A 102,267-nucleotide genomic window follows, 5' to 3' on the forward strand; every position below is an offset into this window, starting at 1 on the left:
TTTCGTTGACTTTACCAAAGTAAATTGAGATGCCAGAGAATGTGATTAATGCTGGCATTGCTCGTATGTAATGAGCAATAAATCATCAATAAATCCCCATTCCCTTTGATTGTATACTGGAGAGCGTTTACTTTCTTGTCTGTGGTTTGATTTTGCATTCCATAATAGATCGTAAACACATAATACAATCCAACACGTTTCGTTTTTTGGAATGGCGAACACGGAGACCGCGAGTGCAAATAGGCGCTGGAAGGGGACCACGAGCCATAAAACACCTGGTTTGGACGTATATCTTGTGTAATATTTTGGCTTCATTGGTAAATTAGGTCGTTTAATGTGACTGCCTTGGTTCATTTTAAATGTTTTTCCGCTTCGTTTAAAACGTTTTGCCGCCCTTCAGCAACGTGCCGCCCAAGATCCAATGGGTAGTTACGCCACTGCCCTAGACCCATTAGCTCTGAATGACCTTTTTATCTCTGATATCATCGACGACGACCAGGGCGAAATAGCCTCAGGTCTATGCGATTGTCAATATATAAGTACAAACGATATTGAAGAGATTTGTCCAAGCTCAAAGCGAAATGGTTATCTTTTCACAATGTGCGCAAACATGCGTTCACTTGCAAACCCAAAAATTTTTGCCAAACTGGAAGTTTTGTTAGGCGGGCGCGTACTCTTACGTTTTTTAACTTTATTTTAAGTTATGCTCGCCTTCCAGGTATCTCTGCATTTTGTTTGTTTGTCCAGTTTTTGTGTTGTTTTGTTTTCATGTCAGAGTACCGAAATAAATGATTGATTGATTGATTGAATCAATGACTAGTCGACCCGATATAATTGCGGCTAACGAAACTTGGCTTAGACCCGACCAAGTTGGCGCACATATAAATTTACGTGATTACAGATTCATTTCAAATGAAGGAAGCAGCCATAAATATCTCCGTTTGACTAACTATGTCATCGTGGATGCAACCAACTCCCATTGCTCAGGTAGCAAGTCTCGGGCAACCCACTGATCTATTGTCTTTAGTTTCTGCATATTTTTATGGTTTATTAGCTTTGTACAGTTACTTCGTTGGATCATCGCTAATGAAAAGATCATCTTAGACATATTTAAATTTATTATGCTGAGACGTGTTGACAATAAATTCCACAAAATAGCACCTACGAAATTGACCTGCATTTTATGCCAGACTCTATTGTTCTCATTTCTTTTGTCGCATACAACTTCTGATTAACAACTGTGTGAAAGAATTTTTACATATGTCGTTTCTTGTTTACCTTCTTAGAACCTAATCTTTTTGTGTTGTGGTCCGACCCAACGTTGGTTTTTGGCAAGTTCATGTCTCGAACAAATTTTTACTTGTTTCGTACAATCTTTTGTAAAAAACACAAAAATGCGATTTATGCTCTATTCCCATCCCTCCACATCAGAACCTGGGACATGAACGTGCCATAAACTGCCTATTGTACATATCATCGTGGTGCCGTACCTCTTTGTACTGTGTATTGTAAAGAGTTTTATTTGTATATTTCATGTCTGTTGTCCTACTATAACGCAGCAGTCCTAAACTTCAGTTATACTTGTTGGGGTGCATGTCCACATCTGTGTCTTAGGCCAGTAACGTCTTGCACATGTATCCCGTCTCTTTTACACCGTTTAACTATTATGCAGATACTGTTACATTTTTGAGGCAAATAAACATAGCCTACATACTTGCATTGCCTATTTGTTTTAGTGTTACGGAAAATCGAAATAAACGTTACTAACCGTGCGTTGCGTCTATATTACAGTATTATGTTTGTTACCGAGCGTCGTGGGTTGTTAATGTATGTGCCCCGTACTGGGTTCGATACTGATTGAGACGTCCTATCGGATTTCAGCGCCGTCGGAATATAACTACTGATTTAAATCTGCCCCAATAGCCTTTTAAAACTACAAAAATTATGCTTGTTTGCGTTACACTACTTGAGTCGAATGATCGGAAATGGAGTCCATATGACGCCATAATGGGACAAGTTAGTTCTACGGGGTTGGCTGAACCTACTAGAAGTTATTGAGGTACGAAATTTCTCCCATAGCGTACTCGCAAGAGTAATTATTACAGGTTTAATATTGTCGCTACCGGTATTATTGGCCAGGCTCTATTTCGTGATTGTGACGATGCAGTGACGTAATTTTTGGATGGCGAAGTTAGCTGTAGGCCGGCGGATGAATCGCATTTTGTACTGCTCGGTCTTGAGTTGAGTTAAAAATTTTAAGTAAGCTATTAACCACTTGTATATTCTTACCATAGATAGTAATTTTAGTTGAGCACTAGCTCATATATCGTTGTTAAATAGGTACGAGGAACTTTATCAGAAGTCGCTGCGAACTAGGTTGTATGCAGCCCCGAAATCGCAAAAACAATGGTAAGACACGAAGTCACCGCCACACACAATACGGTATCTAAAGTCTTCATACTTAGGTTTCCCGCAATGCTTCTTGCAAAATTCTTGTATTTTGTGGTAATATTGTGGCCACTAATTGCAGCAGCAGTGAGCATAGCTCTTACCCTTCGACATTAGCAAATCCCTTTTCATATTCAAAACGGAACTCGCTTAGTCATTGTCTAAATTGTGGTTTGTCCCTAAAAACAGTATCCTTAAAAGCAGCAACTATTGTAAGTTTGTAACTGTGTCACAGTTTGCCTGGAAATACCGCAAACCCCTACCGTTAACAGAAACAGTTCGCGCTGGGAGTGAGCGGGTCCGAGACATGAGGTCACGGTGGAACGTAGCTAATTGATACGTCACAATAATAAAACAACGAATCGCGATAATAATAAACACAGCCCTCGTTTCCACGGGAGCTCTGTACGCAAAACAAGAACGAGTCATCCATGTTTCTAAGACAAAATAAGCACGTAACTCAAAAATAAGCACTTCGCTTAGAAATAAGCACATCGTTACTTTATAAGACACGGACTAGAAAATAAGCACATAAGCACGATATGGTAACCCTACATATGCCCCAAACAACGAAACGGTATTTTCATGCTTGTATGAATGGTTTATGATTAATTTATTGACGATTCTTGAGTATTCAGCAGACTTATACTACTATATATGCTACAGCATATTTGATTGAGAAAATAATGACCTTTTGTGTAATGCACGTTTGTGAGAAAGAGAAACCAATTTTACTAAAGTCAGTTTGTCTAAATTCATAAAATGGACAAGTACGGTACCTGGGCAGAAATGATATTGATAAGTCATGCAGTAGTTTAAAGAAATGAAGCGACTGAGAGGTGAGAAATCATGTATCAAGTTGTCGGCTGACATTTGATGTTTTAAAATATACAGGGCATTTCACACTGTGTGATTCATCGAGATCAGTGTAGATATAGTTTATTATGCAAACTGCAGTGTGTGGACTGTGGTACATCAGATAGGATAGGATTTACATATTTATCCCGTTGGAGAGGAAAACCGATAAGACGGCTTATACACATGGCGAACCACGGCCTCTCGTCCGGTTACCATTACAAGTCGGGTATGGGATTAGTTATATTGTTTGTTTTCGGAAGCATGGACTTGGTGGTGGAGGAAGCCGTAATCGACCAGCGGTTACGTGAACCACCCAACGACGGCGAGGAGTCCAGCAATCCTCTCGCACATAACCACCCCTGCATGGAATTCGAACCTGCGAACCCACGCAGAGTAATTAGAGGTGCGGTGGCGAGCGTATTCCTAACGCTTAGCCCGTTGAGATCAAATGCATTAATTTATTGCACCGCTCAATAAATTAAAAAAGTACACTACAGTTTCTGTGATTTAAATTTGGATAATATTTAATGCTAGCAAGAAGAGCTGCATAAACGGTTTGCTCACCATTGACATTATCTAAGTGTTCAATCCTAGAAAAATATATAAAGAAAGCTATGGTGATGAATCAAAGGCAAATTTAGCAAAATTATATGCAGATGTATACCACAATAAAAAGCAAGTTAAAATCATAAAATCTCAAAATATTTACAAAAACTGCAATTTCAGTGCACCAGAGGTAAATCTTCTAAAACCAGTAAATTTAAAATATATGATTTAAAAAAAACATATTCAAACAAAAATAATTTGGCATTTTTCGACGAGAAATGATACTTAAAAAACAAAAATCTCATACTTTCTATAATTCCTGAAAAAGAGAGTCTTTGGTAATCACTGATAGAGGCAACAAGGCAGATTTTTTAAACAAATCTACTTATGGCACGATCACAAGCACTCACTCAGAAGTTGAGAGAGATCATTCTATGAACAACCCTAACGGAAACAAGTGAAATGCTAACAGATACTGAAACTAAATAGATTTATGGTGGTGCACTCACTCAGAAGTTGACTAATCTCTGAATAAAGATGAGGGCAACTGCTGAAATTCTAAGAGCTGCTGAAAATATATAATATTGTAGTGGTGCATTACGAGCGCAGTATCAGTAGTTAAGGAGACCCATTACCAGTCACTGAAACTAAACAGCATTATGGAGGTGCTTTATATACTCATTTGAAAAACGTCATTTTTTATGTAAAATATATTCTTACAGTATAAAAAAATAATTGCTGAAATTTGGTTGAACATGATAAAAATTAAGAATATATGTACAGGAAAGAATATTCAGCTTCGCTACTTCAACCAATTTATTTCTTTCCTAATCCGAGCTGATTTCACCTCACCAGTTTTTACCAAGACCCAGACTATGGCTTAAATATATTTATAAAAGAAATTATGTTTTTATTCTATGTTTACTATTGCACTAAGAAATAAAATTTGTATATTCAAGTGAAACATAGACAGCAATATAAGTTTAGACAGTATAACTGTGGTCATGTCATGAAATTGTGTTTGAAATAACAAATAAAATTATGACGCAATATGTGTTTTTCCAAAAAAACAAAACATACGAATGTTTAGTAAAGTAGTAAGCGATGATTTTCAAAAGGAATTCTTTCAGAGTAAAACATGCACTCACTGAACCGCCAAAATCTCCTCAGACTTCAAGGAATGATAGCAGAGAATTGCATGTTAGTTAATGTCAGGTGTGTGCAACCTTAGGGCATTGTAACATAATAGATAATAAATTGGACTCGGGTATAGGCTTTGCAACGCAAAGGAGATTTACTCACCTTAATAAATTCAACTAAATTAACACTCATGTCGTGGGCCGCAACTTCAAACTTTGGGCCACATTTGGCCTGCGGTCCGCAGGTTACACACCCTTTTTTATGTCAATGCTCAATACACTAAGTTGCTAGCACAAACTTTTTTAGCTGTCATTTGAAAACGTGAAAGTATTTCAATTTGGCAGCTGTGTTGTTTGCGTATTTACAAAAAGCAACGCTTGAGCTGTGTATTCTAGCGATTCTGTTTCGAATATTCTTAGACAATGTTTTTTTTTTTTGGGGGGTGGGGGGGGGGGGGGGTTGGGATGAAATAGCCTCAGCTTAAATAACTTTCAGCTTCTTGTTCATTTGCTGGTTTGATGTCTGTGGGTACGGAGGAATTCCCACTTCTGGCCGAGGAGACGTTTGTGCACCAGGGTTATATGGAGTTCCTGGCACATATTCTTGAGCAGGTATCATAATGAATTGGCCGTTTGCGAGCTGAACCATTTGTTGTTGCGGATAAGCAGGATGAGTTGCGTATAGAACCACGCCTTGCGATTTTTTGCGGCAACAAACACCAACGCGGTAGTATGAAGAATGAATAATACAAATAATCATTCCAGCAAATCCAATGGCAGCCAAAATACAATGAACAGCAATGATGCCTCCATTATCTTCACGTGGGTAAGTGTCTCCAGCACATATCACAGACAATATCCACAACATAGCCATGAAGCAAGAAGCTACAATGCCGACAATCATGTTCGCATTATAAAGACAGGCAGATGGTTTTCTACTAGCTTCAAATCCAAGAATTCCAGATGCAATAACAACAGCACCGCACCATATTCCGTGAGAAACGAACGTAATGCTGTATCTTATTTTGCGAACGTACGTTCTACCGTGGTGATTATCGTGATAGACGTAAGTCGTCTTTGTGCTTGCGATGATCAATGTAAAGATGCACAAAATGACAGATAAAACGCCAAGAACAATTTCAGTAACTCCAAGTTGATACAAAACAAGTTTGTATTTTGCTCTGAGCTTCTTCCGAGGGGTTGATGTAGTCGTTGCATGCTGGGGTGGCGAAGTAACCTGACCCTGTTGAGGGCTTGCTGTCCCACCCTCTGGTTCAACAGCTTGATCAAGCCTTGAATATATGCCAGCTGGAGATTGAGCCATAATGCAACGCAAAAAGCAGTATCTCTTGTAAATATCGCACTATAAATTTTGAACACAAAGAAATAAAAGTTTCTTAGTCCAGAACAATCCAAATATTAAAATAGTTTGAAACTGGGTATTTTGGTATATAGGGTTAGTCTTGGAATTTATTAAAATTACAAAGGAGATTTTATGATACCACATAGTGTTTTGTCCCTCACAGACGTATCAAATGAAGTAAAAATACTGATTAAAAAAACAAATCTGGTTGAGATCTATTGAGAACTGACTTCATAACAAAATTAAAAAGTGTAAACTTTATGGACACCCTGTACTGAAGCACTCCAAAGTCTCTTTTCATAGCTCGGTCACAATTTTTTTTTGTTCTGAGTCTAATGCCAGCAATCGATCCATTTTTAAGTAGTTTATATCAACTCTTTTTAATATGGTTGCAAGTCAAAAACATAATTCGGAGAAGGCTAAAAATTTTTGATATAAGAGCCGCATACATCAAGTCAGAAATATGTGGGAACTGCATAATTTTGAAAATTATCAATATTGGACTTATTAAATCATTTTGCAGTGCAACTGTTACATTGATACCAGTTTGGGGAACGCGGAAAAGGGTTTTGGGCTATTGACTACGACAATATTAGCAATTTTCCTTATGACAGGATACAGTCAGAGTAATATTTAACACGATCAATATTACATACTATAACAAAACGCCACACCAATTTTCATACTAAAACTTAGTTTGTCTTAATCAATGAAAATTTATTGCATCGCTTAATCAATTGAAAAAGTACACTACAGTTTCATTTTGAAAAAACAAAAATCCTATACTTTCTATAATCCCTGAAAAAGAGGGTCTTGGTAATCACTGATAGAGGCAACAAGGCAGATTTTTTAAACAAATCTACTTATGGCACGATCAGAAGCACTCACTCAGAAGAGAGATCATTCTATGAACAACCCTAACGGAAACAAGTGAAATGCTAACAGATACTGAAACTAAATAGATTTATGGTGGTGCACTCACTCAGAAGTTGACTAATCTCTGAATAAAGGTGAGGGCAACTGCTGAAATTCTAAGAGCTTCTGAAAATATATAATATTGTAGTGGTGCATTACGAGCGCAGTATCAGTAGTTAAGGAGACCCATTACCAGTCACTGAAACTAAATAGCATAATGGAGGTGCTTTATATACTCATTTGAAAAACGTCATTTTTTATGTAAAATATATTCTTACAGTATGAAAAAATAATTGCTGAACTTGGTTGATTGAACATGATAAAAATTTAGAATATTTGTACAGGAAAGAATATTCAGCTTCGCTACCGCTACTTCAACCAATTTATTTCTTTCCTAATCCGAGCTGATTTCACCTCACCAGTTTTTACCAAGATCCAGAGTATAGCTTAAATATATTTATAAAAGAAATTATGTTTTTATTCTATGTTTACTATTGCACTAAGAAATAAAATTTGTATATTCAAGTGAAACATAGACAGCAATATAAGTTTAGACAGTATAACTGTGGTAATGTCATGAAATTGTGTTTGAAATAATAAATAAAAGCAAAACGCAATAGGTGTTTTTACAAAAAAACAAAACATATGAATGTTTAGTAAAGTAGTAAGCGATGATTTTTAAAAGGAATTCTTTCAGAGTAAAACATGCACTCACTGAACCACCAAAATCTCCTTAGACTTCAAGGAATGATAGCGGAGAATTGTATGTTAGTTAATGTCAGGTGTGTGCAACCTTAGGGCATTGTAACATAATAGATAATAAATTGGACTCGGGTATAGGCTTTGCAACGCAAAGGAGTTTTACTCACCTTAATAATTTCATTTAAATTAACACTCATGTCGTGGGCCGCAACTTCAAACTTTGGGCCACATTTGGCCTGCGGTCCGCAGGTTACACACCCCTTGTTTATGTCAATACTCAATATACTGAGTTGCTAGAAAACGTGAAAGTCTTTCAATTTGGCAGCTGTGTTGCTTGGTGAAGTAACCTCAGCTTAAATAACTTTGAGCTTCTTGTTCATTTGCTGGTTTGACGTATGTGGGTACGGAGGAATTCCCACTTCTGGCTGAGGAGGCGTTTGTGCATCTGGGTTATACGAAGTTCCTGGCACATATTCTTGAGCAGGTATCATAATGAATTGGCCGTTTGCGAGCTGAACCATTTGTTGTTGGGGTAAAACAACCAAACCTTGCGGTTTCTTGCGACAACGAACACCACCACTGCCGCAGTAGGAAGAATGAATAATACAAATAATCATTCCGGCAAATCCAATGCCAGCCAAAATACAATGAATACCAATGATGCCCCCATTATCTCCACGTGGGTAAGTGTCTCTAGCACATATCACAGACAATATACACAATGTAGCCATGAAGCAAGAAGCTACAATACTGACAATCATGTTCGCATTATAAAGAAAAACGGAAGGTTTTCCTCTAACTTTGAATCCAAGAATACCAGATGCAATAACAATAGCACCGCACCATATCCCGTGAGAAGCGAACGTAGTATCGCTGTACATTATTCTGCGAACGTTCCTGTTGCCGTAAAAATCGTGATGGACGTAAGTTTTCTTTGTGTTAGCTATGATCAATGTAACAATGCACAAAACGACAGATAAAACGCCAAGAATAATTTCAGTAACTCCAAGTTGATACAACACAAGCTTGTATTTTGCTCTGAGCTTCTTTCGAGGAGTTGACGCAGTCGTTGCCTGATGAGGTGGCGAAGTAACCTGGCCTTGTTGGGGGCTTGCTGTCCCACCCTCTGGTTCAACAGCTTGATCAAGCCTTGAATATGAACCAGCTGGAGATTGAGCCATAATGCAGCAAATTAAAGCAGTATCTCTCGTAAATATAATACTATAAACTTTGAATACAAAGAAATAAAATTCAGTGTTGCTTTCAAGCAAGTGATGGGATTCGTTATTATATTAGTTTCAAGAATAGATTTTTCATATTTATTCTGGGGAGAGAAAAGACAATGGCTTAACAATATAAGGCCTCTTGTTCAGTTATCAGTCCTTGTCAGATATGGGATTAGTTTCGACGCATGGACTTGATAAAGGAAATTAGAAGTGTGGTCCTAACGCTGAAGCCTTATTTGGTATTGCACAACCCAGGCTTGCAAGATTAAATATGAAAATAAGCAACATTCTGGCAATCATGAATTTTTCATTTGAATACACAGATATGGATTCTGTGATGCATGAGCTGTATATTCTGGCGTTGATTTTTAATGAAGGAATGGACATTTGTTTCCAATTAGTTTTTATGATAAACTTCTATATTTATTCGGGGCATGCTAGTTATTGCTGTTCTCAACTCATAATGGTTACTCTTCTCATACCGCGGTAATTCTGACAAAATCCAGTTTTATCCAAGCTTCCATTCTCGAAAAAATTGCACACAACCTGATTACAAAGTGAAACGCCTGAGTAATGACTGCCGTGAATATTCATGTTTATTTTGTTTGTGACTTGTTTTCTTGCTCCGGTAAGTGAACACGTTGAATAATACGTTTTAAACTTATTTTATTAGGTTTCGTTCACTTTCCCAATTCTTCGCCTTAATCTTTTGTGTATGGGGTATATGTTTATTTTGTTTTTACAAATGAATCAAAATAAAACCTTATCTTATGCAGTGATCGGCAAACTGCGGGACTTGACCCAATGAATTTCAATTATGACAGTGATACACAAAAAAATATGAATTTTTGCCAAAAGGTTTTTGTTCGTATATCAAATGATTACACATTACGTTATTTCAACTAAATAAATTAAATGTCCCTTGACAAGGACAAACAATGACAAATATTATCCCTGACTGTGTTAAACTGACCAATACTTCCTTTTTTAGTCTAAAAAAAAATGGGTTACTGAATTCAGAAATCTGTAATCACCAAATGCTGAAAAGAGCTTTTGAACTAATATTATTCTGTTATTCCAGCATTTTTTCCAGTAACAATTATTCAAGTTTAAAGCATGCCACTGGCAGACTGGACCAAAAACACAAACTGATGCAAAAACGCCCACTTTTTGACTTCATTGAACTGCTGAAACACAGCCTTAGGCTAAAACTTATTGTTGCCGACATGACGGATGTCTGACTAATCTTGAATTTATACTGATATATTGTTGATACACTCTGAATTTCATACTGAAATTTCTGGCTTTAGCTTTTTGAGTATGGCGAAAGTATGTTTTATTCAAAAAACATGGTTTGAAAATATGTGAATGGAACGTAAATAATGAAATAAATGAAAACTTTAAAAAACAAGCAAAATTTTCAGTTGTTTTTGGCTGACAAAATAAGAAATGTAAATATCCGAAATAAGGCGGGCAAGATCAAGTCTGACAAGTATTTTTATTTAGCTTCATGCTCCCTTGTCACAAAAGTTGTCTACACCCTCTTTGCGGGCCACTGGTCTGGAATATGTTCCAAATGACCACACGAAAATGCCTATCACAGCAAATGGTTGCAGAAAAAATTAGTGCAAGCCAAATTTTTGGTTCAGAAACTTCTTTTTTAGTTGTAGTAATAAAATGGCGTTCCTGCACCACCATTTTTTTTGTGTTTCGACGAGTTGCATGTTTTAAACTTGAATAGTTGTAACTGGGAGAAATGTTGGCCACAATCATTGCAGCATATGTGATTCACCATCGCTAATTTATTTTAGTAACATTTTGTTGTGTTGTCTGACTCCCTCAGATAAGCATATTCCAATGGTGCGTTTGTATTAATGCACAGCAGGAGTTTGAATCTCTTAGAATAGGTATCTATATTCTTGATTACAATAGTCATAATATTGCTTGTTATTATGTTTAGGCTTACAAGCTAGATTTGCACGTTGTAAAATTATTTATCAAAAAAATCATATTGGCGTTCCGGAAATGTGTGTACCAATATGGACGTAACTAATTTTGTTCGCCTATTTTACATCAAGTTGTGTAAAGGGACTGAAATCTATGGGCAGGTATATTCACTTGGCCAACACAGACTGTCCGCGAACTCGTAATAGAACTAAAATAAGAAAAAACAAAATAAAATCATGACCTAACTTTAACCTGGTACACATACTACGGGAGTACCATTTTATTAGCCATTCAGCAAACGAACACAAAGAGGTAAAAATGCGAGAATTAAAAAAAAATACATATATAAATACTCATGCTTTTTCCGGAATGGACAGTTTAACTGTGAACTGACCTTTTGGATTACTAGTCAGGGGTTACCTCAGAACAGTGGTCTACAAAGATTGATAAGTGGGCCGCAGATAGTAACATAGTAAAGGTTTCTATGCACAACAATTTTGTTGGAAATTTCAAATTTACTCACATAATAAACTTCTTAATGGACATTTAGTTTGCTTAGTTTAAATGCACACAGTTTGCAGACCACTGTATTAGAATGAATGCTTGGGTAAAAATTAAAAAACAGAATTTGTCAGAATTACTAAATTGAGAAAAAATTAACTTAAAAAATTAACCACTTTTCTGTAATGAAAGCATAAATAGTACAATATTTACGAGAGATACTACTTTATTTTGTTGCACTATGGCTCAAGCTCCAGCTGGCTTATATTCAAGACTTGATCAAGCTGTTGAACCAGAGACTGGAACAACAAGCCCCCAACCGGGCCAGGTTATCTCGCCACCTCAGCAGGCAACAACCAAGTCGACCCATCGGAAAAAGCTGAGAGAAAAATACAAACTTGTTTTGTATCGACTTGGAGTTACTGAAATTGTTCTTGGCGTTTTATCTGTCGTTTGTGCATCGTTACATTGATCATCGCAAGCACAAAGAAGACTTATGTCTATCACGAACGATGGACTAACAATACACAAGTTTCTAAGATCCATTATAGCATTACGTATGCTTCTCAGGGAATATGGTGCGGTGCTATTGTTATTGCATCTGGAATTCTTGGATTCAAAGTTAGAGGAAAACCTTTCGTCTGTCTTTATATTGCGAACATGATTGTCAGTATTGTAGCTTCTTGCTTCATGGCTACGTTGTGTATAATGTCTGTGATATGTGCTGGAGACATTCACCCACGTGAAGGAAATGGAGGCATCATTGCTGTTCATTGTATTTTGGCTAATATTGGATTTGCTGGAATGATTATTTGTATTATTCATATTGGATACTGCTGTACTAGTGTCTATTGCGGAAAGAAACTGCAAGGTGTGGTTGAATACGCAGCATACCCTGCTTACGTGCAACAACAAATGGTTCAGCTCACAAACGGCCAATTCATTATGATACCTGCTCAAAGATATGTGCCAGGAACTTCGTATAACCCTGGTGCACACACCCTGGTGCACATACGCCTGTTGGCTTCAAACCAGCAAATGAAAAATAAGATCAAAGTTATTTAAGCTGAGTTTTTTTACACCCCCCCCCCGAAGAAAAACATTTTCTACTCTTAAATATGAATATTCAAACCAGCAGCTAAAGCTTTGCTTTTTGTAAATACACAAACAACACAGCTGTCAAATTAAAAGACTTTCAAGTTTTCAATTGACAACTAAAAAAGTTTGTGCTAGCAACTCTGAGTGTATTGAGTATTGACATAAACCAGGGGCCCGCGGGCCAAATGTGGCCCACAAGTTTGAAGTATCAGCCCAGGAGATGAGTGTTAATTTAGTTGAATTTATTAAGGTGAGTAAAACTCCTTTGCGTTGCAAAGCCTATACCTGAGTTCCATTTGTTATCTATCATGTTACAATGGCCTAAGGTTGCACACACCTGACATTAACTAACATGCAATTCTCCGCTATCATTCCTTGAAGTCTAAGGAGATTTTGACGGTTCAGTGAGTGCATGTTTTACTCTGAAAGAATTCCTTTTAAAAATCATCGCTTACTACTTTACTAAACATTCATATTTTATTTTGCTTTTTTGTAAAAACATATATTGCGTTATAAGTTCATTGGTTGTTCCAAATACAATTTCATGACATGACCACAGTTATATTATCTAAACTTATATTGTTGTCTGTTACGCTTGAATACACAAATTTTATTTTCTTAGTGCAATAGTAAACATAAAATAAAAACGTAATTTCTTTTACGAATATATTTAAGCTTTACTCTGAGTCTTGGTAAAAACTGGTGAGGTGAAATCAGCTCAGATTAAGAAAAAATTAATTGGGTTGAAGTAGCGGTAGCCGAAGCTGAATATTCTTTTCTGTACATAAATTCCCAATTTTTATCATGTTCAACCAAATTTCACCAGTTATATTTTCATACTATAAGACTGTATTTTACTTGAAAAATGATGTTTTTCAAATGAGTTCTGTAGTATATGAAGCACCTCCATAATGCTATTTAGTTTCAGTGACTTTTCACTGGTAATGGGTTAGAGGTAAGATCGGGCCCAAAAAATCCACCCCTACTCGTCCCAGGCGGGTGGGTATTAAATCCGACCAAGCCTGACTCATTAAATGTATTTGCAGGCCCGAAGCAATCCCAAAATTTGAAATTTTATTTAGTTCATTGAATTGTCATTGCAAAAGTTTAGTACAGTATGTGTCACTTTGATGAGACAACTTCTGTTTTTTCTTTGCAGAAAAGGTCTCTCGTGGACAAAACACGACCGAAACGACTCATTAAAAAAAGTCAGTGATAGAGAAGCCCGGCCTAACGTAATGATTGATATTTCAGGCCCAACCCGGTCGGGCCTGGGCTTCAGATCTTAGCTCTATAATGGGTCTCCTTAACTTCTGATACAGCGCTCGTAATGCACCACTACAATTTTATATAATTTTTTATGGTTCTTGACATTTCAGTGGCCCTCGCCTTTATTCAGAGATTAGTCAATTTCTGAGTGAGTGCTTGTGATCGTGCCATAAGCAGATTTGTTTAAAAAATCTGCCTTGTTGCCTCTATCAGTGATTACCAAGACCCTCTTTTTCAGGGATTATAGAAAGTATGGGATTTTTGTTTTTCAAGTATTATTTCATTTCCAAAAATGCCAAATTATTTCTGTTACAATATGTATTTATTGAATCATATATTGATTTACCTCTGTTGCACTGAAATTGCACTTTTTGTAAATTTTATGAAAAATATTTAGAGATTTTATGACTTTAACTTGTATCATCATATTGTGGTTTACATCCAGCCTTTGCTAAATTTGCCTTTGATTCATCACCATAGCTTTCTTTATATATTTTTAGGTTTCAATCAAAACTCTAGATTATGTTTTTGACTTGCAACCATATCAAAAAGAGTTCAAGTAAATTGATTACTGGCATTAGACTCAAAACAAAAAAATTGTTACTGAGCTATAAAAAAAGACTTTGGAGTGCTTCAGTACAGGGTGTCCATAAAGTTTACAATTTTGAGTTTATTAGGTCAGTTCTCAATATATCTTAACCAGATTTGTTTTTTCAATCAGTAATTGTTCAAGTATTTTTACTTCATTCAATACATCTGTGAGGGCCAAAACACTATGTGGTATAATCAAATCTTCTTTGTAATTTTAATAAATTTCAAGACTAATCCTATATACCAAAATACCCAGTTTCAAATTATTTAAATATTTGGATTGCTTTGGACTAACCAACTTTCATTTCTTTGTGTTCAAAGCTCATAGTAAAATAATTACAAGAGATACTGCTTTATTTTGTTGCATTATGGCTCAATCTCCAGCTGGCTCATATTCAATGCTTGATCAAGCTGTTGAACCAGAGGGTGGGACAGCAAGCCCCCAACAGGGTCAGGTTACTTTGCCACCCCAGCAGGCAACGACTACATCAACCCCTCAGACGAAGCCGAGAGAAAAATACAAACTTGTTTTGTATCGACTTGGAGTTACTGAAATTGTTCTTGGCCTTTTATCTGTAGTTTTGTGCATCGTTACATTGCTCATTGCAAGCACAAAGAAGACTTTCGCCTATCATAGCTCTAGGAATAACATAACATGTTATTACTGGTATACTATCAACTACAGCATGGCGTATGCGTCTCACGGAATATGGTGCGGTGCTATCGTAATTGCATCTGGAATTCTTGGATTCAAAGTTAGAAGAAAACCTTCAATCTGTTTATATAATGCGAATATGGCAGTCAGTATTGTAACTTCTTGCTTCATGGCTACGTTGTGTATAATGTCTGCGATATGTGCTGGAGACACTTACCCACGTGAAGGAAATGGAGGAATCATTGCCGTTCATTCTATTATGGCTGTCATTGGATTTGCCGGAATGATTATTTGTATTATTCATTCCGCATATTGTTGCACTGGTGTCTGTTGCCGCAAAAAACCACAAGGCGTGGTTGTATACTCAGCTCACCCTGCTTATTCGCAACAACGAATGGTTCAGCTTGCAAACGGCCAATTCATTATGATACCTGCTCAAGGATATGCACCGGGAACTTCATATTACCCCGGTGCACAAATGCCTCCTCAACCAGGAGTGGCCGTTCCTCCCTACCCACAGACACCAAACTCTCAAATGACAAAAGAACAAGAAGCTCAAGCAAACCAGAACCCACTCTTGCATGCATAAGAGATTCGAAAATTTTTCAACATTTTATCTCAAAGCCGTAAAGCTGAAGTTATTTCAGATTATGTTACGTTTTAAAAATCATCGCGTGCTATTTTACTAAACATTCATTTATTTGTTTTTTGTAAAAACACATATTGCGTTAAACACAATTTCATGACATCACCACAGTTATACTGCCTAAATTTATATTGCTGTCTCTGTTCCACTTGAATACATAAATTTTATTTTTTAGTGCAATAGTAAATACAAAGTATTTAAATTTATTTTAGCTGTAATCTGGGTCTTGGTGAAAACTGGTGAAGGGAAAGTGAGAAACAAGGAGGATTATCTAATGAAGCAGGTGTTCCCAAGCTTTTTTCGGGACGACTCCAAGAACAACTTTCAAGTGTCCAGTGCGACCCCAGGTCAATGTATATATATTCCATCAAACTTTAGAGCTTCTTCCACTGGACTTTTGAGTTTGGTCATGTGGTGGCGTCAGGGAAAATAAGCTAAAACGAAACAGTGATGGCATAGTAAGCACCTACATTCGCTATAGCATAAGCAAGAGCAATGTCTATTGGCCTGTTTCACAGTAAGCCATGGTACAAACTGCTGAATATAACATGGTTTGTTAAATCTGAGATGTTTTGTACATCTATCCCCTGCCATACCTCAGCGACCCCACCCACCCCATGACCTGTTTGCGACACCACCTACTTATCACCCCAGACCCCAGGTTTGGGAACTCCTGTAATAAAGAATCATTATCAGAATTGATCTTGCCCCCTTTTTTTTTTGGATATTCACATTTTTTTATTTCGGATATTTACTACGTTCTATCCACGATTATTTCGCTTACTATCTGTTTGTAGTTTTATTTGTAGTTATTTTTCAGGCGGGTCCGAGGATTGGTAAATTCTAAAAAGGGGCGTTGCTTAAAAAGTTTGAGAACCGATGTCTGAACAATGCCAAATTATTTCTGTTTGAATATGTTGACGCGGCGGTGTGGCTCAATGGGCTAAGTGTTAGGAATACGCTCGCCACCGCACCTCTAATTACTCTGCGTGGGTTCGAATCCCATGCAGGGATGGTTATGTGCGAGAGGATTGCTGGACTCTTCGCCGTCGTTGGGTGGTTCACGTAACCGCTGGTCGGTTACGGCTTTCTCCACCACCAAGTCCATGCTTCCGAAAACAAACAATACAGTAAAAACTAATCCTATACCCGACTTGGAATGGTAACCGGACGAGAGGCCGTGGTTTGCCATATAGATAAGTCGTCTTATCGGCTTTCCTTTCCCCCGGGATAAATATGTAAATCCTATCCTATATGTTGATTGATTCGTCACCATAGCTTTCTTTATATATTCTCAGGTTTCAACACTTGGATTATCTTTTGGACTTATAAAGTCTATACAACAATTAGGACTGGACATTTCGAATAGTTTATTATTCGAATGGGTTCGGATAAGAATTTGGAATCGCGGCCATATTGTTTTTTGACATAAGACTTTTTTCTTTGTTGTGAGATATTGATGAAACATGTTTCTTGTTGTGTTGTGTGACTGAACAAAAAAACCTTTGACTCTAGCGTACTTATTCGTAGAGACTTTACTTCAGGGGGTTCATAAAGTTCCTTCACAATTTCAATTTTGTTATAATGTCAGTTCTCAATATATCTTAACGTAACGTAATATATCTTGTTGTTTTTCAATCAGTAATTGTTTAAGTATTTTTACTTCATTTAATACATGTGTGAGTGCCAAAACAATATATGGTATCGATAAATTCTCTTTGGAATTCTTGAAAATTTCAAGACTTCATGGACACCCTATATATTAAAAATAACCAATTTCAAATTTATTTGGATCGGGATGGATGTCTTCTGTTCGAAGATTTTTAAACAAATAATTTGTCAATCATGGGATATTTGATGACTTCGATATCGGCATGATAATAATCTGCAACATTGGCATTCTTTTCTCTTTCTACTTATGTGACAGGGCAACAATCGGTGGCAATGACATCAACAGTCATATGATGTTCAATTCCAAGAACAAAAAATTATGGCAAATTAAAAAATCTTTTACCATGTTAGGGTGAATGTTAAATTATGTTTGTTATACATATTTCATGCTTGGCCCATGCATATGTAATGTATCTTGTTATTTGGGAATATCTAACCAGTAATTTTATCACATGAGTATAACTCTTTGCAACCAATTCTGCAGTAATTAAAACTCGTGCCTACTTTTATCACAAGACGGGAATGAAGCTTTGCAACCAATACTGTGGTAATGGAAATCCATAAAAAGGCATTTGCTTTCCCTATATTTCATGCCAGAGTGAGGGTATATTTTATGGCTAGGTTTTCTGCTATTCCGAATACATTCATTGCAAGTCATGTCAGTATCAGGTCATGTTTTTCAACAAAGAAATTATGTACAAATCATTCGTTATTCATTGAGAATGAAATAAAATATTTAACTATTCCAAATACGTTCTGATGTGATCTTTTCATTTCACACATGATATATTATCAAATATATTGTAAAATTGTTTTTGTTCAAAAAAGTAATTTTGTAAATGATAGAAATATAATTCAGTATTGCAAAAATACTTGATCTGGAATGCCTTATCAATTAATTGTGGTTCTATCACATGGTAATTTTTTTCAAAAACAAAAAGCGTAATTTTGGTAATATTATTTCATAGAAATTGTCCAGTCTCGTGTTAATAGTCTTAAGTCTTGTGACTTGCATTAGAATCACGAGTTTTCGATTTGTTTCATTTATCATGCTCGCCTCAGGGCATGTCAAAAATTACGGTATGTTCATGTCGCTTTAAAAGTAACTGCACACTACTGGCTGACATGGTCTATAAACTGGATAAGAAGGCGTAGTTTGGTATTTGAGTGAGCCACGGAGTAAATATCGTATCCTATTAGAAATATCTAAAGCTGTGGTTGCCAACCTGTTATTTATCGTGGTCCCCTTCAGAAGGGTTTTAGCTCTCATGTTCCCCTTGCTTATCATTACAGTAGTATTTATAGTGTTATTTTGATCGGTAAATTCGAATCCCATCATGTTCAAACAATTTATGCACAAAAAAGTGAAAACACCCTGTGAAATAACCTTGTCAAGCAATAAAACTAGGAAGAAACAGGGAGTTTTCTTGTGAAGTGAAAAGTAAAATCAGTTTAGTGGCTAGCATTGTGCTTCCCTCCAGGGAACTTTTAGCACTCATGGCCCCCCTGTTTATCATTTCAGCAGTACAGGGGTCGGCAAACTTTTGTCGCTTGTTGGCCAAAATTAAGGGTTGCAAGTCATTGGCAGGCTGCACATATTTTTAGAAATTTGAAAACTGAACGGATGATACTTTTCATAATAAAAATCAAGGAGTGATACATCTCTCGAATAGAATATAGATTTATTTCCTCATTGCATTGCATCTCAAATAATGCCATTTGAGTAATTTCGGCATTTTTTTTTTGAGTATAATTCAGTGAAGCGTTGCGGACGGATCCGGCTCGTGGGTCATAGGTTGCCGACCTCCGCAGTAGTATTTATAGTGTTATTGTGATTGGTAGATTCGAATCCCGTTATGTTCAAACAATTTATGCACAAAAAAAGTGAAAACACTATGTAAAATAACCTTATCAAGCAATAAAACTAGCTTTCTTGTGAAGTGGAAAATAGAATCAGTCTTGGGCTAGCATTGTGCTCAGGGAACTTTTAGCTCTTATGCCCCCCCCCCCCCTGTTTATCATTTCAGCAGTACTGGGGTCGGCAAGCTTTTGTCGCTTGTTGGCCAAAATTAAGGGTTGCAAGTCATTGGCGGGCTACACATATTTTTGAAAACTGAACAGATGATACTTTTTATAATAAAAATCAAGCAGTGATACATCTCTTGAATAGAATATAGATTTATTTCCTCATTGCATTGCAAAAAATGCCATTTGAGTATTTTCGACGCCATTGAACCCTTTGCACTTACCAACAACTTTTCCATGTTTTTGTTGCCATTTATCTAATTATAAATAAATTATAGGCTCATTATTAAACTAGTAATTGTGAATTTTATACTTGTAATATAAAGTAGTCTACAAGTGTCTCACAATAAATTCTGTTACGTAAATAGTATAATCGTCAAAACAGCTGTAGTATAATCGTCAAAACAGTGAAGCGTCGCAGGCCGGATCCGGCTCGTGGGCCGTAGGTTGCTGACGTCTGCAGTGTTATTGTGATTGGTAGATTCCAAATCCCATTATGTTCAAACAATTTATGCACAAAAAAGTAAAAAATCCTGGGAAATACCCAAATCAAGCAATAAAACTAGGAAGAACGGCAACTATTTTTGTGAAGTGAAAAGTAAAACCAGTTTAGTGGCTAGCATTGTGTCGTGTCCCCCCTCCACCGCAGCTGGCCCCCAGTTTGGAATCGCTGGAGTTTAGAAAAAATATATATTTGAATTAAAAAAATAACTGTTTCATATATATCATGATTGGCCTTTAATCGAGCGGTCTTATCAATTTTTTCGTTCCCCTGTGATAAATATGATAATCATATCCTTCTAGACATGTCTAAAAAAATCGGGATATATACAGGGTATTCGAAAAAGTTCACTTGATTTAATAGTAATAACAATAAAAATTGGTTTGTCTTAGTTTATTAATAGTTCTTATTGTAGTTATCATACAATGATATTTTGCAATTGTTATTACTATAAAATAGGGCGAAATTTGACACCATGTATACCTGTTTCAACTAGTATTGAAGTTTGAATTCCATAGGCCTACCAGTCATTTTTTTTGTATTTCTTGCTTTTTTATGACTTTTTGTATTTTAATCTTTTGTGTATATTTGAAACATCCAATATATGTTTTGCATATGCTTATTAATTGCATTTCATTTTTAATCCTGCTTTGTTAAGTTTATTCATGCGTTGCAAGAATTTTATTCCTCATTCATAGATTGTTGCCAGATTTAATATAATTATAATAAATTACCTGCCTGAAATAGCACTGATCTAATAATAATAGCTGCAAGAAACTGGCAACCATCAAACCAGAAATTTCAAGGAGGTAATATAGAAGAATAAATGTAGATTCCCTGTCAACTGCGTCTGTGAGTAGCTCTTTAAAAAATCAGTGGTTGCTTGTAGTGGGTCAGTAGTTGCTTACAGCCTGGCTATCAATACTCCAGTTGTTTCGAGTCAGTTATCAACTTCTATCTACAGACTTCTTTGTCGAAAGAAATCTTTACAACTTCATCTTAGAATTTCAGTCAACGGCTTGGGTCCTAAAAACGATTGAACATTTGGATTTGAGAAAAAAAAGAAACATTTGTATTCCAGTGGTTCCCATAACTCTATCAGTACGCCCAACTTTAGTTAAGGGCTGGACTAAGAAGCAAAAGTTTATTTTGACTCTATAATCAGCATATTAAGCCATGAACTAATTAAATAATTCGACTTGGAGTTGAGACCTTACTCTAAACATATATAAAAAAGGATACAATATTATGGCTGCGAATCCAGGCACCAGTTACCCCAAGCAATTTGAAACTCCAGCGCAGAATTCTGTAATGTCAACTGCAAATGTTCAACCACAACAACAAGCTCCAGTCGGACAAGTTACGATGGCACAAACTCAACCACAAGGGGCAGCAATGAGTCAACTCAAACCACGGAAAAAATACAAAAATGTTCTGTTTTATCTTGGAACAGTGGAGATCATTTTAGCGGTACTCTGTGGCATTTTTTGTGTTGTGACCCTTATCCTGGGAGCAATAAATTCTCCCTCTTATATTGTCCATGACCGTTGGAATGATCAACACCATGAATATAGAGTCACATATGGCACCAATACGGTGGCACACGGAATATGGTGCGGCGCTGTCCTTCTAGTATCTGGCATCCTGGGATTGAAAACTAAGCACCATACATCACCGTGTATGTACCGGGCTAACATGACTTTCAGTATTTTGGCAGCAATTTTTATGGTGATTCTACTCTGTTTGTCTGTCATGAGTATTTTGACGATTTACCCACGTTCATATAGATACATAGTTATGCCTTTCCATATTATCCTTGCCATCCTTGGATTTATAGGCATGACAATCTGTATTATCCATGCAGCGTTTTGCTGTGCTGGAATTTGCTGTCGAAATAAGTTCCAGCAAATTAATGTAACTTACACAGCACAACAAGGTCAAACGGTGCAACTTGCAAATGGTCAGTATGTTATGATGCCACAAGGTTGCCAAACATCAAGAGCTATGTGTTTTGCACCCACAACTGTGCCTGTCCAGGCTGGAGGAGCCTCCTCAATGCAGTATGCGGCGACCGCCATTCCCACTCAAGTGGGTGGAGCCCTGACAATGCAGCCACCCCCTATGCCCACCCAGGCTAGAGCTCTACCGCAAGGGCAGTATGCAAACATGCCAGCTCAAACTGGAATAACCCCCGTACCAGCTCCCATGTCTTCCCAAAGCTCTGCAGCATTTCCCGCCGGACAATCATCTCAGCAAGCTACAGCTCCTTATTCCACAATGCCCACGCAACCCTTAATAACCGAAGATCGAGAAGACCAGATTAGCGCAAATCCTCCAGAATATAATAAGAAATAATTCAAAATATTCAAAGTTTTGTCAAAAAATATTCTGAACTGGGGAGATATATGCAGTAATGCATGCATAACTGTAAGAAGCAAACGATATAGTCTACCTAATGTGATGATAAGATATGATTTACATATTTATCCCAGGGGAGAGGAAAACCGATAAGACGACCTAATCATATGGCGAACCACGGCCTCTCACCCGGTTACCATTCCATGTCAGGTATGGGATTAGTTGGCCAGTTATTTATTTCTGATGCATGGACTTGGTGGTGGAGGAAGTCGTAATCGACCGCGGTTATGTGAATTACCTACGACTGCGAGGAGTCCAGCAATCCTCTCGCTCCTAAGAACATAGATATTGAAATAATTACGGTTCTTATTTCTCTTTTTTTTTATTTTTAATCATAGTGCATTATTTTGTTTCATAAATCTTATGTTTGTTCCAGATAGTACCTCAATATTCACCATACTTGCCATATATTTCTTACTATTCGCAATATATCTTTCTACCAAAGAAGTTTGATTTCAATTTAGAGTAATTTTTGTTGCAATAATTAGAATTTTGAGTTGAAAATGGTTTTATGTTGGGCCATAAGAATTCACGAATGAATCTTTATTAGGTTAATGTTTGATTGTAACGTACTTCCGTAGTATGTGTACCATTTTACTCTGAGACTTTTTGTGTTAACTAAGTGAATATACCTCTGCCCATAGGTTTCAGTCCCTTTACACAACTTGATGTAAAGTAGGCGAACAAAATTAGTTTCCGCCATATTAGTACACATACTTATGGAGCGCCAAATGTACATTGTTGGCACAGTTGATGGTCAAAAATATTTCATAATTCTAATTTTCGTACACAATGCTATGCTTCTCCTTATCCATATCTTATTAGCACATCGCTATATCATATAGTAATTTTGAAATTGTAGGCCTATTGCAAACCGTAAATGCTCGTTTTATCGCCCAATCTTGATTAAGAGCCCGTTTGAATAGCCGCCTGTGTGATCGGAACATAAAAATAAATAGGGGCCGGTGCTTGAATACCCGCCCGATGTAAAAGCTGATTTTTCAGTGCTGGTAGAGAACAATAGGAAATAAGAAGCGCTTTTGTCATCACGCTGTTGAATTTTTGAATTTTTTCGAAAAAGTCGCCGATAACGGGTACGATTGCCTTTTGCTAAAAAAATACGTATCAAAATTAAATACATCAGGCAGCTTATCTCATATTTTTATGTCCACGGATCGCCGTGGTATTTTAGAGAAATAATGTTTTTATTTTGACGTAAGAAGTCGCAACCGCTAGTTACGTTGGACACAATTAAATTAATATATAAGGACATTTTAGCATTTCGTAGTTGTCATGGATTGAATAATTTAAGCAACAGAAAAATCATTATACGCTGAAAAGGCAGCTCTTTTAACGAGCACGTAATCGAAATTTCCGATTTTGAAACCCCTCTCTTTTGAAAGTCCTGGCTGCGCGCCTGATTACGTAACACCATGGTTCTCAAACTGGGAGTCGCAAAACTTTTCTTTCTTTGCGGATTTGTACCTGCGGTGCGTGGAAAAAGTCAAAATGTTCATTATTCTCGTTTAAATCATACTTGAGAACTGGAAATAACAATATATTAATTATTGATCGAAAATAACAAGCGTCCGTGCTTGAATAAGGGCCCGGTTAGTGAGTTGGTTGAAAAAAATATGGGCCCGGGCTACAAAACGAGCAAATACGGTATATATATATATATAGGTTATATGATGTCTTAAAATTTTGCTGGCGATTCATTCCGATTTCAATCAATTATTATCGCCGTACCTATCATATGTTATTGTTTCTTATGTTGGGATAATAGTATAATTACCGTAATATCAATTTAAAATGCTTGAAATTGAATTTGCTATTAACTTAAGAAAACAGTATTTCTTCCCAAGTGGCATCAGCCTTTTTTCATACTTTTGCATGGTTTTTAATTTTTTTTATATAAATCTTACCTTCTGATGCAAATAGTACATGATCCGCACTCCCGAAGTATGTGCACAAAGATGGCGCACAACCTGAACCATAACCTGGTTCACTACTATGTTCAGGTTGTGTGCCATCTTGATTCACATACTTCGGGAGGTCTCATTGTCCCCATACTTGCCATGAGATTTTTTTTCCTTTATTAAAATATCAATCAGAAATGGTCATATATCGGTATATACAGTATTTATTATCTTTGGTGTAAAGAATGGTACATAGCGCCAAACAGTTTCATTTAACCTTCTTATACAGGTATTGCAGTAATTTACAAAGAAGGTTTTAAATTTTTTTTTTGCATGTTTCCCATTTCAGCATCCTTGTTTATTACTTATCGATGTTAAGATCGGTAAGTATATTGATAGGTATTTGTATGTATGTCTGTGTGTGTGTGTGTGTGTGTCTGTTAGATGAACGCGATATCTCACGAACGCGTGGTTGAATCTGCTCCAAATTTTGCATGTGCATGCACCTTACCTCGGACCAGACGCCTATCGATTTTGGGTTAATTATGTCGTATAATTAGCGAGTTATTAACTAATTACCGATCTAAGATCGATAAGTCTTCGGTCTCCGACCGATATTCTCGTTTCCATGTTACAGTTTATATATTTCTTTAGTTATCACAAATCTTTAGACTGGACAGGTGGTGCAACAGCCAGCAATGGCCATATATTGGTATTTAGTATATATACAGTATTATCTTCATATATTTCACTATACTTTTTGTTGCAATTACGTGGTACGTTATCGGCATTCTTGCCGTAAGCCTCTGTACTCCGCTACTTTTCAATCTTGTTGTGAATACAATCAGTGCATTAAAACGGTTTTATTTGTATTTCTTATACAGTTACTGCAATAATTTACAATGATTGGTGTTTGATTATATTTGAACAATATACATATAATAATATATACATACTCTCTAATTTGACTTTGAACTTTCGGAACCTCTTTTGTTTTCAATGTTAGATTGAGCGAACCGACATTTGTGGCGATTAAAACTTCAATAGGGATGTTACTTTTCAGAATTACCAATTTTTCTGTCTTTGGATAGGATTTACATATTTATCCCAGGCGAGAGGAAAGCCGATAAGACGGCTTAATCATATGGCGAACCACGGCCTCTCGTCTGGTTTAGCCTTTAGTCACACCAATGACATTAAACAACATGATGCGCAACTCCGGCATTTTTGTCCGAAGATCGTATTCGATAGCACGCTCCAATGCACATACTTGACGAGACGAAAACGAGCGGATGTGTGCTGCTTTCAAGGCGTAGCACGAATGGTGTTCGTGCCTGCTTTGACAGTTGTTGTCGATTTTAATGATATTTTTGAAAGTTGGGGTAAAAAGAAATCGGTAAAAGGTAAGGTGAATACTATTGTTGTATATCACACCCGGGCATCGCACTGTTAAGTACATGTGGGAAAGCCAGCCTTTGTCAAATACTACGAAGTTATTAAATCAGTACGGTACGTAGTTGCCCATTTGCCGAAATTACATATTTACTTACCCCTTATGGTTTCAAATAGTTCATGCACCTCCAGTTAGATTTTTTTAATCAGTGAGGATATATACTCATTGTTGATTGCTGCTCATTGTAACATACTATTACGCATTCACTTTTATTTGCGTATTGAATCAAAGTGTTAACAAGTTCACCTAACATTTCACTCATACCGGTCTATATTGTATAGTCTGATTTCTCAAGTATTTGGAGCCACGAATGCTTGTAATTTTCTGACTAAACCCTTTTATTAGTTGGTTTATATACCAAATTCAGTAAAATATTTTTTAAATAAAACATGAGATATTGGATTTATTAGCTTTTCCATTCTGAATCATATAGACTGCTTTATTTATTCTTAGCGAAAATTAATAAATCTCCTCTCTTTCTTCAGATGTGAAAGTTGTGGACAAACCTGTCTAAGCATTGTGAGACTCTTGCAGCACAAGAGGCAATAGCAGAAATAGTAAGTATATCAATCAAGAAATTAAGCCGACATAAGGCAAAACTTTCAACTATTCGTCTAATCTCAATTTCCTATTATTTATTCACAGGACAACTATAGCAGACGGGGAGATATCAGAAGTCTGGCGACATATCAGTGACAGTGTGATTCCAAGAAATATAATGCATTTGAAAATAGAAAATTGCAATAGAAAAACAACCTATGGAGGCATGCAAAGACATTTGACCCTCCGGTAGAGTTGTGTATGGCCCCCACATCCTGCAGGGCTTGAGGAAAATAACTAAAAATTCCAAAGCGTAAGATTGCATAAGCGGTCTTATTTGTAAAAAGGCACAAAACACGCCAGACATACTTAAAACAGCTTTGGAAATGAGGATTACGGGTACCTCACTGCACCTGTGTTATATTTGGTTCATCAACTTTTGGTAGTACTATAGAAGAAATTCCGGAAGGGGTATAATCATCATTCATGATAAAATACTATCATATATTTTTTGAACAACTTCAATCTAGACCAGGGATCTCAAACTCGCGGCCCCAGAGAAGTGCGGCCCTCGAACGCTTAACAATAATTGTAATAGTATTTTGGAAGTTTTTTTTTTTATCTAAATGTAATAGATTTTTCAAACCTTCTAAAGTGAAATTGATTATTCACACAGAAAACAATTTACTGAAAGTAGTTTTGGAATATTGATTTTTTTTGTCCACATTTTGACCCTATTAAGAATACACATCAAGCTAGCAAAAGAATACTTGAATAAAACACTTGAGTAATTAAATTAAACGCAAAGTACATGAAGAAGGTGGCATTTTCGAAGAAAATGGGAGTTGTAACATTTCTGCTCTTCACAAAATTCTGAAGCACATTGTTTAATTTGTCATATTTCCATCAATACAATCAAAAAACACAACAAGCTCAGCAGTCAATATGACAAATTCGAAGACCAACTTCGAACAGAAAATTTCCATGTGTTTGTATATTAATATAATTATACAACGACTTAGTTACTAAAAATCAATATCAATAATAATTCAAGCAATCCTATGCCACGCAATGTAGTGCGAAATGTCTTGTCGAAAAAATCTGTCATTTGTTTTTTTACTGATCTATACATGAAATGATAAAAGTAACTTTTTTGCATTACTGGAATTAATTAGACATTCGTAAAGATCCAGATAAACCCATGATCATGTGGCCTCGTTAGTTAGAGTTGGTACTATAAAATCATTTCAGACTGGCCTTAGTATGCTGGTGACACAAAAAAGATGCCAAACGCCAGGACAAATGTAATTATTAAAACATTGAGTTTATACTGTAGTATTTTTGTTAATTTTAGGTTCATATATTTAGATTAAGTTATTTTTAGTGTATGTATTATTCTTTCCTTATTCAAAGCTTGTTCAAAAATGATTTTGATGGTTGTACATAGAATTTTACGATTTTTTATAATAAATACTGTAACTTGCAAATGTTGCAATAATAGTGGAATGCAAATATTAATATGTAATTGCATTTGAAATTGAAGAAAATAATAAAACTTAATCCAACTGTTTAGTTGCATCACAATATCTGTCACAAACTAAAACTATCTTAAAAATATCTTTCAAGTATACATTATCAAAAACTGTTTGCGGCTCTTTTTACAATTTTCAAAATGCAATGCGGCTCTCGAAAACCCATGAGTTTGACACCACTGATCTATTCTAGACGATTCAAGCATTGCTTTGGGAAATTATATCACTTCAATTAAATTGAAATAATCTCGCTATATTAAATACAAAATCGTTGCTATCATAAAGGTAAACCAATTCAGCCACTCGAAATATACTGGCCTTCACAAAGCAATGGAGGCAAAATTGAGAGTTCATGAACTATGAACATTTGTTCTTTTCTTTGTCTTGAACTTTCCATACTCCACAGCCCCTAATAGTTTTTTTTAATTTTAATTACCATGTGATGGTCATACATATCTTTAACTTGTATTTTCTGTCATGATGTATTATCTCAATGTGCCAAACTATTAATTAGTGTGCATATTTTGCTTCCAGATGACATAAATGTATTGTCATGTTTATTACCTCAGCTTGGAGTATTGACAAGAAAAAGGTGCCAGTAAATTAGGTAAAAAAATTTTCAACTCATTGTTATAATCAGAATTCACAATCAATAGGAATTATAAACAGCCAACAATCAGTGAGAATTATATGCGAAATCCCTCAGAATAAATTTGTCTAAAATCGGAGGAAGGCAAAAAATATAGGTAGTTTCCATCCACACAAGCATTTCAAGAAGACTTGCTCGAGCCAAACTAAATGAGCATCGTCAGGTGATCGGTAAGGCTGCAAGTTAAATTCAGCCCTGCAACCTCCTGCATAGAAGATAATATTAATTAGTGGGCTATGAGCTAAATTCCTAAATTTAAACAAACCTATCTACGATGCATTATGTACCAGCAATGTTACCTACGATTAACTGAATATGTAATATGTCTAATAAATTCACCTACAAAAGCAAGTTCGATAGGTGCAAACGTTGTGTTATGGAATAGTATCGCAGCACAGTTTTGTATGACACCCTCTTTAAATGAAATTTCAATGATTAAGCGCAAACATTAAAATTACTAACTTTGAACTTTGTCATTATCTGCAAAATGTTCCACACAAATCTTTCCGCTATCGCGTTTGTAATCTTCTCTGATAAAAAAAAACGTCTATGATGTCCAGAATTGCTCTTTACAGCTTGCCTGTTATTCCAGCTTTCCAAGTAAGCAAAACTTCTTAGATATAGAGATTATTTTGTTTCGTTACAGGCGCAAAAAGGCAGGTACTACACGTAAAAAAGACGCCGAGTAGCAAGAGCGAGCGGAAAACGGACGCGAAAGGCGACGAGAAATATGTGCATTGGAGCGTATCATGAAATACAATGTTTTGCCTGTAGTCTTATGGAGTGACGTCAGAGTTGCCTATCATGTTGTTTAATGTCATTGGTCACACATGCTAAATGTTTGACATTGCTCTCTTTTTATCTGCGTGGGTTCTCCGGGTGGAATCATATGGGGTATAATAACAGGATAAGATGAAACGACACGTATTACAGACCAACTATGTGGCAAACACCATGCCCCTAGTTCTGGTTTGGCGTGACAGGAAGCGATTGCCTAACGGTTAAGTCAAGGTTGTGCAACCTTTATATATATATTTTTAAGTAAGCCTCGACCCACTGATTTTTACCTTGTTTTTTGGACACGTAGTGGACATAACGATCGTTTCAATATTATGTTGTTGTTGTTCTTGTTCTTTGACACGTTTTAAAAAGTCGCTTTTCTCTTCGAATACTGGACCAATTGCTTTGAAATTTTCAGTGGTTAAAGATAAAAGAAGGCTATTACTTTTTTTTTCGCTATGACGTCATCAAAATTATGTGACTCTACGTGTCCATATATTTGAGCATAGCTCTCTTGTTTTATACTTAAGTCTTTGTAGGGGAGGCTGACAGAAGGTCTTTCCTTTAAGATGGTCTTTCCTATAAGTGAGGTAAAATAAAATGCACCAATAGAAAACAGATGTTCAGATTCGACGCAAATTTCCGTGACGGAAGAGAGTTTGGAGAAATGCACCTTGATGCACACTCATGTCTCTCTCTCTGCCACGTGATGTCCGTCTCCTCCAGGAAAAAAAATAATATAGTAAGAAATATAGGAGAGAATAGTAGAAAAAAGATGAGAGAGAGAAGGAAGTTATAGTAAGAAAATATTAATAGGAAATAAACAGAAACAAAAATCTTCACCAAAAATATGAAAGAGCCAGGATTCTGGTGTATATGGCGTTTAGTTATATGGCGTTTTTAGTTATATGGCCGGGATAAATATGTAAATCCTATCCTATCCTAGTTAGTTAGTGATTGCGGCACAAAATTTTGGTTATTGATCTTAAAGCATGCGCTGTTCTGTTCGCACACGCTATCTTTTAGGGCATTGTAACGTCACATGCGTAGATAATAAATTGGAATCAGGTATGGGCTTTGCAAGGCAAAAGGATTGGAATTACTGAATACAGTATAAAACTCGTTTAACGGGCCGCACATCATTCAAAATTGGCACTTCTCCGCGGGCCACACAAGTTTTTCCTGAGGGCTGCAGGTTTTACACCCATGGGTTAAAGCAGGGTCGTTCAACCCGTGGCCCGCCGAGGAGTTTTGAGTGGCCCGCGCTGTATTTTCGGAATTAAATGAAAAAAAATTGAGTAAAACTTCTATTTTTCGAGTGATGTAGTTAATATAGGGTTTTGATACAAACAATTTGTTCATTTTTCTGAAATTCGCTCTGCTAGCCCTTTCAAACGAGCCATGAGTGCCATTTGGATTCGAAACCAACTGGAAGATATCGATATATAAATAGTCGCTTATACACTTGGACAGAATGGCAGTTTTAATGACTTCAATATTTGGCAGCACTTACTTGTACAAGCAAGTTTTTTCACAGATAAACCATGTCAAATCCCCTGTGAGATCACTAATTTCTGACAGTCATATGGAAAATTCGCTTCGCATTGCTACATCGTCCATTTCAGCAAATATTGACAAACTTGTTAGCGAAAAACAGTGCCAAACTTCACACTAAAATAGCTACGTGTAGAAAAGCTTTGTTGACTTCACTGTATCTTCGTTTTTTATTGTTCTTATTATTGAGAAAGTTTGGTGCGAGTTTTTTTTATTTTATTAACTTTTAGTCAGTGTAGCAAAACTAGACATAATTACTATGTTAAGTGGCCCGCGCAATTATTAGTGAACAAAATGTGGCCCGTCGGCCAAAAAGGTTGGCCGACCTTGGGTTAAAGCATTGCCATCACATGTTCGGCATCTCTGGTTGAAACAATATGCTCACCCCTTCAGTGTATAACAAATCCAGCAGGCGATGACAAACCCAAAAGATTCCGTCCCTTTCAAAAATATTAGCTCCTTGCATATCAGTGGACGCTTGGACATGTCCTTGTTCGTGGCGAATAACCGTCGTATAAAAAAATTCATTGCAATATATCAATATTCGTTATCCCACATGTGTTCTGTTGGAAGGTTAAGTTTTGTGGGCTTGACGGTTAGTTGATCGTCCACGTATCGTTCGTTGGAGCAATGACCATTGGTTGGAGTAGCGTGAAGTAGCGCGTCGTAACTTTCCCCGGATTGATGTTGATCAATTATGTGACGACACGACGAGGAATTAAAGATAAACGTTTTCTGACAAATTTATTGGGGATAGATAGATATATTTTGAACAAACAAACATAATTAAAAATGCATTTCGGTGTGAAGAGAACCTCGATATACCAGTGATGGTTATCGAGCAGCGTCACCTATACCTTTTAGCCTACACAGGTAATAACATTTTTCACGAATTATAAAAATTGAGGTCTCTTCTTCATTTGTAAATGAAAAATCGTTTACATAATAAAACACAGTTACCGGCAATACCTTGGTTTGGTCCATGAAATGTCCAACCCCTTTTAAAATTTATCCACTTGTTAAATTGACGTTTAATCCATATTCTATAGTTAGGACTTGGTGTTAATTTATTTCATATAATAGGAAATTTGGGGATATTGCACTGAAAGTAAATTTTACAAGAAAGAGCGAAGTCGTGACCCATTTATGAACACATTGAACTGTGCCAAAAATCAGAGTGCATGTTGCGCGTGTCACTAGCTAATGATACATTAACGATTGAGGAGGGAGAAAGGGAAGAGTTCAATAAGAAGGAATATATCATGAAGTTTGGAATCCACTGTTCTAAAACTTACCCTATAGCCTTTGTATTTCAAGTGAGACCCACGGAATTGCAACATTGCACCTCTGATTGACCTGCGGGTTTGCAGGTCAATGCGAAGTCATTGCAAGTCCATGTTCCAAAAAACAAATAACTGGCCAACTAATTCCATATCCGACTTGTAACCGGACGACCCGATCCAGGATCAAATCCTGTGGAGGGTAATTATAAGTGCGAGGGAATTGTTTTACTGCCGTCTTCGTATGGATCGGTGCCCCACAAACTAAAGCATATTACTGACATTGCTCTCTTGTTTTTACTGTCCTCATTTAACGGCACCATATGTATTCGTGTTCATGGTTCAGACTTCGGATAAATAACAAAATCAATCGATGAAGCCTCCCTCAACCGGACTAATATTTATGACTCCATACAGCACTGCCATCTTGTTTTTTGTTGTGCAGCCATTGCGTGAATTGCTTGCGAATTGTTTCCGTATCAAATTTACATTTATTCAATAGCAACAAAAGGCATAGCCTACGTAACGTGTTTAGTTATGGGAACAATAACAGAAGAACTGTCTGACAGTGCTGCATCGGGCTAGAGTAACTTTGGTGTTTTTTTTTAATTTGCTGTTCAATGCTGTTTTCTCTTTCGTGTTTTGTACAGTTTTCAGCAAGAAGGAAGAGTCTTCTGGTCTTGAGTTGATATGTTTTGATAAACAAGCCATTTCATCATTTTAGGATATGTTGATAAACTTCATTTTTGCATTCTACAGTTCTACAGACACTACTGGTATTCAATTATTAAAATGGAAACAATACCATTAATTAGTCAGGTCGTAGTCCAAAAAAATTTGAAATATTCGGAACTAATACCAGCTGTTCGACAAGCTCTTGAGGAATATACATTAAATCGAGCTAGTCAACCATTACGAGTTTCGTTACCAGTCGGCGATACGAACGGCACTTTTCTAGCGATGCCGAGCTACAGCACCTCTAGTGACACTCTCGTAACAAAGCTGGTGTCTATGTATCCTGATAACGCTAAGAAAAATCTTCCGACTCATATCTGTTATATCACTTTGTTTGACCCAGATACTGGAGCCTTGGCTTGTTTGATGGACGGAGAATTGATAACTGCAATGCGAACGGCTGCTGCTTCTGTTGTAGCTACTCAGGTAAATCCTGCATTTTATTTGAATCTGTAGTTAAAATTATAGGTAGTGGAAACGAAGTGTTAATCGGGTCTCGTGTAGTTTTGCATAACAATTTTTTGATATGTCAATCCTAACCCCCATCTGACTACGCCATCCAAAAATTACGTCACTGCGACATCACAATTATGTCATAGAGCTTGCCAAATATACGTACGATCGCCCGAAATGGCATTGGCGCCTACGATAAAGAACTGACTCATGTTATCGATCTCTTTCCTATAGGAATCGTTGCGACGAAAAAACGAGAGAAATATCTGTTCGATTTCGGGTGCTCGTTTGCCCGTCTCGGATAGCAGTTTGTATAGTTTGAAGGGCTCTATTATGTCACTGTGATGTCGTAATGACGTAATTTTTGGATGGTGTAGTCAGGTGGGGGTTAGGATTGATACGTGAAAAAGTTGTGATGCTATGCCCACTAGAAGTATGTTAGGTACGAAACTACATGAGACCCGTATTGATCCTCCGGTTCTCAAGCAGTGAGCCGCGGAAATACCTTCAGATAGGCCACAAACCTACTAAAATTGCTTATTGATAAATAGTAGTAGCTATGAATGATGTTGTTTTTGCTACTAAGTGGTAATTTTCATTTTAATGATAGTGGAAGGTTTTTTTTTGCGAAATAATTTAATAATTTTCTTGTAGTTTTTTTCCCTTGCAAGATAATGGGCCACATAATTTTGTTGAACAAAAGTGGGCTACGATACAAAAGAGGTTGAGAACCACTGTATCAATCATAGCAGAATTCCCTGATGTGACAGTTGCACACCTATAGTGCTATAGTGTTCTCAAATAAATGGGACCAAATTTTATAAATTATTATAAATTACCATATATTTTAGAATGTATTTAGAATATTACATTATTAGGCTTTTAGAGAAAATTGTTATTATGCATGTATATTTATGTTTCAGGCAATTGTATCTGAGACACCAAAGACTATTGCCGTTCTTGGATCCGGTGTGCAAGCTAGGAGTCATATTCTTGCCTTCAACGAAACATATAAACTCGAAAAAATGAAGATTTGGAGTCGTAACCATGACAACGCACAAAAATTATGCGAAGAATTGAAAGATTCACCATTGCAGAATTGCAAAAGTGTTGAGGAGGCCGTCTGTGACAGTGACGTTGTTATAACAGTAACTTCAGCCACAGAGCCCGTTCTTTTTGAAAAATGGTTGAAACCTGGATGCCATATCAACTGCGTTGGAGCGTGTCGTCCTACCTGGCGCGAATGCGACGATGAATGTATGCAAAATTCTACAGTGTATGTTGACAGCCGTGAATCCGCAGAAAACGAGTCTGGAGACGTCATTCTCTCAAAATGTGACGTCTACGCAGAAATTGGGGAAATTTTGTTGAAACAAAAACCTGTTCAACAAGGGAAATTTACTTTCTTCAAATCTCTAGGAATTGGACTACAGGATGCGGCTGCAGCTAAATTAGTTTGGGATAATTGCAAACATGAAACTGACATACAATAACAATTCTAAAACTTATTGGCTTGGTTTACTCTATAGTACAATTCTGACTCTTTTACTTTCCACTAGAAGGAATTATTGGAATGTGACTTGAAAGAATAATCTCAAATAATAGGGCAAGCATGGAGGCTGCCATTTTCAAATTTCTTGTTCCTTTATTTAGGCCAAATCATACTTGTCATAAGACTCATAAGAAATAACTTCTGAGACGAAAATGTAAAAATATAAAATCAATTAAATCAGCATTTTCTTGTAAGTAAACTGACCTAATACAGCATATACAAATTGTCCATAAAGTTTCTTCATAATTTCAGTTTTGTTATGAAGTCAGTCCTCAATATATCTTAACCAGGTTTGTTGTTTTTAATCAGTAATAAGTACATCTGTCAGGGCCAAAAGGTTCCATTACATTTGAACCCACGTACATTTGAACCCATGACAATTGCACCGGTATGCTATTGCACCTATGGAATTTTTTTTGTTTCACGGATAGTTAAACCCATACTAACCCTAACCCATGGGTTTTAGCACCCGCATATAGATTGAACCCGTGGATATACGCATGGGTTCAAATGTACATGGGTTCAAATGTACGGTCACCGGGCCAAAACAATATAGGGTATCGGTAAATTCCCTTTGCAATTTTAAAAAATTTACAGACATATTTATGAAACTTTTCTATAATGTATTCGAAAGATCAAATTATTCGATTTGGCCACCCCGGGCTGTCATATCACACTAATTTGTTTTCCGTGTTAGTTTGAGTTTATTTTATTTTTTGGGGTGTGTGTTTAGCGTAGTGGTGATGGTAATGGTAATAAAATGAAATTGAGTATTTATTCACATCAGGGTTGTACAACCTGCGACCCACAGGTCAAATGCAAAATTTTTGTGTCTGCCACTACTAGAAATCCTATGTAAAATGAAGGTTCGGCCCATGGTTTCACCAGACTATTTGTATCAGACCCTTCTGTATAAAAGGTTGCACACTCCTGATTCACATCCAAGATTCAATAACACAGTAAATTCTTAGATCAAGGAAATATTTAATTCATGATAAACAGATTTCTCTTTGCATAATAGGCAATGTGCATTTTAGCACCCATATCGCCAGAATTTTTCAATGGCCATACATGATACGCATAGCGAGTTTCCGTTTTCTCTTGCCATGCGGCGTTTGTTTTTTTCGTAAAACGGTACTTCTTCATATTTAGGCTCATTCAGTGTCTATCTTTATTAACATTTATACTGAATACCCTGTTATTCTCTCATTGAAAATTAAAGAACTGATATATTAAAACAATGTATGCTTTATACCACTCACCTTTCCCAAATCGGATTTGGCTGACGCCCTCCTAATAGGGCAATTACCCCCAGATATATGGGCATATTTACCAAATTACTCCATTAAAATGTTACAGAAGTTTGAAAATGAAGAATTTAATTTCCCTAATTTTCTCAAAACAGCTTCTAAGTTTCGTTCTTTTCAAGTCCATGCCTCTTAAATGAATAACTGGCTAACTAATTAATATGCAAATCCTATCCTTGTGTTATTATTGCTCCCGCATTGAAATCCTAGTAATTGTGGACATTTTTTTATTCTTTTTACAATCAATATCATTATCTTTAAATATTTTCTCTAGATTTAGAGGAATTCTATCTCGCATTTAAACATTTGGAATAAATTTCAATCAAACCAAGTATATGCGGAAATTTTCCTGTTTTTCCTCCTATTAATGCATAATGCATTATCCTGAATTCTATGCATTTCTATTAATTGAGTGCAATGTCAGTGATTTAGTTTTTTGTTAAATCCTATGTTGAGCTTTGTGTTTTTTTTCACGAAGTGGACTTACTGGTTATATTTTCTAAATTGTTGCCATTGTTCGAACAAATTTGTTGTTGTGTTTAGCAGTGCGATAAAAAACTTAATTTCACATCCCCATTATTGGTGCATCATATTCTGCATTGCTCTCATTAAAATCGTGTTTTGCAATCAGCTTTCTTTAATATTGTTTCTAAATTCAGTGTTCAATAATCGTTATATTAATTATGACTTGAAATTGCGTCTCCTATGGATAAAACATGGCGGATGCTACATTGAAATCCTAATTGGATTTCTTTATCTTGCCTTTTAATTCTAGTAACAGTACAATATTTATGTTAGTTACAATTGATATCTTAAAAGTGAGTCTCGAATGCACATGGTGGAATACATTGAAATGGATACACTGGAATTCAAATAATTTCTCTTACCCTGTTTCAGTATAATTCAGTAATATAATAATAGTTATATTAGTTACAAATATAGAATCTAAAATTTTGTTCTGAATGGACAAAACATGGCGGATGCTGAATATATCGAAATAACGTCCAGTGAAATATCTGCAGCTAAAAAAGATTTGGATGAACCAGAAAATGTGGCAAGTGATGCAACAAGCAGTGATGACACTTCTCAGGTACTTTTCATATGACTTTATATTTATATATCTCACACCAAACCAGGCTTTGTATGAACAGTCACCAATGGGTGAGAAGCCAAGATTGTAGCCAGCCCAAAATTTGGAGAAAGAAGGGCAATTTTAGATGCTTACTCATGCCTTTTGCTCCAAACAAGGCCAGATAGAAGCAGCGTCTGATATCCAACAATATCGAAGTTCTCCACAGACCTACTTCGCTGTCGAAGTTGTTCAAGCTACACAAGTGCGCATTTTCATTTATCTTGGTTGGTTCATTTGGAGAAAAGATGGTGCTCCCGAAGTATGCGAACCAAGATGGCGGACATCGGAACGTAACATGGGTAACAGGTTAGGGTTGGGCGATAATCTTTTTCCAATTTTCCTTATTTTAGTCCTATTATCAGTTCAAAGACTAGCCAAGAGCCTCCCGTAGTATTTATACCAAAATTTTTTGGCCTAACCCTAACCTAGTACACATATTACATTCCGATGTCCGCCATCTTGGTTCGCATATTTCGGGAGCCCCGAAAAGATTATTGATAGCATTCCAGGAAACGTTTGGTTTCCGCAGTTTAATTTATCTTGGTTTGTTCATTCGGTGAAAAGATTATTGATAGCATTCCAGGAAACGTCCCGTTTTCAGTAAATCGTTTGAGATTACAGCAAAATGCGGTTAAAAAGGCATAAAAATCTCGTCTCACTGCAAATGCTGCAAAACCGCATTAAAAAAAATCAGGCCATCAGGTGCCTTGGGCTACGCCTATGTAGAGTGCCACTATTCTATGTAGAGTGCCACTATTCCATGTAGAGTGCCACTATTCTATGTAGAGTGCCACTATTCTATGTAGAGTGCCACTATTCTATGTAGAGTGCCACTATTCTATGTAGAGTGCCACTATTCTATGTAGAGTGCCACTATTCTATGTAGAGTGCCACTATTCTATGTAGAGTGCCACTATTCTATGTAGAGTGCCACTATTCTATGTAGAGTGCCACTATTCTATGTAGAGTGCCACTATTCTATGTAGAGTGCCACTATTCTAAGTAGAGTGCCACTATTCTATGTAGAGTGCCACTATTCCATGTAGAGTGCCACTATTCTATGTAGAGTGCCACTATTCTATGTAGAGTGCCACTATTCTAAGTAGAGTGCCACTATTTTTGGAATGAATTTTATCCTGTTTGGTTACTTTACCAGTTTATTACACTCTTGATGAGATGGTGGGCATGCAATTTGAACTCTAGTTTTGTGACATGTCTAATTAATATTTGTTCAGATTCTAATTTTGTTACTTATCGATCTTAAGATCGGTAAGTATATTGATAGATATTTGTCTGTATGTATGTATGTCTGTGTGTCTGTGTGTGTGTCTGTTAGATGAACGCGTGGTTGAATCTGCTCCAAATTTTGCAAGTGCATGCATCTTACCTCAGACCAGAAGCCTATAGATTTTTGGTTAATTATGTCGTATAATTAGCGAGTTATTAACTAATTACCGATCTAAGATCGATAAGTCTTCGGTCTCCGACCGATATTCTCGTTTAATCCTTGGTTTTGATATGCTGCACAAAATTGGAATCAGTTGAGCATGACCAAACGGAATAATGCTGTCCAGCATCAAAGCATTTATGCTGCCATTTATTGCTCCAATGACACTCATCTTGAAGTAAAAGTAGCTATGATTCTAACTCATGAGGATCAAAATTTACAGTAAAATTTGACATTTTTTATGTTTCAGGATATAGAAATCATTGAAAATGTGCCATCAGAAAATGATGATTCATCGAATGGGAGTAACAACATTACTGCTGAGTCAGAAACCACCGTTGCACCGGGAAATAATGTAATCTCAAGCTCACAGCCGGATTCAATGGCTTACATAGAATCCAATGAAATTGCCACTGAGAAAGTAGGAGAAGAAAACGAAACAGAGAAGGCTGAGCAAGATATTGGTAAATACTAGGGCAGAGATAGGCAATTTATAGTCAATGGGCAGGATCTTGCCCACTTTTGCCTTCTGAAATTACAACTGTGGTCTTATAAATAAACATCCGCTGAAAATATCGAGGAAAATAAAGAATGCAATTATTCCATGAAGGGTTGAAAACCACTGCTTTGGACATTATGCAAACGTGCCCACAAAGTTATTTATTTACTTTTGCTATACTTATGAAAAATTCAATACTAAATTAATTCCAGCCAGTCATTCGCTGTTACTTACACCGGAATGTAGATATTTATTGATAAGACGATAATTGACTTCCTTATGCTTTCTGTGTTGTTTCGTATCAGATAGATAAACCTTGCAAATATGCGATTGCGTTAATCAGTGTTAACTCTAAGCAAATCATGAGTGCGAAAGTGCTTCGCAGGCGAAAAAAAAAGTGCGAAAGTGCTTTTGCCGATTTTAACAAGTTAGGTGCCCTAGCCTTTCATATAACCCATTTAAAACGGCATAGATACTCGAAAAAGCGCTCCTCAGGTTAATATTATGAATTAAAGAGAAGCCTTTCCATTAACGAGTTCCCTTTTAGCGAATTCATGTTTAATTAAAACAAGTGAATTCATCGGCAACGAAAGGACATCTGCTAACACCTGCCGCGGACAAAACTTTCATGCAACGTATCACAGTGTCAGTTGCTTACTCGCGTGAACAGCAAAGGCTTTCACATTTGTTACTCCTTCCATCTAACAGACAACGATTGGAACAGGCAGACTGGAAACCATATTAGTTACAGGGTGGATCATTACAAATCCCGTGCAAAATAATCCCCCCCCCCCCAAATATAAATAGCAATCAACTAATTAGGGTTAGATGTGCACGTGCGCTGGAAATTCAACTTTTCGATTTATCCCTAAACCTAATCTGATAATTATTAATTTGTGATTTTGAACCACTTTGAAAGTCGCCACCCGCTGTTCAAAAAGATAGGTTAACCTACCTTCTCTCCGGAATATTAAGCAGGATACTCCCCTGTTTTAGGAGATAGGTTGACCTACTTTCCTCTCAAACTTTTTTCTACGAAATATTACACATGATCACTTTGAAAATCCTCCCGTTTCCTGAGCTAGAGTGACCTAATTTCTCATTCACATTTATATTATACTATTTCAGAGCTTACCCAAAGACAAGTAATTTTTAAATGTCCACATGCCTTGGTTTGCGTGCGAATTAGTTTAAATCGGGCAGAAAACATCATATATATGTATATATATGTATATATATGTATATATATATATATGTTTAGTAATGCCATGTACTTTCAGCATTCCTAAATAGCACTCTTTGTAATGCTGCTGACCTAGTATCAAATATTCGCATCACAACGCCACTTGCGAGGTTTCCATATATTTCAATTACACTGATAGGAACGATTACACCAACGAGTTTTCTTTTGCTAAGGTACACGAAATATAACGAGGGTGATTCTTGAAAAAAACATGAATATAAAAAATAAACGAATGATATGATAGTGGATCCCAAATAATTTTGAAAGTGTCTCGAAATACCAATTCATTTGATAAATAATTTTTATTCGACCACATGAACACTGATATCCTGAAAATTAATGTTGAAAGAGAGTACGCATTCTCAGATATAGGACATCCAGTCGCGATATTCAATCGTTAATATGCACAAATCTCACATTAATAGTAATTGCTACCCAAGTTTGTAAAGTTTAGAAACCAACAAACAGAAAATAACTTATCCTAAAACACAATTAAAATTCAGTCGGCAATAAATTGCGCCAAGACGATGCCATACAAAACAAAAAAGATTTAGTCGCGAGAGTTACGTTAGATGACTGCAAAACGACGTTGTTTTTTAAGCAGAATGTAAAACAATCAAATTGAAAAAACGGGAGTTACGACGCCCTTAACACATCGTGAGTATTAAACTTCCCTAGTAAGTACTTTGGTAAGTACTATTATTATTATTGTACTTATACACCTGTTGGAGTATTTCGGACAATTTCGAATTTAAAATAAATGAAAACCCGACATATAATAAAGACGCAAAAGTAAAATGAACATTTATTGAAAAATTTATTATTTAAGAAAGACAACATGATCGTACAATTCCGCCAAAACCTCGATGTTCGCAAGTGAGATGATAAATAAATACTTCCCTGTATTCGATCAATTAACTTTAGCGTATCGTTGTTCTGCCAACAAACAGCCGGGTGCAAAATATTTCCGTCCTGTGATATACTCACAAATATTCTCGATAGTAATATCATACCCTCGGGTATGTACTTTCTATTAGCTCTTTAGTGATCCCTTCCATCCTTGGCCAAGTCATGTTTCGAATATGTGAACGTTTTATTCGACCATACATGGCCGGCGAGATGTTAAAAGTGTAAACAAGAGAGAGGTAAAATCAATCGCGAATTTCGTTATAACGGCTCGTTTACGAATTGTTGCGCCTGTTATCGTCGAAAATGATTACATTTGTTGTATTTTGAGGCATTTAAGCAGTAATAATTAGGGCATGACATCATCAAAATCGTCAAGTGAGATCTTGAAATTGCAAATTCCGTAAATAAAATTGTGAATTACTCGGTAACGAATTCAGCTTTAATGACCGTCGGGGTATTGTTTTTTTGAAAATTATAATTAATGTGAGAGCGCCAAAAATATACAGTCCATACCGATGCGACTGCAATTTATATGGCCGCACTTGGTGTGGCGCGTTTATTAATAGTGTAAAATAAATTAAACGAATATCAATTATAACCAAGCCTGTGAGCGTGTTTATTTACTGTGGGCAAGAATCGTAAAATACCATCTTGAGACAAATTCACTTCTAATGCAAAATCTTAATTTTAAGTTATTGTCGTTATAACGTGTGGCAACTTTTTAATTCATCGGCGACCAAAAAACCGCCCCACACTCGTCCAAACGTGTGTCGAGCTTGAACGACAGGAACAGATTCATCGACGACTTTAATTAGGGAAAATATGAATTTTATTGGGAATGCGAAATAAATGTAACAAAACGCATTTTTTTGTGATATAACTTTGTATTTTCGGAAACGGGTTGCCGTGAAAGGTAAAATTTGATCTAAATTAATCGCAAAAATGTTTTATTTTAAATGTAACAAAACACATTTTGCGATATAACCTTGTATTTTCGAAAACGGGTGTCCTGAAAAGTAAAATATGATCTAAATTAATCGCAAAAATGTTTTATTTTAAATGTAACAAAACACATTTTTCGCGATACAACTGTATTTTCGGATACCGGGTGTCATGAAGAGTAAAATATGATCTGAATCAACCCTAAATAATGTTTCTTTCCAAATGTATCAAAACGCATTTTTTTCGATATAACTTTGTATTTTCGAATGTTTTATCTATCGTCTAACTAACGTCTGGTACACATCATTTTCGGGGAGAACTCTAGCCCGCGAAACGTCATTTAATTTAAAATAGAGAATGTTTCACGCAATCCAAAATGGAAAATCGCCAGTAAGTCGACAGGGATTCAACCCTCCAGATTCAGTATTCTATATCCCCCGTGTCAGAACTTTCTGAAGAATGGAACAAAGAACCCGTCAAACCACGGCGGAAGAAGGGGAGTATTTTTTGCACTAATAATTAAGGCGTGACATTATCAAAATCGTCAAGAAACTGGTGAATTTGCAAATTCCGTAAATAAAATTGTGAATTGCTCGATAACATTTTAGCTATAATTATCGCCTGGGTATTGTTTTGTTGAAAACAGGTTGAAAATTGGGGGAATTAGTTACAATTAGCGCCTGACCTCTATTAGGCACTCGAGCGCTCGAAAAAAAAGCACTCGCGCCCAATCTTTTTAGCATTGAGCCGCATACGTAAAATATCGTGTAGAAGAAGTGCTGTTCATTAACGTCATCTCGTCTTATGACCATGCAGAAATGCCTTCATTGCCGAATTATTCAATCACTGTTTTAAATCAACATTCAGGATTGACACAATTTCAGATTTGCGAAGTTTATCACCATAGTAAAACATGAGAAAGTTAATTATCGTCTTAATAAATATCTGCATCACGGTATCGACAATAATATTACCATTCGCATAAAATTGGGACGGTAAATTTACAAATCTTGATAGGTAATAATAAAGCCAATGCAAATGTTCATTTGGGTCCTCAATGTCTTCAACAGCTGTTGCCGATGTGAGCGAACGGGTAAACCCGAAATATAAAACTTCGATGTCCGCCGACCCGCAAGAATTCATATTTGTAAAAAAGAGAGGGCGGGAATATAGATTACCAAAACCTGGATATCGCCACCAAAACGATCGGTGACAAGAACAATTAGCGATTACAACGGAATTAACCAGTAAAAAGGCTTTGTTGCCGATTTTACCGACGTTACAAAAATATTTGTTATTTGGTACTAGTTAAAAAATATTCGATTAAAAAAAATATTGAATTTTGCCCACCCGTACTCCCATATCAATGAGAAATAGTTGTGTAAATATCGCAAAATTCCGGAAAATGCCATGTGCTTTCAACATTGTGATAACAATAAAATGGCACTTAATGGTATTTTGTGAATTTGGTGATTTTGCAAATCTGTGACATGCTGCTAAAAGTTTCGTCTGATTTGAAAATCGTGCACTTTGGTCACAATTCATCCAAAGTGACTATAACACTTTACTAACACTTTTATAGTCATTTTAATTTCATCGATATCATTGGTATAGTCACATGACCACTCTGGTTAAAAGAAACGCACTGCGTAGTATTCCAACATCTGGTTTCAAAGACGCCGGGAGCGTTTTTGCGGGAGAAGCCGAATGGTGTGCTTACATAATAATCATATTATAAACAAGAATTTTGCCGTTAATTCAAAAGCTTTATCTCCTATGTCTGCATCTCATAGGTTAGAATTCCGGTAAATATCGTTATGATATGCAGAATTGAGTTACAAAAGTACTAGTATGTTACTTATTTGCCAACTTAATACTCGAAAATATTTGTTAACTTTGAATTTTTATTCTATTCAAAATGGGAAAAAAGTGCTATTTCTCTTCAAAATCGGGAAATAGTGCTATTTCGCAGTCCCTAAAAAAAGTTGCGAAAGTGCTTCGCAATTTTCGCAAAAAAGTGCGCTAATAGTGAACACTGGCGTTAATCCTGAATGTTGATTCGAAATAGTGATTGAATAAATTGGCAAGAAAGGCATTTTTACATGATTATAAGGCTTTTGTGCCTAATAGAAGATCAGACTCAATTATAACTCTAATTCTAACTCATTCCCTCAAGTTTTGACTTGTTTTTCAACAAAGCAATACCCCGACGGTTATTATAGCTATATTCGTTACCGAGCAATTCACAATTTTATTTACGGAATTTGCAATTTCAACACCTCACTTGACGATTTTGATGTCATGCCCTAATTATTACTGCTAAAATGCTTCAACATACAACAAATGTAATCATTTTCGACGATAACAGGCGTAACAATTCGTAAGCGAGCCAGCTACTGAAAAATTCAATACTAAATGAATTCTATCCAGTCATTGACCTGTTACTTTGGGGCTCATAATTATAGCAATCCAAGTCATTGCCTAATATCGATCGACTAAAAATATATTTACATCTTAGGGCAAGAAAATAAAGTTTTTCCTGAGGAATCAAACGCAACTAAAGATGTCAATGTTACACATAATGAACCAGAAGTGCAACCAGCAGGTTAGTACTTACATAATTTTGTAATTTTTTTATGTTTTTGATTCTTTCAATGTTTTATTTTAATACAAACAAATCGTCCTAACACTACCAAATACAGCGAATTTGGATACCAGTACATGTCAGGTATTGGATTAGTGAGCCAATTATTTGTTTCAGATGCATGGACTTACGGTAATGGTGGAGGAAGCCGTAATTAACCAGCGGTTACGTGACCTTCTTGCACATAATTATCCCAGCAGGATTCGGACCTATGAACTCAAGCAGTGCAAATAAGAGGCGCGGTGGTGAACGCATTCCTATCGCTTGGCACGATGCGCCACACCGCCATGCCAATTCAATTCCCTATGAAAAGCAAAATGAGATTTGCTCAAAGCAAGGTCAAGCATATTTACTCACAGGCGAAGAAGACAAGCGAAGTTTTGGCACCACTAAGTCTGATTAAATAAAATCAGGATGTTGCGTTACGCGCCCATAATACTAATTGGCTTAAGGCTTGTAAGATGTTCATGTCAATGCAATCAGTGAACAGTTATGAGATGTCAAATTCCACTGAAGTTCTTTGAAAAAGTTGGGATTGTTCTTGTCAATTCCTATCATAGCAAACATAATCTACATTGATTATAAAAGTATGATGTATAGCGCTCAAAATGCTGATTGGCACGAGTCTTGTGAACAATATGCAACCCATTACCAAATCTGATATTTTGTACTACATCAAACTTCTGTTATAGCAGGCGATGCTGAAACATTTGAAGTTATTCATGGTGTTGAAGAGCAAACAAAAGAAAACGAGGAGGAAAAGAAAGCTGATGAGAATAAGGAGAATGAACCAACTGAAACTATACTAGGTTTGTCTAGAAAGCCAAATTGAATTCTTGCTGTACATTAGTTGGCCTTGAGCAGTGGTTTCCATTCTTTATTGTTACATTCCACCCTTTGCCAGTTTTGATTTCTTATTCTTCCTCCGATAAAACATATCAAATACACAGTTATTATAAATAATGTGCCGTAGTTCTGGAGCGAACACTTGTAGCTTTTTTGTTTCATCACCATGCATAAAAACTCTGTTTCCGTTTTTGTTCAATCTTTAATGGGTTATTACATAGTGATATATCATATGCAACCCATACTCGGGCTACTTGAAAAAACAATTTAGCTACAAGTTCCTCTCTTTCCCTTGAAAGAATGAATTGTAAAATGCTAGCTTATTGATTGAGGGATTGTACTGTTAACTCAGTATAAACGTATATTTAATAAGTGTCCAGAACAATAACCAAAGCAAACCATAGGTCACATCAGGAATGGCCATCAATTTCCAACATTTTTTTAATGCAATTTTGCAGCAGTTGCAGTAGGTCATTAATTGATACCCCTTTTCAAACACCATTTTACTCTATTCTTGAATGATTTACCTAAAACCGGACGTGACATCAGAATAGTTCATTCCTTAACCACCGGGCCCTATTCCATCACAACCTGAGTCAATCAAGGCAATATAGTATTTCATTTATTACAGAAGACAAGCCAACCTCACCGTTTCATCGTTTTCGATCGTTCAAGAGACAAGAAAAGAAGGATCAATCCCCGCAAGGAAGTTCAATCACTCTGCCTTCCATATTCAGCGATATTTCTACTTCATTTATGTCTTTAAAAAATATCGGGAAACGAAAAGATTTAGGTGGGTTTTATTTTTTATACAATGCTTGTTCTCATGTTTTCCTCCTAGCAAGGTCATGTACAAACATCCAATGATATCTAACACGAGAATTTCGGTCAGAGACCGATGACTTATGGATTGAAATTTATGGGATCCCCAAAACAGCGCTCTTACTCCATAGTGACACCTTGTGTCCCATCACTAATTAATCAATAACTCGCTAATTATACTACTTAATTCATCCAAAATCAATAGGCTTGTGGTACGACATAATTATGATGAATGCACATGCAAGATTCAATCTCGCTTTCATGAGATGTCGCGTGCATCTAACAGACAGACATACAGACAGACAAATACCTATCAACATACTTACTGATTGAAATCGATAAGTAACAATATGTAATGAGCTAATATTATATTTGAAAAGACCTGAATTTTTCCAGTGGGTCATTATTTTCATTAGCAAGACCAAATGTTCTAAAATTGTCAGTTGTCATACATCAGTGGTTCTCAACAGAGGAGCTCTTCAAGTATTACATGAGCAGCTCTGATTTACTAAAACAATTATCGTTTGAGTTGGCTAAAATATGCTGCTTTTCTTTTTATCGTCCATACTGTATGTATTTGCTGAGTCGTGTTTATAGCGCTACCAATCCTTCGTTTAGACATCGTCCTTGTCCGTTTCGCTTGTAAGGTCACAAAGAATGTCGTGCCACATTATAAAATAGGGTATAAAACAGTAACGAGAATATTGGTTGGAGACCGAAGACTTATCGATCGAAACTGCGGCTTTGATTCATGACTCTATAGTGACACCGCGTGTCACATCGCTAATTAATTAATAACTCGCTAATTATACAACATAATCCATCCGAAATCAATAGGCTTCTGGTCCGAGATATGATGAATGCACATGCAAAATTTGGAGCAGATTCAACCTTGCTTCTCTGAGATATCGCGTGCATCTAACAGACTGACAGACAAACAAACAAATACCTATCAACATACTTACCGATCAAGATTGATAAGTAATGATGTACTCGGCCAGTTGAGAACCATCATTGTAGATAGAAGCGTTTTCAAAAAAGGCTGCTATTTTTATATTTTTACAAATTTTTTTGGGTCACTCTCTGGTCTTTTTTTAAATTTTTATGAACCCCATTGGGCCATTTGTTTCACCCTTTTTTTTTCTGTAATTTAGAATCATGAATAATTTTTTAATTGTGTCATCACACATGTTTTTTAACCAATTGCCGAAGGCGAACTTGTGCTGGATGAATGACTTAATAATATATTACAGGCTTACAGCATTATTTCTACTCAAATATTTGTATCTCCCTTTTTGTATATGAAGTGAGGTAATCAGGTCATTAATAATGGATGAATTTGATTTTTTCTCAAAAAACATAAATTAAATTTTACCTTTCATTAGACATTCTTGCATCAATCCGGTTTGAACCATCTGTTGCTGGTCTGAACCGGTTTAAACTGGTTTAGGTGCATGTTGAGCAGCCCAAGCGTGCATTCATGAATTATTTAAAACCCGGACGGAATCTTTCTTATCAAATTTTTGAGGCTATGTTAGTTTGTTGAAGTGCAGAAAGGCAAGGCTGTTTAGGTGTAGTGATGGCCTGATGGGTAGAATGATCGTATTTTGTTAAAAAAAAATTATGATTAAAAATGAGAATTATGAAAATTATTCTGATCATATTGTATGTACTGTACGGTTTTTGTTTTGTTTAGTTTGGAGTTGTTTTGGTTATTTAATTATCTTACTTTATAAGCTTCTGTTCTGGAAAGATAGAAGCAGTTTATAGTTAAATATAGTGCTCCCTAACCAGGACTTCATGGGCCAGATTTCCATACCCTGACATACTACTTGTCCTTGTGGTCCTTCTTGCATATCATGACAAATTAAAATTAATACTCTATGTGGGAAACACACAAGATCTTGCTAATATAAAAAAATGTTTTAGTGCACAAATCATTTGTCATTTATGGAATGTTTGACTATGGAATCTAATCTAATCTCACAAGACTATGATAGAACTTATTTTATAGAATCGGTTTCTGTTTGAAGTTTTCAGATAGTGTCAGTCAATGACAGATAAAAAATTCGATCCTAGCGGGCTAATGCCCATTTTTAATATCTGCATTGCAGTTTTAGTATTATATTTTATATTTCTAAACCATATGTTTTACCTCTGCTTATAGTTTATGTATGTTGTATATTTCATATTATGTTATTTCATATTGTCATGTGAGCGTGGGATCCAAGAAAGCCTGAAACCCAATACCTAGTATTGAAATATATTTGTAATCTGTTGTCCAAGTAGTTATATTGTTTCGTCGAGTATATCGTTTTTTGCAACGTACTTGCTGTTGGTGTAAGGTTTCACTTGCAAAGTTCATTATATATTTGCCAAGAAGTGGAAAAGTTGCACGTGTTACTTTGACATTCTACAGTAAATTTGCAAGAATACAAAAGTAATTAAATAACATCAAAAGGTTTAAAGGGATTTCTGTTGAACTAGTATCTGAAGTTATCTTCAACATAAGGAAAACTTGGGACATCGATATAACAGTGGTGCCTACATTTGGAAAGATTCTGAATAAACATCGAGAAAACCTGCGTAAAGCATTTGTTTTAATAGCATTCTACATAAATAAACTCAGCAAGCAGAGTATAGAAGTGTTTGAATAACGAGGACATCAAGTGGCCCAAAGTTATTTTTGCAAACACTGTAATCGCATCCAAACCTACAATATATAAAAAAACGAAAATAAAATCGTTAACAGCGACCATGCCTATCCGAAGACGTAGACAACTTGTTCAGCAGATGACATCGAGTCCATACAGTGTTCCCATACAACAAAATACCAACTTTGGGAACAATGGGTCAAAGTTTACCACAAGAGGGTATCGGAGACAACAAAGACAACGACATTCGTCATGGACTATACAAGAAGATTGTGTAAAAGAATTTATACCGACTTCTATGAGCGAAAATGGCCCTCATGGCCTCGCCACCGGCGGCTCTTGTATGTCCCTATGTGGCATGTTTGAGGGAGAACCCGACATGACCAGTCCTGGGTATCAGAATCTAACGAAAGATAAATATGACCCCCACTCGTCTCCGGGTCAAAGTTTACGACAATTGTCATCACGTTCGAGATGTAATAGTATGCCTGTTGATGTACCGTTGCGGAAAAATGCTGGAAAAACAAAGCGAAGTCGGAATAGTAAAAAATCTCGAAGCAGTGGCGGTTATTTCTTCGACAAGTACATTAAGCGTTTCCGAGCGAAGCGGTCGCAGAGCATTGGCTCAGATGATTCTTCCAGTTCAGATTCGTCTCAAGAAAGCTTAATCGGATCTGAAATGCGAAGTTCTCGTCTTTTTACTAACAATCCTGCTAGTAAGTTTCGAAGCAATCGTCAAGATATGCTAATCATCAGTTCTGGGGTCGAAGGTCAGATCATGTACTGCCCTCTAGATGAGAAATACGATGTATTTAGCAACGAGGAAGTGTGTTGCGATGAATTGTACCCAAAACGTTATGGCACTTCATCAGAATGGTCCTCATGCCCTTTGAACCCGACTATATCTTCAATAAAAACGGAAACACAAGATTACGTTCCATATTCGCCGCAAATTTTACCGTTATACCACGTCCCGGTATCACCAGTCTCCCCACCGCCTGGCACAATTTTTTCGCCGGTTTATTGGGATGAAAACCCGACAGGATTCCAGGATTACGAAGTTGCAAACACGCCTGTAACAAATCTTTTGTCGGAATTTTATGAAGCTAATCGAGCGAACCATGAAGTTGGCGATGACACACTGAAAGCTTTGGAACAACTGTATTGGTGTAATTTTCGAGTCACATCTGATGGGGATTGGCTCTCACTGAAGGAATTAGAAGGTGTTTTGAATGTCTGATCATTTTCTCATTGTCTTTTAGTTTGCAAAAACATGGGAAATTTCCATTATTAATATGTTTTAGTTTTTAAGAAAAATTCAATTTTCAGAATCTTAATTCTTAATTCTTTAATTTCAGAATCTAAATTCTTTAATATGAGGAAAAATTCAGAATATTTACATTTTCTCTTTTATTTTCTATTTTCCTTTTTGATTGCAAATACATTGTTATGGGTTTGTTTTAGAAAATATATTTGTTTTCCGAATTAAAAATTATTTTTCCAGAATGTAGTTGGTAAATTAGTGAAGTTTTTTTGATCATCTCTATGGCATGGCTGGGCATTTGGAATCGGATAGTAAATTATTTGAATCGGTTTAGGTGGGAATTTCGAATCGCCGCCATCTTGTTCTTTTTTTGCCCGTTTTTTCACAAGTCAACCAATAAAACGCTACACGAGCTTGGGTCTTTGACACTGTTCTCAAATGCGCGGACGACATTTTAAGCATCCATGAGTATCAAATAAAACATATGCCTTCACAAAAATTTATTCTTTATAAAAATATATAGCTGTTCGACTAATTTTCTGTTTTTTTAGCGACCACTGCGTATATAGAAACCTTAACCTTACTCTAACTACAAATCCTTTCTTACAGATGACACCCATCTTCATAACATGAACGATGCCTCAACACCTTCACCGACCAGCTCTACAAGTTCAACAACCATTGAACAGATGAGAATAGAAAGAAAGAATCTTCTAGGTGAGTTTTCACCCTGAATAAGGCTCTTGGCAAGTAGATAGTAGATCAGGAATGTGTAAGGTTTTTGGAACAGGAGCCAAAAATTTTGCTCACCTAGACTGGCGGACCATGTAAGTGTGGCGTAAAAAGTTCAATTTTATGAACAGAATTTTACATGGAGAACAAAAGCAAAAATGGAAATAATAAGCCTTTTAATCGCACTCTCTACAGATTTCTTCAGTTTTTTTTAGCTAAAACAACAAAATTTGGTTTTAGTTTGGTTGTGGCAGCATCAGGAAGGCAGACTGAATTACCAATGGGATGGGTTTGGGACGCAGGCCTGTTTTGCTCATGTCAGTACTGGATTGCTGGGCAAGAGTTCTTAACTTTAGCTTGGCAAATTTTAAAAGTAAAATTTCACTGGAGCCTCGGAAAAGTTTCGGCTTTCAATTGTGCTGTAGCAGTTGTACTCTGGTGGACACGCCCCACAAGAGGGATGTACACAATTTTATGAGGGGCGTGAAGCTAATTTAAAGAATAGACGCTCCGGAAGTATGCGTACCAAGATGGCGGACACCGGAACGTAGTATGTGTACCAGATTAGCGTTAGGCCATAATTTCAGGTACAAATACTACGGGAGTCACTTGGCTAGTCCCCAAACTCGTAATAGAACTAAAATAGGGAAAATTGAAATAAAATTATGGCCTAACCCTAACCTGACATACATACTACGTTCCGATGTCCGCCATCTTGGTTCACATACTTCGGGAGCGCCAAAGAATATATATGTAATAGATTTGGTTTTCCGCGCCTTATTTTGGATATTTATATTTCTTTATTTTGTATATTTACGTTCCATGCACGTAATTTCAACGTGGTTTTTGAATGAAACATACTTTTGCTTTGCTCTCACAACTTCAAAAAACTGCCTCATAAAAAGTTGTTCACCATTTCAACTTGTATTCCAGGAATGGCCCGACTGAGCATTAAAGGTTTGATAGAATCTTCATTGAGTGCTGGCCACACCCTCGACAGTGACCACGCCCCCTTACAGCAGTTTTTTATCATCATGGAGGCCGTACTGAAACACGGATTGAAAGGTAACAGCTTATTTTTATTGTTGTGTAGAGGTTAAATTTTCATAATCGTCTCTTAGAGATTTATTGTGCGCCTAACTGCTGTCTTTATTTCTGTTCCCTTATGCCCTAATTAAATAAAATCTATTTAAAATAGTCGGAATTGGAATTTATTGCAAGCTAAAATTCTGGATTAATTTTGTTATGAAGTCAGTTTTCAATATATCTTAACCAAGTTTGTTGTTTTTTAATCAGCAATTGTTCAAGTATTTTTACTTCATTTAATACATCTGTGAGGGCCAAAACAATATATGGTATCAATAAATTCCTTTTTCTATTTAAAAATTTTTTAAGACTTTATAGACACCCTATATAGATATTTTGATTCTGGCTAAATGTTACAATGTCTAAGATTCAACTGTTAATACTATTTCAGCTCCAAAACTCTTCACTGGTCATAAACTTTTCTGGGGACCTTTGGAAGCGATTGAAAAAGTTCGAAGTGAAGCCGCAGAGATCACTAACAGTGTCAGAGATTTGCCTGGAATAAAGTAAGTAAGCCATTCAGTGGCCCTTGTCAACAGTGGAATTTTCTCCATTGACCATAAAATCCCAATTCGTCATGTTTATGTTTAAAAAGGTGCTCACATGGACGGATGGCAAGTTTTGAAAAAACTGTAAGGAATAAAAAGATGAAGACTGACATGCCACACTCCTTTTCAATGGACTTTCTATTAGCTTGACATGTATTTTTAGTATTCAATTCCATCTTTGACCAAGTAAAGTTTTGAAAATGTGATCATTTTACTCTACCATGCATGGCGAGTGGAGTATTAAAATTGCAAACAAGAGAAGAACAAGAATCCTAAATTTTGTTATAACAACGCAGACTAACTCTGTTACGACTTGTTGCGCCTGTTATCATTGTAAATGCCTACATTGATTTTCGATCATATTCCAATTTGCCCACCTCTAGTTAAGTCCAACCCTGTAACTGCTAGGCCATTGCACCAATATATTTGCGCACTGCTCTCTTGCTAATAATGACTTGCATTTGTTTTTCACAGGACTCATGCAGGCAGAGCCAGGGCTTGGTTGCGGCTTGCATTGATGCAGAAAAGACTTGCGGATTATTTCAGAACGATGGTGGAAAATAGAGACGCTATGAGGTAGGTGTCACTTTATTTCTGAAAATGGGCAATGGGTGAAATGTATCAAAAAAGGTTTGGGAGCCACCCTTTTAAGTCAAGCCAAAAAAAGTTTTCGTTATCTTAAAGATAGAGTAACATGTCACCATTTTTCTACATGATTTTAGAATTTTGTGTTTCAGTGGTTGCCCAGAGATGATTTCTTTATTTTGCGATTGCGATTCCATGCTCGCCATCTGAGCCTCTGATTAGTCACATTTCCGACTCATCTCTGAGCAAAGTTACCGTCACTCACACAGGAGTAAAAGAAACTCATCTCTGAGCAGTGTTTCGGGTACTCACTCAGAAGTAAAGGAGACACATTGTTACACATTTCTTATTTAAGTAGCCAATAGCTCACTCAGAGATTGATGGGGGGTGATATATAGGGCTGACAATGCATGGCCAAAAATTTAAATATATTCTTCAATTTTTTCAGAGAATTCTATGAGCCAGAATCTTTGGTTCTCTCAGAAGAAGGCATCGTTCTATCTGGTCACCTTGTTGGTTTGAACTGCATTGATGCCAACTTATGCATGAAAGGAGATGACTTGGATAATCAGGTAATTGGGATGTTACATTTAAACCTGTTATTAATTTCTGGCAACAATTTATTCCTAAAATGTGATAATTGAATATTATGTACTTTGGGATGAAAATCTCTGTGCAACCTATATAAATGCATCATAGCAAACTTCGTTCTCGCGTCCGGTTATCGGTTTATGGTTGGTGTAAGAATAAGTAATAGTTATTCATTGTAAACCAGTGGTGACCAGAGTTGATCGCCAGGGGGCCAAAATTAAGAGCGGTATAGTTGAATTGTTACGACTAAAAACAAGCTTAAACTGTGATAATGATGTAACAATTGGCAGTACCTTGAACGCAAAAATGAAAAAACACGAAGTGTGAGGAGTCCGGCAATTCTCTTGCACTTATTTAACTCTCACAAGATTTGGGCTCGCGAACCGACAGTAATTATTGTACAGAGGTGTAATGACAAACATGTTTTTAACGCTCAACGCAGGGGTGAGCATAGTTTTTGACCTTTGACCTGGGGCCCTTAGACTGGGGGGCCATGTGAGTGTGACGTAAAAAGTCACATTTTATGAACAATATTTACAGTGCAAAAGTGGAAACAATAAGCCTTGTGCCAAAAATAAATTGAATCAGAATTTCAACAAATTCCTAGAGCTATTTTTAGTTAAAACATCGAAAATTGGTTTTAGTTTGGTTGTGACAGCATCAGGCGGGCCAGTTTGTTCATGTCAGGCTTAGCGCAATGCTCCAATTGTGCGTTCTATATCTTTTCTCTTGTTTTCAGAATGCAGTCATTGACTATAGTTTATACATCAAAGAAGGCAATCGGCCTTCCATCGGCACTGAGATTGAGTTGGCGGAAAAGGAGAGAGAAAAGGAAGAGAATGCGAAAAAAGAAAAACAAGAGAGTCCAGAAGAAATTATGAGAGAAATGGCAGATCAGAAGAATTATTTAGAAGAACGCAACAGGTAGGTTTGGAATTTTTGAGTTTAACATTTTTTTGGCGCTACGTAACATTGTCTCAATACAACGACGAAGGGTGAGAACTTTGTGCCTATGTTAACAAAAGTAGGCGTTCCAGAAGTGTATGTACCGTACCGATAAGTAGGTAAAATTGGAATTCCCAAATTATTTAAATTTTGTTGCTGCTCTATCAAACGATCATGGGCTTTAAAGAGATCTTGACCTGCGACCAGGGATGCACAAAATGACTCGCATATTCAAATGGGAATTATCGAGTTTTGCGATTGTTTAAGGAGTTTATCCTATTTGCCCAATTTGTGCATGAACAGTCAATTTGAAGCAGTGCTTACAGCTTACTTGATGAGTAATTTTGATGTTGTTTAGTTTAGAGTTAGGGTTAGGCCATAATATTATTCTGATTTTCCTTATTTTACTTCTATCACGAGTTCGGGACTGTCTGTCCCTTTATACAACTTGATGTAAAGTAGGCAAACAAAATTAGTTACCTCCATATTGGTACACAAACTACACATACTTCTGGATTGCCGATGACTTTATGCATGAACAGTCGATTTGAAGCGGTGGTAAATGACTTGAAATGAAATGATGAAAGGCTCTATGATGTCGTTGGGATTGATATAAAGCTAAATTGTAAACAGTTTGAGTAAACTTTGGAAGGCAAATTTATGATGAAATTGTTGATTTTTGCTTAACATCATTGGGTACTCCCGTAGTATGTGAACCAAGATGGCCGACACCGGAACGTAGCATGTGGAAAATTGGAATAAAATTATGGCCTAACCCTAATCTGATACGCATACTACGTTCAGGTGTCTACCATCTTGGTGCACATACCACGGGAGCGCATATCATTGTTGACTTGTGTATTCTTACTTATTATTTAATGAATTTTTGTCTAAATTTAAAATATGGGGACTCCAGCCCAGACCTGTTACTATAATATAGTCCTTTACTAACAAAATATACTTGACCTCAGATATCTTGAAACAACTCTGAGTGAACTCCAGAAGAGGGCGGGGCATACAAGCTCATCCAATCAGCTTTTAGAGGCGGAGTTGGAAGCGGCAAAACTTACTCTTGCTACAATGAGAGGGGAACGTAAAAAACTTCTTGATGAAAAAGAAACCATGGCCGCCAGTCACAAGAAAACATTGGAGGCAAGATCTGGCTATTATGTTCTTCACCTGCTTGCAATCGCATTTTTAATATATAATATTTTATTAGATTCTAAACGACTGAATATGAGTGATCACTCAGAAGTGGAGGAGGCTCTGGGCAATAAAAAAACGGGGCTCCCGAAGTATGCGAACCAAGATGGCGGACATCGGAATGTAATATGTGTACTAGGTTAGGGTTAGGCCATAATTTTAGGTTTAAATACTACTGGAGGCTTCAAACCTTACTTAGAGTAAATTCGCAACCTTATGATCATTACTTTTTCCACTTTCAGTCACTCCGAGCAAATTTGCATGAAAACTTTCATTCGCCAATGGAAGCCATTTTATTTATAATTAATAATTCATTTATTTGATTAACGCTTGGAACAGTCCTCCAAGCAAACTTGTTTTGAAATTTTCAATGGTCCTTTTGAATTCCTAGTTGTGAACTCCAAACGTCACTTTGAACATGAAATAAATTCTAACTTGTTCATTTTTCACAGGATCGGCAGTCAGACTTGGATCTTGAGCGGCAAACTTTGGTTCAATCACGGGCCGGTCTCGATGAAATGTTGAATCAGGTCAAGAAACAACTGAAGCAGGAAGCATTGATGAGAATGGTGAGGAAGAGTTAATATTAATCATGCATAACTCATAGAAAATTTACTTGGGATTGAAAATATTTGGCAAAAATTACGAGAAACCATGCAAAAACACTAAAAACTGTGAAAAACTTCCAAAAATCTTGTAAAAATGTGCAAAAACAATGAAAACTTTGACTGCGGCTCCAAACTATGAGAGAATCAAACTTGAAGGCGTAAACTTTTTTGAATGTAAGCCCCTTGTTTAATAGACTGTTAAGAATAACTCTTGAAATATTAATGCGTTCTGAGTTTTAGTAGGAATTTTGATTATTTATCAATATCAATTAAAAGTCTGCAATGCATAGGGATGCGTAATTTGCGTAACTTGGAACATGAACAACATCAGATGATATCAGACAAAAAAAAATTCACTTTCGAAAATCGCGGCCCTATACTGCTTGTCCAAAGTTTTGTTTGAGGCACCTAAAATCAGTACCCCCCTAAGGGTGTAGCCAGAGGGGTGGTTTTGGGGGCCGTAACCTCCCCCCCCCCTTATTTAAAATGTGAAAAAAATAAAATCATTTTTCTGTATGATACATAGCAGTTTTCTGAGCTTCAAACGCTTTTTAGACCCCAAAGACTCATGGAAACAAACGTTTTCCGGCTTTCGGCCGTACCCGCAAGCTTTTTCGATCTAATTTGGCAAATAAAAATTTCAGAACTTCCTCTGTTTGAATTTTTCTGGCTGGCCCCTGACCCTCTCCACAAAAAAAACGTTCACCTTTGTTTATTTATTATCTAGGAAGTTGAACGGGAACTGGAATTACAAATCGGTCTCAAACAAGAGATAGAAGTCGCCATGAAGCTCTTGGAGAAAGATATTTATGATAAACAGGACTCGCTCGTCATATTACGAGAACAACTCGACAATGTGAAAGGAATCAACATCGATATTTATAAGAAATTACAGGTATACTTATTAACTTGCGCTTCAACTACTAGCAATTAGGTTTTTACTTCGACTACGTGTATGCCAGTGGTTCTCAAACGGTTGGGATTGCCCCACAAGAGGGGGCGTAGACAATTTATTGGGTGCTCCCGAAGTATGCGAACCAAGATGGCGGACATCGGAACGTAGCATGGGTAACAGGTTAGGGTTAGGCGATAATTTTTTTCCAATTTTCCTTATTTTAGTCCTATTATCAGTTCGAAGACTAGCCAAGAGCCTCCCGTAGTATTTATACCTAAAATTATGGCTTAACCCTAACCTAGTATACATATTACATTCCGATGTCCGCCATCTTGGTTCGCATACTTCGGGAGCCCCATTTATTGAGGGGTGTGAAGCTTATTGAAAAAAGATGTTCGTTAAATTTTATTTTGCCTGCCTTATTTGGAAAATTTACATTTCTTTATTTTGAATATTAACGTTCCATCTACGAATTTTCAACGTGTTCTTTGAATAAAACATGCTTTCACCTCACTGTCTGTTATTCATGTTTTTTTAGCTAGCTATTTTTGAGGTGGGCGGGGTTTAAGAACCACTGGTCTAATTTGTCCTTCTGCCTCCCATGATACAAATAAAAATCCTTAAAAACTTTTTTCAATTGAAATGGTCGTTTTCTGATTTACTAGACAGTAATTTACAATGAAGTCTGAATTTCTAATGATTTTGTTCCAGGACAAAACAGACACGATCGAATCAAAAACGAAACAGATCACAGAATTGGAAGAGGAAACGAAACGATTGAATGCTGAAGCAGGAAAACTGAAAGAAAAGTAAGTAGCCAGATTTTGAAAATTCATCCTAGAGGGAGAGGAACGCTGGTAAGACAGCTTTCTCATGTGAGGACCACAGCGCCTAGTTACTAATTCCGATTGGAACAAATAATAAAGCAGCCCAGTCTAGGGCTTCGCAAACTTTTTTTCTTGCGACCCCTTCAAATTTAAAGTCTAAAAAAGTACGATATAGAACTTTGTGAGCTCCAGAAATATGTGCACCAAGATGGCGCACAAACTGAACATAGCCAGGTTAGGGTGCAGGTTATGTGCCATCTTGGTGCACATACTTCGGGAGCGCCGTACTTTGTGTGAAATTGGTAAACTCTTTGCGACCCCATAAATTTGTGGCCCTAGAAACAGAATTCATACATTTCCTAATTCTCTGAAGTGAAAAAAATGTTTTTCTGTGTATGATTGTACTGAAAGTTTAATAGGTAACTCTGCACAAAAGTTATGTTCTCTCTTGAATTTGTTTTAAATGCGCTGGGTTTTTCTTTATTGGGGGTTGGGGGTTCCCCTTGCAATAGGATCCTGCAGCATCCCAATCAATTGCATGCTTTTTAATTTTGTTATTTTTCAGTTTAATTTCACAAACCTTTTTCTATTTTCTTTTTTCTCACTTCTGCCTTTTTCTTTTATTTCTCTCCTTTTTTGTAAATTCTCTCAAATTAGATTTTGTTCTGAGTTAGAGAGAGTTGACTTGCGAAGAGTAGAGCTAGGGCTAACATGACGAGTTATTTGTCGTGGGACTTTATGAAAAGAACTGGCTTGTGTACACTTGGTGGCGCTCCACAGATTTACTAAAATCATCATTGCGCTGGCAATAGAATTTAGGTCTATTCGAAATTGTTAATGTTACACAACTGTGCACTAAGGCAGGAAAAATGTGTATTACTCTCAGTGTTGCGATGGAATAGAGAAGCGTTTCCTCAATGGGGGCTCTTGGCCTACCGAAGGAGCCCCAGGGCAATAGGGGGGGGGGGGGCGCAATACCAATTTTTCTTTAAATGGGGCAATGTAAAATGTATTATATCTCGCAACATGCAAAATTTCTGGAATTGTCCCATAGAGTCACTTGGAATAGCCCATGTGTGTTGTTCTTGAAATTGTATAAAATAGGGACAGAAAGATCATTTTAGTGCACTTGGGGACAATTTTTTGAGGAGATGTGAAGCTAATTATAAATAAAAATAATTGTTAAATGTGATCTTGTCCCGTTGCCCGCCTCATTTTGGATATTTACACATATTTTCATCGTTTTTTTACTATCTGTTATTTGGGGCTTATTGTAAGCCAGTTATTTTTGAGGTGGGGCGCGAAACTTGACATATTTTTAAAATGGAACGTGGCTTAAAATGTTGAGAACCAATGTTTTAGTGGGTCATAGACCTAAGTGTATTGGCCCTCCATTTGAAGACATTTGTGTTGGCGCTCCATTTGAAGATATTTGGTATTGGTCCTCCATTTGAAGACATTTGGTGTTGGCGCTCCATTTGAAAACATCAGGTCCAATATACCCACCAGACGCTCATATCTTGCATTCATATTCATAAAAGTATTTTTTTATCATACTATTACTTTCTTTTTAAAATTTATCAGCTGGTGAATTGTTATTGTTGTTTTTCATCTGTTTCTGACGTTTTCGTAACCATTGATAACTATCAAAATATATGTCACATCGTCGAAATAATTTTTGCTATTATTTAATGCGAAGAAAGTCTTACAGTAGTGCCAAAATGGCCATCAATAGAATTTCTTGAAAAATTGTGGAAAGGTGGCCGTTTATTTTGCTGAATTTACATATACGGTGATAACTCTTAGTCGAACATAATTCGTTCTGGATTGGATAATGTAATTCACTGCATTTGCATATTCAATTCGAAATTTGGCAAGAAAGAATTATACATGTTTTGTAATACCTAGGTGAGGGCGCATTTATAATTCTACAGCAAACAGCAATATAGACAATTTGGAAAGCTGGTAGTTTTGTTTGTCAGTGAGGTGAAATACTTTTTCTTGAACCCAAAGACAGCAGCCGAGGTAAAAATTATTCCCAACAAGGTATCAGATCTGTATTCGATGATGAATTTGAGTTAGGGTTTGGTATAGGTAAGGGGTGGCCAACACGTCTATCGCGATCGACCGGTCGATCGCCACCTCTTGAGCGGTCGATCACGTATGATTTTGAGTGAGTTTGATAACATTCCCCAAAATATGGTCGTGATCCAGTTGAGTGTTTTGAAAAAGGATGAATACAGTATTGTACATCAAATTAACAAACTAAATGTAAATGGAACAATGAAAAATACAAATTTTGTGTCGATTTTATTGGGAATACGCCCACAAAGCTGAGCTTATTGGCAGCGGTGGATTTTTGTATGCGTGTGTGCAGTTTTCTGTATATTCGGTACTCATTCGTTTTTGTGTATAACCTTATTACCAATCAGTCGATCGCGAGCTATTTTGAAGATTTTAGTCGATCGCAGTCGAAAACAGGTTGGCCACCCCTGGTAATGATTAACTTAGACTTCAAGACCCTTCTACTCGATTTAATTTTCTTTTTCTTACTTGCTATATTTTTAAGTTTATTTCCTCTTATTTTCATATTTCTTTTGTAATATTTACCTCAAAAATCACCCAAATAAAGGTTTTTTGTTTTCAAGTTTTTTTTTTTATCTTTCTCTTCCTACTTTTGTGAACGTTTCCCAGGATCATTGAAGCGAATCAACAACTAGATGTCGCTCTAGAGCGGGCAGACAGATTCTCACAGAACTTGGATGATTCAGAAAAACGAAGGTATGTAGGAGGATTTACATATTGGGGGAAAAGAAAACGGCTACGTGGACCACCCTGCGGCGGTTAGGAGCCCAGCAATCCTGGGAACCTCGAACCCACACAGGGTAATCGGCCGTGCGGTGACGAACATATTCCTAACTCTTAGAAAGATATACCGCACTGCCGAGTCTTGTCTTGCATATTTTTAAAAAGTAATGGTGCAAATTTATTATAACTTCTCCACCATAGAAAGAAACTGGAATGAGTTAGCTGTTGTTTTGAATTTTTTTTTTGAGGAAATTTGTCAGCAGAGAAAGGTCACGCACTGACGCACACAAAACCAAACGACCCTAATCTAGCATATTATTGAATGACTTTACGATTAAAACTTCTTGAGCAGTTTTTGCTCCCCTATCCCTGCAGTACCCATGGCTGTCACATCCTAGATACGCCATTGCTCGCGATCTTTGTCCGAAACCAATAAATATCTGCCCCTCCAGAAGTTGTGGTGCAATAGTTTATACGGAGTCTCGTTCAGAGTTAATGTATATAAACGTCTCATGCAAAATTCAAATTTCTTTTGGATTTGTTTTCGCAGGAGCGCACTGGAGACAAACATACAGATTGAGAGAGAATGGAGAATCGCTTTGGAACATAAGGATGAAAAAGCAATCAAACAGGTATACTGGACACGGTGGCCTAATTGTTAGAGCCATGGTTCTGACCAGGAATTTACAAGTGGGGAGGGGGGGGCCGCCGGCCAAAAATTTTGCCCACCTAGACTGGCGGGCCATGTGAATGTGACGTAAAAAGTTACAGTTTATAAACAATAAGCCTACTCACAGTGCTACAAAAGCAAAAATCGAAAACACTAGTCCTCATGCCAAAACTAAATTTAATCGCAATCTCAACAAATTCCTTGAGCTATTTTTTATCTAGAATTTTGTTTTAGTTAGGTTGTGGCAGCATCAGGCGGGCCAAATTGAGTTACCCAACGGGCCGGATTTGGCCCGCGGGCCGTACTTTGCCCACCCCTGCTGTAACAGCTAATAGCAGGTTTCCAAGAGTCCTGGGGAGTTAAAATGTGTTCCAAGCTACGAAAAATGTATGATACAGAAAACATTTTTTTTCTCTACATTTCAAAAGGGAGGGTTTCGACCCTTTAATAAGTAAACAGGGAAGCCCCTCGGTTCCCCTCTTTGAGCCCTGGGGCTCCCTATGTATGGAGCACTCTGAGAAACTATGGCATAGGTAATGCTGTAAGACAGGGGTGTGCAAAGTGCGGCCCGTGGGCCAAATGCAGCCCGCACGGGAAAATTGTGCGGCCCGCGGAGGCAACTGAATAGCAGTTTGAAAAATTTTAATATTAAAAGATAAAATAGCTAAATGAGTTTTGGTTCCAGCCTATCAGTTGATGTTGTCTAAATCGAACCTAGAATAAGATTTGACAGCAAATTATTTGGAAATGAAACTTGGCGCATTTTACTGAAAACTTCTCAATCAAGTTACTTCCCACATTTGAAAAAGTCATGGCTTTAAATATGGCACTTTTCGGTAATCTATTTTTGTTCTAAAATGGGCGTCGCATCGAATTGGTAGCACTTTCATTTAAGCAAATTTGGATAAAAGTAGTCGGGAAAAGAATCCAGCAGAAAATTTCTCACTGAATTCGTTTAAATTGGGTGCAACAATATATATCTTTAAATTACAGTTCTAAGAACTTAATGCGTTTTAACTCGTCATTTCTGTAAGGACCATGAGATCAATAACAAATAGAAACAATTTTGTGCCTGCAACTAATAGAAAGCATGTGTGAAATGTAGGTGCGGCCCACGGTTTAACCCGGTTATTGATATTTGGCCCGCATGCGAAAAAGGTTGCACACCCCTGCTGTAAGACACTGGACGCAGTGGGTCCAATTAAGGTACTCCCGAAGCATGCGAACCAAGATGGCGGACTTCGGAACATAGTATGTGTACCAGGTTAGGGTTAGGCCATAATTCCAGGTACAAATACTACAGGAGTCACTTGGCTAGTCCCCGAACTCGTAATAGAACTAAAATAAAGAAAATCAAATTATGGCCTAACCCTAACCTGGTACACATACTACTTTCCGATGTCCACCATCCTAGTTCACATACTTCGGGAGTACCCAAATAATGCCTTTTAAATGTAATTCTCTTTTAGATAACTCAACTTGAAACTGAACTATCGATGATGCAATTGTTGCGTCAAGAACTAGAGCAAGTTAAAAATGATCGAGATGAGCTGAGGTCGACGTGTGAAGAACAGGAGAGCACGATTCATGACCTTGCGGATAACCTTGGAAAGTGAGTAAAGTCAAAGTAATTTTCTCAAACTTAAAGCAAATTAGTGATCAACCAAATGACTGATGCTGACTACTGGCAAAATTTTGCATTACTTCGTAGGACTGTAGGTTGCCGACCCAAACTTTAATATCTTGATTCCTTCTAAGAAACTGGAGAAAATTTATTTAACATTTGAACTTCTGTTTGTGCATGATTGTACCCAAAAGTTTCAGCAATATGGGGGGCTCTCTATAACAGTGGTCCCTAAATGATGGGGCGCGCCCCCATTTTTTGAGGGGCGTGAAGCCAATTGAAAATATTTATTAGATTTAATCTCGCCCGCCCTATTTTGAACATTTTCACATACTTCCACTTTGCTATCTGTTATTGTTAGCTAGATAGGATAGGATTTACATATTTATCCCGGGGGAGAGGAAAGCCGATAAGACTGCTTATCCATATGGCGAACCACGGCCTCTCGTCCGGTTACCATTCAGAGTCGGGTATGGGATTAGTTATATTGTTTGTTTTCATAGGCATGGACTTGGTGGTGGAGGAAGCCGTAACCGACCAGCGGTTACGTGAACCACCCAACGACGGCGACGAGTCCAGCAATCCTCTCGCACATAACCATCCCTGCGTGGGATTCGAACCTGCGAACCCACGCAGAGTAATTAGAGGTACGGTGGCGAGCGTATTCCTAACGCTTAGCCCGTTGAGCCACACCGCCGCGCTGTGGTATTTTTTAGGTGGGGTGCGACTTGACAAATTCTGGGGTGTGGCCTAAAAAGTTTGGGAAACACTAATCTAGAATATGTTTTGAACGGCCTTGGTTGTTTTTTCGGCAGTCATCCTATACATTTTGCATTCAATTCTATACCATTGTACACGATGTTCAAAAAATTTTACTCGATTTTATAGAAAAAACAATTACAAATTTCTTTTCTAAGTGATTCAAGAATCTTGCTGCACACTAACACAAATGTATTTCTGTAACGTTTCGTCTGACCAAGGTCAAACTTCTTCAGACAAGCATAGTTCACCTTGGTCAGACGAAACGTTACAGAAATATATTTGTGTTAGTGTGCAGCAAGACTCTTAAATCACTTAGGTTAGTTATCTTTACTCTTGCTACAGCATCTTTGCATTATATGCATACGGATCCGCCGGCACAAAAGCATAGAAGAAGGATAAGTAGTTAGACTCGCAGAAACAAAATCATTATCACAAATTTCTTTGTTTTTGTTTATTGATAGCTGCTATTGTGCTTGTAGTTTTCTTTTATCATGCAATAAAATTTGTTTTAACTTACAATTGTTATTAATATAAAATCGGGTAGTGTTTTTGGACACCCTGTACTTCTTGACCATCTAGACTGGCGGGCCATGTAAGTGTGACATTAAAAGTTACATTCTCTGAACAATATCTACAGTGTTACAAAATCAAAAGTGGAAAACAATAAGCCTTGTGACAAAACTTAATTCAATCGCAATCTCAACGAACTCATTTAGCTATTTTTTAGCTAAACATCAAAGTTTGGTTGTAATTTGCTTGTGGCAGCATCAGGCGGGCCAGATTGAATTACCCAACGGGCCGGATTTGGCCCGCGGGTCGTAGTCTGCCCATGCCAGTTTTTGATCCATCTCATATTTTCAACGATATTTTTTTGACTTCACAGATCAAAGGAAAAATTTCAAGATTTGAAAGACGTTCATAAATCATTTGCCGAAAAAACATGGGAGAAAGATAGGGAAGTAAAGAATTGTGCTCAGTGTGATAAGCCTTTCAGTTTGGCAAGAAGAAAGGTAGGGAGGGCCTTGATTTGTTCATTTTTTTATGGAGGGGGGGGGGGGGGGTAGGGACCCGAGTCACCATATGTCAAGACTTAAAGTGGCTCAAGCCATTTGAATAAAATGACCTATACCCGGAGGTGGGTAGGAGTTTTGGACTAGGCAAAATTGTTGCCCACCTAGACTGGCGGGCCATGTGAATGTGACATCAAAAGTTACATTTAATGGTGCTCCCGAAGTATGTGTACCAAGATGGCGCACAACCTGAACATATCATTGTACCAGGTTAGGGTTCAGGTTGTGCGTCATCTTGGTACACATACTTCCGGAGCGCCCATTTAATGAACAATATTTCCAGTGTTACAAAAACAATAAGCCCTGTGCCAAAACTTGATTTAATTGCAATCTTAACAAATTCCTTGGGCTCTTTTTCACCCAAAACATCAAAATTTGGTTTTAGTTTGGTTGCGGCAGCATCAGGCGGGCCAGATTGAAATATCCAACGGGCCGTAGTTTGACCACGTCAGCTCATACCCAACCAAACAACTCAGTGCGACTTAACTGTGCGATGGACCCAACTTGGGGTTCAGTGTTTAGATTTTTTTTTTAATTTCAGGGGTATTCCCCTTACCTTACTTTAAATAAGTCTTTGGTTTATTAGGAAATAAGAAAGGAACTTATTTAGGGGGGTAGGGATCCCAACTTTTGCTGTGGACAATTTCTAACCAATTCTTCTGTTTTAAAAATAAAGCTTTTGGGGGGTATCCTTTGTTATTTAAGTGTGTGCGCCTGGATGTCATGATATGTTTAGAATAAACGTCGGAGGCAATTTTCATGGCAATCTTTATAGTTTTTGCACACATATGGGTAACCTGGTACACACACTACGGAAGTACCTTTCATTCACCTTATTTATGCATTTTTAAAAAACTTCAGGATAGCTTTGTCAGCTTTGAGAGCCTAATTTCGCAATAAAATTATTGACACAATGCACCAACCCTTTCTATTCACCTAATTAATTATTCACTTTCTTTACAGCACCATTGTCGGAACTGCGGACAGATATACTGCAATACCTGTAGTGACAACACCATGCCTCTTGCATCATCTGCTAAACCTGTGAGAGTCTGCGACTCATGTCACACTGTACTACTTCAAAGATATTCAGCTGCTACTCCATGATTTTTTGATTTGTTTTTTTGCAAAAATTTAATTTCTATATATATTTAAAACAGAGAAATGCTCTGGTGTATGGTAAATTACTATTTAATATGTCCATCACAATGATGGCAAAATTGCAGCTAAATATTAAAGGAAATGTACTATATGGCCGGCGCAAGAAATATAAAAACCATCAAAATTTGATGTGGAATATCAGGCCTTGTAGAAAATCTGAAAATTAAAAATACTTCCAATGATTTTGACTATTTTCAGTACTGATTCTTTTAAAAAAGAAGACAACGGAGATGACCACATCCAAATAATTAAGGCTCAGTTTCGAAATTAATGACAGATGTTCATGACTGAGTAATAATTCGGAGAAAAATCTGTAGGGTTTGTGACTCCTGTCACACGGTTCTACTGCAAAGATATTCAGCTGCTGCGCCATAAATTTAAAGTTAATTTTTCTATTGATATTAAATTTCTATATATATTTAAAAAATGCTCAAATTATCTAAATTTAGGATAAAAAAATATGACCCCAGAAAATTGGACCGAATGTCTCGAATCATAAACCAGACAAAATTGAGGGTAAAATATCGGGCTCCATAAAACTAAAGTAAATAAAGTACAAACCCTTCTCAAAACTTTTTTATCTCCTATCTCCATAATATAAGGCAATTTCGTTAATATTTTTTTTTAAACTCAGCTTCCTATTCATATGTATTCAAAAAACAAATTAATGCCACTAAAAATCATATTTGAATAGTTATAGTCTTGAAATTAAAAACGTAAATTTATGACTGACTGCTCATAGACAGTAGTAATTTGGAGAAAAAATGGCGAGAACTTTAGATTTATTTGAATCTGTCAACATGCACTCAGACTTCAAGTTTGGTTATTTGTTCGACATTCATTCATAACTGAGTCTCAACACTTGACTTGAGTGAGTATCTCGATTCATTTTGCTACATTACTCGGTCTGAGCATTTTGAACGAGCCATTTCATCAACTTCTCTCGGACTTCGTGCGAGTTTATATATTTTTTCGAGATTACTAAACACTCAATTTATAAAAAGTGATTTAATACATAGTCAAGCTAGGCGCTCAGATTGAGTCTTGGGTTATCACAAGACTCTTAGTTGTTCCATAAATACAATAAGTTCTCCATATTGATTACTTTTAATTTTTTGTTCATTTCTAAAATCCTTTAAATGTGTAAGTAACAAATTATTTGTTCTGTGCTTGATGTTCTTGTATTTACTGATTAATTTAAGTTTCATTTTGATCCCTGTGCAATTTTATCTTCATTTATTTTGTTGAATTATATCGTTGTAGAGTAATGCTGCTTAATCAAGCTTGACAGTCAGATATCGTGACAAAGCAGTAGAGCAGCCGTTACCAAGCCAGTAGGGCTGGGCATTTTCGAATACTTTAAGATTTCAGGATCTAATTTTCTTTTTCGAATCGAATCTCGAATACTTGGGAGATATATAATTGGGACCTCCAGAAGTATGCGCACCAAGATGGCGCACAACCTGAACATAATAAGCGCGTACCGGTTATGATTCAGGTTGTGCGACATCATGGTGCGCATAACTGGAGCACCAATAATTGTATGTGACTTTTTTCATTGTAATTGGTCCTGTCAACAAATGAATTACTGAAAACATGGAATACACCACTCAGACAGATTGCTGAGAGTTCACACGGAATACGAAACCCGTTTTATCAATAACTCACTACAGAAAATAGCCATATGCTCAAATTGCGTTGAAAAAATATGGCTTCAATAAAAAAAAAAATGAGGAATTCACCTCGAACATTGGCGGAAATGAAAAAAACAAGATGGCAGCGATTCGAAATTTTGCTCTGAACCGCTCTATATTAGATTCAAAATTCCCAGCCCTACAACCGCGGCCCACCAAGAGGGCTACAGAGCTGTTGTAGCGGGGTCACAAGGCTAGACACAGAACTTATTTTACTTTCCCCTTTACGAGAGAACTCCCCGTGCTTTCTAGTTTCATAGCTTGATAAGGGTATTTCGCAGGATATTTTCATTTTGTTGGGCGTGAATTGTTTGAACATAATGGGATTTGAAATCTACCAATCATAATAACGCTACAAACGAGAATATCGGTCGGAGACGGAAGATTTATCGTTCGAAAGTTAGGGGATCCCCCATCCATTCACTAATTAATAACTCGCTAATTATACGACACAATTCATCTAAAATCAATAAGCTTCTGGTCCGAGCTATGATGAACGCACATGTAAAATTTGGAGCAGATTCAACCTCGCTTTTGTGAGATATCGCGTGCATCTAACAAACATACAGACAAATACCTATCAACATACTTACCAATCTTAAGATAGAAAAGTAATAATACTGGAATGACTATGAGTGCTAAAAGCCTCCGGGGTTGGGAACCACTACAGTGGAGTAAAGGATTACTAAACTCTTAGAAACCAGTGATTCTTAAACCCTGATGATCACTTGATCTAATGGTTCCGTGATTGAATCATCCAGTTTCGCTTCTAGCGCTTTCCCTTCAGTTATTTTACGCACCGCGTTTAACAATAAAACGGGCGATTCACATTAAATGAATGTAGTCATCGCAAATGACTTTGCTAGTGGTCCCCTGACCATAAGATTATCTGAGGTCGTCTTAACATTATGATGGAGGGAACCTTCACCGGCCATCGGTTACGTCAACCACCCTCGACTGCTAAGTGTCCAGCAATCCTCTCGCACAGAATTATCGTCACGAACTGATTCGAACCTGCAAGCTCACGCAGGGTAATCAGAGGTGCGATGGCGAGCGTATTCCTAAGGCGCAGCACGATGTGCCACACCTGATGCTGGTGTCATACACGCATGAGCAGTGGAAATACAAATAGTATAGTAATAAATGCGGACACAAAATATAAGGATTCCCGTGTTGCGTCTTGACGAGCATGAAGCGGAGGTAAGCAGATCGTTATACCCTTACTGGGCGTATCTGGGGTATGGTAGCCATGACTCTTGCAATAAGCGGCTTTGAAAATCGTAAAATGTTTCAATAAAATAGTTTCAAATCAGAAATATTGAACTCGTATTTTCGCTTAAATAATACCATAGACTCATAGAGGTATTTCAATTCAACAATAATCGTTGAAAATTGTCAGCCAACAAGCAAGAGCCATTCAGGTAGATACGTTACTGCACAAAAGCCTTAAGTCCCTATGGGATCTCAATAAGACTGTCAACATTTCTACGCCGCAGTTACCTTCGCCGCAGATCAAAATAGGCACCGTTTGATGGTAATGTGCTGGAATGTTTATTCAATAACAATTAAGCGCTACTGCTTAACACGGAGAGCGTGGCTGTGGAGTCCGACTGTCGCATGTTAGGGAAATATTTTTATTTAGAGTTAGTAAACCAGGCGATAAAATAGTTGATAAAAACTGATTATGAAATCAGGAGAGCAAACAAAACCTTTAGTAAGTTTCATAGCTTACAGAATTTAGGTTAGAAGGTTTTGCCAGTAAAAGTGGTACATGTTCACTGGCCTAAAAGATGTTAAATTAATTCAGACGCACGCACAACCACGGAGATATAAGGAAGTAAGAAACATGCGAGAATGTTTCATTAGGTTACATGGTAAATTAATAAAAAAAGAGATGAGATGAATAAACTGAGAATTGTTTACCACCGTCATATTAATAATTTTATAACAATTGCCAAATTGAATATAGTTTTGCAAACAAGAGTGGACAGTGACGAAACATATTTATTGAAAAAGAAAGTTGCCTATGTATGAATAATACCAACTTGGGTGTTTTTGCTATAAACCTGTTTATTCACGCCATATGATTGAACAACAACCACGTGCGATTTAAATTATTATTAATAAAGACCGTCATTACATGTTATTTTTCTATTTTGTTCGAATATCAGGCATAATTGCCGTGTGAGTCAGCACCTACATTGTATTCAGAGTCCGAAACGACGCATATTTGTTCAATTAATAACAGAGACCAAATATTTTCGGGAAATTTATGTGAATGAATGATTATTTATTTATTATGCGCTAGTAATACTAGTAATAGCGTTAAAAAATATATTGTGACAGACAATGCGTGGATTTCAAATGTAGAGACAACAAAAGCGTAGGAATGTAGACCTGAAACATACGACGAAACATACAGATATGGCAGAGACCAATTGTGGATCAATTATAGAGCCTTCTTCGAAAACGCCATATATTCGAATGAATAAATTCTCCCAGTATTTGACTATATACACGCGGTACTATCTCGTTTCTCGCGAATAATAATTTTCTTATCATTTCATTATTTGATTCTGATTATTTTAGGCTACGAGTTAAGTCGGAATGCGGAAATATATCCTAACCAATACTATTCTTGGGAAAACAGACATAAAATTTAGTGGCAGGGCAATAACAATATATAACCTTATGTTAACAAATTGTAAGTTTGAGCCAGAGCATGCGTACAGTAACTTTACACATTTAATTCAGGCTCTCAAGTGCCTTTTCTTTAAGCAAAATAAGAACTTAAGGTCATAAAAATGCAAGAATGTTATGCGCACTACATCAAAATTGCGACATTTTATGTTTTCAATACGACATACATCCGACAATTAAGTTTCTATCCAAAATACCAGCGCATTTTCGATACTAATTCCACAACTAAAGGAATAATACAGACAAATTACGCGAGGCTGTTTTCTCCCGTTTCGAGAACAACAGTTTAACGATGGCCTATGACGTCATACGCAAGCGTGACTGAGGCTTTTAAAAACAAGTTAAGCCGTAAACAGCACGTACACAGGCTTTGGTGGCGCAGGGCTTGCTTATGCACGTGGAGTTAGATAAATTAATTTTCCAAAATTGATTGTTTCAGTGAAGGTAATGCTACTTTGTATTTGCACGTATTGTTATCTTTTCGGTATTATTGTGATGCATATATTATGTGCACCCATTAAACACTAATAAAACTGTATAAAAGCCAGAGTGAGTTGTACGTATCCATTAGCTTATGATCCATTGATGTTTGAAAATATGGACAAAAAAAAACGAGGTTTTATACATATAAATAAGTAATGAGGAGTTTCAAAAGGCAGGAATGTATCAAGAATAGTTGGGAACCATTGTACCAGTTTCGGTACTATCGTGATATTGCGCAACGGCTAAATTTTGCAGGTTATGATGAGTTCGGAGGTGTTAAAATAATTTTATTTTTTAGAAAAATCGATGCTAAGCATAAATAATTTAACCAATCTAACTTATCCTAAACGGATAAGAAGGTGAACAGACCAGAATAGTGGTGGGGCGATAACTGGTTCGTCCGACAAGTTCAAACAAGACTGTAATAAGGTCAAATTAAGTATGATTCTGACCACGCCACAAGTATTATTCATTGAAGCATGACTGGTCAGAGTAATCTCATGCTAAAATAATAATGTCGATGCTGTCATTTCTCCCTTTTCTGATTTTCAGTGTTTCTCAGCAGAATCAAACAGAGCGGTCAAGTTCATTTTTTCCAACCATTAAAAAAAAAACACAAATTACAAGAAAATGATAAATACATACATTTACTGGGGAAGTCGCGGGGAACTAAATCTGATTATCGCGCAGCGACACCCGAGGTTTTAATAGTTAATTTTGAATGAAAAATTTGGAATTTTAGAGTTTTGAAGCTACCGATATTGAAAACTCTAAAAATCAGTAAGTTACTAGTTTATTTATGGTAGAAATTAGGATCCAGATCTTGAGTTCAAGTCACAAGCAGATGGATGGCTTGTTCGGCAATAATTTTGATTAAATAGCACTCTCAGCGCACACTGCGGTTGACGTGAAGTGGAACAAAAGCGTCAGTCAGCCAGTAGTTTATGTTATCACAAACCGTACATATTGGACAAACATAATTAAGAATGGTAAAAAAATAAATTACAGTGTGAAAGGAGACGCGATAAACCAGTGATGATAAACCAGCGCTGGAGGCAGTTATATACGTGAAAGTGTAATAGAAATGGAATAAAAATCAGTAAAAGATAAACATTATTATAAAAGTTGAGATGCAGAACCAATGCGTTTAAGTTTTGATCATGTAAGCGTTTCCAAAACTGTGTAAAACATTAGTGTAGATGCTAATTTCAGACATTCCTTACCCAATCTAGATTTTTAACCGGATGAAAGGCCGTAATTATCGGTTTCCCTTCCTCAATTATATGAGAAACTTGTTATCAAGTCGTGTATATTGCTACCTCGCATGTATATTGTCGTTTTCAGATGTTACCTAAAAATACCATAAAGCGATTTTCGAAGCCCTAAGTCTCGATTTGTAAAATTGCTCCCGTATTTCTCGACAGTTTTACTTCAATTGCCTCATTATATATCACGTCACCAAAATTCCCTTAATAAAATTATGAATATGACGTAAATCTATCATGAGGCGCAAGCTCAAGTTTTGAAAATGACGTTCGTGTCAGACATCCAGATTTAGTTCTCTTTATTGCGGCTTGTTTTCGTTTTAACGTGTTAATCCACGAGGCAGGGGCGTAGCCAGGATATATTGCGCCCGGGGCAAACTATAAAATTGGCGCCCCGACCTCCACGTTTAATCATATTTTCTATTACGTTTTATTGTATATGTAAAAACAATACAAATTTTAATGAAACATTTCAAGGAGAAGCAAAGCTATACAAAATGTAGCACATGTCCATAACGTCCCACTAAGTTACTGTCAAAGATGATTTACATAGTCTACACCAGTAGTTCTCAAACTTCTTTAGTCGCAGAGCCAAACTTCAAAGTTGTGAAGAGCCGCACACAAAAAAACGCAAGTAAAAATAGCAACAAAACTTGAGCACGTATATAAAATACCAAATCATCGTAACAACATATTACGGCAAAATATTCGAATAACGAATCGAATAATAAAATATGTTTAATAATTGTTGCGCCTATTATCATCGCAAATGATTACAATTGTAAAATTTTGAAGCATTTGGGCAGTAATATGACATAATGAAAATCATTAAGTGAAGTGCTGAATTTGCAAATTCCGTAATTCCGGTCTTCAGTGTTATCGGAGTTTCTTTCTGCACATACAGAAATATCTGTTTGAATAATGTTTTCCTCCGAGACCGCAATGTTTTCAACATTAGCGCCGACATCATGCTCTAAAACAGATGGTTGATAGCCGCCATCTTCTGATTCTAAAGAACTGATGTTTGCAGCTTCATCTTCTTTCTTGCCTTTCTTTAAAAAAGCAGCAAGTAATACACTCGATTTTTTGAATGCTATTTCGGCTTCCCTTTTTCTTTTGCGGTTTTGAGCTCCACTTCTTTTTCCTCCTGACATAGCTTCAAAAAATTCAAATATAAAATATATCTTATTAGATCTATATGACTGAGTGCACTAAACTGAATTGCTGAAACAAAATTTAAATTCTGCAGGTCCGTGGTAATGAAACTACGGGTAAGCTCTGAATTAGGCCACTGAGTATCGTACCGGTACGTGGTAGCCTAATGTTGAGGTGAAACCGATGCATCAAATTGAGTTGTTGCGACGCCGTTGCAAGTTATTGTTATAAATATAACGCCCAGGTTCCCTCTAATGTGAACAACTGCGCCATTGCGCACTGCCACCAGACCATTCGCGCAGTAAAATATCATTCTCGCGCACTGGCAACCCTCCGACTCATATTTTCTAACTTCTAGCTGTCCGTTCTTTATTTTACGTGTAGTTTGCTTGCCACACTGTTCATTGTGATGTCACATACGTGTCAGTTACGAAAGTCTTCATTGTGATGTCACGCATGTGTCTGTTACGTCCAAGTACTTTGATTACTCTGGAATCATCTGGAACCGACTATTATAATAATTATTAGCCGATCCTACAATGTCAGTGATGGCCGGTCACCGGTGTCGCATTTCAAGGAGCTGTTTGAGTTGAATGTGTACTTGGTTTGCATTCTAATATGTACCGTGTTTCCCCGAAAATAAGACCGGGTCTTACTTCAAATTTCTTCCGAAAAATAACACTAGGGCTTATTTTCGGGGGATGTCTTATATTTTCATTTATCGAAAACAAAATCACAAATTAAAGAATTACAAGATTTCAAATATACATAATCAGAAAACCGATATCTATTTACTTATAGATAACACGTTTTTATTCAAAATATCTGCAAAACATATATTATTATTCATTTAAAACGTATATGAGAGAGATTTCACGCTATCGAATAGCTAAAAAAATTCGCGCTATTGACTAGGTCTTATTTTCAGGGGAGGGCGTATATTAAGAGAATTCTTAAAATTCAGGCTAGGTCTTATTTTCGGGGAAACACGGTAAGTGGTCTGGCCAAGTGTGCGGTTGGCCATGTACTAAGTAAAACTAGACGTCTGACGCCGGTGCAATCTTGCTTGTGACCGTTTTTTTATCCTTGTTGTGAAATTTTTGCAAGCCCCATTTTGGCGCCCCTGTACCTTGGCGCCCGGGGGCATATGTACCCCACTGCCCCCCCTACGCTACGCCTCTGCCACGAGGCGTAACTTGGCAGCATATACATATACGTGTTATATTGCAATTATTCTGCTCCGACACGTTCTACAAATTCCGCGAATTTTAATTCTGATCGTGCAACATTTTATGTGATCGTCTAAAATTGTTAAACATGTTAATTGCAATGCCCCAAGGCGGACCAGATAATATACTTTCGTTGAAGGGGAATTCCCAATTGATAGATTATAATTTACAAGCCTTATGGCATCATTTCTCGAAACTTTAATGTAAGCTTGTCGAGATCAGTATAAGAGCCTTTAAAGTTGTGTATATTGCTCGAGTTTTATTATTGGAATGAAGGTTCTCGTTTGTGAGGTAGTAACTAATAGGATGAACAGAGCGCGTTGTATTATATATCCCTGTTCAGCGTGAGGTCAACGTTATTCGTTTGTTTAAGTATTTGAATCGAAGATACTTCCATGTCCATCCCCACATTTTTTGAATTTTATTATCTTCGCCTTCACAGTTATATCTTGTTTTGTCTGAAGAAGTTAGACTATGAAATTCCACAAATATACATGATTTTTCTTAAAAAGAGATTATTCTTATTTAGGTAGAGATAGTCTTTACAACTTACAAACACATATGATTATCATAGGATACCCTATATTTTTTAGAATTTCCGTAACAGTGACCAGAATTTTTTTTTTCTTTCAAATGGGGGCGGGGGTATAATTGGCAAGTTAGACTGTAAGAGATAGCGGGTCCGGATGACGTGGCTTTTCAAGAGTCTTAGGGTGTAAAAAGCGTTTCAAGCTACGGTATGATACAGAATTTTTTTTTATTTCTAAAGGTATTCTGTCTCTCAAACCCATGGCTACGATACATAGGGTTTTCATATTTTTTTGACTTCAAAGCGGGGCGCCTCCTGTAACTTTACAGTTTTCGATTTTACTACATATGCCTACATTTAAGCCATCCCGGCTGTCTTCATTGACCATATTGTCATCGAGAGTTCATGCGCATATGTCCTGTCTAAATATAGGGTTCAGTTCAAAAAATAGAAAGAAATAGACGCTAACGATACAAATGATCCGAATTTAGATTTTTTTATGTACAGCAAAAGGGATAATGAAATAGTCTGCCGTTTTCAAGCATTGAGAATTTACTTATTCGCCCAAGCATGCTTTTCTGTAGATAACACCTTTATAAAAACGTTGCTCAATGTTAAATTCACGTGAAAGTCCGAACTGGACCAATTAGAATTGATTTTACATGTGATACGTTCGCTAACAATGTTAGCGAGATACAAACAAAATAATGCATTCACCTTCAGTAAGTACTCTAGCGTTGCGCTACACAGCAACGAGAACAAGTTCGTGTATTATGCCACATGGCTGAACGCAAAAGCGGTACTTTTGGCTGACTTGGCGGGACAAGACGCTAAAAGCGGGACTGTCCCGCCTAAATCGGGACGTATGGTAAGCCTAACGATACACCAACGCAGGACCCACGATTTATAGGCGTTAAATAAACATTACTATTTGCGGCATTGTGGAAAGTGTTCCGTGGCCACTACGATCACTCTTTTTCGACGTTTTTGGAAGCCACCATTAATGAGTTATAACTTGAAATGGCTCCAACTGGTCGATGACGTTTCTCCGCATACGAGTTGTTTTCCACCGTTGGTTTATCTTCCGCTGTAAGTTACGTCATAATATACAGTTTCATAAAATTATTTGGTCATAAACGACCTCATATAACTTTATGACATAACATTATTCATAATTTTAAAGGAAATCATCAACATGACGCGGCTGGAATGTTGTTATTTTTGTATCAAGAATGGGCCTAAGATGCGCCTGCAGTTTCTAAATTATTATCTGAGTTAGGGGCATCATAACTACGGCGAGGAGTCCTGAAATCCTCTCGCCTCTTATCGCACTATTTTCTCGTTTTTGTTTTTTTTACCAGTAATTTTCCAATAATTTTCGATGACTGCATCGCTTATTTGCAAAACGTGATTGACATCAAACGGAAATTGTTCGAGTTTAAATGTGGCAGTAACTCACTAATAGATAAATAAAGTAGGCTGAGGCCTAGGGCCTTGACATTCAGTTTGAAATTGTAAAGGTTTGTTCCTGAATAAAACTGGTATATAATTTTATGGATCAGATATGTGTTTATTTTTTTGATCGCGTTAATAATTCTTGCCTTAAATATTTTCCGTTTAAAAGATTGAAAAAATACGGTCTAATAAATGAATTTGTCTTAGTTTGAAAACGCTACCCATTTAACTTTATGAACAAAATACGCGCTATCTCGTCACTGGCGATCGTCGATGAGTAACATTTATGACTAGGAAATATACCTTTTAATAAGCAGTAAAGTGACGCCGTACAGTGAAGGCTATGAAAAATGTTCAGTAATTTCAAATTATTTTACATGAAATTTCAGATCGATAGCAAAAATCGTCGACTTTTTATCGGTAATATCAAGTATATACTGAGATACGACGGTAAAACTACAAATATTTTGCCATAAAACCTATTTTAATCGATTATTATTCTTACCTTTGTCAACATTTATTGAAATAAATAATGTTCAAAATGTTTTAAAAAGCTATCGATATATGAATAAATATAGGTTTTTACTTTTTCAGTTTCTTGCATAAAGTAAATATAAAAGCTGAAAAATGTCGAATAATCCGAACGAAAAACAACAGCAAACAAATGCGACTCCGGTTGTCGTTGCACCACCTCCGGTACACCAAGAACCGGAACTGAAGTACGCCAATGTTCTGTATGGTTTGGGCATCACAGAAGTTTTTCTTGCAATACTTTCATTCGCAATGTGCATTGCAACTTTGGTCATTGCTGGGGTTATGAAGACTTATACTTATACATACTTTGTGAGCCTTGGACTTACGGATACAGCTCAAGGAATATGGTGCGGAGCGTTCCTACTTGCATCTGGCATCCTTGGAATCCGTGCAAAGCAAAACCCGACACGATGTATCTATAATGCTAATATTGCCATGGGGTGTGTGTCAGCTTTCTTCATGTCAGTGTTATTCGTCATGTCTGTATTGTCCGTAATGTCTTGCCGTCCTGTGTCAGATACTCTGGCAACCCTCATTCTTCACGCCCTATTAGGACTCCTTGCTTCATTCTCCGGGATTCTCAATATTATACATCTCGCCTTTGCAGCAGCGGGCCAGTGTTGCCAGAATTCTCAAGTCAACGGGACCATGGTTTACCAACAGCAGCAAATGGTACAGTTACCAAATGGACAATTTGTCCTTGCGAGCACTCAGAACTACCAACCAGCACCTGGGACATACCAGGCCGCTCCAGCACAAGTTACTCCTCCCCCACAGGCAGGGGGCGCCGTCTAGTGGGAAATCAAAAAGAAAACTTTTGGAACTATTTTCGAGAAGAAATAAACTGTTATATATATTGACTTGCGTAGGAAAATACGGCATTGTGCGATCTCCGTCCTTGTGACTTCAATCAGCATAATGAGTCCACCTTTTGTTTTTTTATTACTAATTTATTCATTAGGGGTGCCCAGTAAAAGTAAAGTGCCTCTTTTTTATTGAAATGTCACATTTTTTGTGTATGTTTGTACCCCTCCCCTCGCCCATTTTTTCTCGATCTTAAAAATTACCTACTAAGGTAAACAGAGAACGGAGAGGCCACACATAGTTTCTCTGAGTCACAATCAAAGACCTTAACAAAGTACGTAGGTACTAGTTATTTGCCATGAGTACAGTAATCTGCACTCAGGAAGTGCACGTACCAATGTGTTATATTATGTAAAGAACCGATACCCGGGGAAATAGTAAAATTACTAAACTAGGGAAAAGAAAATAACTGCTTGCGAATACTAATGTCTTATGCATTAAACCTCACGCGTGATATGACGTAAAATAATCTTATGGCTCAATAAAATATATGAGATTATTTGCCCCGGAACACATAGCCTACTACAATTGACCTAACCTATTATTTAGTGGTGGGGTGATAACAGTATAGTAGATAACAGTATTAGATAACAGCATTTCCTCGTGTTATTACAATTTTTGTAAATTTCTATTCTAACACAATCCCTTGATTTTGTTTACACAAAATCTTGGGTGCTCCCGAAGTATGCGAAACAAGATGGCGGACATCGGAACGCAACATGGGTAACAGGTTAGGGTTAGGCGATAATTTTTTTCTAATTTTCCTTATTTTAGTCCTATTATCAGTTCGAAGACTAGCCAAGAGCCTCCCGTATTATTTATACCTAAAATTATGGCCTAACCCTAACCTAGTACACATATTACATTCCGATGTCCGCCATCTTGGTTCGCATACTTCGGGAGCCCCAAATCTTGACTTACTAACAGTTACCTACTAGGATGAGCAGTAAATATTTTATGTAACTCCCCACTCCGATTACTTTATTTTATATCTAGCACTTCAGTTTGTTTATGATTAAACCTAAAAGTTTCCGTAATGTAGGACGCTTTGCCAAAAGTTATGTTCTTCCTAGAATATGTTCCAAATGTCGTGGGTTCTATATTCTCAGGGATCACTCAATATAACGCAATCACGCAATATGAGACATGAGCAAACTTATTAAGTGAACACCGCATCATGACATCGTTACTGACAGTATCTTTTTCATAATTATATTTTTTTTTTACTTTTCCTTGATATTGCGACATTGAAACAGGAACCAGAAATTTTTTATTGCTTTTACGAAAATGAAAAAAATTTATTTAACTATCGAACTTCTGTTTGTTTATGATTATACCCAAAAGATTCTGCAATCCAGGACCCTCTGCACAAAGGTTATGTTCTTTTTAGAATATGTTCCGAATGGCCTGGGTTCAATGTTTCGGATCACCCCGCATTAAAAAACATTTTAGCAAAGTAAAAATAGCAAACTTGTTAAGTGAACACCGCATCATGACATCGTTACTGACAGTATCTTTTTTATAATTATATTTTTTTTTTACTTTTCCTTGATATTGCGACATTGAAACAGAAACCACAAATTTTTATTGCTTTTACGAAAATGAAGAAAATTTATTTAACTATTGAACTTCTGTTTGTTTATGATTATACCCAAAAGATTCTGCAATCCAGGACCCTCTGCACAAAAGTTATGTTCTTTTTAGAATATGTTCCGAATGGCCTGGGTTCAATTTTTCGGATCACCCCGCATTAAAAAACATTTTAGCAAAGTAAAAATAGCAAACTTGTTAAGTGAACACCGCATCATGACATCGTTACTTTTAGTGTCTTTTTTTATAAACATGCTTTTTTAACGTTTTCTTGATATTGCATCCTTGCCACGGCCTTGGAGTCGGGAATTAACACCCGGTCAGCTAATTCGTCATCTTTACTGAATAAATCATTGTGTTACCTTTTTTTTTCTAATTCTGTTACTTACTGTCGATTTTTGATGATTATGTACCATGTATTTCACTACTGATATTTGAGGTTTTTTTTCATCATTTTTTAAAATGTAAATATCTTTTTCTTCAATAACTGATAAAAATAAAAAAGTCTGTGAAAGGCTTCTTTGAGATATCATTAGATATCGGTGGATGCTTGCACCTGGCCTTGTTCGGAGCAAATGGCGCAAGTAAGCGTGGTATTCAAGAAAAAATACACACAAATGCTTCTATTGTGGACATGAGGCGAGAACGCGTCGGGGTCGGTGTTTAAGAATTGGATGGGATTCACATTGCGATCTAATCATATGAGGAACTTCCTGTTCCGGTTTTCAGTTCCACCCTGGCTTCCCCCTCTGCTGCCTAGCACTGTTTCTGCCTAAAAATGGCCACACAATCCCACGAAGGAGGACCTTTTGCGTGTTTAACCTATTTCCTATCAATCACAAGACTAATTGGAATGCATGATTTAATGAATGAGATGAATAAAATAGAAATATTTACAAGAAATCAAAGTTTTCAAGTTGATAATCGGAATCAAAATTTTCTACAGATATTAGAAAAACAATAAATTAACTAAATCGTTCTTAAGGTGAAGGGCATTTTCGCTCTTCAGTCTATCCAGTGAATAAAACAAAACTAATTGAAATGTATACTTTAATGTAGGAGTGTGCAAGAAGTTTTAATTCAAGAGGGCCAGATATAAATAAATGGATGAAACCGCAGGTCGCACTTTTATTTATAACATATGCTTTCTAGTAGTTGTGGGCACAAAAATTTTGCTTATCGATCTTGTGAACTGGGTTGTTTACACAATCTAGCTGTTGGGACATTGTTAAGTCATTGATAATAAATTGGATTCGGGTATAGGCTTCGCAACACAAAATGATTGGATTTACTCGCAAATGACGAATTGAACTAAATTAAAACTTGCTTGCGGGCCGCAATTCATTCAAAATGGACACTTCTCCACGGGCGCATTTAGTCCGCGGGTCGCAGGTTGCACAGCTTTTCTTTAATAATAAATGAGATGAATAGAAGAGAAATATTTATATTAAACTAAATTTCGCATTGTCATTCACATAAACACAAAATATTTCGATAGTGGTGTATCGTGCTAATAATTAGGAATACTAAATTTTCTACGGATACTCAGAAAACAATAAATTAATTAAATCTTTTTTACGGCGAAGGGCATTTTTGCCTTCAGCCTATCCAATAAATAAAACAAGACTAATTAAAATGCATACATCAATGAATGAGATGAATAAAAGAAAAATATTTACAACGGACTAGTGGTTCTCAAAAGGTGAGGCGCGCCCCACAAGTGCGGCGTAGACAATTTTTTGAAAGGACATGAAGCTAATTAAAAATAAAAATATTTATTAGATTTTGGATATTTACATTTCGAAACTTTTCATTAATAAGGTTCCATCCACGTATTTTCAACGTGTTTTTTGAATAAACATACTTTCGCCTTACTATCTGTTATTTGTAGCTTATTGTTGGGGCTCCCGAAGTATGCGAACCAAGATGGCGGACATCGAAATGTAATATGTGTACTAGGTTAGGGTTAGGCCATAATTTTAGGTATAAATACTACGGGAGGCTTTTGGCTAGTCTTCGAACTGATAATAGGACTAAAATAAGGAAAATTGGAAAAAAATTATCGCCTAACCCTAACCTGTTACCCATGTTACGTTCCGATGTCCGCCATCTTGGTTCACATACTTCGGAGCACCTTATTGTTAGTTAGTTATTGTTGAAGTGGGGCGCTAGACTTGACAAATTCTTAAAAGAGAGCGCAGCTTGAAAGGTTTGAGAACCACTAGTAATTCGCATTGTCAGTTCCATAAACACAAAGTGTCGCGATAATTGGCGCATCGTGCTAAGCGTTAGGAATACGCGTGCCCCATTGCTTTACGAGTGTTTGCAAGTTTGAGACCCGTGGAGGGAGGGAATTATGCGGGTAAAGATTGTTCGAATTTAGATGGGTGATTTGCGTTACCGCTTGCTTGTAACCAGAGCCGTGTGCTCGGAGTTTTGTTAAGTAATTCCGTCGGAGTCAAAAGTTGAATGATAATAATAAAATTGAAATTTTCCAAAGAAAGTCAAAAAATATTAATTACACTGGAAGTTAAATTGAATGAGCGTTCCTGATCGTTTATTAAAAAGGCATAATTAAGCTGAAGATTTTATCATCAAAATTTGATTTTTCCAAATGATCGGGGTTGAAGTAGGATTTCCATCAACCCAAAGTGGGAGTTGTAGTCAAAAATTTGCGGAGTTTTTTTTTCCAAATTTTTCCGACCCCACAACCGTGAATAAATGTTTTTTTATGATGGAGGTAGCGCTAACAACCAGGGGTTACACAGACCACCCAGCGACACGAGGATTCCAACAATCCTTCCAAACATATTTACACCTCGCAAGATTCGAACCTGCGAAATCACGCAAGGAAATCATGCGAATATGGCAAGCGAGTTCCGGACGCTTAGCACAATCAGTAAACAGGGTCGGCCTTAACTGGTATGGGGTATCCATGCGGGATTGGACGGGGCATAGGTCTCGGTAGAGATAGGATGATACCTGAAAAGAAATCGTGTTACATACATTTATCATTTTTGGAACTTCCGTAGTACGTGTACCAGGTTAGGGTTAGGCCATAATTTTATTACGATTTTCCCCTTTTTTAGTTCTATTACGAGTTTGGGGACTGTATGTGTTAGCCAAGTGAATATATCCCTTGTCAAATTGTAAAATTGAGGGCGCTCCAGAGGTGTGTATACCAATACGGAGGTAACTAATTCGCCTAATGAAATAAAGTTGTGTAAAGAGACTGAAACTTATGGACAGAGGGCGTGGCTAACACTGACAGTGACCGAACTCGTAATAAAACTAACATAAGGAAAACGTGACCAAATTACGGCCTAACCCTAACCTGGTACACATACCACGGGACTTAAGAAGGTGCTTAGCAGTGGTTGAGGCCGACCCTGTGACTAAATTAGCGAGGTGGTGTGCTAACTGTCTGTCGTCTCTTATTGACGACGCTATAGACAGCATTCGAGCTACTCGGCTGCGAATCGTCTCCCATTCTACCGAAGTTGTCTCCATATATGGCATTGACCACGATTTCTCGAGTATTTGATTCTTCCGCCCCAGTTCTTCCGACATCCGGGTTGCGCGAGGTGACCTTCGACCTGAAGTATAATACATATCTCGTAAGTCTTTTCTTTTAATTTTAAAATCGCGGCTCCATTTATTAAGACTTATATAAGGCTTGTTAATGGCAGACTTGCACACAACAACTATTTGCCTCATTACGCGCACATGCCCCAAACGTGTATTTTTAGTCACTGTTTTACCGGCATGCATGCAGTTGCCTGAGTCTGGTCGTACGTAAGAGAAAAACTCGTAAATTAGGTCAATGGCTTACTAGCGTTCATGGGTATTCCCATTGGTGCTAATCTGCGCGCTTCAATGGGGTTGCGTAATTTCAAACATGCAAAATCCTGTACTACCGAAGTATGTGAACCAAGACGGCGGACATCGGAACGTAGTATGTGTACCAGGTTAGGGTTAGGCCATAATTTTATCCCAATTTTCCCTATTTTAGTTCTATTACGAGTTCGGGGACTAGCCAAGTGACCCCCGTAGTATTTGTACCTGAAATTATGGCCTAACCCTAGTCTGGTACACATAATATAGAGGCGCACATATATCAAATCAAACATTCAAAAACCAACTGAGATATGTCGCCAAAATCGCAGCTTGGCTTGGTGTTTATCGAGGCTCAAAGGTTATTTTTAACTGGTCAGAGTCGAATACTTTAAACATCGTTGAAAACGTGTTTTTTTTTCATTCGAATCACGGATGAGGGAAGCCAGATTTATTAATATTATGGACAACGACGCCTCATGTATTAACAGCTTAGAAAACTCGAGGTAATCCATTACTCGACTTGACTCGAGTTTGTGGAATTCTACCCAGCACAGGAAGTAGACTACAGCAATTCTCTTCCACAGAATTGTCGCACTTGTAATAAGGTAATCGACATAAAATTGCTTACCGGTTTCGCATAAATACGACTCCGAACACCATCCAAGATACGACAAGTAAGGCTAAGGCGATCAAAAGTCCTACAGTCATTTCGATTTTGCCTTGGCACATCTGCGTCTCGCTGTCCGTTTTTACAATTTCTCCATTTGTCGACAATTTTTGAAAAAGTGTCGTGGGATCGTGAGAAGGTGTCGTGGGATCGTGAGAAGGTGTCGTGGGATCGTGAGAAGGTGTCATGGGATCAGGATTTGTGATGGTCGATACATCTGTCATAAAATTTGCATTTATCCGTATTATTGGACACGCAGTGGATCGTTTTGTATAATATTTGAATAATAATAGAATAGAATCTAAATTTTATGAAAAGGCTTTTAATAATACCGAATTACTACTATGATTCTATATGAGCAGCCTTTGGCATATCGTGGTTTCCCGTAACCACTATATAATGATATGTTGCCCAACGCCTGCGTGGTTGGGTAGAGGTTGATGATAAATGTAAAATTACCGGTACTCCCGTATAGTGTGTGTACCAGGTTAGGATTAGGCCATAATTTTATCCATATTTTCCTTATTATAGTTGTATTACGAGTTCGGGACCGCATATTTTAGTCAAATGAATATACCCCCTGACAAGTTCCTAACGCTTAGCACAATCAGTAAACAGGGTCGGCTTTAATTAGTACGGGATACCCATGCAAAGCAAAGTGGGCAAGGCTAAGTCTGGGTAGAATTGGATGATAACTGAAAATAATTACATGTTATATTTATCCCATTTTAATTGAGTACAAATTTTTGAATAAAGTTATTTACATACGATTCTTGCATTCAAAGAATAAATACGCTGATCTTTTTATGATCATAATAATTTATAATGAACGTCTATGTTAGACAAATGAATATACCCCCTGCCCATAGGCTTCAGTCCCTTTACACAACTTGATGTAAAGTAGGCGAACAAAATTAGTTACCTCCATATTGGTACACATACTTATAGAACGCCAAATTACCGACCTATTTCTACAATAAAGGGCCACGCTTTTTATACGCTTCTCGATCCGAAACAGGCTCTCTACAAGCGGCCACTGATATCCAACGATATGTAAAGAGTTTTTAACCCGAGAACTTCATTGCAGCCCGCGATTCCAACATAGTTAACTCTAAGAATAATACTGAAGATTTTGTAACAGGAAATTCATTCATCTTTAGAATTTTAACCAAGCACAAAATCAAGATGGAAATGGTTTTGGTATACGAGCCTTGTGTGTAACAAAGTCATTCAGGTTACAATTAGTTATACATAATTATAATGAATATAGGTTATAAGTAATAACTTACACCTAGAATTAGCGACGAGCCTGTGAAAATAGGTAGCAAATGACTCATGTCCGCCTTGTCGCAGAACAATATTTTTGCGACATGGCCTGTGTGACTGGCAGAACCATTTATGTGATCTACATCAATATAATTCCGTCATTTATGTTGCAAAATACGTAGTAAAAATGGGAGCGGTGGCCTAGCCTAGTTGATAAAGCGTTATCTCTACCCAGACGGGGCGCTGCACAATCTGTTCCACATATTTAAGCCAAGCAATATATAAGGCCCGTCCTGCTCGCGAAGCGAGTAAAAAGGGGTCACAGTGAATAGCGAGGCGAGAGAATGACAGGAATAAAGCGCGTAAAAAGTATGTGTACCAATATGGAGGTAACTAATTTTGTTCGCCTACTTTACATCAACGGAAGCCTATGGGCAGAGGGTATATTCACTTGGCTAACACAGACAATCCCCGAACTCGGAATAGAACTAAAATATGGAAAATCGGAATAAAATTAGGGCCTAACCCTAACCTGGTACACTCACTACGGGAGTACCTTAAAAGCAATATAGCAAGATATAAAGTAGAAAGTTTACCGGTCACTATCGATGAATTTTCTGTCGGGCATTCGAAATACTTGTACTGAAGTTGAACAATTTTTTCGCCGTCGCTCCTGTCCCCTATTTTGAGAGGAGACAATGGCAATTCTGGTAAAACGAACCACGCGTATTTGTCGCATTCGAAGCCATCGAAATCTGCCACATAGTCGAAGTCGGCTGGTAAAATATGCATCTCACTTCCGGGGTCAAACAGATGGATTCCATTTCTGAAAAAAAAGTCATCCACGTCATATCATGAAACATCCGCTCAAATGTAGTTTCGCAGAAGCCAAAAATCTTTAGACTTAATTGCAGCTTACTAATTTAAATCAATTTTTTGAATTAATATTAGAACAAGAAAGATAGTAAAAAGCAAGCTGAACAGAGATTTTAGTATTTTAATGAAGTATTAGAAAATTATAAATGTGAAAAATAGAGAATGGTTTTAGGGCAGAATAGATATTATACTTTCTACAGATGGAAAGAGTACGTATGAAGTGGTGGTTATGGTATGTTCTGATTTAAGATAGATATAATAGACAGAAGGGTAGAATATTATTATTAAGAAGTGAAATTCATTCAACTGGGACACAACATTTTTGAGGTGCCCAACACGAAATCCAGGCCTCTTGTCTCCTTGTGGGTTAACGCCACAGCAACATTGGAACCGAGTGAAATATTTGGTCCATATTAAATAAAATATAGGATGTGATGATTTTTACTTGGAAGTTTCAGTTCCGCTGTACAAGTTGTATCTGCAGTGATGTGCATAGAAACATTTGTTATGTAGATAAAAAGTACATGTCCGACGTGAGTGGGGTTATTTTTATGGAGATCAGTAATACTGAAGTCGTTGTATGTAACATTCCCTTGAATATCTGGTAGCCTCTTATGCTTCCATCCTTTACTAGCACAATTTTCAAGAAATGCTGGAAAACAAATTTTACCATAAAACACAAGAGACATACAATGGTAAGCACGAAATTGCCATAAAAATCTAGTTACGGAAATAATTTACTTTACCAGTGGCAGCAAAACCACGTCTTTGAGTGGGTCTCTCGAAGTTTGCCCCCACACATTCTAGTTGGCCTGGCTCAACAATTTTAGCATATGTCATTTCAAACCCCCACCTGACTACGTCATCCGAGAGGGCCCCCAAAGTACACGTGTGGCCACATAACATACGTCTAAAACGCGCAGACGATCATATATAACAGTGGTTCTCAAACTTTTTTAGTCCCAGAGCCGCATTTCAAACCTCAAAGCTGTGAAGAGCCGCACATAAACAACGCAAGGTAAAATAGCAAAAAACCTTAAGCGCGTCTTTAAAATACCAAGTCATCGTGACAACAATACACGTAACAACTAAGGCTGGGAAAAACATTCGAATAATAAAATATTCGAATGGCATTTTAGTATTTGAATATCCGGTACCACGTGACCTGCGCCGCTCTGCTTGGACACCGAACTCGCGCGTCTCCAACTCAATCGTGAATTGTGCTAGATTTCCCAGCGGCGCTCGCTATCGGAAAAAAAAGTCAAATTTGAAGTCGTTGTCTTTGCGTTATGGTGTTATATGCTTAGATTTGCATTTAACGTATCGTTTCAATTCCATATTTTGCAAATAACGTACCGACCGTTCTGTACATTTAGAAATGTCAAACTAGATTAGGTATATAAAATAAATTTCCCAGATTTTAAACTCCGCATTCTTGGTGACATGTCATTAGCCATTTCTTACATTACCAAACATAAAGTTGATTAAAATTAAATGCTAAAATGACTTTTCGGCATTCCATTGTGAAAAAGGCGATTTTAGGTCGTTAGAAAAACTTTAGATATATAAATAGTATGAATTTGAAAATGCCCAAAAAATTTCCAAAAACTGGTATGAGTTATTGTATGAAAAACACTGATTGTAACCAGATAAGAAATGTCATGTCCTACTCCTTTTAAAGCACTATGTATTAGCTCTTTAGTGATCCCTTCCATCCTCGGCCAAGTAATGTTTCGAATATGTTAACATTTTACTCGACCATGCATGGCCGTTGAACCAAGAGTAGAACGTAAAATCAGTCGTGAAGTTCGTTGTTACAATGCACACGGACTCTTTCACGAATTGTTGCGTCTATTATCATCGAAAATGATTACAATTGTAAAATTCTGAATATTTGGGCAGTAATAATTAGGCCTGAAGACATGGCATAATCAGAATCATTAAGTGAAGTGCTGAATTTGCAAATTCCGTAAAGAAAATTGAGCATTACTCAGTAAGTATTTTAGCTATAATAACCATCGGAGTAATGTTTTGTTGAAAAAAAAAACGTTAAAACTTGAAAGAATTAGTTATAATTGGCGTCTGACCCTCTATTAGGCACGAAAGCCTAGAAATGCCTTTATTGCCAATTTATTTAATCGCTATTTGAAATCAACATTCAGGATTCACGCAATCGTAAATTTGCTAGGATTATCTATCTAATACTAAAATAACACGAACACCATAGAAAAGCATGGGAAACTCAATTATCATTTTAATAAATATCTGCATCTCGGTTACCGTTCACTTTAAACAGGCACGGTTAATTTACAAGCGGTGATAAGGAAAATCAAATCCAAGCATTTTTATTTCTAGTCAATGATTAGTTTTCAATGAAATTTTTTTTGAAAGTAATCAATTTTTAAATCATTAACTAGAGCCGCAGAAAAGGTTGTTAAGAGCCGCATGCGGCAAGGGTTTTTCACCGGGGGGCCAAACTTTTGCTTACCTAGAAAATCTAAAGTTTTGTTAACGTGCGATACCGTAAAAATCTGAGGCAATCTAAAATACAACTTTCACAGACTAGGATCATAATCTAACAAGCCTATTGCAGGGCCAGATTAAATAACCCAACAGGCCGTATCTAGCCCATGTCAGCAATATACGACAGCAGGAAACGACTAGCGTTTTGTTTGGCTTTCCAGAGTTATACAGTATATTTATTAAATGAGTGTCATGTTATTAAAACTTACGTAGTGACATTTTCTGAAACGAGGAAGCTTGTTATTGGCGAGTTCAATACGTAAAATATACTGTTCTTGGTAGTTTAAATCTCATCACTATCTATACCGCCTATTTCAGAGGGGGGCAAGGATTTTGGGCCAATGGCGAAACGTTTTGTTTACTTAGATTGGCGGGCCATGTAAACATAAAGTTATATTAACGTCCCCATAAAATAAAAGTCTGTGGCAACCAAAAATACAACTTGTACAGATTACGATCATAAACTAACAATCCTATTGCACCATACAGATTTCAATAAAAACAACTACCTATGTAGTGCATGCAGAATTGGTTAAAAGGCGAAATTTATGGGAGCATCGGGCGGGCCAGATTGAATCACCCATAGGGGCCGAGTTTGGCCCGCGGGCCGCAGTTTGCCCATGTCAGGCCTAGAATTATAAGAGAGTAAATATGAACGTGCTTTAAACCAGTTTCAAGTGACCCTATTTTTTTGAAATAAATTTTCTAAAATCTCACGACTCGAAGACATGCTCAAATACTAAACGACACGACATTTTCACGGAACTAATATAAAACAATTATTTTTACATATTATTTTTCCGACAGAAATTGCCCCAAATGCAATATACTCCCCACATATGCAATTACTATTGAGCAGACTTTCAGTGACAAATATAAAATCAACAACAAAATTTACTAGAAAATAAAAATTAGTAACCATGGTTTGGGAAACACTGCTTCAAACAAGTATGGCAACGAGAGTCGGGCCAGCAGAAGAGAAAGTGACAAGTCGCATCAGTGTAAGCATCCCTGGTCAGTTCGACCACATAGATCAGGGATGTGCGACCTTTAATACAGGAGGGACAGATATAAATAAATTGGTGCAAACGCGTGCGCCGCACCTTCATTTAACACGGGATTTCTAGTAGTTGTAGGCACAAAATTGTTGTTATTAATCTTATGACATGAGTTGTTCGCTTTGCACGAGCGAGATATTGGGGCATTGCAGCGTCATAGTCATAGATAAGAAACTGTAACCACGAATTCCTCGCAGTACCAGATTAAACACTAAATTAAAAATTCGTTTCGCGGGTCGTACAATTTTTCCTTGTGGCCCGCAGGTTGCACACCTCTCACAAAGACCAATGCTTTCCCACCTTTATGGTGTAGCGGAACCTCAAAGCAATATTTCAGTGGCTCGGGGACCCCTGTGCAATAGCTTAATTGCATGAATTATGTAAACTGTAAATATATATGAAAGCAAGCCTAATACTTGTAAAGCAGAATGCTATTTTAGAGTGTAGCAAGTTCAATAATAGTGGCAAACCTAACAGCCTTTGATTATATTCAGACAATATTTATAAATATATTAATAGAGACTTTTGAATTCGAATAAAATCTTGCGGAACCCCAGAGTGACGAGGAACCCGGGCTTTAAACTACTGACATATATCATAATAGTTTCTCCACGTTCACGTTTTATCGAACTATGTCGGTATCGCAATCGGTACCCCCGTGGCATATGTACCAGGTTGAGGTTAGAGGCCATAATTTTATTCAATTTTCCTTATTTTAGTTCTATTACAACTGTCTGTGTTAGCCAAGTGATTATACTCCCTGCCCATAGGTTTCTGTCCCTTTACACAACTTAGGCGAACAAAATTAGTTCCCTCCATATTGGGTACATATGCTACTGGAGCGCTTCGCAATTTATATATTTAGAGATTAAATACCATGTCCACCACTTCAACCGAGGTCTAATAAATTTAGTAAACACTGCCGTACCAAGAGGAATCCTTTGCTTACAAACATAGTAGCTCCTTATGCACCTGTGGCTGCTTCTTCACTCATTGTCTATATTTGATAGTCTGTGATTTTTTGATACTCCCAAAGTATGTGAAACGAGATGGCGGACACTGGAACATAGTATGTGTACCAGGTTAGGGTTAGGCCATAATTCCAGGTACAAATACTACAGGAGTCACTTGGCTAGTCCCCGAACTCGTAATAGAACTAAAAGAACAAAAAGTGGATCAAAATTATGGCCTGACCCTAATCTGGCACACATACTACGTTCCGGTGTCCGCCATCTTAGTTCACATACTTCGGGAGTATCAATTGTTGTTCCATTTTAAATTTGGCAATTTAGATAGTAATTAAACTTACCATACAATATCACAAGAACTATTTCTTTCATGTCTTTTTGTATCCTGGTAGGTTCCGAAATAGATAAGTTTGCACTAAAGCCAACGCCAGTTGAAATACTTAGATTTAATCGAGCATGTAAAATATTAAAAAACATAATGATAACGTGAGATGGATGGAGAGTATTCGAGTTTGGGATTAGAGTTTTAGTGTTAATGCTAACAATAAATAAAACCCGATTACAATCAGTTAAATAACGTTGGTTCCGGATTGGCGAAAATTTTGACTCCCGACACCGCGCTGACAAAAAATTTATCACGAAAATTTGCATTAGATAGCCCATTTCGTTTCAGAATTTTAACACTGACTTCGAAAGTCTGAAATAACGGCACCGGGGAGCTCAAAATCCTGGGTATTTGGAAATACGATACCGATCGTATAAGGAAATCACAACAGCGTACAAAGTTCTGATGACTAAAATAAACTTAAACAGTAAACTAAGCGGGTCATATTACATTTTGAAAACGAAAAGTGGAAGCCGAATAAGTAATATTTTGAGTTAAGATATAAAATTATTTCTGAGTAATTTTTTGCAAGAATTGCTCAAATTCGCGGAAAACGGAGACATGGAAAATATAGTTGATTCCACATATAATTCGGTCTTGCGTTCTGGCTTCCTGTATATATATATATAACCTTGAACAGTAAGTCTGAGTAATCATATGAAGTAGAATATTTGTATCATCCTCTCTCAATGTACTTCATGCTGCGACAAAAACTAATTTATACCTTGAAAGCGATAACCACGCGAAGACTAAGCACTGAGCAAATTGACTCCGATTGGTTTAAAAATTTTACCGGAATTCATTTAATCCTTGGTTTTTATTTATTGGATTTTTATTATTAAGCGTGGCAAATAAACAACAGGTAAAAACTAGCTAATTTCATAAAAAATCGATTTAAATTCGGAGGCTCGGGAGAGGGACCAATCACGAAAGTTTGAGATACATTTAAGTGCGCCATCGCGCCAGCCACGACTTTCCCTCTCCTCAGCACGCTACTGACTCGTTTAACTTTAAAACGTAAACGTTCAAGACGTGTTGTAATTTTCATATTCTAAAAAGATTGTAGTCAAATTTGCCGTTCCTTGCGTTACAAGCACTTGCTCATTTGGTTACAATATGACAGAACAATTATTTCTTTGTACTATAGTGACGTCACATTATGGTTTCGTCTTCTATGAAAGGTATATCGTCTTCGAGTACATCCGGTTTGATAAATTGCCAAGTCGTAGTTTCAGTTATGCTTTAATACATGTAAATTAATATGGTGATGAATTTTTGTTGACGCCCGATATCATCAAAGTCTGTTGCAACCTAAATAACAACTTACACAGATTACGATTATAATCTAACAAGCCTATTGCAGGGCCAGATTGAATAACCCAACGGGCCGGATTTGGCCCGCGAGCCGTAGTTAGCCTATGTCAGCATTATATGACAGCTAGAAACGACTAGCGTTATTTTCGGCGTTTCCAGAGTTATACATTATATTTGTTACTATACTCAAGTACACAATCGCGCCCTCCAACACTTCTCCCCTCGTCAGTACGCCATTGAATCGTTTTCTAACGTTAAAACGCAAACGTTCAAGACTTATTGTAATTTACACACTTCGACAAGACTGTACTTAAATTTGGCGTACCTTGCATTACAAGCGCTTGCTAATTTGATCACAATATGACATTACAATTATTTCTTTGTACTATAGTGACGTCATATCATGGTTTCGTCTTCTAATCTATAGGATAGGATTTATATATTTATCCCGGGGGAGAGGAAAGCCGATAAGACGGCTTAACCATATGGCGAACCACGGCCTCTCGTCCGGTTACCAGTCCAGGTCGGGTATGGGATTAGTTAGTTATTTGTTTTCGGAAGCATGGACTTGATGGTGGAGGAAGTCGTTAACGACCAGCGGTTACGTGAACCAACCTACGGCGGCGAGGAGTCCAGCAATCCTCTCGCACATAACCATCCCCGCATGAGATTCGAACCTGCGAACCCACGCAGAGTAATCAGAGGTGCGGTGGCGAGCGTATTCCTAACGCTTTAGCATGATGAGCCACAGCGCCGCGCCATGAGGTATGAAAGGTAGTTCGTCTTCGAGTGCATCCGGTTTGATAAATTGATAAGTCGTAGTTTCAGTTATGCTTTAATTTAATACATGTAAAATTAAATTTGGAAGAACAAACGGCTGTTGAGTGTGATTTTATGAAAATATGGCCAAATAATATCAAAACCTCACAGCTCTAGTAAGCGAAGTCATAACCTAACGCAAACGTAACGGTACTCCCGAAGTATGCGAATCAAGATGGCGGACACCGGAACGTAGTATGTGTACCAGGTTTGGCCATAATTTTGTTCCAATTTTTCCTATTTAAGTTCAATTTTGAGTTTGGGGACTGTCTGTGTTAGCCGATTGAACATATCCCATCCATAGGTTTCAGTCCATTTGCACAACTGAAAGTAATAGTCTTCTAGCGAAAAATACAATCTCCACTGGAAATTTCAAAGCAATGGGTCCAGTATTTAAAGAGAAAAGCGATTTTTACCCAAAAAAAAAAAAAAAAACAACAACAACATAATATCAAAACGATCGCGATGTACACTTCGTATTCAGAACAAACAAACTCAGAATGAAAACCAATCCAATGCGGAACTTTCAATAAGTTTTTCAAAGAGGGGCGCGACCGTGAAGTATGCATGGCGAAAAAGCGGCGCTTCAGAAGTGTGTGTACCAATAAGGAGGTAACTAATTTTGTTCGCCTACTTTACATCAAGTTGTGTGAAGGGACGAAAGCCTATGGGCAGGGGTATATTCATTTGGCTAACACAGACAGACCCCGAACTCGTAATAGGACTAAAATAAGAAAAATCGGAATGAAAATATTGCCCTAATCTAAACTTGGTATACATATTACGAGAATATCGAAAAAGCTGCTTTTAATGATCGGTTTTTTTAATGATCGGATCGGTAAATCGGTTGAGATGTTGGTTCTGATAATTTTGATAAAAAACAAATAAAGAACCTGTTCTATAACCAAAGTTTAAATTCCGTGCGTGAGGTTGGGATATTCTCGTGTCGTTCCCAAGTCGTGGTTTTTTGTTTCTCAAATTGTGTGCAGCGGCCAGGAGCGAGGACCTTTTCTGTTGCCCGTGGCGAGTTTCTGATAACGATGTCCTTCATATCTAACTTTAAAATATTATCGGGGTATGAACAAATTATAGATGTTGTTACACACGAGAATGAATAAATCAAAGGTCAAGTATGAGTGGAATGTTTGTAATATTAATAATATTCAAATCACCAAACTGAACAACAAACTTTAATGGGACCTCCAGAAGTATGCGCACCAAGATGGCGCACCACCTGAACATAGTATGTGTATACCGGTTTGGATTCAGGTTGTGCGACATCTTGGTGCGCATACTTCTGGAGCACCCTTTAATGTACAGCCCCCTACAAAATGATACCGGATGAGGCTGCCCCTATGGCTCTCATCTGGACACGCCCTTGGTCCCGAGGGACAGCCATCGGTTGCAACTGCACACACTTTGGCGGGTCCAATTGCATTTTTTTTATAAAATATCCAGAAGTTCACGTAATATATGTCATATCTCTGCTATTTATTGAGCCATGAGTAGATTGATTGTTAAGTAAGATTTTCCTCGTTTATCCACCCTTCCCCCAACTTTTTGAGATGTAACAGAAAAAAAAGAAATAAAAATTCTGTATCACACATAGCAATTTTTCGTAGCTTGAATCGCAATTTCGACCGAGAAGACTCGTGAAACTCACGTGTTTTGGGCTCGTGGCCGTTACGGTTTTTAGTCGGAACAATAATTTGCATGCTTACATATTCAAAGTTCTGGGAAAATTTACCGCAGGAAATTCCGCGTAGGAAGTTTCGTCGCTGTCTGGAAAAAAATCGCTCTATTAAAATAAGATTCGTTATTTAAGTACATACCCTAACCCTATAATCCTAAAATACTTATTTTACAGCAAAATGCCTATGCGACAAAATTTCCTACAGCGAGATTTCCTAAGGCGAATTTTTCGGGCCCGTAAATTTAATGTGGTTCCGAATGTATTCTCTAATTCTAATTCTGTGTATATTCATTTAAAAACACCTGCACTTTTTTTTAAACTTAAACGTAAAATGGTGAGATATCACTTAATATATCTTCTAATAGAAATTGTAAATTACGTAACGATACAGGCAGACATCATGCACCAGACCATTTACGCAGTAAAGTTTGAATCTCGCGCGCTTGCAAAATTAGTTTTCAAAGCATGGCTGGTTATATTTTCTAACGTCTATTAGAATGCCCGTTCAGTGTTTTCTGGTTAAATTTGTACTTTGTTTGCATTCCGATAATATATTATACTGTTGTAATGTATTTCACATCGTTTGTAGACTCTGCTCAGCGTTAATATATTCATACTCTTAAAACAAACATTTGCTCAGTGTAGCATTTTCTTAGAGGGAACACTGGTCAGATGTCTATATATCCTATTACAGATGTCATATTATTCCTAAACACGTTAATAATGTATTATAAGAATGAGTCGTTGGAACGGTCGAAATATTAATATTCGGCCGAGGTTTGTAACATCATAAAAACGGCATTTGAATAGGGTGATGAACGTACAACCACAAAAGCGTCATTACGAGTTAATCCGATAAACGCAATACATATTTTAGAAATTGACAACACAATAATTAGTTCTTCAATAATTAGACTTCTATCGTGGCTATAATTATGCTAAATACGAATATTGGATCTTTTGTACAAAGCCCCGCCGCTAATGTGGAAATGTAAGAGTTGAGAAAAACACTCAAGCCACGCTCTAAATAAAACATGGCAAAATGCGAATAATATTCAATTAGCTGTCATTTGAATATAGAGGCTAAAAACATAAGATGACATAACATAAGCATCATTACTAGTTAATCCGATAACCGCAATACATATTTTACAAATTGACAACATAATGATTAGTTTATACTAGTATGCCACTAGTCGTATGCGTAGAGGACTCCGGTAACGGCACTCCCGTAGTATGTGAACCAAGATTTCGGACACCAGAACGTAGTATGTGTACCAGGTTAGGCCATAATTTTATTCCAATTTTCCTTATTTTAGTTCTATCACGAGTTCGGGGACTAGCCAAGTGACTCCCGTAGTATCTAACCCTAGCCTGGTACACATACTACGTTGCGGTGTCCGCCATCTTGGTGCACATACTACGGGAGTGCCCATAATTCTTTATTTTAGATCATTGGCTCCACTTTGAACACGCGAATGTTTCTTTTCATTCAACGACTTTTATATTTTTCGATGTTATTTTATAATTTGCCCATACTTGCACCTGACATATATGGAACGATCTAAAACGTCATAATGAACAATGCGACTAGCGGTATCCTGATGAAGAATAATCATTAGCCGACCGAGGAAGTGCGCGCCTAAGCATGTCGAGATATAACCTCTGTCCGGACGCCTGTATATTTGAAGTTTTGTGTACGGATCTTGGTAAAAATAGTTGAGTTGCCTTGCTTTAAAAATTGAACAGATACCTGAAACATAGCTAGGGGGAATCAATTACTGATTATATAAAAACTGCAACTAACAAAAATACAAGGATTTAGAATTAATAAAGTTTTGTATACAGATCTTTCGTAAAAATAGTTGTATTTTTAAAAATAGCAGGTATATTTTCCATGAATATTTATTTTACAGTGAACGTTGAGGACTACAAGCGAGTCATTAACAAGAAGTAATTTGTGTATTAAGAAAATCCAATGAAGCACAGCAACAACTTTAGCAATATATGGCATAGGCTTGTATCGTGGCTAAAATTATGCTAAATACGAATTTAGAATCTTTTGTACAAAACTTCCGATGCAAAAATGTGAGATTTAGAAAACACCCCCGCTCCCGTTTTAAATAACAATTTAGTAATTATCCAGTTGGAGTTAGGAATGATTTGCAAATTTGAATTTCAAGCGCATTCTGCATTCCAAACAGGATATTTACTAATTTCCTTATTTTGAACATTTTTTTGGCGGGGGTTTGTACCAAGATCCAGTATTTATCATACACAAACATTGCCTCGTATTCTATCAGGTATAATAATATTTCTGTTTTTTTCCAGCAGTGTGTAATTATCAAAAAAGGATGAAAACAGAAGATAATTTTACTTCATTTCAACTCGTTCAGTTGCAGAACAGAACGGAGTATCCCTTGTTGAACGACACAAACAAATTTAATGAATACAGCTATGTTGAGCTCATTTGCTACAGTTTAATCAGAGTTGTGTATTTGGTTATTTTTGCACATTTGCTCATTGCAATGATTAGATTTAACGGAAGAATGAAAAGAAGATTCAGAAACCCTGATAACGTAGACTGGGGAAGATATATGCGATATTGTATCATCACGGCTATTGCAGTGCAATTTGCAGTTTGCTTTTGTGCTATAAATATTCTATTACTCAACTATTTTCGCTTACAATATTGTACCACCGGAAAAATAATTATAACGTATTCGATTGTTACTGGTCATACATTTTTGTTTTTGTCACTATGGTGTCGCCAACGGATGATTTATACAAATCCATATCTCCAAAGTCTAACGAATCGCACAACTAGACTGTTAAGCAAGTTTCTTTTATTTTATATCATAGCAATGCCAATCATATTAACAACCTTTCATTTGATCACATCTAAATTTTACATCTGTCAGAAAGAATTATTAGTTTGGCCTCATTTATTGACAAGTATATATCGAATAACTACTGAGTGTCTTTTGCTAGGAATGTTCTATTTTCCTATAGCGAAGCATAAACGAGAAAATGAAAGAGAGTTCGGTAGTTCAGATATTCTTTCCTACGTCACACCTCTCGTTCGAAGATCGTTTTATACATCTCTGGCTTTTATTATTATTCAAATATCTTATTCCTTTTTCTCAGTATTAATAGCTAGATACAGTTGGTATGATATCGGTACTTCGATGTTACTTTTCAATACGATTAATATCATTGCGGCAATATTTTCATTCAAAGAATGGAAAGAAATCTTAATTCCATGTAAAAAGAAAAACACACGGCAAATTGCGAATGCGGCGAATAATATTCAATTAGCTGTCATTTCGAATAACGGTTAACAATCATATTTCTACATGAAGATCGAGATATCGTATTACTCAAGAACTGTGCTAAAATGTTCTGATTATTGAAATTCCTTCAAACTCAATTACAGATCGAAATTTGGATCTTTCAGATAGCACTCGACACTAACGCAATAATGTAAGAATTTCACTCCCACCACGTTTTAAAATAACAAATTAGTAATAACTATCCAGATCGGGTTAGGAATGATTTAACAATTTAAATTTTTCGTGTGATCTGCTTTTATAGCCACTTTTTGTGATATTTATTTATCTACATCGGAATTGGTTATATTTTATTATTATCATTTATATCTGTTGAACAATTTAAATTTATTATTATCAATTATATCTATTGAACAATTTAAATTTATTATTATCATTTATATCTATTTAACAATTTAAATTTCTGTGTGATCTGCTTTTATAGCCACTTTTTGTAATATTTATTTATCTAAATTGGAATTGATTTTATTTATTATTATTTATATCTGTTTAACAATTTAAATTTTCTGTGTGATCTGCTTTTATAGCCACTTTTTGTAATATTTATTTATCTAAATTGGAATTGATTTTATTTTTTATTAATATTTATATATATTTCCTATATTCTCACATAATATATACCAACTTGGAGAAAACTTGATTGATTCATTGATCAATCAGTGATGCAGGGGGGTATCCAGAAATTTTCGAAGGATGTGCAATTGTGTCGAAAATTTCTAATTGTCAAGTTAGATCGTAACAGCTAGCGGGGCCGAGTAACGTGGTTTCCAAGAGCCTTGAGGATAGACTTTACATATTTCTCCCGAGGGAGAGGAAAGTTGATGAGACGGCCTAACCATATAGCGAACCACGGCCTCCCGTCCGGTTACCATTACGTTTCAGGTATGCGATTAGTTAGTTAGTTATTTGTTTTCGAAAGCATGAACTTGATGGTGGAGGAAGCCGTAACCGACCAGCGGTTACGTGAACCACCCTACGACGGCGAGGAGTCCAGCAATCCTCTCGTACATAACCATCCCCGCTTGAGATTCGAACCCGCGCAGAGTAATCAGAGGGGCGGTGACGAGCGTATTCCTAACACTTTGCACGATGAGCCACACCGTCGCACCCAAAATGCGTTCCAAGCTACGAAAAATTGCTATGTATGATACAGAATCCGCTAGTTGTTACGATCTAACTTGGCAATTAGAAATTTCAAAGCCTTTGATTTATATATCCAAAGTTATATATGAGGACCAGAATTGCTTCTGTTGGAATGAATTATTTTATATTTTTTGTACATGCAACTCAATTCATATAGACTCTGTTTTAGATCATGTGTACCCGGATAGGGTTAGGCCATAATTTGATTCCGATTTTCCTCATGTTAGTTCAATTACGAGTTCGGGGACTGTCTGTGTTATCCAAGTGAATATACCCTCTCTGCCCATAGGCTCCCGTCCTTTTACACAACTTGTTGTAAGGTAGGCGAACAAAATTAGTTACCTCCATATTAGTACACATACTTCTGGAGCGCCTAATTTTGAATGGCATGCGAAAGAAGTTTTAATTTATTTTAATCTGGTACGTGCAAGCATTTCCAATTCATTTGCGTTGTAAAGCCTAGATCTAGTCCAAATTATTATCTATGCCTATAAAGCTACAACGTCGTAACAGATAGCTTGTGAGAAGCAAACAACTCGATTCACAAAGCCGCCACTTACTGAACAGCAAGCAATTTGAGGAAAGTGCAGAGCAGACGCTAATAAATCACTACAACGGGTAATTTGGTAATTAGCAATCACTTTTTGTTTTACCCGATTTTTTAAAATGGGTGTCATGAAATTCACCTATCGGTCGGTTATGACAGACGAACACTTGAATAATGGACCTCAAATTGCTAGCATTTACATTAGCAAATTTGAAAAAAAAGTAGTCGGAAAAAGTCTCCAGCTGCAAATTTCTCACTGCATTCGTTCAAAGTCGGTGTGACAATAAATTTAAATAGCAGTATTTTCAGAAATATATCCGTCATACCTCATCATTTCTTCAGGGACAGCTAATAATGCCGTAAGATCAATAACAAAAAATTTTTTTTAATTTTATTATCCCTGCAACTTCTTGAAAGCCTGTATTAAACAAGAGAATTGTGCTCAAATATATGAACACGTAGCGCTCATCTGTCTTATTAATTATGGGGGAACAAGGTACTAATTTTCAGCGCCCACGAAGTGGACTTTTGGACTGTTTGTCATATTCTTATTGTTTTGGGGTGATCATTGTTGAAAAAATTGCTAATATTGGCAATGAATCCATAAATTTATGTTAAATTTCCAAGCACTGAAAATTTCAAAGCCATTGGTTCAGTAATCAAAGAGAAAAGCGATTTTTTTGTGACAAAAAACAAGAACAACAACAACATAATAACAAAACAATCCATAGGTTCACTACGTGTCTAATAAACGGTACGAACCGCGGTTACACATAGTTATTGTATTAAAGGTTGGCTCTCTCTGGGTTATTGATATGAAGAAAGATTTGCGTGTTTGCATGCCTAAATATTATTTTCCATTCCACGGGATATTAGCCATGTACAATTTGCGCGCGGGTCTGGTATAGCTTAGTACCATAAGTATTTCTTCTAGTGGACGTAGCATAACTATTTTTGCATATGCTATTCCTAATCTCCATCTGACTACGTCATCTAAAAATAACGTCACTGCAATGCCACAATCACGTCATAGAGCTTGGCAAGTGTAGGTACGATAGCCTGGAATGGCGTCTGCGCCGACGATAACGAACTCACGATCCCCAACGACCTCTTATGACGTAGACTTTAGATTTAGACTATGTTTACGTAGCTTGCTCGATTGCTTGTACGGTTTATATATCCAAATTTATATATGAGGACCAGAATTGCTTCTGTTGGAATGAATTATTTTATATTTTTTGTACATGCAACTCAATTCATATATACTCTGTTTTATATAATGTGAACCCGGTTAGGGTTAGGCCATAATTTGATTCCGATTTTCCTCATTTTAGTTCAATTACGAGTTCGGGGACTGTCTGTGTTATCCAAGTGAATATACCCTCTCTGCTCATAGGCTCCCGTCGTTTTACACAACTTGTTGTAAGGTAGGCGAACAAAATTAGTTACCTCCATATTAGTACACATACTTCTGGAGCGCCTAATTTTGAATGGCATGCGAAACAAGTTTTAATTTATTTTAATCTGGTACG

At 36.9% G+C, this 102,267-nt stretch overlaps 10 protein-coding genes and 1 long non-coding RNA gene across 14 annotated transcripts; 7 read left to right on the top strand and 4 right to left on the bottom strand.

The window, feature by feature from the left end:
• Positions 1–5,460: 5,460 nt before the first annotated feature.
• On the bottom strand, positions 5,461–7,788 carry LOC120348151 (uncharacterized). The gene has a single exon (XM_078118086.1). The coding sequence runs from the start codon at positions 6,313–6,315 to the stop codon at positions 5,473–5,475; it is 843 nt and encodes a 280-aa protein (XP_077974212.1). The 5' UTR covers positions 6,316–7,788; the 3' UTR covers positions 5,461–5,472.
• A 119-nt stretch (positions 7,789–7,907) lies between these two features.
• On the bottom strand, positions 7,908–9,693 carry LOC144429862 (uncharacterized). Its single transcript, XM_078118087.1, has one exon. The coding sequence runs from the start codon at positions 9,150–9,152 to the stop codon at positions 8,325–8,327; it is 828 nt and encodes a 275-aa protein (XP_077974213.1). The 5' UTR covers positions 9,153–9,693; the 3' UTR covers positions 7,908–8,324.
• Positions 9,694–11,886: 2,193 nt separating this feature from the next.
• Positions 11,887–12,711, top strand: LOC120348153 (uncharacterized). Its single transcript, XM_078117983.1, has 2 exons — positions 11,887–11,994; positions 12,093–12,711. Exons 1-2 carry the CDS (start codon positions 11,887–11,889, stop codon positions 12,708–12,710), a joined length of 726 nt encoding a protein of 241 aa, XP_077974109.1. The 3' UTR covers position 12,711.
• A 2,144-nt stretch (positions 12,712–14,855) lies between these two features.
• LOC120348148 (uncharacterized) lies at positions 14,856–16,108 on the top strand. Its single transcript, XM_039418275.2, has one exon. The coding sequence runs from the start codon at positions 14,972–14,974 to the stop codon at positions 15,845–15,847; it is 876 nt and encodes a 291-aa protein (XP_039274209.2). The 5' UTR covers positions 14,856–14,971; the 3' UTR covers positions 15,848–16,108.
• Positions 16,109–20,769: 4,661 nt separating this feature from the next.
• LOC120348142 (uncharacterized) lies at positions 20,770–25,388 on the top strand. Its single transcript, XM_078118020.1, has one exon. It carries the CDS (start codon positions 21,351–21,353, stop codon positions 22,455–22,457), a length of 1,107 nt encoding a protein of 368 aa, XP_077974146.1. The 5' UTR covers positions 20,770–21,350; the 3' UTR covers positions 22,458–25,388.
• Positions 25,389–25,626: 238 nt separating this feature from the next.
• LOC144429989 (uncharacterized) lies at positions 25,627–26,976 on the top strand. Its single transcript, XR_013479234.1, has 3 exons — positions 25,627–25,842; positions 26,378–26,449; positions 26,538–26,976. It is a non-coding gene; the product is annotated as an uncharacterized LOC144429989 (long non-coding RNA).
• A 6,014-nt stretch (positions 26,977–32,990) lies between these two features.
• LOC120348143 (ketimine reductase mu-crystallin-like) lies at positions 32,991–37,176 on the top strand. Its single transcript, XM_039418269.2, has 2 exons — positions 32,991–33,388; positions 34,339–37,176. Exons 1-2 carry the CDS (start codon positions 33,020–33,022, stop codon positions 34,906–34,908), a joined length of 939 nt encoding a protein of 312 aa, XP_039274203.2. The 5' UTR covers positions 32,991–33,019; the 3' UTR covers positions 34,909–37,176.
• On the top strand, positions 37,105–68,059 carry LOC120348134 (RUN and FYVE domain-containing protein 2-like). Of its 4 annotated transcripts, none has more exons than XM_078117664.1 (20): positions 37,105–37,364; positions 39,104–39,317; positions 44,965–45,051; positions 45,783–45,899; positions 46,568–46,729; positions 51,286–51,393; positions 52,342–52,473; positions 52,886–53,000; positions 53,517–53,618; positions 54,076–54,199; positions 54,958–55,142; positions 56,135–56,315; positions 56,819–56,935; positions 57,702–57,869; positions 58,581–58,678; positions 61,391–61,477; positions 62,055–62,136; positions 63,644–63,786; positions 65,444–65,570; positions 66,594–68,059. In XM_078117664.1, exons 1-20 carry the CDS (start codon positions 37,248–37,250, stop codon positions 66,735–66,737), a joined length of 2,610 nt encoding a protein of 869 aa, XP_077973790.1. In that variant the 5' UTR covers positions 37,105–37,247; the 3' UTR covers positions 66,738–68,059. The 4 variants fall into 4 exon arrangements, with proteins under 4 accessions (XP_077973790.1, XP_077973791.1, XP_077973792.1 ...); XM_078117665.1 differs by having other exon boundaries at positions 37,208–37,364; positions 45,786–45,899; XM_078117663.1 differs by lacking the exons at positions 37,105–37,364; positions 39,104–39,317; positions 44,965–45,051; positions 45,783–45,899; positions 46,568–46,729 and adding an exon at positions 49,202–50,635.
• Positions 68,060–77,873: 9,814 nt separating this feature from the next.
• On the top strand, positions 77,874–80,805 carry LOC120348157 (uncharacterized). Its single transcript, XM_078117916.1, has one exon. The coding sequence runs from the start codon at positions 77,929–77,931 to the stop codon at positions 78,628–78,630; it is 702 nt and encodes a 233-aa protein (XP_077974042.1). The 5' UTR covers positions 77,874–77,928; the 3' UTR covers positions 78,631–80,805.
• A 2,246-nt stretch (positions 80,806–83,051) lies between these two features.
• On the bottom strand, positions 83,052–86,826 carry LOC120348160 (uncharacterized). The gene is made up of 3 exons (XM_078118138.1): positions 86,656–86,826; positions 84,755–85,010; positions 83,052–83,885 (listed from the first exon to the last, which is right to left on the bottom strand). Exons 2-3 carry the CDS (start codon positions 84,979–84,981, stop codon positions 83,690–83,692), a joined length of 423 nt encoding a protein of 140 aa, XP_077974264.1. The 5' UTR covers positions 84,982–85,010; positions 86,656–86,826; the 3' UTR covers positions 83,052–83,689.
• On the bottom strand, positions 86,740–91,921 carry LOC120348145 (uncharacterized). The gene is made up of 3 exons (XM_039418272.2): positions 91,826–91,921; positions 87,381–87,587; positions 86,740–86,885 (listed from the first exon to the last, which is right to left on the bottom strand). Exons 1-3 carry the CDS (start codon positions 91,854–91,856, stop codon positions 86,740–86,742), a joined length of 384 nt encoding a protein of 127 aa, XP_039274206.2. The 5' UTR covers positions 91,857–91,921.
• Between the last annotated feature and the right edge of the window lie 10,346 nt (positions 91,922–102,267).

The sequence above is a fragment of the Styela clava genome, chromosome 11 (assembly GCF_964204865.1).
Source record: "Styela clava chromosome 11, kaStyClav1.hap1.2, whole genome shotgun sequence".
Taxonomy (NCBI): Eukaryota; Metazoa; Chordata; class Ascidiacea; order Stolidobranchia; family Styelidae; genus Styela; species Styela clava.

Excerpts from the sequence above, each read along its gene's own strand:
- LOC120348151 (XM_078118086.1), bottom strand. The coding sequence starts at position 6,315 with ATGGCTCAATCTCCAGCTGGCATATATTCAAGGCTTGATCAAGCTGTT.
- LOC144429862 (XM_078118087.1), bottom strand. The coding sequence starts at position 9,152 with ATGGCTCAATCTCCAGCTGGTTCATATTCAAGGCTTGATCAAGCTGTT.
- LOC120348153 (XM_078117983.1), top strand. The coding sequence starts at position 11,887 with ATGGCTCAAGCTCCAGCTGGCTTATATTCAAGACTTGATCAAGCTGTT. Across the intron at positions 11,995-12,092 it reads TTATCTCGCCACCTCAGCAG|TGTCGTTTGTGCATCGTTAC; the intron begins GCAACAACCAAG and ends TGGCGTTTTATC.
- LOC120348148 (XM_039418275.2), top strand. The coding sequence starts at position 14,972 with ATGGCTCAATCTCCAGCTGGCTCATATTCAATGCTTGATCAAGCTGTT.
- LOC120348142 (XM_078118020.1), top strand. The coding sequence starts at position 21,351 with ATGGCTGCGAATCCAGGCACCAGTTACCCCAAGCAATTTGAAACTCCA.
- LOC120348143 (XM_039418269.2), top strand. The coding sequence starts at position 33,020 with ATGGAAACAATACCATTAATTAGTCAGGTCGTAGTCCAAAAAAATTTG. Across the intron at positions 33,389-34,338 it reads CTTCTGTTGTAGCTACTCAG|GCAATTGTATCTGAGACACC; the intron begins GTAAATCCTGCA and ends TTTATGTTTCAG.
- LOC120348134 (XM_078117663.1), top strand. The coding sequence starts at position 49,516 with ATGCCTATCCGAAGACGTAGACAACTTGTTCAGCAGATGACATCGAGT. Across the intron at positions 53,619-54,075 it reads GAAAATAGAGACGCTATGAG|AGAATTCTATGAGCCAGAAT; the intron begins GTAGGTGTCACT and ends CAATTTTTTCAG. Across the intron at positions 61,478-62,054 it reads GATGATTCAGAAAAACGAAG|GAGCGCACTGGAGACAAACA; the intron begins GTATGTAGGAGG and ends TTGTTTTCGCAG.
- LOC120348157 (XM_078117916.1), top strand. The coding sequence starts at position 77,929 with ATGTCGAATAATCCGAACGAAAAACAACAGCAAACAAATGCGACTCCG.
- LOC120348160 (XM_078118138.1), bottom strand. The coding sequence starts at position 84,981 with ATGACACCTTCTCACGATCCCACGACACCTTCTCACGATCCCACGACA. Across the intron at positions 83,886-84,754 it reads GTCGTATTTATGCGAAACCG|GTCGAAGGTCACCTCGCGCA; the intron begins GTAAGCAATTTT and ends ATTATACTTCAG.
- LOC120348145 (XM_039418272.2), bottom strand. The coding sequence starts at position 91,856 with ATGAAAGAAATAGTTCTTGTGATATTGTATG. Across the intron at positions 87,588-91,825 it reads AGTTCTTGTGATATTGTATG|CATTTCTTGAAAATTGTGCT; the intron begins GTAAGTTTAATT and ends TTTGTTTTCCAG. Across the intron at positions 86,886-87,380 it reads AGCGGAACTGAAACTTCCAA|AAATGGAATCCATCTGTTTG; the intron begins GTAAAAATCATC and ends CTTTTTTTTCAG.